The 104,951-nt window shown below is 42.1% G+C and overlaps 3 protein-coding genes across 4 annotated transcripts in view; all 3 read left to right on the top strand.

Moving 5' to 3' along the window:
- Positions 1–6,671: 6,671 nt before the first annotated feature.
- Positions 6,672–28,475, top strand: Cep97 (centrosomal protein 97). The gene is given in 14 exon segments (XM_051191681.1): positions 6,672–6,747; positions 9,257–9,399; positions 12,528–12,686; positions 13,112–13,213; positions 14,242–14,355; positions 15,298–15,464; positions 18,950–19,114; positions 19,895–20,019; positions 22,399–23,128; positions 24,676–24,751; positions 27,088–27,195; positions 27,197–27,359; positions 27,362–27,635; positions 28,009–28,475. Coding segments are annotated over 14 exon segments (2,532 nt in total). The 5' UTR covers positions 6,672–6,704; the 3' UTR covers positions 28,172–28,475.
- An 8,269-nt stretch (positions 28,476–36,744) lies between these two features.
- Nxpe3 (neurexophilin and PC-esterase domain family member 3) lies at positions 36,745–94,956 on the top strand. Of its 2 annotated transcripts, XM_051191679.1 has the most exons (6): positions 36,745–36,847; positions 47,861–48,094; positions 73,826–74,580; positions 80,437–80,510; positions 88,571–88,777; positions 93,650–94,956. In XM_051191679.1, the coding sequence occupies exons 2-6, from the start codon at positions 48,002–48,004 to the stop codon at positions 94,198–94,200; spliced, it is 1,680 nt and encodes a 559-aa protein (XP_051047636.1). In that variant the 5' UTR covers positions 36,745–36,847; positions 47,861–48,001; the 3' UTR covers positions 94,201–94,956. The 2 variants fall into 2 exon arrangements, with proteins under 2 accessions (XP_051047636.1, XP_051047637.1); XM_051191680.1 differs by lacking the exon at positions 88,571–88,777.
- Positions 94,957–102,668: 7,712 nt separating this feature from the next.
- Positions 102,669–104,951, top strand: part of Nfkbiz (NFKB inhibitor zeta) — a 28,233-nt gene continuing 25,950 nt past the window's right edge. Inside the window, exon 1 of the mRNA XM_051191678.1 lies at positions 102,669–102,690. The gene's annotated coding sequence lies outside the window, so the exon portion shown is untranslated. The remainder of the gene's footprint in view (positions 102,691–104,951) is intronic.

Below are 104,951 nucleotides of genomic sequence, written 5' to 3'. Positions count from 1 at the left end.
AAACATCAGATTCCCAGATTTTGGAGCTCACAGGAAGTTGTGAGTTACCACATGGGTGATGGGAATCGAACCTGGGTTCTCTGAAAACAACAACAACACATATTCTTAACCACTAAGCCAACCTTCTAGCCTTCAACCTACTTTCATGTAGACCCCAAGACTACCTGCTCAGGGGTGGCACCACCCACAGTGGGCTAAGCCCTCCAACATCAATCACTAACTAAGAAAATGCTATACAGGCTTGGCTGCAGGCCAATCTTGTGGAAGCATTTTCTCATTGTGGGTCCCTCTTCTTAGGTAACTTTGTGTCAAGTTGACAAAAATTAACTAGCATACTTGCCACTAAATTCCTTCGTATTTTGTAAAAACAGTAGTTTTAAGGCTATGGTTAGCTTTGGGTGACTCCATCTGCCAAGCTCTATTTTGGGTGCAAATACATAGGCAAGGCAGCTCTACACTGTGCATGCAAGTGCCACCACCTAGCCCCTACCCTCCAGGCAGAGGCTGACAGATAACTATTTTTTTCTTTTGGAGACAGGATCTATGTAGCCTTGATCTCAGACTAGCCTCAAACTCGCTTTGTAGCTGAGGATGACCTTGAACTTTTGATTTGTGTCATAATTTTCGTTGTATTGCTGTGAAGAGAGACCATGACCAAGGCTACTCATATAAAAGAAAGCATGTATGGGGGGCCATGCTTACAGTTTTAGAAGGTTTGTCCATGATCATCATGGTGGGAAGCAGGCAAGTATGGTACTGGAGCAGAAGCTGAGAACGTCACATCCTGATGAGTGTGATTGGGTCTGACATGGGCTTTTGAAACTTCAAAGGCCGATTCCAGTGACACACCTCCTCCAGCAAGGCCATGCCTCCTAATTCTTCCTAAACAGTTCTATCTAAGGGCACTGAGCATTCAAATGCATGAGCCTGTGACGGTCCTTCTCTTTCAAACCACCACATTCTCCTCCCTCTTCCTCATCTGTCAAGCATTGTGACTACAAGTGTTGTGGTTACAGACATACGATTCCCTGCCTAGAGAATCAAACCCAGGTTTTGATGTATGTTAGCCATCCTTAGTCTCTTTAGTTATTCTTTTTTAAAAGACCTTTAAACAATTCTTTTGTTTTTAATTTTACAGGTTATTTATTTATTATGTCCAATGATGTTTTGCCATGGGTGTTGGGTCCCCTGGAATCGGAATTCCAGACAGTTGCGAGGTGCCATGTACGTGCTGGGAAATGAACCATTTCTCCAGTCCCCTAAAACATTTAAACAATTCTTATGTGTATGAATGTTTTGGCTGTGTGTTCCACTTTTGTGACTGTTGCCCAGGGAGGCCAGAAAAGGGTGTTGGATCTGCTGGGACAGGAGCTACAGATGGTTGTGACCACTATGTGGGTGCTAGGAATCAAATGTAGGTCCTCTGGAAAATCAGCCAGTATTCTTAACTGTTAAGCCATTTCTACAACCCCGAAATTTTTTTCTTTCTTTTGAGACAGGGTTTCTCTGTGTAGCTTTGGAGCCTGTCCTGGAACTAGCTCTGTAGACCAGGCTGGCCTCAAACTCACAGAGATCCGCCTGCTTCTGCCTCCTGAGTGCTGGGATTAAAGTTGTTCACCACCAACACCTGGCTCACCCCTCCCCCGAAATTTTAATTTCAGGTCATTTTGTGTAAAATGAAATGTAATTCTTTTGATCCCCCCCCCCCAGTACAAGGTTTCTCTGTGTAGCCCTGACTGTCCTGAAATTCACTCTGTAGATAAGGGTGGCCTCAGGATACACCTGACTCTGCCTTCATAGTGCTGGCATTAAAGGAGTATGCCAGCACCACCCACCTGATTTTTTTTTTATATATATACAGTTGTAGTGAGATAGTCCTTCTGTAGCACTGAACACCCATTGGGGGGTGGAGCCATGGGCGGAAGTGACCTGTGGAAGGAGGTCGGAGGGGGCCAGGAAGGCGCTCTCTTTTCTGGCGTGACTCGGACAGGAGAGGATCGGGTTGAATTTCTTGGTGTTCATCTGTCTAGGTTGTAAGTTATTTCTCCCTGAATAAACATCTATTGGCCTATTTGTTTATCCTGATCCTTATTTACCCCGATATACAGTGTTCTGCCTGCATGTTGGGGTGAACTCCAGATCTCGTTATAGATGGCTGTGAGCTACCATGTGGGTGCTGGGAATTGAACTCAGGACCTCAGGAAGAGCATCAGTGCTCTTAACCTCTGAGCCATTTCTCCAACCCCCCCCCCCGACCGGATTCTTTAAAAAAGGATTGTATTTTATCTGTGTGAGTGAGTGAGTGTGCACACGTGTATGCAGGTGGCTGTGGCAGCAAGAAGATGGATCCTGGGAGGCAGAGTTCCAAGTCACCTGATATGGGTGCTGAGGACTTAAATCCAGTTCTCTGAAAGAGCAGCAAGTGCTCTTAACTGCTGACCCGTCTTTCCAGGCCCTCTATCTATCTATCTATCTATCTATCTATCTATCTATCTATCTATCTATTGATGAAATTTGTTGCCAAGACTGAGTTCCATCCCCTACACCCATGTGGTAGGTGAGAACCAGTTCCCCCAACAGTTCTTTGACCTCTACGTGGGCACATCAACAACTTCCTTGACAACTTACAACCATCAAAGTTAGACTTTTTTCTTTCCGACATGATAAATTCAATCCTAATTACCGAAGCACCCTCATTTGTGTGGTAGACTGCGGTATCCACAAATGTATCCAGGCCCGGTGGCAATGCTAGCATTCAGAAGTCTGAGGCAGGACTATTTTAGTGAATTTGAGGCCAAACTAGGCTGCAGAGTAAATCCTTCTCTCAAAAATCACACAAATGCTATCCAGTCCTGTGTTGACTTGGTCTCTTAACTGTGTTATCTGAGCTTTGTATATAATCCTCTCCTGGAGCCTTGTCGGAAGTTCCCGTGCACCATTACGAGTCTGCTTCCTGAGCTCTTCTACCTTTCAGCTCATCTTTGTTATGTGGGCAGTTGAACTTTTCTAAACACAGGTTCCTTTGTGGCAGTCTCTCAGTGAAAGACACCAAATGAAGACGAACCTAATGAAAGATGGGAAGTTGACAGAGGCCAGCTTGTGTGTGGCCTTGGGAAGTGGAATTTCAAGTGGGAAGTTTCTGAGGGGGAGATTGATGTGATTAAAGAGCATTGTCTTGCTTGGATCATTCCCGTAACAGTGGGCAGATGAAATTGGGAGACAGAGCTGAGGATCAAATTCACAGTGCTGAAGGTAGAGTCTGGGCTGCAGAGACTTTCTGAGCCTTTCTGAGAGGCTTGCAGGGTTAATACGTAGAACTCTACAACTCATTCAGAAATTGCAGGGCTTAATATTCAGGCAATTTAGTTAAAAGGTTAGTGGTTTGATTTTAGATGTCAAATTGGTGCCTGAAACACAAAAGCACGTCTGCTCAAGACTGCAAAGAATTGCTGGGTCATTTGATATCTAACCTATGGGCCCTTTCCCGAGGAACTCCGGAAAGATGAATCACACAAAGCTCTCTCCCAGCCACGATTGTAAACCTGAAAAAAAAAAAAAAAGTCTGTGCTCCCAAAGTACCTGCACCCACTAACATTCCTGGGTCTCCTTTCTAGACAATGACTTTGTTAAACAGGAGAGATCCGGAGCCCTCCATTTCCCCCTCCCAGAACTATAGTCTCCACAATCCTCAAAACCCATTCCAGGTATGAAGGAATGTCAGGGTTGTCAGAATTAAAGTGGGGCACCCTTAAAGATGACAAAAGTAAAGCAGGGTGTTGGAGAGATGGCTGCACTTGTAGAGGACCTGAGTTTGGTTCCCAGAACCTATATTGGTGGCTCACAACCACACTGACGGTCTGTCCTCTCTGGCCTCCATACACACACACACACACACACACACACACACACACACACACACACACAAATAAAAGATATCTTCAACAGTAAACTGGGATAGTTGATTATGTAGGGAAGGTTCTTTGATAATGTTACTAGGGGTTCTTTCTTTTAGGGGGGTCTTACTCGTCTTTACTCAGACTTGGAAGTTTAAGGACAATTTTATTAGTATTTGAAAGAAAGAAAACAACAGGGCAGGCAAACTGTAAATATGAGCAGCTCCTGGGAGAAGTGAGGTAGAGAAGAGGGAGAGAGAAAGCTATGCCCCGCAGTATGGGGCAGAATGGAGAAAGTTGACCAAGAGATCTGACTGCCTCTAGAGTGCCGTCTTAAAGCTGTGTGCCATCACACCCAGTTCGGTTAACTCATGAGGGAAGCAACAATAATCAGTATGTAATTAATGTTCTTCTCTTTGGAGCCATCAAAGTGTCATATCTCCACTCAGGATCAGAGGCATCCCATTCTTTTTACCAAGATGAAAGGGTCTCAACAAAACCTGGCATCTTCGATGTCTCCTAAGGTAACTATAACATCCCCCCCCTCAAAATACTAACCAAATACTAAAATAATTTAGGAGGTGAGACGAAATCAGGAAATAGGTCCTGTCCATTCTCAACATGCAAATCTAGAGGTCCAACTCCAGACTGGTTCACCAGAAGGGATAAACTGTGAACTGGAGCTGTGGTCACACTGTTAGGTGTGTATCTCCAGGAAGGGATGCTTATTTAAAGGAAGAGAGAACAAGAAACCAGTCCAGCTACCAGAATTTCTTACTGCTTTTTTTTTTTTTTTTTTTTTTTTTTTTTTTTTAAGACAGGGTTCTCTGTGTAGCTTTGGAGCCTGTCCTGGAACTCACTTTGTAGACAAGGCTGGCCTCGAACTCACAGAGATTTGCCTGCCTCTGCCTCCGGAGTGCTGGGTTTACAGGTGTATGCCATTCTACCATCGCCTGGCCAGGCATCTCTACTCTTGATCCAGGACAGAAACCTAGAACATTATGGCTCTGGCCAAGGTCAAGAGAAGAAATTTTACTTTGGTGTTTGGTTTTGCTCGTGTTCTGCCCTAAAATGATGACTTGTTTTTGTTACTGGAAAATTTGAGAAGTCCTGCCAGAGCTGCCACATGTTACAGGGGAATGCATGGAGTTCTTAGTCTCCTTAATGATAGAAATTAAGAACAGACCCCAAAGGAAGCTCAAGGATGATTTTGCTAGAGTTTAAAGACAATATCTAGGGATGGAGAGCTGATTCGGTGGTTAAGATCACTTGCTCTTGCAGAGGACTAGGTTTGGGTTACCAGCACCCACATGGTAGCTCACAGCTGCCTGTAACTCCGGTTCATTTTTCAGCTAGAGTTCCTCTGTTATGTAGCTCTGGCTGTCCTGAAACTCACTATGTAAACCAAGCTGATCTTCAACTCACAGATCTGCCTGCTTCTGCCCTCCAACTTCTGGGATTAAAGGTGGGTCACCAGGCCTGTCACACTTTGTATTTATACATAAAAAAAATATATGACTGTTTTCCAAGGAAGGGGGAATCCTTATTATTTCTTCAGAATAATAATAAAAAAAAAGTTGTCTATAAACTGAACCAACAGGAAACAGAAAAGGTCTTTAAGAGCAATGATGTCAGAGAAAAAAGGGGAATCCAGGGAAGAGGAAATGCTTTTAGAATCATGTGCCCAAAGAGTGGGACCAAGTTACTGGATTTTCCTGAACAGAAATGCCCAGCCTTTGGAGAGGCCCTGCTAAGCAAGAGTGGCAGTCAGTGTGTACACAGGCTGGTGAAAAAAGTGGGAGCTCCCTTTCATCCCTTTCAGCTACCCAGCTACCTTTTAAGTCCTAGCTTAATTTCACGTCCCCTATAAAGACCCAAATATTGTAATTTCCACTATCTATCTTACTGAACTCATACTTAAATCAAAAAAGGATAAGCTTGTGCCCTTCTAGGCAAAGTAAGTATTCTTCACTTCGGAAGCTATTTTAAAGAACTTCTTCTTCTTCTTCTTCTTCTTCTTCTTCTTCTTCTTCTTCTTCTTCTTCTTCTTCTTCTTCTTCTCCTCCCCTCCTCTACTTCCTCCTCCTCCTCCTTCCTTCTTTTTTTTTTTTTTTTTTTGGTTTTGTGAGACAAGGCTTTTCTGTGTAGCTTCTTTGGAGCCTGTCCTGGAACTAGCTCTTGTAGATCAGACTGGTCTCAAACTCGCAGAGATCTGTCTGCCTCTTTACATTTCTTTTGAATACTCCAGAAAAAGTTCTGTGCACTTATGTATCAAAAATAGTCCTTGCTCAAAAGCTCTGTTAAATGTGTAAAAACTGTTTCTGAAGCTTTAAACCATTTAAATAGGTGAAAATTCAAGTACAATGTATCCATTTTGACTGTCTCAAAATATTTAGTCATTCCTACAGCTAATCGAACCTTTTAAACTTAATTCAGAATTGTCAAAATGGGTAGCTGTCAGAAACTTCTAGCAATGAGCTCTCAAATTGTTTACTTTAAATAACGTCCTTATAATGTGACAGGTGGTAGAAGTGTCAGATTTCTCAAACACCTGGACCTGGTGTGAAATGATTTACCTAATGATGCAGCTTGCTCACCTGTCAGGGTCCCCCTAAGCTCTTTTTTTTTTTTTTTTTTTTTTTTTTTTTAACCACACTCACTTTTCTAGGCAGCGATTCCCATCAGGCAGCCGATTGGGCCGGCTAAGTGCTGTGCATCCTGGGAGTTGTAGTTTGCAGTTCCCCTCTGCTGACTACACAGTCTACAGAACGGCTGAGGACGGTTGCCTGGTGTCATTAGCAAGAGGCAAGCATGGCGGTAGCGCGAGCCGACGGGGCTCTGGCTCCGGGAGAAGGTAGGATGATTCCCATCCCTAAACTCCAAAGTCTACCTCACTACGTCATATTACCTAGTTGCTTAGGGTAAAGAGGAAGCCTGGGTTTAGAGGTGCAGTTTTGGACCAGTTCTTTTGATGCGGGGCTGTAGGTAACGCGGAGGCACACTACCTACTGGGAGTTGTAGTCCTGCTCTCAGGTCCAGTTTGGCGTCATTGCGGTGAAGGCTGGATGAGGGACTTCACTCCCCAGGAGCCTTCGCGGTGCCTGGCGCCCCCGTCCCGCGCTCTCCCTAGCCTGACTGGGCAGTGGACTTCGGGCTGCGGCGACCTTTCTGTGGCGTTTACTTTGAGTTCCGAGTACCCACGGGAAAGTGGCAGAGTCTCTTTCTTTCCTCTGTTCCCCCTCCCCCCCCATCGGTTCCGAGAACGTTCGGGAAGCATCTTATCTGATACCGCATCATAGTCTCTGAACTCTTCCTTGGAAGTGGCCAGTACCCGTGATCGAATCTGGGGGTGACCAGGACACGCGTTGCTCCCCGTGTCATTCTGCAGGCCGGGTCCAGGGATCGAGTTTGGTCTTTGTTTAGCCGAGCACAGGCGAGGGGCGCGCCTGTAGCTGGGAGATGCCTCCATGGGGCGCAGGACTGAGCTTTTGTTTTGGTTACACTCTGAGGCGAGGTAGCAGCTGGCTGGGTTGGAGCAGACTGGAGTCGGGGCTGACCGTCTGGGGACCCTGAATTCTTGAGGGGAGGAGTTCGGCTAAAAGGTGTGTGGACCCCTCGGAATAGTGTGCAAACGCTGGGTGCGCTTTTCTGGGACAGCATAGTTTTCATCTTTCAAGAAGCGGCTCACGACCCCTCCCGTGCAAAGAAAACAGAAAAACGTTGAAACCTTCTAGAAGAGCAGTTCCGAAAAATTATTTCCCAGGGTAGTCCCAGTCTGATAGTAAATTTGAAGTTGGCAGTTACTCTGGCCCCGCCCCCTAGGGTAGCTGCCTTTCCCTAAACCTCTAGCCAGCTCTCCAAGACAACAGACAAGCAGCAGTTAGCATTTACAGAGCCACTTTTTAAAAGCCAGATGATATTTTGGGCACTTTTCTTATATTATCTCATGTTTTTATGTAGAACAATATTTATATTCTCACTGTTTTCCTTCTTCACGACAGGGGTCTCATTATGTAGTTGTCACTGGCCTAAAACTCACAGAATTCCTCCTGCCTTTGCCTCCCCAGTGCTAAAATTAAAGGTGTGTATTTCCAAACCCAAGGAAAAAGTCGAGTTTGGCAGCAGGAGCTTGTAATCTCAGTGTTGAGAAGGTGGATAGAGGCAGATCCTTGGTGCTTGCTGGCCAATCAGCCTACTCTATTTGATGAGTTCCAGGCCAGTGAGAGACCCTGCCTCAAAAAACGAAGTGAGGGCTGTAGAGGTGGCTCAGTGGGTAAGAGCACTTGCTATGAAAAGCACAAGGGCTGGAGTTGAAATCTCTATCGTCCCTTCGAAGAGGCCCAGATGCGTGCCTGAATGCATGGAGACTTGTTGGCTTCCAGTCTAGCTCTAGGCCTCTAGGTTCAGTGAGAGAGTGTTCATCAAGAGAATGGGAAAAAAAAAAAAAAAAAAAAAAAAAAAAAAGGACAGAGCAGGACACCCAGCATGTTCTTCAGGCCTTCCCAGGCATGCATGATGTGTCCCCCACCATACACACTATTTTAGGCACTTGAAGATATACTTGTAGTTAGGTTACAGTTTGATCTCTATAAAAATTCAGTTTTAGGGCCTGGTGTTGTGATAGCTATAATTCTGGTATTTGGGAGATGGAGGAAACATTAGGAGTTCAAATCCAGACTCATGCACATAGAGAGTTTATGCTAGCCTGGTCAGCTTTAGACCCTCCTCAACACAAAATAAAACAACAGCAAAAAAAAAAAAAAAAAAACCAATCCAAAACAAAGAAAAAACAAAACAAAACAAAACCTGAAGGATAACAAAAGGAAAAAAATAAAACCTAGAAAAAAAAAACTAAAACCCAGAAAAAACAAAACACCTCAAAAAAAAAGAAATTTAAGACCAACCAGGCAGTGGTGGCAAACACCTTTAATCCCAGCATTTGGGAGGCAGAGGCAGGCGGATTTTTGTGAGTTCAATACCAGCCTGGTCTACAGAGGCTCCAAAGCTACACAGAGAAACCTTGTCTTGAAAAACAAAACAAATAAGAAAGAAAGGAAGAAAGGAAAGATAAACTTTTTTAAAACCCTATTTAAAAAACACTATTATTAGATACAAAATAAGGGAACCTCAGGGCCTTGCAAATTAGGCAAGGTCTCTGCCTCTGAGCTATCCCTGAGTCCGTAACTTGCAAATTTTGAGGAAAAAATGTATCACCCCAGCTCTGGACTGCTATAATTTTTAAACTCTTTTATTTATTGTGTTCTGGTGTGTTTTAAATGTGTATACATTTTTTTTTCATCAGTGTAAAGTGCTAAGCACAGCTGTTATATTTGCTTTCTAACATGTTGTCTTCTCTTCTCTAGGATCAGTGGTGAACTGGTCAGGGCAGGGACTACAGAAATTAGGGCCCAACATGCCCTTTGACCCTAATGTCCACACATTGATTCTGGATAAAAATCAGATTATTAAACTGGAAAATCTAGAGAAATGCAAACAGTTAATACAGGTGGGTATAGGTTACATAAGACTGTTATTAAACGAAACCAAGAAGTTATTCTATATGCCTTAAAAGCAGTAAATGTTGCCTTAAAGTTTTATAGTCTAGTTTCTGAAGATGGATACATGCATCACATTTACAGTGATCTTTTAGAAAAAGAAGCTTCATTAATTAATGGGAACTGGGCCAGCAAGATGGCTCAGTAGGTGGGAGTGCTTAGGCAAAGGCCTGGAGACCTGAGTTTGGTATGTGTGTGCCACAAGCAAAAGGAGAGAACCGACTTCTGAGAATATGTTGGTGGCATTTGCATATGTGCTGTTGCTCAAGAGTGTCTGAAAGTGTGATGCTTGAACATACTCAGAGAGAGAGAGAGAGAGACAGACAGACAGAGAGACAGACAGACACACTGCTCTTTAAATATTTTAAATTTCTTTCTTTCTTTCTTTTTTTGTTTTGGTTTTTGAGACAGAGTCTCTCTGTAGCTTTGGAGCCTGTCTTGCAACTTGTTCTGTAGACCAGGCTGGTCTCAAACTCACAGAGCCACCTGCCTCTGCCTCCTAAAGGTGTATGCTACTGCCACCAGTACTGCCAGGCTTTAAATTTCTTGTTTATTTTATTTTTATTTACACACACACACACACACACACACACACACACACACACACACACACTGTATGAATATGTGCCACATGTGTATGAGTACATGTGGAGGCTAAAAGAAATTATCAGTTTCTGAAGCTGGTTGTAGGTCACCTTATTTGGGTGCTAGGAACTGAACTCTGATCCTCTGGAAGGACAGCAAGTGCTCTTAACTGCTAAGCCATCTTTCTACTCCCATAAATGTATATATTCAAAGAGAACATTATATGTTGACAAAATATTGTGTTAACATAATTTTTCCTTCATATTATGGGTAAAAACCTTATTCATCCAAGAATGTTGGGTTTGGTGTTGTAATTTAAGAAAAGCAGCACTCAAGAGAAAGATGCCAGGAGACAGGGTTCAAGCAGAGGGTTTTTTTTTTTTTTTAAATTAGGGAAAGGGATCATAAAGAGGAAAGGGGAGGGGAGTGAGAGAGAAAAGAGAAAGGGGAACCGACAGAGGGAGGGAGGGAGGAAGAGGGAGAGAGGGGGAGGGATGGGAGGTGGGCAGGGCACTTTTAAAAGGGAACATAGTGACTATGCACAGGTGGTGCTCTTAGAAGGCTTATCCTGTCAGAACCCCAAAGACAGGCCAGCACAGATGCCTGAAAACCAACATTTGGGATGTACTTGAGTGCTAAGAGTACATGCTCAGCACTCTCAAAGCCCTACGTTTAATTGTCAGTACTGTACCAAAACAATCAAACAAAAAAGAGATGTTTATTTGGTCCCTGTCAGTATACCTAGCATTGTCCTAGTTTTGACTGAGGCATGTAGTTTACATTTAACACAGTGATGGGCAGATGCTGAGAGCTATGTGGCCAGCCAACTTAGCCATAATGGTGAGCTTCCAGATCAGTGAGAGCCTGTCTCAAAGGGATCAGGCAGGGAGTACTAGAGGGAGATACCCAAAGTCCTGCTCTAGATAGTGTGTGTATACAGATGGGCATGTGCATCTATATACTCTCATACATGCAACACATAAACATAGGCCACACACACACACACACACACACACACACACACACACCCTCACCCTCCAACATCCACCATCTACACATAGATGTTTTTAGTAATTGACAGAAGCCTCTGTCAGCTTTGTCTGTACTTTGTGTAAGCATATGTTGATTATGCATACTACTGGGTTTTTGAATATGAATATATTTTATTTCTGAATATGTATATAATGTATTTGTATCACAAACATTGCCATTGCCCTCTATCGTTTCCTTTTTATTCCCTCTAATCCTTCTCCAGTGGTCTCTATTTTTTCATATCTCCTCCTCCTCTTCTGTAAGGAGTATTGTTTTTCTGCCCGCCACTGGTCTGGTCCCGCCACCGCGCCAGCCCCAAATAACACACCGAGACTCCGTATTTGATATAATGCTGTTGGCCAGTTTCTTATTGGCTAGCTCTGTCTTAAGTATTAACCAATTTCTATTAATCTATGTATTTCCACATGGTCTCATCTTAACGGAGAGCCGGCTGGCGTCCTGCTCTCTCCAGACTCTCCATTTTGATTCCTCCTTACCACTTCCTCTTTCCTCCTTGTCTCCTAGTCTCGCCTATCTAGCTTTCCTATTGGCAACAGTGCTTTATTATTAACCAGTATGAGAAACATATTTACAGAATGACATCTCCCGTCACTCTTCCTTCTCTTTTTTCCCAGACCCTTTTTTGTGACTCAGTAAATTTCATGAGGGGCATGAGTGAGAGTCTGTTTACAGGAGCATAGACACCCTACCAGTGACTACGCCACTGAAGAAAATGTCTTTCCCTCCTCCACCAACCATTAACTAGTAATCCTAGTAACTCTCAGGGATGAGTAAGGCCTTCTAAATTCTACTCCCCACCTCCAGGAAAAAAACAAAACAAAACAAAACCCACAACAGCAGTGTCATACCCAGAAGTCAGTATTCCACGTCTTTCCCCGTTTCCCCTGCTCTTACATTCCTTCTACTCTTTCTCCCACCACACTCCTGGAGCCTTGGAGGGGATGTTACAGATGTCCCGCCTATTTATGATCTTCCTGTGCTTTGATCAGCACTCATCACTGCAAAGGAGGCTGCTCTGAATAGAGCTGACAGCAGCACTGTTCTGTGGGGCTTGTAGTCATTTAGAAGGCAATTTGATGGGTACATTGTGTCCATTTAGCAAAAAACATCAGGAGCTTCTTCACAGGCTTAGGTCATCCCCGGCCATGGGTGTTTGGCTGGGTTTATAGTAACATACAGGAATTCCTTCCTGTGGAGCAGGCATCAGTTGATTATCCCATAACAGGCTATATGTGTGTGTGTATACATACATACATATGTATTGTTGATTAGAACAACAAACTCCAGTAGTTATATTGTAGGTAATAAATGTAAACAATATGTGTAAATATATAAATTGGGTTTGCTATTTGGGAATGTTTGGCCATCTACCATGATGTGAAAGTAATATGTGTGGACATGTATATTTGATTCTAGGAATAATAATGTTCCTTTTTCACAGTTGTCAGTAGCTAATAATCGGCTGGTTCGGATGATGGGCGTGGCCAAACTGACTCAACTTCGGGTATTAAATTTACCTCATAATAGTATTGGCTGCATGGAAGGGCTGAAGGACCTAGTCCATTTGGAATGGCTGAATTTAGCAGGAAATAATCTGAAGGTGAATGACTTCTTTTTTTCTTGCTAATTAACTGTTGAGATTTTTTTTGCATAGTAAATCTTTTCTCTGTGAAGAAGAAACTTCTATGTATAGAAATAAGTAAAGAAATAAAAATTTCTGTTTCTTCAATCTGTGTCAACAAACTTTAAAAAGCCTCCATTTAGAACATATGCTACAATATAGTATTCTTTTTTGTTTGTTTTTGTTTTTCGAGGCAGGGTTTCTCTGTGTTAACAGCTCTGGATGTCCTGGAACTGGCTCTGTAGATCAGGCTGGCCTTGAACTCACAGAGAACCTCCTGCCTCTGCTCTGCTGCTGTGCTTCTAGTGACAAGAGGAGGCAGGGGACCCAGCTACAGAGAATTAGGGAATGATTTTGTTTTGACTTTAAGTGCACTGAATACTGTGATGCTCTTCTTGTGCTAGACCATGGAGCAAATCAACAGCTGCACAGCTCTACAGCACCTTGACCTGTCAGACAATAACATATCCCAGATAGGTGATCTGTCAAAGCTGATGTCTTTGAAGGTAAGTGGGTCTTCTGCACTTCTTGCAAATTACCGAAAATAAAAACGCTACTAAAAATGTGGTCTTGTTGCATGAACTCAGCCCGCATATACTATATGTTAAGAACCTATCTGTCTCCTTTTGAAGGGGCTCCCAGGAAAGCCCAGGCTAACCTTTCAGGGTCATCATGCTCTTTCTCCCTCTTTCCAGAATGCAGGACTTACAGGTGTTTGCTGATATGCATGTCAAGTTGTCTTTGTTTTAAAAACTTAGGAACTTTTTTTTTCTGTTCTCTTTTGGACACAAACTCTCATTGTATTGCCCTGGCTACCTGAGCTCAAGACTACTTATGTAATCTTGAGGTATAAGAGTGCTTATGCCTCCCAAATTGATTGCTAGTTCCTATATTTGATTTATTTATTTTATGTGAAAATAGTCATTGTAGTTAATTACCTCTTATTTCGAATCCTTTGATTGTGATGAGTTCCCTTCATTTTAAGCTAGCCAAAGCTAGGGGCTGTAGTCGATATATAATATTCTGGTAAAGTTTGAAGTAATCCATCCTAAAGCTGAGTCTTCTTCTTCTTCTTCTTCTTCTTCTTTTTTTTAAATATAGAGTCTTTTTATTATGAAGCTATCTTGGAACTGGCTATGTAGACCAGGGTGGCCTTGAACTCACAGAGATCCACCTGCCTCTGCCTCCAGAGTGCTGGGATTAAAGGCATGTGCCACCACACTCATCTTTATTTTGATATTTTAAAAGGAAATGAATAACTATGTTGGAAATTGCTTTGTGTATTAACTTAAATTGTGTAGCATGCTAGTACATCATACCATAACTAGATAGTAACTACATCAACTATGTGTTCATGGACAAGCCTTAAACCCTTGTTGGGCTAAAAACCAGGAGCCTTCTCAGTATTAATATTTGAATTATGTGTGATGAGAAGTATAATAAAATAGCTCTTTTTATTCTTGCATGCACCATTTTGGCATTGTCAATTCAATTTATTTAATTTGTTGATTTGTATTTTTTTTTTCCTTTGAAGACCCTGCTTTTACATGGGAACATCATCACCTCTCTTAGAATGGCACCTGCGTATCTACCCAGAAGTCTTTCTATATTGTCTCTGGCAGAAAATGAAATCCGAGACTTAAATGAGGTAAAATTTGACTCTGGGATTTTTCCTTCTGGGATCCAGGAAGGGGAAGTCCAGACTCTGTGACCCAGGAAGGGGAAATCCAGAACTCTGTGGGATCCAGGAAGGAAAAAGTCCAGACTCTGTGGGATTCAGGAAGGAGAAGTCCAGTAGAGACAGTAGAGGTTCTTGAGCTCAATGGGGCAGGGGGAGAGGGGAAATGTTGAGACAGGGTTTCTCTGTGTAACAGCCTTCGCTGTCCTGGAACTAGCTCTGTAGACCAGGCTGGCCTTGAGCCCACAGAGATCCGCCTGCCTCTGCCTCCTGAGTGCTGGGATTAAAGGTGTGTGCCGCAACCGCCTGGCATCTCGAGCTCATTTTTAGACTGTGACCATCTGGGAGAATTGCTTCCCTGGTGAAACACCTGTCACTAGAGCATCAGTATTTTTCTTTCTCCTTTTTCTTAACCCTGGAGGTCATCAGGCTGAATTCCAGTTGTAGTGCTGCAATTATCATCACTGGTGATTGGTAGGAGAGAGATATCTACCTTATATTAGGGGCCAATAAGGCAGCTTTTCCCTGGCTTCTATTATGTTTTCAAATATCACTTTCTCAAACTAGGCAAAGTCCTTTACGTCTGTAACATCAGCACTTAGTAAGTAGAAACAGGAGGAATAAAGCTAAATATCAGCTTGGGTTAAATGAGACCCTACCTCAAAGAAAGTAGATAAGGTTTTCTTAAGTAGAAAATAATGCTGATACTTTCTCTTGTGCAGGAAGGACAAATGGCCAGGTTTTTAGAGTTTCCACAGTCAGTGGCTAATAGTAGAGAATTGCTTTATGCTTTTTTAGGACAAGAGGGAAATTGTGACATTCTCAAATGCTGCCAAAATTATGTAATCAGCGGAAACCCTGTGCTTGACACTGAACATTCATTTTGCTCAACAAGGATGTCTTTTGTTTTAGATCTCGTTTTTGGCCTCTTTAAGTGAATTGGAGCAGTTGTCAATCATGAACAATCCTTGTGTGATGGCAACACCGTCCATTCCAGGGTTTGACTATCGGCCGTACATCGTCAGCTGGTGCTTAAATCTCAGAGTACTAGATGGATACGTGATTTCTCAGAAGGAAAGGTGAACATGATCTGCCTAATGTGGTATCAATCAAGAAATTTTTTGGAAAGATCATTTCTAGTTTGTTACAGATTAATTGTTGAATTTTTTAAAGTGTGTGTTTACAAGTTTAAAATGCTGGTATAACCACAGCTCAGACTGTTTGCTGGTGATTTAGGATTTTCTCTTCTCTCTTAGAAAGTCCAGAAGGTAAACATCAGGGCTGGGAGCCAGGTGTTGTGGCACATGCAAGTAATGCCAGCACTTGAGAAGCACAGGTAGAAGAATTAGGTGGTTATTGTCATCCAGGGATACATTGTTAGTCCTGGGACAGCCTGGGCTACGTAAGACCTGCCATGTTTGAAACTCTCTCTCACTCTGCAAGAATGAGGACCTGAGTTTGAATCCCAGGACCCATATAAAAAGCCAAGTATGGCTTCTCTTACCCATAACCCTGGCATGGGGGAGGAGTGGCAGAAACGGATGGATTGCTGGCTAGTCAGGACAGAGCAAGCTCCTGTTTCACTTGAGACGATTTCAAAGCCTTGGTTTTCTCTTAAAACTGGCCATGGTGGTGCATGCCTGGGATTCCAGCTCTGGAGAGATGGAAGCAGGAGGATCAGAAATTCAAATCATACTCAACTCCAGAGCAGTTATATATGAAAAGAGGAGGTGGGCTGCGCGAGGGAGAGATGGCTCCGCTGGTGTGAGCACTGGCTGGTCTTCCTGGGTTAGTCCCTAAATCCTCATGGTGGCTCACAACTATAATTCTAGTTCTTGGTGAGTCTCTACTTTCTTATGTCCTCCAAATGCATGTGGTAAAATACTTACATACATAAAATAAAAATATTAATGAAAAAAAAGTGAATATCAGCCCTAGAAGTTGGAACTAGTAAGTTTATATGCCAAACTTACAACGATCTATGTTCTAAAAGTTCTTTTGGTGATTGCTTGGAAATGGTAACTTTCTTTCCTAGAAACTTCATTATGTATTTGATATAAGATCTCGGCTTAATCCCACAAAAGCTATTGGCTATCTATCATATGTGTAAAGGGGGGTATTAATAATATTTAAGAACCCAGTGGCCTTTTATGATGCCCCTAGGAAACTGCACATGGTGTTTTAATTTGGAACTTGAAGTAGATATACTATACTGTTTCTCACCTTCTGATGCCTGTGACCATCCTTAGTCACTGATGGTCTTGGAGCTGGGAACCTGGCCCCACCAAGACGGTGTCTTTTAGAGATTGTTGCATGATCATTGGAGCTTTTAGTCAGAGCCTTCAGGAAATTGGGATGTGGAGATAGAAAGGTTGATGGATTATTCTCTTTAACATGCCTCCTTTCATTTTTCTGCCCTCAGAAAATATGCATTCATGGATTCAGTACAATTTTAGCCTTAACTTTGAAAAATCCTTTTGGGAGATGGCTGTCTTCCCCTACCTCCTTGGTTTCTGTTTTTGTTTCTGCTTCATACTTCAGGCTTGGTGTCCCACTACCTGCTGGCACTTCTGTTTCTGTCTCTTGCTGTAGAATGCTGTGTGAACAGGTGCATTCCACTGAATCTGGCCTGTTATGTAGGTTTCAGGGGTTGAACTTAGGACATTAAGTCTGAGTAACAAGTGCTTTTACCTGCTTAGTTATCTTGCTGACCCTATAAATGCATTTTAAAATGAAAATATGAGCTGGGTGGTGGTCACATGCCTTTATTGCAGCACTTGGGAGGCAGAGGCAGGCAGATCTTTGTGAGTTTAAGGCTGGTCTAATTTACAAAGCTAATTCCAGGACATCCAGGGCTACACAGAGAAACCCAGCCTCAAAAAACCAAAATGGAAAAAAAAAAAAAAAAAAAAAAAAAAAAGGACAAGAAAATACTGTTTCCAGGAGGCATATCTTATATTATGATGGTAAATTTCTATCTCTTTTGAGACAGTGTCTTGTGTAGCCTGGCTGTTCGTGGGGTCTCTATATAGCCAGGGGGTAATCTGATCCCTCTTCCTTCACCTCCTCAGAGCTTGGATTCCAGGCCTGCTTCCATGCTGGCTTCATATGGTCCTGAGATTGAATCCAAGTATTCATGCATGCTAGACCAATGCTCTACCGTGTAAACCACAGCGTCAGCCTGTTCTAATTTTTTAGTATCTTAAAATATCAAGCAAGTTGGTAATCACAACACTTGGGAGAGGGAAGCAGTAAGGCCAGCTTCAGCTATAGAACGTTCAAGGTCAACCCCACTACTTGAGAACTTGTCTCCAAAAGCAACAACAAAAATAACACCAGTAGTTTATTACAGTTGCATACTCCATAGGTAGGCTATGCTGAGAACTTGGTAGTTCTCAGACCATTTCCTGTGTGTTTGTCCTCTTCCTCTCCCCCGTATCACCTAAAAATTGGTGATTGGGCATGATGATGTGATCAGACTTGGTTTTGAGGTTTTATTTATTTATCTGTTTATTTATTTATTTATTTATTTTTGAGGCATGGTCTTTCTACATAGCGCAGGCTGTCCTGGAACTCACTGTGTAGACTAGACTGTCCTGGTCACAGACATCTGCCTGCCTCTGTCTCCTAAGCACTAGGATTAAATGTGTATACCACCGTGCCCAGCTACTTCTGAGGTTTCAAAGGGAGGACTACTCTGTAGATACTATGGGATCATACTCAGTGTCTAGATGCTATTTTGTTATTAGTAGCTACTCATGATCCATGCCTGAAACCATTAATTCATTAAAGGTTACAAAATGATGAAATTCTGTCCATTTTATTAGTTACCCTACTTATGTGAACTAAGTATTTATTGACAGATTTTGTATAGGAAATGAAGAATTAACACTATTTAATTCCTACTATTTACCAGTTTAAAAAAAGGAATGACCAATTAGATATTTTTTAAAACTGCCATTGAGAGCTCATAGATTACTTCTGTTTGGCAAAGTAAATGGAGAGAATGCTCATTGTTGCTTTGAAAATTATTTTAAAATATTTGGAGTTATTAGTATGAACAGTGCCTCTAATTATGATAGAAATTAAAATATAAGACCAAGGGAAATGAGTTAGGAATATAGATGGAAAACCAGGGATTGTAGCACATGTTTGTTATCTCCTTGCTGAGGAGGTAAAGATGAGCAGATAGTTAGCCAGCCAGCCTAGCCGAAATGTGAGCTGGGAGAGTTCCCTTGTCTCAGAAATTAAAATGGAGAGCAATAGAAGAAGATACTCAGCCTCCACCTCTGGCCTCTACTGCATATATGCATGAGTTTTTACACACATGTGTACACTCAGGAACTTACACCACTCACACACACACACACACACACACACCACCACCACCACCACCACCACCACCACCACCATCACTACCCATCAATAAGCAATAAGATGGACAATTTTTTTTTTTTAAGGAAATCATGTAGTGGTGTTATAAGGTAAATTCGAAGGCAGGTCACTGTTACTCAACAATGTATTTTGACTGCTCCTGAGCCACCACCTCTTCCTTATTTCCCAGTTTGAAAGCTGAATGGCTCTACAGTCAAGGCAAGGGGCGGGCATATCGGCCTGGCCAGCACATCCAGCTTGCGCAGTACCTGGCTACTGTCTGTTCTCTTACTTCTGCACTGGGTCTTCAAACTGCAGAGGATGCCAAACTAGAGAAGATTCTGAGTAAACAGAGGTAAGCCTGTTTGTTTATCTGTGGCAGCTGAGGGATTTAGAGTGAAGGTACCTGAGACTTTCCTGTGGCAGGAGAGCACACTTCTGGATACTCAGGCCTTTCATCATTGCAGAGAAGCTGAGCCACATGGTGTGTGTGGCTTGTTCCATGACAGTTGCTTTGCTAATCAGTTCTTGAAGGGGGAGCCAAGCAATATAACAGAATGGGAGATTTGTCAATGCCAAGGTTGTAACCCAGTGGTAGATCTGCCTTGGATGTGTTAGGCCCTAAGTTTGAGCCACAACACCTAAGAAAAGTATTTGGCCTTTTAATATAGGTGTCTCATGGAGCATGTTAATGCTGATATTAACAAGCATGGTCAGTGTGTTTAGTAATCACCTCTCTTGTCAGAGATCCTGTCTTTCAGTGTTTTTGCATATGAAATTGTGTTTGTGTAAGGTCATGTGGACAATTAATTATATAGATTGAGACAGGGTTTCATGTAAACTAGATTGGCCTTCAACTCATTGTGTGGAGAAGGTAACTTTGAACTACTGTTTCTGTTGCCACAGAGCTGGCTTTATAGGCATGTGTTGCCATCCCTATCTTTATCAAACAATTAAAAAAAAAAAAAATCTCAACTTTTTCTACACAGTGCTTTCAATGGAAACTGTAGTTTGCCAGTGGCTAAAGATAGCCCTGCAGACTTCTTAAGTTTCTGTCTTAGTGTGTTAACCGAGGAGGCAGAAGAGCATCTCTTCTTAGTTTGTGGAGATGACAGCAGGTGTTATTGGTTTCTAGGTTTCACCAGAGGCAGTTGATGAACCAAAGCCAAAGTGAAGAGTTGTCTCCTCTTGCTCCTGTTGAAACAAGGGTACCCCTTACACCTGAGCGCTCCAGCCCTGTTCAAGACTTCCAGGAAAGCGGTAAGGAAGTCATTTATACCCAATGCCCAAGAACGGCTTGCTTCACTACTTTTCTTCAACTCATAGACCTACTGGGTCAAAAAACAGTTTGCCTCAGACAGGGTGTCTCTATGTAGCTCTGATTGGTCTGAAACTCACCATGTAGCTCCCAGGCTGGTCTTGAACTTGTTTCAAATCCTCCTGACTCTCTTCCTCTGTTTTTTTTTTTTTTTTTTTTTTTTTTTGATATTTACTTTATGCATGTATGTGTTGTTCTGCTTCTTCCTTAGGATTGTTGGTTGCACTGGCCCTCGAGGTTGGAGGGTACAGAAGCAGGGATCAGGGTTCGGATGGCTGTGGGTATGATGGAGATAGTCCTCTAGGAGATGACTTTAGTGAATCAGCTCACCTTTATCCCAGGATATAAGGAATATATAGGATTGGGAAGCCTGGGGGCAAATCCTAACTTGCTTTAAGTGGCATGCTCCTATTACAAGGCTGGGTTAGTGACACCAATGATCCTGTGAAATGGCTAGAGCATGTTACTAATTACCACAGGCGAAGAGTGTTTGCAGGGAACCATGTCAAGTGTCATGCTTGAGGTAAGTCAGGCTTCTGGGCCTAGAAACATCCTTCAAATAAGGGCAGGTAGAGAGTAGGAAGTCCCCATGGGGGCAGGGGGAGTCCCTCCCTGTTGCCAAGTTTAGAGAAAGCTGCCAGGCTATGGTAGACTACAATCTCTGACCAGCAGGGTCTCCCAACAAGTGTGAGGGTGCTAATGTGTACTGTATTCACACAGGCGTCTGGAGGTCAGAAAGGCATTGGATCCCCTGAAACTGTAGTCACAGACAGTTGTGAACTATCAGGTGGGTGCTGGGAACTGAACCCTGGGCCCTCTGCAAGAGTGGCCAGTGCTCTCAACTGCTGAGCCATCTCAACACCCTCCCAGCCCCATATTTTAAAAGAGATTTCTTGTGGGGCTGGAGATATAGCTCAGAAGTTAAGGGCGCCTCCTGGTCTTCGAGAGGACCAGGGCTCAGTTCCTAGCACCCACATCAGGTAGCTCACTCAAATTTAACTTCAGTTATAAGGGATCCAGTGCGCTCTTCTGGGCTTCATGGACATAGACATATGCACAGTAAAAGAAAAACAAAACAAAAACATTTTGTGGACAGTTATCTTTGTATAGACTTAGTAATGTTGTCCTCAAGTGCTAGAATTTTAGGCATGAGCCACCACCCCTATTTTAACAAATCACTTTCCTTTTTTTTAAATAAGATTTTTTTTTTTTTGGTTTTTTGAGATAGGGTTTCTCTGTATTGTTTGGAGCCTGTCCTAGAACTAGCTCTGTAGCTCAGGCTGGCCTCGAACTAACAGAGATCTGCCTGCCTTTCCCTCCTGAGTGCTGGGATTAAAGGTGTGCGCCACCAGTGCCTGGCTCTGTTTTATTTTTTTTATGTGTACGTGTGTTTTGCTGTTTGTATGTCTGTGTCTACAGAGGCCAGAAGGAGCCGGATTCCCTGGAACTGGAATTCCACTGTGAGCCTCCATATGGGTGCTGGGAATCAAACTCAGGTCCTGTGTAAGAGCAGCCAGTGCTCTTGACCACTGAGCCATGTCTCCAGCACCAAGAAATTTATTTTCTTAAAAATGTTTGGTTTGACATTTTAGTCCTGTTGGAGGCAATCACTTTACTGTCCTTTACTATATTTTAGGGATTAAATTTTGTTAAAAGGAAACAACCAAGGGGTTAGGGAGATGGTTCAGTGGATAAAGGTGATTGATGTCCAACCTGAGTTCAAAGTTGAACCCCTCAAACCCACGTGGTGGAAGGAAACTGAGTACTACAAGTTGTTCTTTGACCTCTGCATGCAGACTATGGCATGCATGCACACACACTCACACTCACACACACATATGCACACAAACACACTCACACTCACACACACATACGCACACAATCACACACACATATGCACACACACACTCACACACATATGCACGCACACTCACACACACATATGCACACACATTCACATATGCACACACATTCACATATGCACACACACACATATGCACACACACACATATGCACACACACATATGCACACACACTCACACACAGAACATAAATAAATGTAAAAAAATGTTTTAAGTATACAACTGAGAAGACTTTTCAGCTGGGTGGTGGTGACACATGCCCTTAGTCCCTGCACTCAGGAGGGAGAGGCAGGCAGATCTCTGTGAGTTCAAGGCCAGCTGGGTCTCCAGAGTGAGTGCCAGGATAGGCTCCAAAGCTACACAGAGAAACCATGTCTCTAACCGCCCCCCATCCTTCAAGAAAATAAAAAGCTCTTCAAATACTTGGTGATTTAAATGATGCTCTTTTGGTTCTTCTAGAACCTGTTCTCCAAATCAATTCTTGGGTTGGGATAAGCAGTAATGATGATCAGTTATATGCTGTGAAGAATAACTTCCCAGCGTCGGCACACCCTACAAGATATGCTCGGAATGACCTTCACCTGGAAGACATACAGACAGATGAGGACAAACTAAACTGTAGTCTGCTCTCTTCAGAGTCCACTTTTATGCCGGTTGCATCAGGGCTGTCTCCAGTGTCACCCACTGTTGAGCTGAGGCTGCAGGGCATCAACTTGGGTCTAGAAGATGATGATGATTTTGCAGATGAATCCATGAAAAGGCTGGAAAACCAGGACAAGGAAAAGCCTTTATGGGATACAAATGAGAGTTCTGTTCAAATGCTGAAAAGTAAGATGAGTAAGGAAGTAGATGAGAATTCTGGGCTGTTGAAGGAGGATAAGCATGGTCTTACATCTTTCCCGGAGGCAGTTGAACATAGTGTGTCCCGCATAGACCCAAACGGTGAAGAAACCATGTCTCCTACCACTTCAGAGAAATCTCCCTGCAGGGTTTTTACCCAGAGATCTGCTGCTTTGGGACAAGATAAAGTCACTCTTCAGAAACGGAATGCAGCTGCCACTAAGCTTCAGGCCTGTTGGCGGGGCTTTTATACCAGGAACTACAATCCACAAGCCAAAGGGGTACGCTATGAAATCCGGCTGCGTAGAATGCAGGAGCACATTGTCTGCCTGACAGATGAAGTAAGGAGGTAGGCTGGGAACTGTGCTTGCTTTCTGTTGGCTTGGAATGCCCGGTTCTGAAGTTGTTTTAGAACGCTGCTACTGTGGTCATGACACTAGGTGGCCGCTGTTGGTGTACTCATCTCCAATGATGTATTGGAAGCATCATGAGAGTACAAATTGCCATATGTATCTCCATTCTCAGCATAGCAGTTGGTACACACTTGTAGTATCACAGAAGATGTTGAGATGTTGAGTGGCTGTGACCACATAGGCATCTATGATGCTCAACAAAGAAGTAGATAGTGTAGAAGAACTGGATGAGGATGAAGAGAAAGTCCACATAGAACCAATTAGATGATGTAAGAGCTAGAGAAAAATATCAGGGATTCCAAAGGGACTAAAACTCTGGGACTAAGGTAGGAATTATTCCTCAGTTCCAAGGCATATGTTTGGCTGACTGCCAACCTACAACAATTAGGAGTTCATTAATATTGGAACTAATGGTGTCTATTATTGTTATAGGTGGCTTAGGAGAAAATAGCACAGGAGCCTGAGAAGGAACAGCCAAGAGAGTTTATTATATTCAGTTCCAGTAGGGCAAAATGTTTCAGGAGAAGTGAGAGGGTAGAGAAGTGAAGGGTAGAGAAATGATGCTAGATTTAGCCATTGCTGTAATTGGTGACCCTCACGTCTGTCCTCAGGTTCCATGATTTGCTAAAGGGACTTACAGAACGCAGGAATTGTTCTGTTCATGGTTGCTGCTTATTATAGCAGATACATACAGATTAAAACAGGGCAGACCAGGTTGCAGGCTTCTAGAGGTCCTCTCCCAGTTAACTCATAGAGGTCCGGGACTTACTTCCCATCGCTGGAATGTGTGATGATGCTTACAAAGTAGTACCAACTAGAAACGCTTTCCTGAGCATTTCGAGCCATGGTTTTTATTGGGGTCAGTAATTTAGGCACTCAGTGCTCATGTGAGTGACCTTTCTTAGATTTCTCATTCCCTAGAGGTAAACTGGTCTCTGAGGGTCTCAGGGGAGGAGCAAAACAGGGTTTCACTAGGAATCACATTGTTAGTGTAAACTCTAGTGCAACTCAATACCTCAGGTTTACAAAGATAGTCTGCTCAGGTAAATATTTCAAGGCCTTAGAGGTTGCCTTCCTTCCTGTCCTGTATTTGGAGCATGCAGAACACGAACATCCCACAAGTGTGACTGTTAACTTTTGGAATCTTTGTATAACCAGCCTTTTGTAGGCCACTATTGAAGGACAAATAGAGAGATATTTAATACATAAGCATATGTACACATACTCACACTTATGTAAACATCTCCCCTTTAGTAATACTTTGTAGAATGAATATGTAATTTCAGTTTCAGATACATCTCATCTGGCTTGTCTTGAAGCATAGTTTTAAATAAAGTTAGAGCTTAGATATTCTAACAGTGGAAGCAGTTGACATTAGGTCATTAATCTCTTTCTAATGCATTTGCTTAGTAGTTGTTAGTAACAGGAAGTTTAAGTCAAAGCATTCTTCCTTATGTCATCATGATCTTTTGAATCATTGTAGATTAAGAAAAGAAAGAGATGAAGAACGTGTAAAAACTTTTGTACAAGAAGAGGCTGTCAGATTCCTTTGGAATGAGGTAAACTCCCGCTGCTGATTTTTCTGTATATGTAAACATAGAAAATGCCTAGTGAGACCAAAATCTTTTTGATTCCTTGTGTAACTTTGGCTGTCCTGGAACTCTGTCAATCAGGCTGGCCTCTAACTCAACAGAGATCCACCTGCCTCTGCCTTTCAAGTGCTGGGATTAAAGGCGTGTACCATCGCTGCCTCGCCCAAAGTCATTTAAACCTTTGGTTTTACTAGTATGGCAAAACTCTAAAATATTACAGTGATATACTGTAATAAAAAAATTTCCTGATAATTTCTTAGAAATATTTAAAAAATTTTAGAAATATCTCTTTTCTTAGAAATATCATAATAAAAAGGTTATAACTATATACAACCTATATATTAAGATAATTTTTTTGGGGGGGCTATTCTAGACAGGATTTTTCTGTGTAACAGACCTAATAGTCCTGGAACTCGCTCTGTAGACCAGACTGGCCTTGAATTCACAACAGAGATCTGTGTGCCTCTGTCTTCTGAGTATCATCATCACCTGGCAAGATAATTAACTTTTAAGAATTTTTATTTACCATTAGTAGGGAACTGGTTAAATAAATTGTAAAAATTAACAGCACTATAGACTATTGTGGGACAATTAAAAAGGATAAAGTAGTCATAGGGACTGACCTGGAAAGAGCTCTAGAATAATACTAACAATGGTAAGAGATGGAGCTTCACATCCACTTGGTGTTAAAAGCTCTCTGAGGGCCAGTGAGGTACTTCACTGGGTGAAGGTGCCTGTCACCAATATTGACAACCTGAGTTTGGCCCCTGGGACCACACGATGAAATGCAAGAACCAACTCTTGCAAGTTGTCCTCTGACTTCCACAAGCATGTGTGTGCCCTCATACAGAAATTTAAAGAGTAATTTAAATTATTAAAACTGTAAGTATATGAGACTATATAGTAAAAGCCCTGGAAAGATATACTCCCAACCAATATCAGAAAGTACTTGATGGCACAGGGCTATGTAGTGAGAACCTGGTAGTCACAGTGAGACGAATTCTGTTTTATTTATTTTTGAGAGTTCTCATGTGGTCCAGGCTAGCCATATACTCTCTATAGCTGAGGGTGGCCTTCAACTCCTGATCCTCCTGCCTGCACATCACAATTGGTTGGGTTATAGATGTGCACCATCACAACGGACTCATGTGCTTCTGGGGCTTGAAACCAGGGCCTTATGCATGCTAGGCAGCCGAGCTACTCTATATTGCCGGCAATTAAAAAAAAAAAAGAGAGAGAGAGAGAGAGATTTATGTATATGGGTGTTTTGCTTGCATGTATGTAATGTACCCTATATGTGTACAATGCCCTTGGGGCCAGAAGTGGGTAGTAGAACCCTAGAACCTGGAGTTACAGATGGTTGTGATCTGCTGTCTTCTGTGGGGATGCTGGGAACTGAACCCTGGTCTTCTGGAAGAGTAAGTAGCAAGAGTTCTTAACCACTGAGCCATCCCTCCTACCTCTTGCTTGCATTTTTTTTTTTTTTTTTTAATTGTTTCTTGAGACAGGGTTTCTCTGTGTAATCGCTTTGGCTGTCCTATAACTTGTTTTGTAGATCTGGCTGGCCCCAAACTCATAGAGATCCACCTGCCTCTGCCTCCTGAGTGCAGGAATTAAAGGCGTGCGCTGCCACTGCCCTGTCCACTTTTTATAATAAAAATTTGAAATTATTTTTATATATTAAGATATAAAATGTCATATTGTCAAGAACTTGGGAATATTTTTAGCCATTCTATAAAGTTATAAATACTACATTTTAAAATAACTGGAAATCTATGTCTGCAAGTATATCTAAAATAAACCAATTTTAGAGGCTCTACTTATACCCTCAGATGCTAATGGGCCTTATTGACTAGGTGCCAGTCTATATTCTGTGCATCATTGACCCTTAGTTAGAGAGCTAAAATGCTATTGTACTTCTCATTGTTTTTCCAGTGAAGCAAGAGAATTGCTTTGGCAATTCTCTGTGTTGGTGATTGCCCTTTACTCCCAAGGACACAGAACAGTGTGGATGCCTGGTTAGGCTGGGAGGCCTATGAAGAGGATAGGGGAGTAACGAATGAAGACAATCACAGGACTTCTGGGAAAACAAAGCTCAGGCCATTTTAAAAAGGGAAGAGTTTTGTTTGTTTGTCTTCTGAATCAGGGTTTCTCTATAGCTTTGCAGCCTGTAGACCAGACTGGCATCACACTCCCAGAGATCAGTCTACCTCTGCCTCCCCAGTGCACCACAACCGCCAGGCCAAAAGGGAGGATTTTTTAAAAATCTTATTTATGATAAAGCTGTGCCTTCTGGTTTACAGGTAAGATCTCTACAAGCTTGGCAGCAGACAGTGGAGCAGCGTCTGATTTCCTGGCATACTGATGTGCCTCCTATATCAAGTACTCTGGTGTCACCTAAACCTCCATTATTTCCCACAACGTCAAGGCCCCTCTTCTGATCAGAGTTCTGATTGGTTCATTGCTGAGGATGAAGCTCCTCAAGAGAAATCTCTTCCGGAATTTCCAGACTCTGGTTTTCATTCCTCCCTAACAGATCAAGTTCGATGTTTGAAGGATTCTTTGGATTTTGAAAAAGTTCCATAGAAAGCAGCGAAAGCTCCATGTTGGGGAATTCCATGGACACAGTGAAACACGGCAGAGACCCCAGCTCAGAGGCCATGATTGAGGAGCATGGTTGCTGTAGTAAGGAAAGCTCCAACAGTGAGCAGGATAACACGCTGCTCGAACAGTATTTAACTTCAGTCCAGCAGCTAGATGACGCCGAACAGAGGACAGACTCTGACGAGGTGGCAGGAGACAGTATGTGCCAGGTAGCCTGTTCTCAGGACCATGTGGCAGGAGACAGTATGTGCCAGGTAGCCTGTTCTCAGGACCATGTGGCAGGAGATAGTACGTGCCACGTAGCCTGTTCTCAGGACGATATGGCGGGAGACAGTATGTACCAGGTAGCCTGTTCTCAGGACGATGTGGCAGGAGATAGTACGTGCCACGTAGCCTGTTCTCAGGACCATGTGGCAGGAGACAGTATGTACCACGTAGCCTGTTCTCAGGACGATGTGGCAGGAGATAGACGGTGTCCAGGACGATGTGGCAGGAGATAGTACGTGCCACGTAGCCTGTTCTCAGGACGATGTGGCAGGAGACAGTATGTACCACGTAGCCTGTTCTCAGGACGATGTGGCAGGAGACAGTATGTACCAGGTAGACTGTTCTCCGGAAAGCTTAGATGCCTCATCTCATAGTGAGGCTCACAGAGTATCTCCCATTTTACAGGATGGGATTAGCCAGACACCAGAGAAATGTGAGTTAAGTGCAGACGTTCAAGGGCAGTCCCCGGAATGTGATGCTACATTTCAGGTGTTGCATGTGGGTGTCATTGTGTAGCAGTGACAGAAACTCACTTGGATTTCTTAATGTTTTCAGTTGTTTCTTTTCTTTTGCAAAGGAGCAATCCTTCCCCCATTTTGTTATTGTTTATATGAAACTTGTATTCTTGCCCCCATATTTTTCAGATTTGAGATATTGAGCTAAGTCTTCGTTTTGATTGTACTAATGTACTAAAAATATTGATATTAAAAGGCATATGCACTTTATTTCTTAATAATGACACCAACAATGTTTCTTTTACATATTTCCTTTCAAAAACAGTTTCTTGAAGTAGTTTTGGCAATTTTAACAGGAGAAGTTGGTTCTTCTTAATTACATAGTAAAGAATATATATGTAAAGCATATGAGGACTATGAACCACTGAAATTGGCTGGACAGTCTCCTTGGACATAAAATGTTTTTCCCCCTTTGAGTTGAAGAAAGCCTTCTTATATAAGAACATTTAGGGAGAATAGGTTTATAGGAGTGTGTGTGTGTGTGTGTGTGTGTGCATGTGTGTGCTGGCGGTTAAACCAGAGAATGCCCTGAGAATGGTAAGCGTGTGCTTTGACACTCAACTATCAGCTTAACCTCTAGATTATGAGATTTTTAAGTGGGGTGATTAAGTTGCCTCATGACAAACTTTAGCTAATTTGTAGATCAGTTTTGAAGTAAATTATTCCATATAGGATTACTTGGGCTTACTTGGGCAAGGATTTTCTCTTTGATATGGAGAAAGCAGAACTGAGATTTATCACTTGAAATAATGCTGCTTTTGTAGCCTACTGACATTTATGTGCCAATAGTTTGGGAAGAAATATGTTGTAAGAAATCAGAATGCATTCATCATTATGTTCCTTACTTTTATTTCTCTTTTTAAAAAAGATTTATTTATTTATTATGTATATACTGTTCTGTCTTCATGTCAGAAGAGGGCACCAGATCTTATTATAGATGGCTGTGAGCCATCATGTGGTTGTTGGGAATTGAACTCAACTTCTGGTAGGGCAGTCAGTGCTCTTAAACTCTGAGGCCATCTCTCCAGTCCCTCTTGCTTTTATTTCTTTATGTATTCCACTAGAAGGGCCAAAATTATTCATTTTTCACCGTGTGTGTGTGTGTGTGTGTGTGTGTGTGTGTGTGTGTGTGTGTGTGTATGCGAGAGAGAGAGAGAGAGAGAGAGAGAGAGAGAGGACCAAATCTAGGGCCCTGTGCATGCTAGGTAAGTACTGTGCCACTGAGCTGTGTCTCTGTCCTTACTTCACTCTTGACCATTGTCCCAAAGTGAAGAACGTTTAAAATCCTGCTACTGATAGATTGGGAATGCATTTCCCCCCCCCCCATATTGAATGTTTTATTGAGGGGGAGATAAGAAAATAAGGAAAGAGGAAAAAGGTAAGAGACACAGAGACAGGGCAGAAGGGGTGAGGAGACAGGAAAGGGCTTGTCTGCCCTTTAGAGAAACCATGGGGGTTGGGGGAGAATGTGGGAATGCATTTTTAAAAAGGATGTTTTCATCTAATCACTGAAAAGTGCCACCTTTGAAAGACAATTTAATTGTGGTGATTAAAAAAAATAAACAAATAAACCAGGCTGGGTCTGGTAGGACATGCCTTTGACCCCAGCACTGGGGAGGCAGAAGCAGGTAGATCTCTATGAGTTCAAGGACAACCTGGTCTACATACTGATTTCCTGGTCAGCCAGGGCTACATGTGAGGCACTATCTCAAAACAAACAGAAAAACCTAACAATAAAACAAGAAAAACATCAACAATGAAAAAAAAAAAATAAAAAGAAAGAAAAGGAAAAGAATAAACCTAAAAAAGAATATACCTGTGTTTTTAGAAATGACAATATTTGTTGGAATGTTGAAGATACATCTGTAAATCAAAGGTGACATTTGGGAGCTTGGCGTTGTATATTTTAGAATGTTCTGTATCATTTAATAGCACAAAGTACAAACAGTGCTTTAAAATTCCAGCAATACTTCTGTTCTCTAAATTTAGTTACTAAATATCATCAATTACTCTGTTACAGCCATTAGAACCCCTTAACTGGAAGTATATAAAACAAAAGTTCTGCTCCTTCCAAATTAAAGTTGAGGACCACATGGTAGTCTTTGCTGACAGGTACATCATGGTGGCTGTACTTCCCTAGTTTATAAATACATAGCACTTGGCCGGGCGTTGGTGGCACACACCTTTAGTCCCAGCACTCGGGAGGCAGAGGCAGGCAGATCTCTGTGAGCTCAAGACCAGCCTGGTCTACAAGAGCTGGTTCCAGGACAGCCTCCAAAGCCACAGAGAATCCCTGTTTCAAAAAACGAAACAAAGTATGTAGCACTCAGGTTGAGAAGGCTTGCATTTCATCCTCAGAATCCGGAATCCTTTGGAAAGGATGTGTTTCCTGTGTTTCATAAACAGAGCGACAGTCCTGTCTTCAGAATATTTTCTCTAATATAGGGTGTGTAACATTTGAGTGCATGGTGAATAAGAAGTGAAAATTTAACTCTCTGAATAATAATTACCTTTTTTACTTTGCATTTCTTTTAATATTTGATTTGTGTGTCATATCTGTGAAAGAGCGTGTGTGAGAGTATGTGAGTGTGAGAGAGTGTGTATGTCAGTGTGTATGTATGTATATGAGAGTGTGTGTGTGGTAGAGTGTATGTATAGAGTGTGTGTGTTTGTGAGAAAGTGTGTGTGCATTTGTATGTATGTTTGTGTGTGACAGAAAGAGAGTGTATGTGTGTGCGCGCGTGCACATGCGTGCGCGCATCTGCTGGAGGAGGCCAAAAGTTGGTGCTAGCTCCCTTGAGTCTGGGAGTTACAGGTGTTTGGGAGCTGTCCATGTGGGTGCTGGGATCCACACTCCAGCTCTCTGATGGAGCAGTAAGCACCTTAACTACGAGCCATTCTCAGCCTGATCTTTTATTCCTTTTTAAATATGAGATGAGGAAGTTTCGTATTTTTCTATTTTTGCAGTTAAGTGCCTCCTTTGCTGTCCACAGTTAAAGAAAAAGCATCTTACTGAGCTGTTACCAAAACTGTTCAAATTAATTTTCAGAAAGATGGCTGAAATGCCATGGTTTAGTTTCCCTGATTATGTTTCCGTTAGCTTTGTCCTTCTTTTTCTAATGGCAGGTACAGCCATTTGACCTGATTGACATTGTCAGCAGAATTTGTTTTGCTTGTTTTTCTACTCTGAAAAATGGCATTCAACATATTTTTATGAAAACTTTGGCAGGCTATGATAATTATTAATATTCTGCCTTTTCTTTTGTTTACACTAGATTTTAGAAGCGTGAGACTATTAACTAGCCTGCTTTGAGCTGTAGAGTATCTTGAATGCAGTTGAAAATACTGTAGAATCAGAATGTAGGAAAACTAAGGCATAGATTTAATATATTTTTATTGATTTAAATTATTTAAAAGTAATTTATGTAACTAAGAAATAATAACTATGTGACTGCATTCTTTATTAGATTGGCTGAAGAGGCAACAGACCAGGTAATGTTTAGGGAGCTGAAATTTGGGCTTCTTTTAACAGGAGAGATTTTGTTCAATTATGCTATTTTGCCTCATATAAGTTCTCTTAGTTATGGATATTTGATTATCAATTTAAATTACTGCAGAAGCATAAACTTGTACCATGTGAGAGTCAAAAGGAATCTTAAAGTTGTCAACTGAATTTTGTTATTATTATTATTGTTATTATTATTATTCAGTTCAAAAGAGGTACTGGCCTCACAGCAGGGACTGACTCCTTTGTTTTGAGTAGAAGCAGAAGCCTGGGGATGATGTCCGACTTGTGTACTGTTGTACAGTCAGTGGAGATATATTTCTGTATTCCAAACTTTTCTTAGACCTTCTCTGTTACCCTTTCCATTTAGTGAGGGAGAAAGTCTCTGTATTTTAAAGAGGAACACAACTTTTAAGGAGTACCTTTAACAGCCGAATTGTAGCAAACAGCTACATCTTGCAAAACTTTGAATGAATGTACTTCAAACAAACGTGACTTCATTACAATTGTTTATAAAGAGCAATGGTAGCAGTAGGGAATGGTGGTGTACATTTGTTATCACAGCACTTGGAAGTGGAGGCAGGGGGATCAGGAGTTCAAGGCCACCTTTAGCTACATAGTGAGATTCAGGCCAGCCTGGGCTACCTGGGATTCTGTCTCAAAACACAGCAATAGTGAAGTTAAAACTTCAGGAAAGAATCACTGTCTGGCTAGGCGGTGGTGGCACACACCTTTAATCCTAGCACTGGGGAGGCAGAGGCAGGCGGATATCTGTGAGATTGAGGCCAGTCTGGTCTATAGAGTGAGTTTCATGAAAACCTTCTAAGCTACAGAGAAACTCTGTCTTGAAAAACAAAGCAAACAAAAAATCACTGGGACTGCATTTATTTGATGACAGGTAATGTTGATGCCAAAGTAGATACAATTTTCTCAAGAAGTACTGATTTTGATGTTTCATCTAGCCTCTTATAGAACAACAGACCAGTATCTGTTCTGTTCTGTTCTATTCTATTCTAATCATGGCAGCTGATAATATTTAAGTAGTTTACTCTTATATGTCTCTTATAAAAGGACACTGTAATATGCATGTTTTAGAAAATGTTTGTTTGGTCATATAGTTGTATATTTGTAAATAACTTCATTCTTTAATTACATGAGTGCCATTCTTGAGTGTATGTTTTTCCTTTATTTAGTTTAGTTTATTTTAAATATTAACTACATGGGTACCATTGTTGAGTGTATGTTTTTCCTTTATTTTAAATATATAAGCATCATAATAGTATATTTTCCTGTTGTCTATTTAAGACAAGTCTAGTTGTACTTTCCATAAATACTTTCAGGATAAATACTTTGCCTCAGCCTCGAGAGTAGTTGGGACTATAGGCATAGAAACATTAAATTTTAAATTTTAGTGATAAAGCCTGTTGTGCCATATTAAAAAAAAAAAAAAGTCAAGTAAACAAGGCCGTCCTCATAGCCTTGGAGAGAAATTCATCAAATTCATCACTTTCTTCTTAGGATGAGGTGCTTCTTGTCTGTGAATGAATAGAAAACACAACGAATTTTAATTCTTTTATTGATTTTAGTGGCTACTCAATTCTTGTAATAATCTGTGTGTGTGTATGGTGCTGGCACTCTAGGCAAGCACTGTACTGCTTAACTACACTTCAGCCCTGTGTTTCAGAATATTATTAATGTTGGCAATAAGAGTTTAAAATTTGATTTTGTACTATTTCTTGATTTTTTTTTAATGTTACTATAGTGTATAACCTAAGATGGCTAGAGTATGATTGATGAAGGTTTACTATTTCATACTGTACTCTTCATTTGTATTTGAGTCTAATTTTAAATAAAAGCTTTATACATTTGGGTGTGACATCTGGTTATTTCAGTGATCAGCAGCCACGGTTATGACTCATGTACTCACAGTTAATGTGTAGGTAAAGCTCGGAGCAGTTTTAGTTCAGAAACTCCAGAGTGTTGATATTGTATAAAGAGAGTCCTTCCCAAAGCCTCGCTCTTTCTTCACAAAGGAAGCATGGGGATTTATCCAAGGGACCTGTACATATTCATATGAGGGTGAGTCCACTTGGAAGCATCCTCAGTTAAGGAGTACATTTCTAAACACGATCAGTGTAAAGTCATAATTTAAAAGAAATGATAGACTGATACAGGGCCCCACGGGTCGCCCTTAGGGGAGAGGGCAGGTAAATACGGATTCAATGAGGAAGACAGCTTGGTTTACTAAGGAAGGGACAAGCCTAATATACCCTCCACCCTACCAGGGAGTGGGGGGAGGATCTGTTCTGTTTGCATCTGCTCATGTGACATGGCTGCTTTTCCTTGGTCCATGTCATCTCTTGCCATGGCTTGGCTGCTGTTGTCAAGGCCCCCAGGCTGACCCAGGTCGGCTTTCGGGAAGTATTTTCTACACATGCTCTTTATATTAGTTAGGAGCTATCTAGATAGGTCGGCTGTTAGGGCTTAGTCATCCCACAATAGACACATTATTTTAGGTGTGCTTAGTGCTAGGTATTGTTACAATGATGGACAAATACCTCTGGGCATGCTCAGATTTCACTATAACATTTTATAAATAATTTTTGGATGACTATTTTGTTTTTGTTTTTAAGATTTACTTTTATTTTATGTGTATGGGTGTTTAGTTTGCACGAGTGTCTGTGCACCAAGTGTGTGTCCGTATAGAGGCCAGAGGAGGCTATGGATCGGCTACTGGATCTTTTGGAACTAGAGTTGCAAAGAGTTGTGGGACATCCCCCTTCCTGCCCCAAAAGTTTTAGCTGAAAATAAGGAATGGATGCATTGAAGATGTATTAACATAAGCCTTGGCCCCCAACATTGCCTGCCCTTCATAGACACTAATATAGATAACCCTTGGCTTATGATCCTTGATTATTTCTACACACAGCACATGATGCCTATGCCTGGCATAGTGACGGGCCATGCTTGGCACCCCATGGTCTCACTGTGTAGTTCTGACTGTTCTGTGTCCTGGAACTCACTGTGTAAGAGGTTGTCCTTCAACTCACAGAGATCAACTTGCCTTTACCTCCCAAGTACTGGGACTAAAGGTGTGTGCCACTCTGTCCAGCCAACCCCATACAACTCACATGGTGAGTGCCCTGGTCTCAGAAGGCAGTCCCAACAGAGGCAGGTACCCCATGTCAGGGCAGCAACAGCTATCAAGTTGTATCAAGGGTCAGGCAGTGGCTTATCTGGCAGCTGAAGAAGCAGAAGAGTCTCCAGGGCAGGAAGAGGGGAAGCGAGAGTTGAGAAATCAGAACTGAAAGCTGGTAAAAGACTGTAAGGAACAAAACAAGAGCACATGCTAGCCCTGCTCTCTAGAACCAGTGAGCTGTCAAATCCTCAGGCCAGAAGGTCTCACATGCTAGCCCAGCTCTAGAACCAGTGAGCTGTCAAATCCTCAGGCCAGAAGGTCTCACATGCTAGCCCAGCTCTAGAACCAGTGAGCTGGAAATCCTCAGGCTAGAGAGTTGTAAATACAGGCTGCTTAAGGGTCCTGACCAAGGACTGTAACACTAATAGGCTTCTGATATCAAGGTATGGTCAGAGACTAACGACAGAGGGTGCCACTTGCAGCCACTCACTGCTGCTCAGTGCATGACAGAAGCAATGGAAACCTCTCCAGCCAGCTGACATTGACACAATGGTGATCAAGCTCAAAGCCTTGTAAGTACCAGAGAAGGGTCCTGCTACTCTCTTGGTACCTAGCCTCAGAATCTATACCTTGTTTTGTTTTTTTGAGCCAGGATTTTTTCTGTGTAGCTGGGGCTATCCTGGAACTCACTGCAAAGATCAGGCTGGCCTTGAACTCAGGGATCAGCCTGCCTCTGCCTCCTATGTGCTGGCAGAACCTATACATTTTTAATGTAAATTTTTATTAATTCTTTAGAACTTCAGGAAATGTATTTTGATCATTTTCACCCTCAACTCTCCCATGATCCACCCCCAACTCCTTTCAATAACTTTATGCACTCTTAAAGTAAAAATAAAAACAAACAAACCCAATTTGTGCTGCCTATATATTCACAGGTGTAGGACCATCCACTGGAGAGTGGTTGACCTACCAGGGCCCATACCCTTAAAGAAAACAGCATCTTCTTCCCCCAGGAGACACCAACAACTCAGTTAAGGGAGTGCACTCATGAACCCTTTCTCCCACCCTGCTTGAATGTTGGTTGGTTTGATTTGTTCAAGTCGTGTGCAGGCAACCACAAGTGCTTGAGTTCGTTAGTGCGGTAGTCCTATCATGTCCTAAAGACAGTTGTTTTGCTTCAAGTACTCTCTGACCTCAGGCTCTTACAGCGCTGTGGTCAATAAATATAAAGATAATTAAAGCCAGTTGTAATCCATATTAATTCTTCAACCTGTGGACACAATCTGACATCAGGGCTTCCTCCCCAGTCCCGCCTTTTTCTCAGATTAAAAGACCGACCCCACTGTGCTCCTTGAACTTTCGAGAAACACAGCAGATATCTTTTGTCCCATAATGGCCCTTCTATCCTCTAGGGAGTCCTCTCTGCTTCTCAGATTCACCAAACTGCTTCTGACATTTCTCCAGTTAAAATCTCCAAACTAGGACAATGAAGAATTGAGGATGGGGTTGGGTGGAGCATTCTGTCACTTTTGCCAAGAGACTAACTTCAAAGCAAGACACTTTCAAGGCTCTTCTATCCCCATGCTCTGGTACCAGGAACCAGCAACTCCATCACCGCAGGGACAGCGTTGTGGTTAGTTCTCAGGCACAGAAAATCCTGCTGAGGGAAGCTGCAGGACAATGCTAATGTCCTACGGTCACCCGTATTTGGGTTTCCAGAGGGGACCAGCTCTCGGGCCAGAGTGCGGGAGGTGCACAGTCACCCGAGTACTAGAGCCCTGTGGCAGCAGACAGCACAGGCGGTGCCAACTCCTTGTCCTCGCCTCCGGGCACAGCGCCCTGCTTGCGCGACTGTCCGTCAACATCCCTGCCCCGCCTCTCCCGTAGTTGGACCAATCGTAGCTGGGGGTCGGGGGTGAGGCGCCGTAGCGGGGGGGTCAGGAAGCCGGGAAAGAACGGCCTGGCTCCGAGGCCACTGATCCGAGAGTCCACGTCCTGTGGGAGGGCGAGCGGCGGGTGAGACTCGAGACCCGGTGAGTGCCAGCCTCGACTGTGCGCGGAGTGGGGCGGAGCTTGTCCCGGGAGCGCCGGGTGCCGCGTGCCTCGCGCGCCCCTCGGCTGCAGAGCCCTGTGTTCCACGAGAGGACCCCGCGTCCTTGGCGACCCCAGCCGGATGTGGGGAGCTGCGGCCCCGGGAGTCCGGAGTGCGTGCGAGGGCCCCGGAGCAGAGGCTCCGACCGAAGGCGCAGGCAAAGCTTCAGCCCTGGGTTGCGGCAGCCTGGGACAGGAGGATCCCAGCCGCTGCAGAGATGGGGCGGGGCCAGGCTGAGCATCTCCATCCTCAGTTTCTCCGCTTGCTGCAGCGGCGCTGCACAGGGGAGCGGACACTTGAGGTGGCCCGCTTCCGAGAACGCAGCCAAGCCCCTGTATCCACCTCCCATCCGTAACTCCCTTCTCTTTCCACACCCTGCGCAGAGAGATTGGCGACACAGCTCTCAGCCTCTATCGCTAGTCTCATTACTGCTCTGAGAGCCAGCTGTCCCTTGGCTGGTTGTCCTGTTATACTTTGGATTACTCTGGCCTTACTGAGCTGCAGTTTTGGAGGCATCAGGGTAATCATGTAGGGAGAAACGAGTTTGTGACAGGACTCAGTGTGATGTTAAGATCTTGGCTTGTGGTTCATTTCTGCTTGACCGAAGGGCAGTGTGCTAAGGGGTTAAGAGGCAGGATTTTGCAAAATGAACATGAAATTGTTAATTTTCCTCTTGCTTTTCATCATTTACTTTGAAGGAAGAATGTTGCCATATTTACAAAAGATGAAGGATCACACTGCTCTGGTGGTCGTGTCCTCGTCCTCCCACTGCCATTATTTGTCATTTGGAACATTGGGTGTGTTTGAAGCTGGCAGGATGCCTGGACCCTTGTGACTGATTCCTCTCAAGGGGACGGTGCACCATACTTTAACTCTACAGTGCTGGGCTCTGCCCCCTTTTGAATGGGTTTAACATCTTCTTTTCATGTCTGTTATTCTTATATATCCTCTGGGTTGACAAAGTGCTATAGTTTGCTACTGAGTAAGGAAACAAAGGGATCAATAGGTTTTCTCTACTGCTCCAGAATTAAGAACTCGGTAAGGCACAATTCAAAATTCACTTTAGTACTACCAACCCTTACTGATGTAAGTAATATTCTTGGCCACTCTATTTATGGCTCTTCTACTTGACTGTATAATATAGCTATCTAGGGACCATTAAGGAACAGTTTCAAGCTTACTCCTGTAGATTCTGGCTTCATTTGTTGTATGAGCCCATACATAAAAAAACTTTTTTTTTTATGTTTTTTTTTTAAAGTTTTCATGCTGGGCAGTGGTGGCACACGCTTTTAATCCCAGCACTTTGGAAGCCCAGGCAGGAGGATCGCTATGGATTTGAGGCCAATCTGGTCTACAGAGAATGCCAGGAGAGGCTCCAAAGCTACACAGAGAAACCCTGTTTCGAAAAACCAAAAAGAAGAATAAATAATAATAATAATACTAAAAGGTTTCACAATGATTGTTAATGTGCCATGGCCTATTTCTCTTCTTATAGCACTTAATTTTGTGTGACTTACTAAGTGTCTCCATTTGTCATGCAGTCTCCATGAATGTATTGAGTCCTGCCTTGGAATACTTGGATTGAGGTCTAGGTGAGTGAGCATGGAAAGGAGTCCTGCTTCATCTGTGTTCACAGTTTGGTCCTGGTCTTGGATGGATCTCCAGTTCTTTCTGTACATCTTACTCTCTTGAGTCTCAAGTTCATTTTTGCTTGTTTGTTTTTTTTAAGGCAGGGTTTCTCTTCATATCCCTGGTTGTCCTGGAACTCACTATATAGATCAGGCTTATAGAGATCTGCCTGCTTCTGCCTCCTGAGTGCTGGGACTTCAGCTGTGTGTCACCACGCCTGGCTGTTTCTCAATATTTCTAAACTCCAGTTTTTGATTTCAGAGACCAGTTTTCTCTTCTGCTATTATTATTTCCAGATGAAAAAATTAGAACATGCAAAGGGAGCAGGGTGGAAAAGCTTCATGGAGGTGATCCTATGAGCATATTAGTGTGACGTCTTTTCAAAGACAGATCTCTATAGACTCTCAGCAGTGTCTAGGTAGGGCTCTGTGTGCTGTAGAACGACGTCTAGTCTTTCCCTGGCATGACTGTCCATGAGTAAAGCCAACAGAAGTCTCCAGCCACAAGGGGTGTCTTGTATTGCTCTGTAACCCTGTAATCCTGTTAGCTTTGTGTGCCTATACTCTCTGTCTGCATCACTGACCACTGCTTTGCGGATGCTTTGTGGCTCTGAATCACTGATGTACTAGTCTGCGAGGCTCCTGTTGGTGCAAACCCACAGACTATACCCATCCATGATGCAGCTGGACTTCTGTGCCTCCTTGGTCTCCCACTCTGAACACCGGCAGGGAAACCTATGTCCTCCAGGCCAGCTCTTTGAGAAGAGTTTCTGTAGTAGAGTATGTGGGGTCCTGATGACAGAGTCATTCTTTGTATTCGTAGCTATTTCCTGCTCAGAACTTATAGATATTTCACGGTGAGTGAGTGCCTTGGTATGGGAAAACTGCACCGAGGTGGGGCATGAGATATTAAATTAGTTTGGGCATTGTGTGGAGTTGTTTAGGATGGTGGATTTATTGTCTTTTTCATCTTGTGTCTTCTTCTCTCCTCTTCCTCCATCCTGAACCTGGGTCATGCGTTCTAGGCAAGCATTTATGTTACTTATATCCTCAGCTCACTTCCCTCTTCAACAAAGGAACTAACTCACTATAATATGAATGTCAATTTTTAGAAGGGAATTTCTGGCCCTCAGTACAGTGTGTTACAGAATGGACCTCTGAAATATTTGTTTTATGGATTGAATCAATGGGTATCATGTAAAGAGCTAATACTGTGGGGAACTGAAAAACATAAAATATTAGGCCAGGCACTGTGTCACATGCCTTTAATCCTAAACACCTGGGAAGCAGAGGCAGCTGGATCTCTATGAGTTCTAGGCAAACCTGGGCTGCCTAGTAAGTTTCAGGCTGGCCAAGGCTACATAGTAAGACCCTGACTCAAATAACAATGACAAAAACACCTCTCAGAAAAGAAAAAATATCATTAAGTTGCTTTTATTCTGATTAACTTCTTTAATTTTTAAATTGTATTCATTTTTATTTTATGTGCATTGGTGTTTTGCCTGCATTTATGTCTTTGCGACAGTATCACAGATCTTGGGAGTTACAGATGGTTGTTAGCTGCATGTGGGTACTGGGTCTTGAACTCAGGTCCACCTGGAAGAGCAGTCAGTGTTCTTAACCACTGAGCCATCTGTCCATCCTCTTTATTTTTTTTAAAGGATAGTCATGACTGGTAGATGTGTGGAGCGATTAGAAACACATACAAAGAGTAAGCAGCTGAAAATAAGTGCAGTGGGATTCTGAGAAGGAGGGCACGATCCTTCAGCTTAGTCTTGTCTCTTTCTGCAGCTAGGCTGGGGAAGGGCTAACGTGGTTCTTGTGGGATGGGAATGGTCCAGACAGGTGGAGTGGAGGAGTGAGAATAGGGGGCTTCTAGATCCAGCAGAAAGCCGAAGGGAGTGATGATGCATTTGGGTTATTGTAGCTACTTTGAACACTTTCCATCTTTGATGGGTGCCTGCCTACCCTCCAAGAAACTGCCCTTGAGAGCAAAATACTGGTATCTCTCTGTTTACCTGTATCAAATATCAATGATGTATTTGTTGTTTTGGGATTTTAATTCAATATGTGTATTACTTTTGCTATATGTCACTCAAACTTCATAGTTCCCAATTCATATGGACTGTATAGCACTTAATGTTCTTGTTTTTACACTTATTCCATCCTCCTTCAGTGTGTGTGTGTGTGTGTGTGTGTGTGTGTGTGTGTGTGGCCCACATGTGGAGGGTCAAGGACAACTTCTAGGAGTCAGTTCTCTCCTTCTATTTTGTGGGTCCTGGGGATCAAATGAAGGCCGTTGGGCTTGCCAGCAAGCACCTTTACCTGCTGAGTCATCTCACTGGCCCATTTTTAAGGAATAATCATTTCTTATAGAGGAAGAAGGTAGCAGCACCCCTTGGCTTACACCAAACAATGTCTCTAAGTGTATACACTGTCTCTCCCTAAGGTCTATAGTCCTGTATTTGATTTCCAGCCACAAGCTACTGGAGCAGTGGGTGCCGTAAACAAGCCTTTATCAGCTCTGGCACAGAGACTGGAAACACCGTCAGTGTTGGTGCAGAGCTGAACCCTTCAGCTGGAGCATGCCAGGGAACTGGTCAGAAGCAGCAGAAACTGGCGTTGTGAAAATGCAATTATTTGGGCCCCAACTCTAAACATTCAGGAGCGTAATTCCGATCAGGCCTTCTAGGGCAGCATCGAAATGATTGAGGAGAGAAAAGATCCCTCACAGCAGCAGGTGGAGAGTTTAATAATTAAGTAAATTTTTAAATGATGCTTCCAGTACCTACACATCTGGGGTCTGAAGCCATAATACATCATCAATTTGTATGCTTCAAGTTTTGTTTTTATAGAAAGTAACAAAATGTCCTTACACTAATACAAAAATTAACCAATTATTGAACCAGGAATTCTCATGGTATACAAGTTAAAAAAAAATTCTCTATAGAAATTACTATGCTTTAGTGTTTTTTTGTTGTTGTTGTTTTTTTTGTTTTTTGTTTTGGTTTTGTTTTAGGGAAGAGATCAGAGCAAATGTTTCATGTTTCTTTGTTTTTCCTCCTGGAAAATGTTGTGCATTATTCTTTTTTGTTTGTTTGTGTTTTTGAGATAGGGTTTCTCTGTGTAGCCACCCTGACTGCTCTGGAACTTGCTCTGTAGCTTTCCTGACACTCATGGAGATCTGCCTTCTTTGCCTCTGGAGTCTGAAACTAAAGGTGTGCACCACCACCTTCCAGCTTGTATAAAAATAAGATGTGCAGATATCTGTTCTCTGCTATAAAAAGAGAAGTTATGGTATTCTATAAGTGTTATAAAATTATGTTTATCAGAGCGAGAAAATAATTAAAATCATTACTGATTTGCAATACCTCCTCCCCAAACCCAACATCAGGAACAACAACATAAAGCCAGCAACTGGAAAAAACATTTTGAATTTGTTGTGAGACTCTAGTCCTTTGTCTCTAAACATCTGGGAAAAAGGAATCAGGACCTCTTACAAACTCTTCAAGCTAAGTATTTTCCCCACATCTTCAGGGCAGGTGTCTTTCTTCCTACACCTTGTCACTTTGCTGAAGGACAAAAGGACCACCTGTCTGGAGCTGTAAACTTAAAGGCTGCTTTGTATCTTGCTGGGGAGATTGTGGTGTTCTGGCTTTCCAGAGGGTCAGGATGGCTTGCGCAGTGTTCTGGAACTCTGTACAAAAACATGGGTCCCTTCCTAATACTCTTTATATCTAATGAACACGGTGATCTCTTTTCTTGCTCTCCTCTATCCTTTCCCTGTCTCAATCTTCCTGCTCCCTCATGCCCACCTCTCCCCTCCTCTTTCTCCTAACTCCCTTTCCCTTACCCCAATGCTCCCAATTTGCTTGGGAGATCTAACCCTTTTCCCTTCTCCAGGGGACCATGGGTCCTCCTTTTTTCCTAGATTTTCTGGTGGTGTGGATTGTACGCTGGTGATCCTTTGCTCTATGTCTAAAATCCATATATGAGCGAGTACATACCATGTTCCTCTTTTTTTGCGACTGGGTTACCTCATTCAGGATGGCTTCTTCTAGTTCCATCCATTTGCCTGAGAATTTCAAGATTCCATTGTTTTTTCTGCTGCGTAGTACTCCATTGTGTAATTGTACCACATCTTCTTTATCCATTCTTCAGTAGAGGGGCATTTAGGTTGCTTCCAAGTTCTGGCTACTACAAATAATGATGCTATGAACATAGCTGAACAGATGCCCTTGTTGTATGAATGTATGTCTTTAGGTATATGCCAAAGAGTGGAATTACTGGATCTTGAGGTAAACTGATTCCCATTTTCCTGAGGAACCACCATACTGATTTCCAAAGTGGCTGTACAAGTTTGCACTCCCACCAGCAGTGGAGGAGTGTTCCCCTTTCTTCACATCCTCCCCAGCATAAACTGTCTTTGGTGTTTTTGATTTTAGCCATTTTGACAGGAGTAAGATGGTATCTCAGAGTTGTTTTGATTTGCATTTCCCTGATGGCTAAGAATTTTGAGCACTTTCTTAAGTGTCTTTCAGCCATTTTAAATTCCTCTATTGAGAATTCTCTATTTAGTTCTGTATCCCACTTTTTAATTGGATTATTTGGCGTTTTGGTGACTAGCTTCTTGAGTTCTTTGTATATTTTGGAAATCAGTCTTCTGTCAGATGTGGCGTTGGTGAAAATCTTTTCCTATTCTGTAGGCTGAGGTTTTGCCTTGTTGACTGTATCCTTTGCCTTACAGAAGCTTTTCAGTTTCAGGTGGTCCCATTTATTAATTGTTGATCTCAGTGTCTGTGCTACTGGTGTTTTGTTCAGGAAGGGTACATCCTACTTTCTCTTTTAAGAGGTTCAATGTGGCTGGGTTTATATTGAGGCCTTCGATCCATTTGGACTTAAGTTTTATGCATGGCGATAGATATGGATCTATCTGCAGTCTTCTACATGTCAGCACCCAGTTATGCTAGCACCGTTTGTTGGAGATGCTTTCTTTTTTCCATTGTATAATTTTAGCTTCTTTGTCAAAAATCAGGTGAGTGGGTTAATATCAGGTTTTTCAGTTTGATTCCATTGGTCCACCTGTTTATTTTTGTGCCAATACCAAGCTGTTTTCAGGACTATAGCTCTATAGTAGAGCTTGAAGTCAGGGATGGTGATGCCTCCGGAAGTTCCTTTATCGTACAGGGTTGTTTGACTATCCTGGGTCTTTTTATTTCCATATAAAGTTCTTTCAAGGTCCATGAAGAATTGTGCTGGGATTTTGATGGGCATTGCATTGAATCTATATATTGATTTTGGCAAGATTGCCATTTTTACTATGTTTATCCTACCTATCCAAGAGCATGGGAGAGCTTTCCATTTTCTGGTATCTTCTTTAATTTCTTTCTTTGAAGATACAAAGTTCTTGCCATACAGGTCTTTCACTTGTTTGGTTAGCATCGCCCCAAGATAATTTATGTTGCTTGTGGCTGTTGTAAAGAGTGATGTTTCTCTGATTTCTTTCTCAGCCCCTTTGTCATCTATACATAATAGGGCTACTGATTTTTTTTTTTGAGTTAATCTTGTATACTGCAACTTTGCTGACGGTGTTTATCAGCTGTAGTCCCTGGTAAAGTTTTTCGGGTCACTTATGTAAACTATCATATCATCTGCATATAGTGAAAGTTTGACTTCTTCCTTTCCAGTTTGTATCTTCTTGATCTCTGTTTGTTGTCCTGTTGTTCTAGCTAGAATTTCAAGTACAATATTGAAGAACTATGGAGAGAGTGGGCAGCCTTGTTTTGTTCCAGATTTTAGAGGAATCACATTGAGTTTCTCTCTGTTTAGATTGATTTTGGCTGTTGGTTTTCTGTATATTGCTTTTATTATGTTTAGGTATGTTCCTGTTATCCCTGATTTCTCAAAGACCTTTATCATGAAGGGGTGTTGGATTTTCTCAAAGGCTTTTTCAGCATCTAGTGAGATGATCATGTGGTTTTTCTTTTTCAGTTTATATGGTGGATCACATTGATAAATTTTCGTATGTTAAACCATCCTTGCATCCCTGGTTTGAAGCCTACTTGGTCATGGTGGATGATTTCTCTGATGTGTTTTTGGATTCGATTTGCAAGTATTTTATTGAGTATTTTTGCATCAATGTTCATCAGTGATATTGGTCTGTAGTTCTCTTTCTTAGTTGTGTCTTTGCGTGTCTTGGGTACCATGGTAATTGTAGCCTCGTAAAAAGAGTTTGGCAATGACCCTTCTGCTTCTGTTATGTGGAACATTTTAAGGGGTATTGGCATTAACTGTTCTTTGAATTTCTGGTAGAATTCTGCACTGAAACTATCTGGCCCTGAGCTATTTTTGGTTGTGAGACTTTTGATGGTCTATTTAAATTGCTTATCTGTTCTTGATTTAATTTTGGTAAGTGATGTCTAACCAAATTGTCTATTTCCATTAAATTTTCCAATTTTGTGGAGTACAGGTTTTAAAAGTATAACCTGAAGATTCTTTGGATTTCTTCAGTGTTCGTTTTATGTCTCCCTTTTTATTTTTGATTTTGTTAATTTGTATGTTCTCTCTCTTACTTTTGGTTAGTTTAGGTAAAGGTTTGTCTATCTTGTTGATTTTCTCAAAAAACCAACTCTTTGTTACATTGATTCTTTGTATTGCTTTCCTGGTTTCTACTTTATTGATTTCGATCCTCAAATTGATTATTTCCTAGCATTTACTCCTCTTGGGGTGAGTTTGCTTCTTTTTGTTCTAGAGTTTTCAGTTGTGCTGTAAATTCTCTAGTGTGATTATTCTCCAGTTTCTTCATGTGAGCACTTAGTGCTATAAACTTTACCATATTTGCTGAGTAAGTGGTCGATTTTAGAGAAGGTTCCATGTGGTGCTGAGAAGAAGGTATATTCTTTTGTGTTTGGATAGAATGTTCAATAAATCTCTGTTAAACCCAATTGGGTAATGACTTCTGTTAGTTCCTTTGCTTCTTTGTTAAGTTTTTGTCTGGTGGACCTGTCTAGTATTGAGAGTGGGATGTTGAAATCTCCCACTGTAAGTGTGTGAGGTTTTATGTACGATTTCAGTTTTAGTAATGTTTCTTTTATGAATGTGGGTGCCTTTGTATCTGGGGCATAGATGTTCAGAACTGAGACTTCATCTTGATGGATATCTCTTGTGACGAATAAGAAATGACCTTCTTCATCTCTTTTGATTGATTTTAGTTTAAAGTCTTATTTGTTAGATATTAGGGTAGTTACACATGGTTGTTTCTTGGGTCCATTTGATTGGAAAGTCTTTTCCCAACCCTTAACTCTGAGGTAATGTCTGTCTTTGAATTTGAGGTGTGTTTTCTTGTATGCTGCAGAAGGATGGATTCTTTTAGTCTGTGTCTTTTTGTAGACGAGTTAAGACCATTAATATTGAGGGATATTAATGACCATTGATTGTTAATTCTTGTTTGTTTTAGATTTGTTGTTGTTGTTGGTATTGTGTGTAGATTCACCCCCACCCCCCCCATTTCTTTTGGTTGTTGGTAAAGTGGGATTATCTATTGCCTATGTTTTTGTGGGTGTAGTTGACTTCCTTGGGTTGGAGTTTTCCTTCCAGAACTTTCTGTAGGGCTGGATTAGTGGATATGAATGTTTAAATCTGGTTTTGACATGGGATATCTTGGTTTATCCATATATAGTGATTGAAAGCTTTGCTGTGTATAGTGGTCTGGTTTGGCATCTGTGATCTCTTAGTGTTGGTAGAATATCTATCCAGGACCTTCTGGCCTTCAGAGTTTCCATGGAGAAGTCAGGTGTAATTCTGATAGATTTGCCTTTGTATGTTACTTGGCCCTTTTCCTTTGCTGCTCTTAATATTCTTTCTTTATTATGTATGTTTTGTGTTTTGATTATTATGTGGCAAGGGGATTTTTTTGTGGTTCTGTAAGCTACTTGTACTTTCATTAGCATGTCTTTCTTCAGGTTGGGAAAGTGTTCTTCTATGGTTTTGTTGAATATATTTTCTACACCTTTGAGTTGGGTTTCTTCACCTTCTTCTTTACCTATTATTCTTAGGTTTGGCCTTTTTACAGTGTCCCATATTTCATGGATACTTTGTGTCGAGATTTGTTGGACTTAAGATTTTCTTTGGCCAATGAATCTATTTCTCCTAGTGTATCTTCAATGTCTGAAATTCTCTCTTCCATCTTTTGTATTCAGTTGGTTATGTTTGCATCTGTAGATCCTGATCATTTGCCAAGTTTCCTATTTCCAGCATTCCCTCAGATGGTTTTTTTTTATTTTTGTCTCTATTTCAGCTTTCAAGCCATGTTTTGTTTGAATTATTTCTTGAAAATTTTGGTGTGTCTTTTCCTCCATTTCTTGAAATTTTTTTTTTCGTTTTTTTCTTCCATTTCCTTAAGGAATTTTCTCATTACCTCTTTGTTGTCTATCATTGTCATAAAGTTGTTTTTAGGGTCACTCTCTTCTGCTTCATCTGTGTTGGGATATTCCAGCCTTGCTGGTATAGAGTCTCTAGACACTGTGGGGTGTCATATTGATCTTTCTGTTGTTGACTGTGTTCTTGTACTGTCCTCTACCCATCCCTTATTCCAATATGCTGGTAAGGTCTCCCCCCTCTACTGGTGGGTACAGGACAATGGTTCTCTTCAGGTGGGTGCAAGTAGGTCCAATATGCCAATGGCTCTCCTCTTCCAGTGGGCAGTGGTGGGAATCCTCCTGCGGGTGGAGGTGGGACCAGGATGCTGGTAGACTCCAGATAGGCCTGTCCACCAGGGCAGGCTCCCCCAAACACAATCTTCATGATGCTCCGAGCAGGACACTGGAAGGTGGGCTCTAGAACTCTAGAAATTTAATGTGCACTTTTATTCCATAATTTCTGAGTTTGAAGACATTTTCCATTAAAATTATAAGCTAAATAGTTAATATTCAATTATTAGCATCTCTGCATAGAAGCCTGGAGTTGGAAAAGGAAATTGAAACAATTATTTGGAGATAAGGTATTACTGTACCTGTTGGGTGGTGGTGGCACACACCTTTGATCCCAGCATTCAGGAGGCAGAGGCAAAGGCAGAGGCAGGAGGCCTGGACTACAGAGCTAGTTCCAGGACAAGCTCCAAAGCTACACAGAGAAAAAACCCTGTCTCGGGGGAGGGGGGCAGATGTTACTGTTCCCAGGCCCTTTGCTTTGTCTTTGTGACTGGACCTTGGAGAAGATCCAGGGAAGGAAATGGACTTTTCTTCCTGTTGTAATTGATGAGACTTTCATTTCTCTTGTCTATTGATGGAAAACATGCCTCTTGAATCATTGCAGTCTCTCCTCTACAGAACTCTTAAGCTTGCTGGCAGAATAGAAGCAAATTAAACTGAATGCTCATCAGCGCTCAGCTCAGAACAAACGACGACATGGAGCTTTGAAGGTGGAAGTAGCATGGTGTCGGCCATGGGTCATCAGGACACAGCCAGACAATGTGGACCACTTTCTTCAAACTACGAGTCTTCTGCTGTCTGTTTGCAGTGCTGATGGTGGTGGTGTTGGTCATCAATATCACTCAGGTGGAGGTGAGTGCTCAGATCTGGGGGTTTGGGCTTCAGTAGCCTGAGGTCATCAGGCAGCTTAGGCCAGCTGCATCTTTCCATCACTGTGGTATGCATTTGAGCATCTTAGCATCCATCTGCTGTGCCGGTCACCAAGGATGCAGGAGTGGCCTCTCTTGTGGTGCTCACATCTGAGCATATGTGGGAAAATACACAGAATAGTTATTGGAAATGCTTAGACTTGATAGAATGTGTTGTACTCTGGAGCTTTTTGTTTTGTTTACAAACAAGGGAGGTTCATTTAGCTCATGAATATCAGTAATTTCTGGATTTGGGAGATTTATTTGAGACAGAGTCTCACTATGTAGCCATGACTGACCTCAAGCTCAGAGATGTCATTCCCTTTGGTTTTTTGAGTCAGGGTTTCTCTGTGTTATAGCTCTGGCTGTCCTAGAACTCACTCTGTAGATCAGGCTGACCTTAAACTCACCAAGATCCACTGGTCTCTGCCTCTTGACTCCGGCCTCTTGGTGCTGGCTGGGACTAAAGGCGTGCACACCCCCACAGTCCTGTTGCCTCTGTCTCTTGAGTGCTGAATTTAAAGCATTCACTAGCACTCTGGACTTGGATTTGGGAGTTTTACATAGACTTCACTGACAAATATTTGTAATTCGAAAATCTTGAAGTCAGGTAGGTATATGCCCAAACCTGAACACTCAAAAATTTAAGTTTGGACTTTGGAGTAGTTCAGATTTTGGTGTTTTGGATTAAAAATGTTACCTACTGTATTAGGTTTTATTGTTATTCCTTAGGTGTCTGTTTGTTTCCCATGGAGAGACGGAAATGTTGTGGTTCTGGATGAGAGGGGAGGTGGGGAGTAATCTGGGAGGAGTAGGAGGAGGGGAAACTGTAATCAGAATATATTGTACACAAAATTGCAAACAGCTTTTTAAACCTCTTTTCAGTAAAAGAAAAAAAATAATGTTACCTACAACCATAGGTAATAATCATAATTGGATAATGTAGTAATCATGACTGGTATTGCTTGTGAAAGGAAGTGGGAGGTCTCCCTTCCCCCACTTAGTCTCAGCCGCAGGCTGGCTTCCAGCTAGGTAGAGGCAGAGCACACCTGGTCATCTTGACTCCATTAACTCTGGCTTTTGCATCCCGTACAGTGAAGCCATGGCTTCTAAGGCCTGGCCTACTGGGGACTACTGTAACTAGCCTTGCAGCTGCCCTTGCGGTGGCGTGTGGCGTTGGTAGGGGCATCAGGGCAAAAGCCAAATCACCAGCTCTTCTTTCCCCCCCCCCCCCCCGGGAGCAAGGAGAATGGCTACTTTATGGCTGCTTTAGAGTAAGGAAGGTAGGGCTTCCCGAAGGAGGGGACCATGGAGCCTGGCCACAGGCTGAAGGACAGTTGTACAGGAGGAATTGATGTGTCTCTTTTGAGTACTGCTGTATGGCTGAAGGGCTGGGAACATGGCTCCCTGAGCCCCTCACAAGTGCTTGAGAGATAGTAGCCTGACTCTCTCTGCTGGACCCATATATGACCAAACTGAGTGAGTGGTTTCTATAGGAAAGATGGTAGCCCTTTTATTTTGTTGCGTGTGGTGACTTTTAGGATGCATTAGCTAAAACAAGGCATTTCTTCGCTTATTCGGGTTAGCAGAAGAATTTCTAGAGGCTAAGCCATAGGCCTTTTCATTTCCCCTGCTGGAAATTGTTCTCTGTTGTGTAGCAGAATGAGAACTTTCACGGTAAAATGGACACAGAGTCCTCCATGGTTTTTGCAAGCCATTGGGAACTTTGAAGAGCACAAAGTGATCCTGTTCAAGATTAACATCTTGAAGATTAAATATAACATCTAGGAATTAATCTCTTTTATTTGCTTACACGGTTCTCATGTTTTGCTGTAGGCAAGGCAGAGTCGGTACCATATTGACAATTCCTTCCACCTGAGAGCTGTGCTATAAATATACATCTAAGTATTGTGACAACATAACACAGCTCACAATACCTTTTGATTATTTTAAATACATCCGTGTGTGTGTGTGTGTGTGTGTGTGTGTGTGTGTGTTTATGTTGAGTGTGAATGCTGCTTGCCACAGCATGCATATTGATGCTAGAGAACAATATTGGATATTGGTCCTCGCCTTCCACTTTGTTTGAGACAGGGTCTTTTTGTTGTCCTTCACTGGGGACACCAGTCTAACTGGCATGTGATCTTCTCAGCGGTCTCTTGTCCCCACCTCCCACCCCACTGCAGGAGTGCTGAAATGGCAGACACCTGCTATTGCATCTGGCTTTGCACCGGTTCTGGGGATTCAAACTTAGATTCTCAACATTGGGTGGCAAGAGCCATCTCCCCAGCCCCAGGCCATCGAAGTGGCATTTCAGTGGCATTGAGCACATTCACTTTGTGCAGCTACCCTACTGCCTGTCTCTGGATCTGTTAAACAACGATCCATTCCTTCCTCTCCCTCAGCTTCTGACATCTAATTATCAATTTTCTGTCTGTGAATTTCATGAGTCTAGATGTTGCACTCAATAGGATCATATGATATCTTGTGACTGGCATATTTCCGATAGTGTAACGTTCTCAAGATTCATCTATGTTGTAGCATGAATCACAAGTTCTGTTCCTGGGTAGGGTCTCATTCTATAGTCCAAACTGTAATGACACTCGCTATACAGCCAACACAGCTTCAAGGTCTTGGCAATACTTATGCCTCAGGCTCTCAAATGCTGGATTACATCTGTGAACCACCATGCACCATTAACTTTTGATTCTTACTTGGGATGTTTAGACTCTTTATTTGCTGAGAGGATTGTGGTTATAGCATTCTGTTGTCCATCTTATTCTCTTCCCCCTTTCTGTCTTGTTTCACATTGAGAAATTCTTTTAATCCATTTTATCTCTTTTTGGGGGGATTCTTATCAATGAGTCTGTTATTTTAGTAATTCTTTTGGTACTTACAGTATATATATCTAGTATCACACTCTGTGGTCAAATGGTATTCCACTTCATGTAGGAGAGCACCTTGCCACACAGATATTCATTCCTCCTCTGTGATTTTTGTGCTGTTAACATATATTTTACCTCAGCATGTTACACCCCACCCCCATTGTTTAAAAATTGTTTTGACATTGTCTTTAAGAATAATAAAAACCTGGTATCATATATTTAGCACATGACTTTGCTTTTTAAATTTTTAAAATATTTTTTAACTTAAGTTTGAAACACAAGCTTGTTTTACATGTCAATCCCAGTTCCTACACCCTCCCCTCCTCCCCTGTCCCCCCGACCAACCTCCATCCCATCCCCTTTCTGCTCCCCAGGGAGGGTGAGGCCTTCCATGGGGAGTCTTGCTTGTGCGTCTGTATTTCAGTCTTCATAATAGTTTCTTTCTTTCTTTTTTTTTTTTTTGAACTGTCCTTGGCATTTCTTGTGGTGCAGGTTTGTTGGTGATAAATGTGTTCACTTTGGGTAGATTTGAAAAAAAAAATACCCCATCCAGCCTTTAAAAACCTTTACTGCAGCTCTGGCTTTAACATAGTTTTAGGATTATAGAACAATTACACTGAAAGTGGAGTTCTCTTATTTCCCTTCCTCAATCCAGATTCCTATTACTAGAATATGACAGAGTGATTCTTTTTATTTTCTATTTTTATCTCCCCCAAGCAGTTTCTCATCCATGCCTGCTCCACAACATCAGCTTCATGACTCTATTTTGCTTCATTGCATAGTTTATTTAACATCCAATTGATGAATTCTATTTCCAAGGACAGTGTAGCAGTCAGGGTTCTCTAGAGGAGTGGTAGACTGATGTATGTATGTATGTAATGTATACACACGCACACAGGCACACAGTCCCCATTAGTTCACCAGCATGGTGTGTATTCTTCCTACTCTATGGGAAAGGAGGCTCACTTGGCTCACAAGGAGGTGGAGGAGAAGCGAGGTGCATGTTTTTCTGACTGGGAATCCTGTACTCTTTATTGTGGATGCCATTCCCTTTATCAGAACTGGGGCACGTGACCGTCATGAGATGCAGGCTGCCTCGCTGCTCAGATGTCAAAGCCGAAACTCAGTGGTTTGGAAAGTTCTTGTTAATCTGGTCTTGTACCTCCACATTTCCATATCCTGGGATTTATAGTTCCTTTCATTACATGTTTTTAATTTTTTTCATTTGAAAAATGAAAAGTTCTTTGGTTTCTGTTGCCCCATCTTTGGTAACATCTGCTCTTCATTCAGACTGAGCTTAAATGCCACTGTCTTGTGACTCTTAAATTCTATTTTATGTGATCCCGTTGGTACTTTGTGGTACCAAGAAGATTCTCACCTTATCCTCAGAGTGTCCGGGTGACAGAGTCAGCATAATTTGCAATTGGGAGGTGGTGGAAACATTTGAAGGTGGGGCCTAATCGGAGGTATTGGGTCATGGGGGGAAAGCCAACGAGATGCCTATTTTGCTAACTGCACTGCTTCGAGGTGAGTAGCCTTGCTGTCCCATGCTCTGTCTGCCATGCTCCTCTGCTTTCCTAAAGGCCCAGATGGAAACCTCTCGAAGTGTGAGTTATTTTCTCAGACGTTAGTCACACTGACAGGAAGCTGACACACGTCTGTGTGCTCCCACGTCACCACACATGACGTAAACTGTGTTGCCCCAGCCATCTGTAAGATGCTCAGGACTTCACTCCTAATTTGTAAACCCAGGACCTGAGTAGTCTGGCCTCTTGAAATAGGCAGGTACACTTCAGGTTGCTGGAGCCTCAGCCACTTATGCAGGTTTTATCAACAACCTGGTTCACTCCTGCATGATTTCCTACTTAACCATTAGGGTGTAGGGTCTGTACTAAAAGCTACAGATGTATATCAGGAAGAGAGTCTCCCAGCAGCGAATTGCCCAATAATAGCCTTGATATTGGCTTTATGTTGCTGGGGGAAAGGAATTAGCTGTGCTCCCCCCAGATCACCTCACGTCAGGTGATCTTTGCGTGTATGAGGAGCCAAAGTGAGCTAAATAACTGCCGTGGTAACTGATGACTTTCCAAGATTCAGCAATTTGCTTCCTGCCTAGCCAAAGGCTTGCTGCTCATTGGTAAATGTCATTGTGGAAGAGCTTTTTTTTTTTTTTTAAATTCTTCTCTCCTCCCAGTTCCTCCCCACCTGCCATCTCTCCAGTCCCATTCCTCCTGTGTTTCCCTAAAAAAAAAAAAAAAAAAAAAAAGGCCTCCCAGGGTTATCACTGAACATGACATTACAAGTTACAAGTTACAATACAACTAGGAACAAACCCTTGTATCAGAGGTGGATGAGGCAACCCAGTAGGAGGAAAAGGGTCCCAAGAGCAGGCAAAAAAGTCAGAGACACCCTAATATTAGGATTCCCACAAGAACACCCAGCTACATAATCATAATGCATATGCAGAGGACCTAGCTTAGGCACATGCCAGCTCTGTGACTGTCACTTTTGCCCCCATGGGCCTCTATGTGCTCTGCTTGGTTGATTCTGTGGGTTGTGTTATTGGGGTGTCCATGATCCCTCTGGCTCCTACAATTCCTCCCCCCTCTTTTGTGGGGTTCCCTGTCTCCCACTCCTGCTTGGTTGTGGATCTCTGCATCTGCTCTCATCAGTTGTTGGATGAAGCCTCTCTGATGGCAGCTGGGCTAGGCACCCATCTGTGAGTATAGCAGAGCATCATTAGGAGCCATTTCACTCATTTGTTTTCAGGTGCATTTGGTTCTATCCTGGGTCTTTGGGCTGTCCAGACTCTGGTTCCTGGCCATCCAGACCATGTCAGACATGGGCTCTCTCTCATTATGTGGGTCTCTAGTTGGACCCACTCCCTCAGTCTCTGCCACACCTTTACCCCAGCACATCTTGCAGGCAGAACAGATTGTAGGCTTAAGGTTTTGTGGTTGGGTTGGTGCCCCAGGTCTACTGCTGGGAGCCTTGCCTGGTTATAGAAGATGGCTGACTCAGCTTCTGCATCCCCCATTACCAGGACCCTTCACTAGGGTAACTGTCATAGTTTCCATGGAATTTCTACTGTGTTAGGTTCCCACATCACCCCCCCCCAGTGCCCCTCAGTTCCAGTTGTCTTTCCCAATACTTTCTCCATCCACCCACTCCCTCCTAATCCCTCCTGTTCCCATTCTCATCCACCCCCTAGTCCATCCATAAAATCTATTCTATTTCTCCTTTCCATGGAGATCCATGCACCCCCCTTTCTTTGAACCCTACTTGTTACTTAGCCTCTCTGGGTCTGTGGATTGTAGCAGGACTATCATTTATTTAACAGCTAATGTCCATTTATGAGTGAGTACATACCATGTTTGTCTTTCTGGGTTTGGGTCACCTCACTCAGGATGTTTTTTTTTTCTAGTTCCATCAATTTGCCTGCAAATTTTATGTTGTCATTGTCTTTTTAACAGCGGAGTAATTAATACTCATTGTGTAAATGTACCACATTTTCTTTATCCATTCTTCAGTTGAAGGACATCTAGTTTGTTTCCCATTTCTGGCTATTTTGAATAGAGCCACTATGAGCATAGTTGAGCAAGTGTCCTTGTGGTAGGATAGAGCTTCCCTTGGGTATATGCCCAGGGTCTTGAGGTTGATTGATTTTTTTTTCTGAGGAACAGTCATATTGATTTTCATAATGGCTGTACAAGTTTGCCCTCCCACCAGCAATGTTGGAATATTCCTCTTGTTCCACATCCTCACTAGCATGAGCTGCCACTTGTGTGTTTTTAAAATTTATTTATTTATTATGTATACACATGCCAGAAGAAGGTACCAGATCTCATTATAGATAGTTGTGAGCCACTATGTGGGTGCTGGGAATTGAACTCAGGACCTCTGGAAGAGCAGCCAGTGCTCTTAACCTCTGAGCCATCTCTCCAGCCCATCACTTGTGTTTTTGATCTTAGTATTCTGACAGGTATAAGATAGAATCTCAGAGTAGTTTTGATTTGCATTTTCCTGGTGGCTAAGGATATTGAACATGCCTTTAAGTATTTCTCAGCCATTTTGCTTTCTCCATTGTGCTTTATCTGTGCTGGAATATTCCAGGCTTGCTGTAGTAGGATAGCTGGGCCATGGTGGTCCATATTGCATTGGCTGTTGTTGATCTATCTTTTTGCTTGAGATTTATCTTGCTTTCTCTAAAACAACAGATATTTGTTTTTCATGGTTCTAGGGGTCAGGAGTTCAAGCTCAAGGTGCCACTCAAATTTAGGGCCTGATGAGAGAGAGCCCCTTTTCTACCTTGCAGTGGGTCACCTTCTCACTGTTCACACAGGGTAGAGAGATCCTCTTCCTTTTCTTTGAGACAGGATTCACACTGTAGCCCAAGAGCACTTGGATGTTGCATCGATCCTCCTGCCCATTACTCCAGTATTCTGGGATACAAAGCTTGGGCCACTGTGCCCAGCGTTTTCTCTGTTCTCAAAAAACCACCGATACTGTTGTGCGAGTCTGTTCTAATGACCTCATTTAATCCTAACTTCCTTCCAAAAGATTCATCTGTAAATCATCACTTTAGGTTAGGGCATTGGTGTCTAAAGTTGGGGGCCATACCTGGTCCTCTAGGAACAAATTTAGATGGCTTCAGGTCTTCCCACCTACCCCTTCATTCTTGTTATTTTAGCCTTTTATCCAGAATGTCTTTTAATGTGAGCAAAGCTGTACATTGCAGTTTATTTGGCTTTAATAAGAAGCAGGATTTCTGAATTTCCTAAACAAGAACTACAGTCAGCATGCAGACCAGGGAAATTACCATTGGCCCGAAACAAGTTATTCAGAACATGATGTGTAACTGAGATCCAAGGTGTATGGCTACCACAAGGTACCTGTGACCTCTGAGTAATTTGGGTTTCTCTTAAATATATTGACTCATGTTTCTCCAGTAATGAAGTGGATGTAAGAAGGCAGCTTCTGGATGTAGTTGTCAGAGCTGGATACAGGTGTGGTGGGGCAGTTTCTGTTTCGACACCATGCCCTGCACTGTATGAGTTGTGCGACCACTGATGAGGCACTTAATGCCCTGAGTCAGTTTCCTGATTTATAGGTACAAATGCTAAAATGTCCTTAGTGTATCTGCCTAGCATACTGAATATACCACAATAGCGGTGCATCCTGCATAGGATAGCACAGTGGATCCAAGCTGGTGATGCTGAGATTTGTGTACCTGAGTCTTAGCATCAGAGATGCTTTATAGCCAGCATTTCTTAGCTATCCTACTACAGGCTTTCCAGAGTTGACTAGTGGAAGCAGACCATCTTTCCCTTTTATGTTTGCTCCTGGTATTTTTTTTTAAATCGACACATCGTATCTCCATGTTTACAAACTCATTGTGGTCAGTAATGAGACCTTTTTCTTTTCTATTTTTGCTTTTTGAAACAAGATCTCATTTTGTAGCCCAGGCTGGCCTAAGACTCCCTGCCTTAGCTTAGGGCAACCTCAAACTTTTGGTATATGTGGGAAATGCTTTTTTTAAAAATACACCAAGCCATCTCCCCAGCCCTTGGCTTAAGGACATTTCACCCTTTCTTTTTTTTTTTTTTTTTTTTTTTTTTTTTTTTTTTTTTTTTTTTTTTTTTTTTTTTTGCATATAGAGTATTTTTATTTAATTTTATATAACAAAGTCCAATTAAATGAAAACAAACATTTATACACAATATTTGGGAATTTGGGCGTCGTTCTTTCCAAACTACTTCCTGCTGGTAAGGGGCGCTGTCTTGGGGGATTCGAAGAAGATTCAGATATCCTAGCTGTAGTCTGTAGGGCTGTTTTGTCCAGCTGTTTGGAATGTAGGATCAGCTTGTACTCTGTTTCAGGCGGTCTGGTGTGATCAAACCACATTAGTCTGGAAGGAATCCACATCTTTTCATTTTCTGTGGAAACAAAAATAGAAATACTTTTCCCCAGTAACTTGTTCTTCAACTTAAATTTTGGAGTCAAAGCGTTTTTTTTTTTTTTTTTTTTTTTTTTATTATTATTTTACATGTCGATCCCAGTTCCCTCTCCCTCCCTCCCTCCCTCCCCCCCAAGCCCTCCCTCCCTCCTTCCCTCCCTTTTGCCCTCTCTACCCTCTCCCATGCACTCTAAACACCCTCCCCTCCCAACCCCCCACCACAATACAATATGTAGGGGAATGCCATCCAGTTGGGGTCATGTAGATCTGACAGGTCCTGTGAAGTAGGGACTAGGGCTTCTCTCCTATCTCTAGAATAAGGCAGTTATCCCTCCATGGGGGATATGTTTGCAAAGTCCTTTTGTGCACCAGGGATACATCCTGGCTCCACTGTCTGAGGTCTCTTAGACTGCTCAGACCTTCTGGCTGAGACCCATATTCAGGGGGAGTCCGAGTCAGACCTCTGTTGGCTTCCCAGCTATCAGTCTAGTGGCCCTTAGCTCCTCCTTGTTCAGGTAAGCTGTCTCTATGTACTTCTACCGCATGGTCTTGTCCTCTCCATCTGCTTCTGGGTTCTAGTTTGACTCAGTGTTTATGTATGGGTGTTTTGCTCCTGTTTTCAACAGGCATTAGTTGAGGACTCCATGGAGAAGTTAGTTGTTGATCTCACTCCCCGGGAAGGGCATTTATGATAGCCTTTCCACGGAAGCTGAGATTGTTAGTTGGGAGCAGTCTTGTAGTTCCCTCGACCTTTCTTTGTGTTCAACTTTATCTTCAAACCAATATTGGCTCCCTCTTTTATGTTCTCTCTCTCTGTCTCTGTCTCTCTCTCTCTTTCCTATTTTCCATTCCTAACCAGGCTCAATCCTCCTAGTCACACATGCCTTCCTCTCCTCCCTCTCATTTTCTCCTACTTCTCTCTCCATTAGCTGTCCTCCCCCACTATACCTGAGGTCTGGGGGACTTGTCCCTTCCCAGTTCTGTGAGGGACTTTATATGAATCTCTTAGAATACAACTTGTATCCTAGTTCCTCTGGTGATGTGAATTATAGGCTGGTGATCATTTGATCTAGGTCTAAAATCCATATATGAGTGAGTACATACTGTGTTCCTCTTTTTGTGACTGGGTTACCTCATTCAGGATGGTTTCTTCAAGTGCCATCCACTTGCCTGCGAATTTCAAGATACCATTATTTTTTTCTGCAGAGTAGTATTCCATTGTGTAGATGTGCCACATCTTCATTAACCATTCTTCAATTGAAGGGCATCTAGGTTGCTTCCAGGTTCTTGCTATTACAAATAGTGCTGCTATGAACATAGTTGAACAGATGTCTTTGTTGCATTGATGTGAATCCTTTGGGTATATGCCTAAGAGGGGGATTGCCGGGTCCTGTGGTAAACTAATTCCCATTTTCCTGAGGAACCGCCATACTGATCTCCAAAGTGGCTGTATGAGTTTGCACTCCCACCAGCAGTGGAGGAGTGTTCCACTTTCTCCACATCCTCTCCAACATAAGTCATCACTGGTGTTTCTAATTTTAGCCATTCTGGCAGGGGTAAGATGGTATCTCAAAGTTGTTTTGATTTGCATTTCCCTGATAGCTAAGGATGTGGAGCATTTTCTTAAGTGTCTTTCAGCCTTTTTGATTTCCTCCATTGAGAATTCTTTCTTCAGTTCTGTACCCCATTTTTTAATAGGGTTATTTGGTGTTTTGTTGACTAGTTTCTTGAGTTCTTTGTATATTTTGGAGATCAGCCCTTTGTCGGATATAGGATTAGTGAAAATCTTTTCCCAGTCTGTGGGCTGCCGTTTGGTCTTGTCAACTGTGTCCTTTGCCTTACAGAAGCTTCTAAGTTTGAAGAGGTCCCATTTATTAATTGTTTCTTTCAGTGTCTGTGCCCCTGGAGTTATGTTCAAGAAGCGGTCTCCTATACCAATTTGTTCAAGGGTACCTCCTACTTTCTCTTCTAAGAGGTTCAATGTGGCTGGATTGATGTTGAGGTCTTTGATCCATTTGGACTTGAGTTTTGTGCATGGCGACAGACATGGGTCTATCTGCAGTCTTCTACACACCCTCATCCAATTGTGCCAGCACCATTTGTTGAAGATGCTGTCTTTGCCCCATTGTATCATTTTAGCTGTTTTGTCGAAAATCAGGTGTTCATAGGTGCATGGATTAATATCAGGATTTTCAATTCGATTCCATTGGTCTACCTGTCTATTTTTATGCCAATACCAGGCTGTTTTCAGAACTATAGCTCTGTAGTAGAGCTTAAAGTCAGGAATGGTGATGCCTCCTGATGTTCTTTTATTGTATAGGGTTGTTTTGGCTATCCTGGGTCTTTTGTTTTTCCATATAAAGTTAATTATTATCCTTTCAAGGTCGGTGAAGAATTGTGGTGGGATTTTAATGGGGATTGCATTGAATCTGTAGATTGCTTTTGGTAAGATTGCCATTTTTACTATGTTTATCCTACCTATCCAAGAGCATGGGAGGTCTTTCCATTTTCTGGTATCTTCTTTAATTTCTTTCTTTAGAGTCACAAAGTTCTTATTATATAGATCTTTTACTTGTTTGGTAAGCGTTACACCAAGATACTTTATGTTGCTTGTGGCTATTGTAAAGGGTGATGTTTCTCTGATTTCTTTCTCTGCCTCTTTGTCGTCTGAAAAAAATAGGGCTACTGATTTTTTTGAGTTTATCTTGTATCCTGCTAGTTTGCTGAAGGTGTTTATCAGCTGTAGGAGTTCCCTGGTAGAGTTTATTGGGTCGACTTATGTAAACTATCATATCATCTGCAAATAGAGACAGTTTGACTTCTTCCTTTCCAATTTGGATGCCCTTGATCTCCTTTTGTTGTCTTATAGCATTAGCTAGAACTTCTAGTACGATATTGAAGAGATATGGAGAGAGAGGACAGCCTTGTCTTGTTCCTGATTTTAGAGGAATTGGCTTAAGTTTCTCTCCATTCAGTTTGATGTTGGCAGTTGGTTTGCTGTATATTGCTCTTATTATGTTTAGGTATGTTCCTGTTATCCCTGACCTCTCTAATACCTTTATCATGAAAGGGTGTTGAATTTTATCGAAGGCTTTTTCTGCATCTAGGGAGATAATCATATGGTTTTTCTTTTTCAGTTTGTTTATATGGTGGATCACGTTGATAGATTTTCGTATGTTAAACCATCCCTGCAATCCAGGTATGAAGCCTACTTGATCATGGTGGATGATTTCTCTGATGTATTTTTGAATTCGGTTTGCCATTATTTTATTGAGTATTTTTGCATCGATGTTCATCAGGGATATTGGTCTGTAGTTTTCTTTCTTAGTTGTGTCTTTGTGAGGTTTGGGTACCAAAGTTATTGTGGCCTCATAAAAAGAGATTGGCAATAAACCTTCTGTTTCTATCTTGTGGAACAGTTTGAGGAGTAGTGGTATTAGTTCTTCCTTGAATGTCTGGTAGAATTCTGCACTGAATCCATCTGGCCCTGGACTTTTTTTCGTTGGAAGGCTTTCGATGACTGCTTCTATTTCATTTCGGGTTATAGGTCTATTTAAGTTGTTTGTCTGTTCTTGATTTAATTTTGGTAAGTGATAGTTATCCAGAAACTTGTCCATTTCCTTTGAATTTTCAATTTTTGTGGAATACAGATTTTCAAGTATGACCTGAAAATTGTCTGGATTTCCTCTGTGTCTGTTGTTATGTTCCCCATTTCATTTCTGATTTTGTTAATTTGCATGTTCTGTCTCTGCTTTTTCGTTAATTTGGATAAAGGTTTATCAATCTTGTTGATTTTCTCAAAAAACCAACTCTTTGTTGCATTGATTTTTTGTATTGTTTTCCTGGTTTCTATTTTGTTGATTTCAGCCCTCAAGTTGATTATTTCCTGGCGTCTGCTCCTGCGGGGTGAATTCGCTTCTCTCTGTTCTAAGGTTTTCAGTTGCGCTGTTAATTCATTTATGTGACTATCCTCTGTTTTCTTCATATGGGCACTTAGTGCAATGAACTTCCCTCGTAGCACTGCTTTCAAGGTGTCCCATAAGTTCGGGTATGTTGTATCCTCATTCTCGTTGAATATTAGAAAGTCTTTAATTTCTTTCTTTATTTCTTCTTTGACCCAGGAGTGGTGCAATTGCACATTGTTCAGTTTCCATGAGTTTGCAGGTTTTCTGCTATTTGTATTGTTGTTGAATTCCAATTTTAAAGCATGGTGGTCCGATAAGATACAGGGGACTATTTCTATTCTCTTGTATCTGTTGAGGTTTGTTATGTCTCCTAGTATGTGGTCGATTTTAGAGAAGGTTCCATGTGGAGCAGAGAAGAAGGTATATTCTTTTGTCTTTGGATGGAATGTTCTATAGATGTCTGTTAGCCCCAGTTGAGACATAACTTCTGTTAATTCTTTTGTTTCTTTGTTGAGTTTCTGATTTGTGGTCCTGTCTAGTGTTGAGAGTGGTGTATTGAAGTCTCCCACTATAAGTGTGTGAGGTTTTATATGAGCTTTGAGTTTTAGTAGTGTTTCTTTTACGAATGTGGGTGGCTTTGTATTAGGGGCATAGATGTTCAGAATTGAGACTTTGTGTTGATGGATTTCTCCTGAGATGAATATGAAATGACCATCTTCATCTCTTTTGACTAGTTTTGGTTTGAAGTCTAGCTTGTTAGCTATTAGGATAGCTACGCCTGCTTGCTTCTTATTTCCATTTGATTGGAAAATCTTTTCCCAACCCTTTACCCTGAGGTAATGTCTATCTTTGGAGCTAAGATGTGTTTCTTGTATGCAGCAGAAGGATGGATTCTGTCTTCGTATCCATTCTGTTAATCTGTGTCTTTTTATAGGTGAGTTAAGACCATTAATGTTGAGGGTGAGTAAGGACCATTGATTGTTGATGGTTGTTTGATTTAGGTTTGTTGTTGGCAGTGGTATTGTGAATATATTTGTTCTGCTTCACCCTAGGTTTCTGGTGTAGTTGGATTATCTGTTGCCTACATTTTTGTGGGCGTAGTTACCTTCCTTGGGTTGGAATTTTCCTTCCAATACTTTCTGTAGGGCTGGATTTGTAGATACATATTGGGAAAATCTGGTTTTGTCATTGAATATCTTGTTCTCTCCATCTATATTGACTGAGAGTTTTGCTGGATATAGTAGCCTAGGCTGGCATCCGTGTTCTCTTAATACTTTTAGAACATCTATCCAGGACCTTCTGGCCTTGAGGGTTTCCATGGAGAAGTCAGGTGTAATTTTGATAGGTCTGCCTTTATATGTTACCTGTCCTTTTTCCTTCGCTGCTCTTAATATTTTTTCTTTATTCTGTATGCTAGGTGTTTTGATTATTATATGTCGAGGGGTCTTTTTTTCTTTGGTCCAGCCTATTTGGGGTTCGGTATGCTTCTTGTACTTTCATGGGCATGTCCTTCTTCAGATTTGGAAAGTTTTCCTCGATGATTTTGTTGAATATGTTTTCAGCACCTTTGAGCTGGGCTTCCTCACCTTCCTCTATGCCTATTATTCTTAGGTTTGGCCTTTTCATGGTGTCCCACATTTCCTGGATATTGTGTGTTAAGGATTTGTTGGATTTATGGTTTTCTTTGGTCGATGAATCTATTTCTTCTAGTTTATCTTCTGCGCCTGAGATTCTCTCTTCCATCTCTTGAATTCTATTGGTTATGCTTGTGTCCGTGGTTTCCGATTTTTTGCCCAGCTTTTCAATTTCCAGCTTTCCTTCCATTTGTGTTGCCTTTATTTTCTCAATTTCGGTTTTCAAATCTTGAACCGTTTCCTTCACCTGGTTAATTGTTTTTTCTTGGCTTTCTGTACTTTCCTTAAGGAATTTGTTCATTTCTTCCACTTTTTTGTTTGTTTTTTCCTCTATTTCTTTAAGGGATTTTCTCATATCTTCTTTGAGGGCCTCTATCATTTTTATGATGGTGATTTTTAAGTCATACCCTTCTGCTTCCTCTGCTTTGTTGTTGTGTTCCATTCTAGTTGGTGTAGATTCCCTAGATTCTGGTGGTGTCATGTTTGTCTTTCTGTTGTTAGGTGTTCTCTTGTATTGCCTTCTTCCCATAGTTTCTTCCTGTAGGTGTTGGTGGTGTCTCTTCCCTCTCTCTATGGTCCTTCCCAGATGGGCTTATGTGGATCAAAGATTCAATGTCTGTATCTCTGTGTGGTCCAAGCTCTCTAGGAGGCTTCTCTCTGGCCAATTGCCGGGAGAAGAGGACGAGGGCTGGACTGGAACTTGAGAAGGTTTTGCAGGGTAGTGGGATCTCACTGGAAACTGGCGCTCTCCAGCTGAGACCTCGTTCTTTGGCAGGGCCCGGATTTGGGGGTCAAGGATCTTGCCTGCAGGAACTCCAAGTGGACCCGCAGAGATAGGCGGATCTCTGGGAGGGGCCTGGGACTCCAGCAGAGGACTGGAGGCGGGGTCAGGGACCAAGCCGGTGGAAATTACAGGTGGTCCCACGTGGATAGTCAGGTCTCCTTTGTTCGGAGTTGCTCCGAGAGGTCTCCGAAGTAGGGTGGACTGTTGGCTCCACCCTCTGTCCCAGTGCTCAACCAGAGCGGCAGGACCGTAGGTGGGGTAGGGCACAGGGTGGGGGGGTAGGCTGGAGGTTGGGATGGGTGGGGGTGTATCAGAGCTCCAAGGGTGCTCTCAAAGGGGACCGGAGACAGGAGCAGCAGGATCAGGGGCCAATCCAGGGAGTTCAGGCGGGGGAGGGGGGTAAAGAGGTTGAAGGGGACAGGCAGCCCCGATTGGGCCCAGACTCACCTCTGGCCAATAGCCGGCAGAAGAGGACGAGGGCTGGGCTGGAACTTGAGAAGGTTTTGCAGGGTAGTGGGATCTCACTGGAAACTGGCGCTCTCCAGCTGAGACCTCGTTCTTTTGCAGGGGCCCGGATTTGGGGGTCCCATTTCACCCTTTCTTACCCCCTTCCTGTGCTGCAGTCTGGAACTTCTAGAGGGATCAAGCAAAGGTAATCATGAGGCCATTGTACTTCTTTACAGTCTCATGTTCAGTGTCTGGAAAAGCCGTGATTTAATACACGTGGGCCTTATTGTTTAAAGTTGCTTGAGATGGGGGGCTTAGTCTGTTAACTGTTAACTGTTAACTGTAATAGCATGTTGGGGGTGGGGGAGAAATAACGCTGGAGAAGGAGAGGGAAGGGGATAAAACACAGATGGAACCCTGGACTCTGGGTAAGATGGGGTGCATGTCCCTTGTGAGGGTCTTTGTTATTTTATTACTGGTGATGTAGTGGGAGCCACATGCCTTCCCCTCGTGGAAGAGGGCGCGATGCTGTGATGGTAGCAGAGGTCTCTGCTACCAAAGAGTGAGTTGTTAGGGAATTCTTGCTGGTGGGGCAGGTAGGGGTGGAAAGGTGGGAGGAGGTTGGAATCCAAAAGGTTCATGTATAGGAGACTAAAAGAAGGGACTGTAGGATGGAATCCACCCTGCAAGACTACGGAGAGGAACAGATTTTAGCATCTTAATGTGGGTGTGTTTGCACCCATGTTAGTTTTATTATATCAAACACCATGAGTGTACTAATAGAGAAAAAAGATAATCTATAGCTCTGATGGGTGAGGAGGAGAGGGGAAGGAGAGGGAAGGCGAGAGAGAGAGAGACAGACAGGCAAACAGACTGTTAGGGTTATTATAGTCAGGAAAAAGTGTTAGGAAAGTCCCTTTTGGTCCCGATGCATTTTTGGAAACTTCTGGATTGAGTGCTAGTTAGAAGCTCTAATTATCTGAATGAATAGCCCCAGTGATAATGAAGAAGGGAGGTAGCAGGGACCAGTGGTGAAAGACAGTTCCCATCTTGGAAGCAGTAAGTGAGCTTTAGTGGAGTGGTAGACCACTTTCTATTGAAAGAAAAGGTTACGGGGTCCAGGACGAGAGAATTGTGTGAATTTCAAATGCTTCCTTCCGTTTATTGTGACCAGAGGTGACAAGGCAAAGGCTCTGAGGCTTGGCAGCCTCCTGTCCCTTAATCCCATTTCCATTCTGTATTTCTGACCCTATGTTCTCCATGCAGTTAATATATCGGACAACAATGTTAATTAGAAAAATAATGTGAGGTTTTATATAGAGGAAAGAGTGCAGGAAGACTTATTCTTCTGATAAACTCTTTTGAGCGTGGCTTTATTTAAAGATGGTTTGTGTATTTTGCAGTATGCATCATAAGACTTTTAATTTCTTTCTCTCTTCCTTTTCTCTTTTTTTCTTCTCTTTCTTTCTTTTCTTCTCTTGAGACATTCTGTGTCTCTCTAGCTGTCTTGGCACTTGCTTTGTAGACCAACTGGCCTTGAACTCACATTGAACCACCTGCCTCTGCCTCCTGAGTGCTGGGATTAAAGGTGTGCACCACCACCTCCTGTCAAATTTTAAAATTTCTTATTAATGTCCAAAGAATTAGCTTTTTATTGTGGCATTTTTCAAGCAATACTTGATTAGGTTGTTTCTTTCTCCCCTGTCTCTGCTCTGTCCCTTTGTCCTTCACTCCCCACTTGCCTAGTATAGATCCACTCTCACAATCACCTATTTACATGCATATAAATACCAAAGTTAGGACCCGCATATGAGAGAGAATATGTGAGTTTTGTCTTTCTAAGTCTGGATTGCCTCACTTAATATATTCCAGTTGCATCCATTTTCAACAGATTTCCTTCTTTTTAGGATTGATTATCTTATTTTGAAAATTATGTGTACACGCATGTGTCTGTGAGTTCAGGTGCCATGGAGACTGGAGCTATTGGAATCCCCTGGAGCTGGAGTTACAGGCTGTTGTGAATTGCCTATTGTGGGTTCTGGGAATCGAACTTGTATTCTCTGGAAGAGCAGTAAGCACTACTAACTGTTGAGTCTTCTTTCTACTGTAATTCATTTTTTCTTCATAGCTAAATAAACTTCTGCTGTATGTATTACCTCTTCATTGTCCATTTGTCAGTTGATGGATATGATGGACATTTGCAGTTCTTTATATATACTAGGTATGAGCCTTCTGTCTGAGGTATAGATGCCAGAGATTTTCTCCCATCCCATGTGGGAGCTCTCCATTCTGCTAATAGTTTCCTCTGCTATGCAGAAACTTTTTAATTCCACGTTATCTAATTTGTTGATTCTTTGGACTGGTTCCTTTGCCTTCTTGCCTATATCAATAACTTCAAGTGTATTACCTATGTTTTTCAGTGTTTCTAGTTCTAAAATGATGACCTTTGATTCACTTTGAGTTGATTTCTGCGCAGGGTGGAGACATGGATCGAAGTTCATTCTTCTGAAGCTGTATGTCCAGCTTTGCTAGCACCATTTGTTGAACAGGCTGTCTTTTTCCCAAGTGTATATTCTTCATGCTTTTGTCAAAAATTAAGTGATCATAGTTGTGTAGGTTTGTTCTGGGTCGTCTAACCTATTCCATTGGTTCACATGTATGTTTTTTGTCTCTGTATATGCAGTATCTTTTGAGGATAGGTATTGTGGTCCTCCAGGAGCATCCTTTCTTTGCTTTGACTATGTGTGGTGTAATACTAGTATATTGGGACTTTGGTAAAGAAACCCGATTCAAAGCCGCTATAATACTAAAGAACATTACTTACTTGGAAGTCTGTAGATAGGCTGAGCATAGGTCTTTCCATTGTTCAGTGCTGCTCTCTTTCAAGTGTTGGCTTGTATCTGTGGCATCCTCCCTCATGGGTAGATGGGTAGAATCATGTTTAAGTAGTTGGGTAGTTGTTTCCTTGTTGTTGTACATGTCTAGAAGACAAGAATGTTTTTTTTTTTTTTTTTTTAAGAAATGGCCTTAATAGAATCATTGTTTTTTGGAAGAGATTACTTGCATTTTTTTTTCATTTGTAAGGAAAATCCAGCAGTTTCAGCAGTTACCAGGAGAGGACTATGATGTTGTTAGGGGACATTTTTAGTTGTTACTCTAGGGTTTGGTGCATGTGTCAATCTGGGCTCCAGTAGCCTTCTCCTGTGCTCTTGCCCATTGCTGAATGTAGGACTATCGCCTCATCTGTCAGGTCCACCTTAGAGCTAACAGGTCAGCAAATGGCTTTGCCTTTATCCATCAAGCAAGAAGTTGAATGGCTGTGGGCAGGTACCCAGTGCTTGTACTAATCTGTAGTTTATGATAGATTGAAGACTTTGGCTCTGAATGTAAAGAGATGACAGACTGGAGTTACCTTTGTTACTGGTTTGGAAGAGAGCTGCCGCCTGTGAAAAGAAAGCATATTGATTTTATTCGTTCCTTTATTTTTGCGACAAGGTCTTGTTATGTTGCCCATGGTGACCTTGAACTTGTCATGCTCCTATGCTAGCCACCCAAGTGCTGGGATTATAGGCACACAAAACTGTACAGGTGGTTCATAGATTGACACCAGTGGCCCCCCCCCCCATTTGCAAGAAAGCTGGGTGACTTAGCATTAAGTGACTGGTAATTCCTACACTTGGTTGCATTGGCCTGTCAGTGGATCTTGGGTAGTTGTTCTGGCTACACATGGAATAAAAAACACACCAAGAGAGGAAACATGTTAAGGGATAGGAAGAGTAGGGTATACATTGTGAGCACAAAACACATTATTTGGCCTTCTTAGTGTCTTAGTAACTAAATAGGAAAAGTGAGGCATACATTTCCTGAAATGTATTCTATAGCAAGGGGAATTTTTCAGTGTCAGTTTTGGTTTTCTGCACAATACACACACACACACACACACACACACACACACACACACACACACACACCACACTTTAAAATAATTTTAAAACTTAAACACATTTTTATCACATTCTTCCCCTCCACCAAGTCTTTCCAGATCTTTCTCTCCTCCCTCCCTAACTTTTAAGTTCTTTTTCAAAAACAAACAAAACCCCAAAACAATAAAACCCTCCAAAACCAAGAAAAGAAAAACACACCCCCAAAGGAAACAAAACACAAAACAACAAACAGCTGAAACACTACAAATAAAAGCACACACACACACATACACACACACACACACACACACACACAAAAAAACAAACAAAAAGCCCTGCAGTCTGTTATATGTTGGTCACCTTTTTCTGAACATGAGGCCTGTCCTGCAGTGGTTGATACAACTTATCCAGTGTCATTCCATTGGGGAAAACTGATTTTCCATCTTCTGAAAGGTGTAAGTGACAGTTCATTGTTAACTTTTATCCTAGTGGCTAGGCTTCCATTCATTAATTTTTTTCATTCATCCATCCATTCATTCATTCATTCATTCATTTTTTTTCAAGACAGGATTTCTCTGTGTAGCTTTGGCTGTCTTGGAATTTGCTCTGTAGACCAGACTGGCCTCGAACACACAGAGATCCACCTCCTTCTGTCTCTTGAGTGCTGGGATTAAAAACATGTGCCATTACTACTGCGCTCATTTCATTCATTCTTAAAAATATAATAAAATATGTATAACAAAGTAAAGTATAATAAGATAAAACTATCACATCACAGTTGGACAAGACAAGCCAACCTAAGGAAAAGATCCAAGAGAAGAAAGACACAAGATTCAGAGGCCCACTTGTTCAAACTCTCAGGAATTCTACAAAAACTCCAAGCTGGAAGCTATAATATATCCATGGAGGACCTGGTGCAGACTGGTGCATACTGCTGTGGTATCTGTGGGTTCAGATGAGCTTTGCTCATGTTGATTTAGAGGCCTTGTTCTCCTGGTGTCCTCCATCCCCTTTGACTCTTACACTCATTCTGCTTCCTCTTCCGTGGTTCCCTGAGCTCCGAGGGGAGGAATTTAATGGAGACATCTCAGTTAGAGTGTGTGTTCCAAGGTCTCTTCTCTGCATATTGTTTGTCTGTGGGTCTCTGTATGTGTTGCTACCTGCTGCTGCAGAAGGAAGCTTCTCTGATGATGGCTGAATAAGGCACTGATCTGTGAGTAGAGCTGAATATCATTAGGAATCATTGTTTCTTTTAAGACCAGTAGTATTTGTTTTTAACGCAGGCCTCTTGGCTATCTAGTCTCTGGTTCTTGGCCACCCAAGCAGTGTTAGGTATTGGTCCCTTCTCATGGAGTGGACCTTAAGTCAAGTCAGACGTTGGTTGGTTACTCCCAAAAGCTTTATGCCACCATTGCCCTAGCATATTTTGCAGGCAGGACAGATTGTTTATCAAAGGTTTTGTGTCTGGGTTGGTGTTTATGTTTTTCTTTTGGTAGCCTGCAGAGTACCTTCTTATACCTAAGACACTAGAACTATATGTAAGCACCAACTTGATCTCTCCATGTTCATTTTGTGTGGGTGTTGCTTCAGTTTGTAGAGAGCAATCTATTGCCTTAGCAACAGCTTGGATTGTTTGGGGATTTCCATGGGGTCCCTTTGCTCAGTAACTCAATTGGATGTAACACAGTCCCATTATTGGAAGCTTTGTTTGGTGATAAGAGATGGCCAGATGGGACTCTGTCTCCTCCATTATTTGGAGAATTCATTAGGCTTGCTTTCATATATTTTAGGAAGTTTCCACTGCACTAGGTTTCCATACCATCCCACAAATGCTCCTCATCTCTAGCTGTCTTTCTCCAAATTCCTTCCCTCAACCCCACTTCCCCCACTTTAACTCCATCTCCCCTCCCCACCTGATCTTCCTGGTCCCATCCACGCACCCCCAATCCATCTATAAAATCTATTCGATCTCTTTCTCCCAGGAAGATCCATGTGTCCCCCCGAGACCCTTTCTCTATTCCTAGCCTCTGTGGGTTTACCAATGGATTGTAGTTTGGTTATCATTCATTTAATGGCTAATATCCACATATAAGCAAATGCATATCATATTTATATTTCTGGGTTACCCCACTCAGGATGATTTTTTTTCCTAGTTCCATCCATTTGCCTGCACATTTCATGATGCCATTTTTAATGTCTGAGTAATATTCCATGCTAAGATTCATATTCTGTACAGCTGATCCATCATGGGCTGTAGTGTCTGCTAAGCCAGCCTTGGGTTGCTTCACTTTATGTTGTGTACCAGTTTGCATTAACAACCTAATTCATGTTGGTCTCTGGTCCTATTCCCCCATCACCAATGCTGCAAGAATAATGTCTACATGGAATATTGAATCCATTCCACATTTTCCAAACATTTGTCTAATATTCCTGCAAATACTTGGATTAGATCTAAAATGCCAAGTTCACTTTCTGAGGAGTCCACACAGAAGACAAAATACAGCGTAGCATAATGTCTATACACCAGTTTGTTGTCAGAACCCTCAATTGACAATCCTTCTGGGAAATTACAAACATCTCATCTCATTTAGATACCAGATGGGATGTCTCCTCGATGATTTGCTGTTGCATAACTTCACTGTAGGGCTGGCAGAACTTGGAAAGCTACAGCTTTCTCTGGTTGTTGAAGATGAGGATGTCCTTGGTCATGCCTACACTGGACAGACCATGTGATTGCTGGGGTGGGGAGTGGAGGTGGGTGTGCAAGCCTTACCTCCTGGAGCTTATCCCCACTGCTTCCCCACCTGCCCGTTGATTTTATTTTGAAGCAACAGTGAGCCCTAAGTACCCTGGGATCTTGTTGTTCTTGGAGGGCAGAGGACCAAATATTGGCCCTTTAAATTCCTTGTTCTGTAGCATAGGGCTCCAAGTATGGTTGTTGAACACTCCAAGGTCAGTTATATCCATCTGGTACTTTAAACTACTGTGTAATATTTAGAAAAGCTTGAACAAAAACCAAACACTTTAAAATGAGCCAGATGAGACATATTTATATTCTTTAAGCAAGTTCCTGTGACAGATAACTAAGGGCAGGTCAATCTCTGCACCGATTTAAGAGAGTTCTGTATTGACTATTGATCTTAGCAATGATTTTATCATACATATTGTCTCCAAGTCACATCTTTTACCTTATGTAACTTACTCAGACCTTCATAACTTACACAAGATTACCAGCTTTCTTTCCTATTTTGGAAGCCTCAGCCATCTTAGTCTTTATATACCAAATACTTCTTTTTTTGTTTTGTTTTTTTGAGACAGGGTTTTTCTGTATAGCTTTTGAGCCTGTCCTAGAACTAACTTCATAGACCAAGCTGGCCTTGAAATCACAGAGATCTGCCTGCCTCTGCCTCCCGAGTGCTGGGACTAAAGGCATGTGCCACCAATGCCCGGCCACAAATACTTCTTTATTAAAAATATTTTTATTCTTACCTTCATCTTATTTGCCTTTTCCTTATTGTTCCATTTATTTTATTTCTTAATACCCTGATATATAGTAACATTAACAAATAATGTTCTTCCATGATTGCACAATCAATGTTAATGACATTGATGTATTCTGCCATAAAGATGGGTGGAACTCATAAAAATCAACTCACTGAATTTTCTTTAAATAATATTGAGGATGTCTAAGGAAAAAACAGGAAATGGTCTCATGGGAACAAGTTTCAGGTTTAGGTGCCCCTGGATGGACATGTCACATCTCACATTTTCACCATAGGAAGCCATCCTGTGAAATGCCATGAAGCATGCCAATGGGCTTGGGAAGGGACATTGTCCTTCTTCTGTTACTGGGCTAGGGTTTTGTTCCCAAGTCAGTGGGAGTAGCTTATCCTTCTCCAGTGTGACTCGGAGCATTATTCATGATCAGCATTTGAACCTGGTGGCGCTTTCAGTGTTAGGGGACGAAGAGCTCACTGAACTCTCAGTGTGATCTTTATCTCCCTGGATATTATGTTATGCTTGACACCCAGTTCTTCTCTTTTCCATGAGTGATTTCATAAACCACCTGTTAGTCAGGTTGTCTTTTTGTTTTTCCAGACAGGGTTTCTCTGTATTGCTTTGGAGGCTGTCCTAGAACTTGCTCTGTAGACCAGGCTGGCCTCCAACTCAGAGATCTGCCTGCCTCTGCCTTCCAAGTGCTGGGATTAAAGGCATGATCCACCAACGCCCAGCCAGGTTGTCTTCTTTAAATGATTAAAAAAAAAAGTCTATGTTTTTATTTTGTGCATATGTGTGAGTACCCCGGCCAGTGTGTGTAACTTGGAGAAATTGGTTCTCTTCCTCCATGGAGGCTCTGAGGATCGAACTCAGTTAGCTCATCAGGTTTGGTGGCAAGCACCTTTACCCACACACAGAGCCATCTCAGTGGCCCAGACGATGTCTTTTGATAGTTTAGTTGGCCTCAGGCTAATGTGGTAGATTATCACAATTTGTGGCTCTCACAACCTTTTTCTACATTCACACCAGTGTGATTGTTTTCTAGGAGTTATGGTCCTTAACCCAAGCCTTGCCTGGGTGTGGAAGCAGAGCCCATATCACTTTTGTGATCTCGTTTTACAGTAGCTCCAGACGGCTGTGGCCAGAGCCTGAAGTGCTGCCATGCTTCACCTATTCCAGGTCCCTGGAACCTCTCACAGCCTGAAGAGCCACCACATGTGTGTCTACAGGTCCCAGTGAGGCTTCTGTGGTGCTAAGCAGTGAATTAAGGGCCTTCAGCACAGTGCTACTGGGATGCATTCACTGTTGTTTTAAATTCCAGGTCTGATAAGTTCAGAATTCCTGCTGTACCTGATGTTGCTTCTTCTGAGTGCTATCTTCATGGTCTGTTTTTTTTTAATTTTTAAAAATTTAATTTGTCTGCAGTTTGTTGTTGAATTCAAACATGATGAGCTTGGAGAAAGAAACGGTGCTGTCTGGATTTGGAGTAAAATGGTAGCATGTATGGGGGAGGGGAAGTGCTCTGCTGTTCTGTGTTTAGCTTGAGGCCTTGGTGATCATGTACCCCTTTGCGTGGATTTCCTTAGTGTGTGTTTGGTTCCTATCCTTGGTACAGGCTGGAGTTGGAGGTTGTCTCTTTTCCCAAGTGGGTTTAGGTTTTGGAAAAGTAGTTTCTCACCTTGTGTCTTAGTTAGGGTTTCTATTGCTGTGAAGAGACACCATGTCCACTGCAGCTCTTATAAAGGAAAGCATTTAGTTGAGGCCTGCTTACAGACAGGTTCAGAGGCTTAGTCCATTATCAACCTGGCAGAAAGCATGGTAGCACCCAGGCAGACATGGTGCTGGAGAAGGAGCTGAGAGTTCTACATCCAGATCCACAGGCAGCAGGAAGAGAGTGACAATGGGCCTGGCTTGAGCATCTGAGACCTCAGTGCCCTCCCCCAGTGACACACTTCCTCCAACAAACCCACTTCCCCTCCAGCAAGGCCACACCTCCTAATAGTGCCACTCCCTGAGAGCCTATGGAGGCCATTTTCATCTAAGCCGCCACACTTGGTCAATACTAATCAGTATTATTGTTTAAAAGATGGCTTCTTTCTCCATTCCCCGGCTAGCTGCTCTGATAATTCATTGTAAGAACCCACATACAGCTCCTAGAAGTAAGACTTGTGAAGCTATGGAGACCTCTCTATTAATTTTTCATTAATCATACTTGTTAGGATAAAGCTTGAAGGGGCCCTTGTTGTGGGGGGACCATGGCGGATTCCATGGCAGGCAAGGGTAACCAAGGTGGGGGATAAACACAGCAGGCAGACGGAGTGTGAGAAGTTTTATTAGAAAGGGGCGGGGGGGGGTAGGAAAGAGAAAAGAGGTAAGAGACACAGAGATGAGAGGGCGGAAGAGAAGAGGGAGATAGGAACAGCGGGAAGAGAGCTGGAAAGAGTGTGAGTGGGCAGCATCTTTCTTTTAAAGGGTCCTTTGCACCTGCGTGCGCACACGTACTCATAGAACCCTGGGCTGACCAGGGTACTCTGCCAGGTGACGGGGGCAGGCCAGCGTAATGCCTGAATCCTAACTGTGAAACTTAGAGATTTGTGTGCCTAATATTCAGAGAAGTGTGGTTTCTGTCATCTTTCTCTTTAGTACTTGGACCATGAGACCCTCTCAGGGACGTTCATCGACAGCAGCGGGCAGTTTGTTTCCTCGCAGGCAACAGGCCTTATCCGGAATCCGTACTGTGGTTATGAACACCAGACCCTGTCCAGTCAGGAACGCTTAGAAGAGGATGCACTGCTTGCCGCCTCCAAGTGGCAGGTGCCTGATGTGGACCCGGTCCCCTTTGTGAAGAGCACCGACCCTTCGTCCAGCTACTTTGTCATCTTGAATTCTGCAGCCTTCTTCAGGGTGGGGAGCCAGCTGGAGGTGTTGGTTCACGTGCACGATTTTCAAGGGAAGCCCAAGAAGTACGGTGGAGACTACCTGCAGGCCAGAATTCACTCGCCCAAACTGCAGGCGGGGGCCGTGGGCAGAGTGGTAGACTACCAGAATGGGTTTTACAAAGTGTTTTTTACCCTGCTCTGGCCTGGCAGAGTCAGGGTGTCCATATCTCTGGTTCACCCCAGTGAAGGCATCAGAGTTCTTCAGTACCTGCAGGAAGCCAAACCAGACAGGGTCTATTTCAAGAGTCTCTTCCGCTCCGGAAGGATATCAGAAACAATGAAGTGCAACGTGTGTCTCCCGGGAAGTCTTCCCCTGTGCAACTTCACAGACCTCTACACTGGGGAGCCCTGGTTCTGCTTCAAACCAAAGAAGCTGCCCTGCAGCAGCAGAATCAACCACTACAAGGGCGGGTACATGAAGGGTCTGCTGTCTGCTGCCGACAGCGCTTTCTTTCAGAGGTACGTGGTCCCGATTCTGGGGTGTGTGTGTGTGTGTGTGTGTGTGTGTGTGTGTGGGGGGGTGTGTGTGTGTGTGTGTGTGTGTAGGGAGAGGGTAAAGGTGTGTGTGTGTGTGTGTGTGTGTGTGTGTGTGTGTTCTGCCCCATTGTCTTCGTCACATTTGTAAGTATGCATTATCTATCTGTCCGAACCTGGCCCGGTTCAGAAGAGGTGTTGCATAAGAAAACGGAAATTTGCACTTTTGTTCAGTGTTTTAAAAGCGAAGTTTAGTGCTGTTCAACTTCACGTTAAAGACCTTTACCTGTCAATGTTTGTTCTTACTCTGCTGTGTTTTATGTTAGAGGTACACGCCATGTTTATTGCTACATAGGCAAGACCACTTGTTCACAGAACAGGGTTTTTAAAAATCCAAGAATATTGGCTGTGGCTCAGCACATGCTTGTGGCAGAGGCTTGACACCTGAGTTCTGTCCTCTGAGTCCACATAGAAAGCAGCACACATCTGTAATCCCAGCGCTGTTGTGGCAAGGTGGGAGGCAGAAATATGAGAATTGTCCAGAAGCTTGTGAACCACAGACCTGGAGTATGCAGCATGGCAGAAACAAGACCTTAGCAAGGTGGGAGACAAGAACCAGCTCTGAAAGAGTAGTTCTCTGACCCTGACCCCCACACTATGGCTCTGTCTACTCAACTCCCTGCTCCGACCCCAGAGTAGAGGTATTGAGGGCTAGTCACTGGTGTTTGAGGATCGCGTGAAGCTAAAAATATGAAGAAACAAAAGACCAGCTTTTAAATATTATAAATGTTTATCTGTAGTAAAAGACTATGGATATGGCAGTATTATTGAGTTAACTTAGTAAGCATAGAATCAAGGCGTTCCAGAGCAAACCCTGCATTTTAACAGCTGTGGAAAGTATTATGGTATTGTACTGAAATACCTATTTTGAACACAAAGCAGAATGGTTTTTCAGCAGTCAGTATGTGTAGTAATGGGCCGGATGAAAGATACAGAATCAGTCTGAATGAAAATTTGTGTTTTCTTCAACAGTGCTTGTAATTCTGAAGTGAAATAACAGTCCTGGGGAAAAATTATGTAGGATAACTATTGATGACAGTAGCTAACTGAGTACTTAAAAAAATAACTGAGTGGAGTTTAGTATTTCCAGCATAAGAAAGTGATAAATATTTGCCATGATAATGCCATTTCCCCTTTCCTAATCATTATATATAAGTAAGCATTAAAGTCTGTAGTGCCGTCTTGCTTTGCCAGTGGCCACATCTTATGGGCGTGGTTTCAGGTGTGCAGCGTGACCCCTATTAAGGAAGAGGAGGGGCTGGCTCTCTCTCTTGGGTTGCCCTGAGGGCATTAGAAGGGCAGAGAGACTACATCTTCTGGAGCAGGAAGACTGTGGCAGTTACTTACCATTATTTGTGTAAGTGCTTCCCTAAGAACACCAAATTATCATTTCTCTTGGGTCTGGTGGACTCATTTAAACCCCACCTTCAAAAGTAATTTTGTAAGTGTTTATAATTACTAAGTGACAAGAAACAAACAAACAAACAAAACAAAAACCAAAGAGTAAATGAAATTATAAAAATACCTGGCCAAAAAGCACAATCATTTTAAAAAAATGTATAAATCTATATATTAAGATATTTAAAAGATTGTTTTTTGTGTATATGTGTGTTTTGCATATATATATATGTACACACACACACACATACATACATACATACATACATACATACATATATACACCATGTGCATGCTTGGTGTCCAAGCTTGGTGTCCATGGAGGTCAGAAGATGGCATCGGATCCCCTGGAACCAGGGTCACAGATGCTTGTGAACCACAGCATGGATGCTGGGAATCAAACCCAGGTCCTCTACAAGAGTAACATGTGCTCTTAAACACGGAGCCATCTCTTCAGCCCTAATAAATAATTTCTTTTTTATGCAGTCAAATGCTTTATACCACTGAGCTATACCCCCAATAGTTTCTTTTTTAAACTGAAATTTTTTTTCATACAACATATTTTGACAACAGTCTCTCTCCTCTCTACCTCCTTCTGGCTCCTCCCCCAAGAAATGCTTACTTGTAAGACTCCAATAGAGAACTATTTTGGTTGAGTAAAGTTAGACATTCTGAAGTTTTAATATTTTACAGCCACTCATATTGGTCAAAGAAATGTTTTCATAGAGCGGATAGTTAGAGAAGCTTCTTAAATAAAACTGCTTTTCCACTTTCTACAAGTCTGTTTATGGTCCTGTCATGTATTTATTTACACAGCCAGCAGAGGGAGCCTGACTCCATGCATTTAAGACCAGTATTCTGTATGGCTGAATAAAAAACAAAACAATCTTTCTAGTCCCACATGCTTTCGGGGAGAAATAGATGAGAGAGAGAGAGAGAGAGAGAGAGAGAGAGAGAGAGAGAGAGAGAGAGAGAGAGAGAGAGAGAGAATATAAGGGAGCCATTATAGGTTTGAAGAGAAAACTGACTCTAGAGAAATGTCCAGAGACCTACAAGGATGACCCAACTAACAATTTGAGCATCAGTGGAAAGGCTACCTTAAATGCCCTTACCTGATAATGAGATTGATGACTAACTTTTCTACCATCATAGAGCCCTCATCTAGTAGCTAGCTGATGGAAACAGAAGCAGACACCCACTCGAAAACACTGAGCCGAACTGGAATCCAGATGCAGAGAGGGAGGAGTGATAAGAAAATGGGGACAAGACCAGGCTACAGAAACCCACAGAGACAGTAGACCTGAATAAGGGGGAGCTCGTAGACCCCCAGACTGATAGCTGGGAAACCAGCATCGGACCGACTCAGACCCCTTGGACGTGGGTCTCAGTTAGAAGGCCTGGGAAGTCTAAGGGATCTCTGATAGTGGAACCAGGGTGTATCCTTAGTGCACAAAAGGACTTTGGGAGCACATTCCCCATGGAGGGATACTCCCTTAACCTAGAGGCAGGAGGGAGGGCCTAGTCTCTACTGCAAATGACTTGACAGATTTTGTTGATCCCTCCTGGAAGGCATCACCCTCCCTGTGGAGTGGGGGGGGGGTGGGATGGGAGGATGGTGGTGGTGGGGCATGGGAGGGAGGGAGAGGGAACTGGGATCTCGATATGTAAAATAAGAAAAATAAGTAAATAAAAACAAAAACAAACAAAAAACAAAACAAAGACAAAAAATCCTACACATTGTAACGTGTACGGTTTTTCTGTCTGCCGTTTGGTCTTGTTCTGCCATTGCGCCAGCCCCAAATAACACACAGAGACTCTGTATTTGATACAATGTTGTTGGCCCTGTTACTTGTTTCTTATCGGCTAGCTCTGCCTTAATTATTAACCCATTTTTGCTGATCTATGTATTTCTTCAGACTCTCTATCTTGACTCCTCCTTACTACTTCCTATTTCCTCCTTGTCTCCTAGTCCCTCCTATCTTCCTTTCCTATTGGCCAACAGTGTTTTATTATTAACCAGTATGAGAAACATATACAGAATGACATCTCCCAATGTAAAATAAGAAAAATAAGTAAATAAAAACAAAAACAAACAAAAAACAAAACAAAGAAAAAATCCTACACATAAATCTTAAAGTTTATTTATATTTATTTATTTGGGTTTTTTGAGACAGAGTTTCTCTGTATAGCCCTGGGTGTCCTCAAACTTACTCTGTAGACCAGAATAGCCTTGAACTCACAGAAATCTGCCTGCCTCTGCCTCCCAAGTGCTGAGATTAAAGTTGTGTGCCACCACTACTTGGATATTTATACATTTTTTTAAGATTGAGTCTCACTGGCAAGAACACCCACCTTCTGGACGCAGCCTCATAAATGATGAAAATTACAGGTGTGTGCTACCATGCCAAGTGTCAAGAGTTTTATTTCTTTTAAGTTTGAAATTAAACTTATATTTAAAAATGTCATATGTGTACTGTATTTACATATTTGAATCTTGAGCTCAGACCCAAGAGTTACTATTTTTCACCGACTATGAGCAGATTATTTCATTTCTATGCTTTTCCCTTTTTTTTTTTTTTTTTTTTTGCCTGTATGTGAAGAATATCCAGTTACTCCACTCTGGAACTGGGTTGACAGTCTGTCTAGTGACACCCCAATGAAGAAGAAAAGCATGGCTATAATTTAACCAAATTCCACGTGGGAAATAGTGGGATAAAGGGGTAGGGAGTCGAATAGCAAACCATATAAAGAGATTCCTAACACTAAATCCCACCATTAGAGACAAACACACACACAAAACCCTGTTACTACAGAAAGAGAAAACGATGTCTTGTGCCTGCTGTGACTTGCAGATCCTGGGAGTGGCTGGTTAATGGCGTATTGGAGGTGGTGGTAGAATCATTCTAGGGCCCTCTCTGGCTGGGATGTTTGCTGGGGAAAGTGTTCGAGGTCACTTACATTTGAAGGAAACCTAATAATTTTCACTTTGTTATCCTTCACACTGCTGAAGTTCTAGGTAGCACAAGGTTATCTCAAAAGGAAAAGATGACTGACCTTGAAGATCTCCGGACAAACTGTTTTGAGCTCCCTGGAGTGCTCTGAGTTTGTTCTTGTCTTTACCTTTGTCCTTGCTCAGGTTAGAAAAAATTAAGACGCTTTGCTGTCATTTTGTATGTTTGAGATAGGATCTCACAGTAGCCCAGGCTGGCCTGGAATTCACTATGTAGCACAGGCTGGCTGATTTCTAATTTGTGGTGATCCTCCTCATTTTCCCACGTGTTGGAATTATAGACAGGGTGTCTGTACCTGGCTGGCTTTGGCGTCTGGTTCTTCAAACCATAGGCGGACAATTAAGAATCTTTGTTCTTTACCCTTAGGAGAGAGAAAAATGTTGGTTTTGGAAAGACTCTCTCAAGGATTCTAAGGGCAGACATTTCAAGATGATAGTATCACAGAGAAGTTCTCCTTTTTTTTTTTTTTTTTTAAAACATGATTTGTACTTTTTTTCTGGGCATAGAGATTCATACCTGTAACTCAAACTCAGGAGGCCAGGGCAGGAGGGTTGGGAGTTCAAGGGTAGCCTGGGCTCAAACAGAATCAAACATAGCAGGAAAAGGGCAGGGCCAATAGCTCAATCTGCAAACTGATTGCTGTACAGACATGAGGATTTGGGTTAGGTCTCTAGAGTGCACTGGAGGTGGGGGTGTGGTGGTGTACATGTGTGATCCAGCATGGGGATGGCAAAGACAAGCAGACTCCTGGGGCTCACAAGCCAGCCAGCCTAGACCACTTGGTGAGTCCCAGAATAGTGAGATACCCTGTCTGAGATTGTTCTCTGGCCTTCCTACCATACATGTACTCACATGAACATGTACATATATACATATATTCCTGTATTCACACATACACACATAACCCCAACCAACCAAACCAAAGCAACGGAAAAGTAAGCAAACACTAACTCCCAGCTGCTTTCAGTTTGCGGGAATACTTTGATGTTATCACCTAACTTTTTTAGATTCTCGGTTGTTCCATGTTTGTTTCCTCACTGTCTGTCTATTGTTTATTTATGTGTGTGTGTGTGTGAGAGAGAGAGAGAAGGGAGAGAAAGAGAGAGAGAGAGACAGAGAAAGAGCGAGAGAGAGAACAGTGAAAACATACTGAGGATTTAATAAATTTCTCTTCAGTGTATATTACCTCTCTCAAGAGCCCTAGTTTATTAACTCTTAGTCTTGGTTAATTTTTCTGCTTCACCATAAGGCATGGTGAAGGCATATGTATTTTTTCCCACTTACTGATAAAGATACACAACTGCAAACAAATGTCTCTGAATCTTAATATCTTAATCTAAGCTTGTGCTTTTTTTTTTAATTCCTTCTAAAGTGGTGTCAATATCAAAATGCCGATCAACTCCAGTGGACCTGACTGGGTGACTGTGATTTCCAGGAGAGTAAAAGGTAAAAATGAGCTTGATGATGTTTCCCATTTATTTATTTATTTATTTATTTATTTATTTATTTATTTATTTTTATATAACCAAGTCCATTTAAATGAAAACAAACATTTATAGACAATATTTGGGAATTTGAGCATCATTCTTTCCAAACTACTTCCTGCTGGTAAGGGGCGCTGTCATGGGGGATTCTAAGAAGATGCAGAAATCCTGGCTGTAGTCTTTAAGGCTGCTTTGTCCAGCTGTTTTGAATGTAGTAGGATCACCTGGTACTCTGTTTCAGGCAGTCTGGCTTGATCAAACCACGTTAGTCTGGAAGGAATTTACAGCTTTTCATTTTCTGTGGGTTTTCCTTTTCTTTTAAAAATATTATTATTATTTTTTATTTTATGAGTGTTTGCCCTGCATGCATGTATGTGTCCTCAGGAGCCAGGTATGGGTGTCGGATCTCCTGGAACCAGTCTCAGAAGACTGTGAGTACCATGTGGGTCCTGGGAACGCAGCCCAGGTCCCTCTGCAGGAGCAGCCACGTTTTGAACCGCTGAGTCATCTCTCCAGCCCAGATGTGTGGTTTTGTTGTTAAACGGATTGATGGACAAGACGTTTTCATCCATTCCTATGTCCCGGCTACTTCTGAGCACAAATTGGGAACATTAGGGACTCATATTAAAAATCAGCTGGATCTTGTGTACTTAATTCTGGGTTTTCCTAGGCGTGCTAATGTAAAAGTCTTCTTTTTCTTCCACTATACACTGTGTATCTCTTCAAGGGCCTCTAGAGCTGTGTTGTCCAATGTGGAAGCATTTAGCCTTTTGTGGCTATTAAGACAAAAATGACTCAAAATGAAATAAAATTAAAAACCCAGCTTTTAAAAGTCACAAACTCAGCAACTTCATTGTGTTTGGTAGTATGTAAAAAGTTCTGTTGGATAGTGTTGTACTGTAGATAATTAAGACAGGAATATAGATAATGAACACAGGAAGTGTTAACCACGTGAGTAGAGGATGGACTTGTGACTTGGTAGAACAGTTCCGTGCCCATTTTTAGCAGGCCCTGGGCTCAGTCTGTGGCTGACCTGGATGCACACCAGCCCGTGCGAACTGATGAGTCGATGCAACTCTGATATACAGGTGTAAGTGTTAATAATGAAGAGGGAGACTGAGGCTGGGGGACTGCTCGAGTTCCAGGCGAACTTGAACTACATAGAGAGTTGCAGGATAGCCTTGACTACATAGTGAGATTTTGTGTCAGAGCACAAAAACCATAAAAGAGTGAAACTCAGAGGAGTAAGAGTGATGTCTTTCTGTAGTAGAGGTAGAGAGAAAGGAGACTTACAAAGGAGAAACAGCTTTGTGGTTACTGAGAACGCTTGCCTCTCACACTGCATATATCACCACCCCTTTTGCCACAGGCACTAGGTATATACTACACATGCATCCAGAAAGATGGCAATTGTACATGCTTGCCTGATGTAAACTGTGCAGAATGGATCAAGCAGCCAGGACCACCTCAAGGGGGCAAGGTGCTCCTTTGTTTTCCTGCAAAACCAACCCAGTGGTACCCAGAGATACTGCATCCACCCAGAAATCATAAGGTTCCCCCCTCCCCCAGTTAATTTGAGCTTTAAAGTGTGATAGTTACATATTTTAAAACACTGGTATCTGGTTCAGAATTCATGAAAAATTATAATGATATAAAAAAAGATTTGTAGACCAGAAACACAGTCTCTGGCTTCCACAGTTAGGTGGCATCTCAGCCTTCTGATAAAGATCTGTATTTCATTAATATTGAACCAGATGGCTTGCTCACTGTAGGATGTATGTGCAGAGCATCATCAGTGGAAATACTTACCTTCAGCTATCAGGATTTCCTTTGACCCATGGCCAAAGTGTTAGTAGATGTCTTGTTCCTCAATAGCACTGCTCTTCAAGCTTCTTGCTCCACAAAGGAATCCGCCCTTTTTCCTTTCCACTCTGCCATGCTTGCCAGGCTTGTGACATTACCAGGTGTCCTGTAGAGTGCTTAATAGGAGGGGATTTTCATTCTTCAAATTTGTAATAGTGGAAAATTCTATATCAAGTATGGACAGAACCCTCAGGAAGCCTCCAGGAGCCAGTGTGGAAGCTCAGCTTCAGTACTGAGGGACTCGTGGTCACACTGCGAGCCTTCTGTTTGCATTATTCTCAAGAAGATGTCTTACAGTTTACCTCTGCCGACAGGACCCAAATCAGCCAGGAGTGATAGAGCATCTACTGTTTTGGGTAGAGAGAAAATAGATTTAATTCACTTAGGAAGGTTCTTGTTTTTAAATGGAAGAAAGTAACTCAGAGTTATTAGGCACTGAATACTCAGGCTTTGAGTGAGGAAGTCACATTGTAGCAGGAACATAATTAGGGGAAAATGTTCTTTGTATATCCAAGGAGCTCAGATAGAGAGGACCTCCCAGAAGTCCACATTGACCAGAGATAGCACTTGGCGACCCTGATCAGGCTCTCTGGTTTTCCTTCTACTTAAACATTATGTTTCTGTTTAAACTTTCACCCACTAATTTCAGCTTCTGTTGGATTCAACTGTAGCAATGATTTCTGTGACATTCCTTTTAAGGTTTTTTTTTATTTGTTTATTATGTATACAGTGTTCTGTGTGCATGTTTGCAGGCCAGAAGAGGGCATCAGATGTCATTACAGATGGTTGGGAGCCACCATATGGTTTCTGGACCTCTGAACCTCTGGAATAGCAGTCCATCCTTTTAGCCTCTGAGCCATCTCTCCAAATCCCCCCTTTCAGATTTATTAATTGGAATGCTGGTGTGAAGAAGGGTTGTCCTTTTTCAAGTGTACATCGCTATAGACTTGCCATTATTTTGCTTCTTATATTTTTAAATAGCTTTATTTATCTAATTTTTTTTGAGATAGGGTTTTATTATGTAACCCTGGCTATCCAGAAGCTCAGTATGTAGAACAGGCTGGCCTCAAACTCATAGAGAGTGCACCACCATGCCCAGCTATTTTGTTTTTGAGCTAAAACTCAGCTTAACTCAGTCACTATTTTTGTGTGCCAAAATTGTTCCAAATTTGACAATTGAAAACATTGTCAGTTTGGATTCTGTGAAGCCACGCTGGTCTCAGATATGAGATCTGCCTGCCTCAGACTCCTGGGTGCTGGCATTGGGAGCAGGTGCTACTGATCTCCTCCCCTTTGAGCTATGCTCACCTTTTTGTTGAGCACTTCCTAACTTCCTGACACCATAAGATGTTTAGGCTCATTTTGTATCATCCCCACCCTAGCCTTAAGAGTTCAGAATCCTTTCTTACACACACACACACACACACACACACACACACACACACACACACCGAAATTTAAACAGGAAAATGATGACACGTAAGCACTCTTTTACTAGGCTCTGAATAACATTGTCAAGGAAGACTTTGAGATTGAGTTGAATGAGTTCATAATCGTTACCCCTTACTTATTTTTTCTATGCTTCTATATTTTGAAGCTTTTTTCCTCTCTACAGGTTTTTACTATTTATGTGTAAGTGAATTCATTTTCCCCAAAGACGTATATTTAGAGTGCACTGTGTTGCTTAAGACCACCATACTACCACCCAGTGATGCTATAATTTCAGTCAAAAGCATGAAACAGTTTTTAGATGGAGTTTACCTGCTTGTCGAGGGTGTCTGGTGGCAGACAGACTTTCCCAGGGTCAGAATCACGGATGAATTTTCATTAATATGAAAACTACACTACACATCCATGACTAAACGACTCAGCACCCTTGTTGAAGATTTGAACTCATACTTACTGGGGACCTTGCTCATCTTTCTGAGATAGTCCCCAAACGTCTGCCCACCCTTCTCATGGTATTCTTTTCATCCTGTTCTTTGTTGAGGAAAATGCTGTGGCCCTTTTCCTCTCATTTTGTTGTTTTTGCTCCAGTTAGCCCTCATTAGGCTAATGATGATGATGATGATGTGGAGATGTACAGTGCTACCCCCACCCACAGCATCATCATGTCACCATCATAAGAGCAGCAGTGTCTGCTTGCTAAAGATCACCTCAGCTGGGCTTGTTGACTGTTGGCATTCCCTCACAGAAGTGGGGATCTGGGAGAGTCATTGGTCTGTCACCTGAGTACCCAGCTAGCTTTCTCGGCCATTTGCCTTACCTGCGTGGTCTTTGGGGGCTTGGGTGGGGCTAGAGTATGTAGGCTGGGGGAGACTACGAGAAAGGGACTCAGTCTGTTGCCACTGAGAAGTCAGCTCCTGTTCCAATGTGGCTGCCTTAGAGCCACCAGCATTCCCGTACCAGTGACCCCTCATTCATGCTGATAGAAAGCCCAGGAAACTGGTTTCCCAGAGTGAGCTTAGGTAGAACTGACCATGGTTTGTTTGGGGGACTGTTGTGGGTGGGGCATAGATATTAGTCTCCCCTATGGAGAAAATTCTTGCTACACATGGGATAGCACCCTTTGGAGAAAAACATCAGCTTTGGCCCTTGAAGAGAAGTCAAGATATTTAGAGAAGGCAGGACAGTACTTTCGAGTAATCAAAAAATATGTCTTCTGCTTTTACACAAGGATTCTAAAAAGGTTTATTTTTTAATAAGCCAAATACATATTTATATTTTGCATAAACATCTGTCTTAGTTAAAATTTTCTCTTTACTAATATTTGGGATAACAACTTTGTAACATCAATGTTTTTTAGTCTTTTTTATTTAGAAACAATCTTATTTTACATATCAGTTCCCCTGTTCCCTCTCCCATTCTCCCATGTCCCCCCATGACCTCCCCATCCACCCCCACCCACTTCCCAATGATAGTGAGGCCTTCCATGGGGGATCATCAAAGTCTGTCACATCAATTGGGGGAGGGCCTAGGCCCTTCTCCCTGTATCTGGGCAGAGAGAGTATCCCTCTATAGGGAATGGACTCCCAAAGTCTATTTGTGCACTAGGGACAAATACTGGTTCCGCTGTTAGAGGTCGGATAGACTGCCCAGGCCTCCTGACTGGCACCCACATTCAGAGGGTTTGGTTCCGTCCAGTGCTGTTCCCCAGCTATCAGACTGGGGTCCATGTGCTCTCACTAAGTCAGGTCAGCTGTTTCTGTGGGTTTCTCTCACACAGTCTTGACTCTTTTGCTCATTCCTCCTCCCTTTCTACAACTGGATTCCAGGAGTTCTTGCTCTCCTCTATTCTTTCCCTGACTCGATCTTCCTGCTCCCTCATGTCCTCCTCTCCCCTCCTCTTCTCCCCTTCTCTTTCTCCTAACTCCCTCTCCCCTCCCCCATACTCTCAATTTGCTCAGAAGATCTTTCTCTTTTCCCTTCTCTGGGGGACCTTGTATGTCTCTGTTAGGATCTTCCTTGATTCCTAGCTTCTCTGGATTGTTGTGGATTGTTGGCTGGTAATCCCTTGCTCTGTGTCTAAAATCCATATATGAGTGAGTACATACTGTATAATTTTTATTTTTGTCTTAATTTTTATTTCAAAGAAATAGTAGATTGGTGTTATTTTATCATTTTAAGAGAATTTCATATCTCAGTGAACTGAAGGCCCATAAAGTTCCAAGAAACACTCTTTAAGCAACTTTTTGCAGTCAGGAAACACTGTTGTACAAATTGACCATAAGGGGGCAGTATAAGCATGCACATTCCACTCTTATACAGCACCCTGTGTTTAAAGAATGGCCGTCAGGTTCAGTAATTGATTTGCTTTGCTTGACTAAACTCTGGTAGTAAATATAATTAACATTCTCATGGAAATGGTAATTGCTTCCCGTGTGATATATACTTTTCTTTTTAACACGCATTTGACACAAAATAACTGAATCTGTCAAATTACCGGGGGTAAAACTGTAACTTCAAAATCACTTTTAATTTTCATCCCAGTAAATGTTTTCTTGTGCCCCAGATGCGTTCTTTGTAGCTCTCTGGCTATACAGCTTTGATACATTAAATCAAGGAGGACAGGCGAGACAGCTCAGCTGTAAAGCCCTGACTGCCAGCCTGATAGCCTGAGTTTGATCCCTGGCACCCACATAGCAGGAGAAAACTGACTCCTACAAGTTGTCCTCTGGCTTCCGTATGTGTACTGTGGTGAGCTCCTAATAATAATAAAACAACTGGGTAGTTTTTGGGAAGCCGGAAGTGAAGCAACATTTGATAGCATGCTGAGGTTTTGCCCACTGGGAATTTTGGTCTTGTTTTGTGATGGTGTCTTGCTGTGTGCCTAAGTTGGTCTTGAACTCCTGAGCTCAAGTGATCCTCAGCTTCCTGAGTAGTGTAGCTATGACTCCAAGTGTGTCCTGCTGAATCTGGCTAAGGAAATTACTCTTGAATAAGTCACAGAAGTTTGTTTCTTCTACACTTTATTTTGGTAGTCATATTTCCCAATCTAAATCTTTTGCAAAATACCAGTTACTTTTTCACTTAGTCTCTGAATCAATGAAGAATTAGCAGATGCCTAAGAGGGGGAAATGCGCTATCAGGGAAATCCTGTTATCTCTTTGTTATATGATAACAGGAAATGTCATCCATAAGTTAGCAGACCAGCAAATATGTGGGATAGTTATATTTATGGGAACAGTTTTCACCTATTTTTGGAGGTAAATACCAGAATATGTTATATTTTTCTGTTTTCTTTCCATAATCTAGCAAGCTAGAAAATATGCATTTTTAAAGAGAGAATTGGAAATACAAAATCATTTGGATTGAGACAGTGTTATGGAGTTAAATAACCTGAAAATAGTCACAAATAGGAGGCTGACTTAAATTTCTAGGTCACACAGCATTTCCATTCCAGTTGTGGGTTAATGGAATGATTAAACTGTGTTTGTTGCTGAACCCTGGGGTGTATGAGGACGTGGCATAAAAATGATTGGTGTTATTTGGAGATGATGGATTTCAATGATTAAGAAAGAAGAAAGTTCATATCCTCAGGGAAAAGATGAAAGAAATGACTTGTGTCTCTGAGCTCCTGTTTCCTTCTGATGACGTGGCGTGGCAATTGAGAGGCTGGGCTTTGGTTCTCATCCGAATGCTTTAGGTTCTGGCCAGTGTCTGTGTCAGGTCCCTGCCCTTGCTCCATTTGCTTGCTCTGAACAACGGGAGTACCAGTGGGAACTTTAAAGAGATTGTGTGAGCTTCCGAGAAATGATGTGTTTCGTTTCCCGACCCAAACAGTGCCCGTAGCAGAGTTAACTTGCAAGGGATCCTAGCTAGCATTGAAGCCTTGCCATGTGTTGCTTCTGCATGGTACTAGCTAGAAGATGTTAGGGCAGAGAGATGTTGACTCTCTCAGTACCATGTGTAGCTAGGCTGCAATGGTGAGTGCACATTGCTGATGCTTTTAAGTGCTGCTTATGATTCTAAAGACCTAGACCACTTGTGGAGAATGATCCACCACATGGCATTGCTTTCTTCTCTAGTTGACAGTGGTGGTTTTCCGAATGAAAATTTAAATTTAGAGCACATTGATTAGAACATTTAATGGACCAGGAGGCATTGTATTCATATTACTATATTAATACATATGTGTGCATATAGTCATATATATAGAACTTATTGTGAGATTAAGTTATCATTTGCTTTCAGGCATGGGGATAAAAAAGGATGTTCTCATTCCGAAATAATGCTGGGCAGATACTTTTCCTTGGGTTTTGTCTTCCTTTATTTTGAATGTTGATGAACATACACACAGACACAGGCACACACAGACACAGGCACACACAGGCACACACACTCACTCACACACACACACACACACACACACACACACACACACACACACAGGGACTGCCTGAAGTGCCCTTCCCCCCCCCCCCCCCGTGTGCCCTCCAGTACCCCACACCCACACACCCACTTCTCCTCTTCCCATTTTAGTATGGGGGGAAAGCCTGGGATTTCTTCAAGCTATGACAACAGGAAGTACTGCCTGTAACCTTGCAGGCCAGCAAATATGTGGGTATAGTTTTTTTTTTTTTTTTTTTTTGTGTGTGTTTGTTTTTGGAGATGAAATTCAGAATCTTATAATAGATTTTTTCCCCCTTTTCTTTGCAGAAACTGATGACCTAGACATATCTCAAGGTTCAGGAACTTTTCCTTCTGGATATTTCTACAAAGACCAGTGGAAGCCCAGGAGGTTTAAGATGCGCCATTTTAACGACCCTGATAACATTACAGAATGCTTACAGAGAAAAATGGTGTATTTGTTTGGTGATTCAACAATCAGGCAGTGGTTTGAATACCTCACTATGTTTGTCCCAGGTTGGTGCTTTTGCATTTGGACATTCCCGTGTGTGAAAGCAGATTTGAGATGAGCAGGCTCCTTTGGTGCCCAAAGGGAGGCATCAGGTGAAGAGGCAACAGGACTAAAGAGTTACCTTAGCTCTGGGAGATGTGTGGTATCTTCTGGTCCGCAGTAGAGTCTTGTACTGGCAGAAGTTGGAGTTCTCACGGAGGCTTATCCTGCTGTCTCTCTCTGGCCTTGGATGAGTCATTTATTTCTCAGACCCTCATTGCGCTGTGTCACATTAGACCACCAAACTATGTCACCGCACAAGTGTCTTCCACTTCTACTAATCTGGGTTATAAAACAGTTGGCCGCTTCCAGGTGTTTCTTTTCCTGTTCTGTTTGGCTCACCTGTAGGTCTCTACAGGTTTTAACTGCAAACAATTAGCCAAATGTGACCTTGTAGCAAAGGCATCCATGGGGCCTCTCGTCCATGGGACTCTGAGATAGAGTTGACTTCTGTTGAGAGACTCTAGGCAAGTCCCAGCATTCTTAGTGTCTGCCTAGCTCTGAGACTATTCCTCAGATCTAGAATAAGACCTACTACTAACAGGAGGCACTCTCTTCTCTAAGGTTGTGTGCTTATCTATTAAGGAATAGGTGATGCTCTGGGAACTATTTGTGTGTTTCTGTGCACATGTGTATATAGGTGTAAATGGGTGTGTGTGAAGGAATGTGCATGGGGGCTGAGGTATCCTTGGGTGTTGTTCTTAGGGTCTGTCCGGCTTGTTTTGTGAGACAGAGTCTTCCACTGGCCAGCAATACTGAGAGACCTGGCTGTCCCTGCTTCTCCGGCACCATGGTTGCAAGTATGTGGACTGCCTCCCCCTTTTGCTTGAGTTCTGGGGATCAGACTTAGGTTCTCATATTTGTACAGAAAGAACCAATTGAGCCACCCCCTCAGCCTTTGTGGGGACTATTTTTTTTTAAGATTTCTTTACATATTTATGTATATTGGTGCTTTGTCTGCATGGTCATCTGTGTACCAGAAGAGGACATCAGACAGTTGGGAGCTGCCCTGTGGGTGCTGGGAATTGAGCTCAGGACCTTTAGAAGAACAGTGAGTGTTCTTAACCACTGAGACATCTCTCCTGCCCTGCAAATAGTTGTTTTATTTTTTAATAAAATAGTTTGTGTGTGAGTTGCTTATGGCTTAAAAAAAATAACCTCTAATTTACTTTTTAAAAGAAAAGACAAGGAGGACATACATGGTTCCCTGGAGAAGGGGAAAGGGACAAGATCCTCCCAGCGAATTGGGAGCAAGGTGGGAGGAGAGAGGGAGTTAGGATAAAGAGGGGGAGAAGAGGAGGGGAGAGGAAGGCATAAGAGAGCAGGAAGATTGAGTCATGGAAAGAATAGAGGAGAACAAGAAAAGAGATACTATTTAAACCATTATAGGTTTAAAGAGAAATCTGGCACTAGGGAAATGTCCAGAGATCTACAAGAATGAGCCCAACTAACAATCTAAGCAATAGTGGAGAGGCTACCTTAAATGCCCTTCCCCTATAATGAGATTGATGACTACCTTATATGCCATCCTAGAGCCTTCATCTAGTAGCTGATGGAAGCAGAAACAGACACCCACAGCTAAACACTGAGCCAAACTCCTGGAATCCAGTTGCAGAGAGGGAGAAGTGATGAGCAAAGGGGTCAAGACCAGGCTGGAGAAACCCACAGAAACAGCTGACCTGAACAAGGGGGAGCTCATGGACTCCAGACTGATCACTGGGAAACCAGCATAGGATCAACCCAGACTCCCTGAACATGGGTGTTAGTTAGGAAGACTGGGCAGTCTATGGGGCCTCTGGTAGTGGATCAGTATTTATCCCTAGTATAGGAATGGACTTTTCGGAGCCCATTCCAAATAGAGGAATACTCTCTCAGCCTAGTCACAAGGGGGAGGGTCTAGGCCCTGCTCCAAATGGTATGATACACTTTGAAGATCCCCATGGAAGGCTTCACCTTCCCTGGGGAGCAGAAAGGGAATGGGATGGAGGTTGGTGGGGGGAACAGGGGAGGGCAAGGGAACTGGGATTCACATGTAAAACAAGCTTGTTTCAGATTTAAATAAAAAATAATAAACAAAAGGAAGTAGATTTTACCTCAAAAGATGGAAAGTCAATTCCAGCTTTTCAACGAGACAGACATGGTTGAGTTCAGTTATTGAAGCAAAGTTAAATATCTGGAGAAGGAAGTAACGATGGGCAGGCATTGTGCTGGGTAAGTCTTGGTGCTGACCGGGCAGGCCTTCAAGGCATCTGCAGTTGCTTCTTCATAATTTCTGATGACATAGCCCGATATTTCCTTTAATAGCAATGATCACATTGACTGTTTTGCTCATTTTCCACCAGACCCTTTTGAGACAGATTTTTCATCTGATATAATAACAGCCTTGTGTGGGTGCCTGATCTTTATCAAAAGAAGATGACAGCGTGAACTTTGCTTCACTGTAACTCTGGAGGCTGCATAGTAATGAACTAAGGAGGAGAGGACTAAAGCAGAAGCTTGAGACAACAGAAAGGAAAAAATGAAATCTGCCTTAAACCCCTAAGGGGAGAGGGTCTGGAGAGATGGCTCAAGAGGTTAAGAGCACTGGCTGTTCTTCCAAAGGTCCTGAGTTCAATACCCAGCAACCACATGGTGGCTTACAACCATCTGCAATGCGATCTGGTGCCCTCTTCTGGCCTGCAGGCATACACAGTATGCATAATAAATAAATAAATAAATCTTAAAAAAAAAAAAAAAAAAAAAAAAGAATAACCCTTAAGGGGAATATAGACTATTACAGTCTGATTTTTAGAACTGACTATGAACTGTGAGGCAAATCTCCGATGTCTGTCGTGGCCAACTCACGGCACCTGTGGTAGTGGCACTGGGTAGCTGCTAAGGAAATGTGAAGGGAATTGTGTTATCAACATTTACTATGTATGTGTGTATTTAATGTGAGACAGGTTTTGCTGTGTAGTACCCTTGCTAGCCTGCAGCTTGCTTTATATTCATCCTGGCCTTAACTTTGTGGGGTTCCTCCTGCCTCTGCTTCCCACATGCAAGGAACTGGACCCAGAAATACAACTTAGAGGGAGGGAGCAAAAGGGTTTCTAAGTTGTGCTGCCGACTGCCTTCCTCCCTTCCTCCCCCTCTCTCTTCCTTTCCTTTCCTTTTCTTTTCTCTAGACAGGGTGTCCCTATCTGGCTGGCCTGGAACTCACTACATGGACCAGGCTGGCTTCAAACTCATAGAGATGCACCTGCCTCTGCTTCCTAGTGCTAGGAGTAAGGGCGTGCCACCACCACTTAACACCGTTATTTCTTATGTAAGACAAGTTTTCTTGTAGGACAGTGGTATGGTTTTTCCAACCATGAGATAAAATTAAAAGTCAAAAGAAACAGCCGGTTTTCTTCTTTTGCTTACTGGGGGGGGGGGGGAAGAACTTTTTCTCCCCCCCTCTCTAGTTCAGGAGTATAATTTAGATTATTCTATGTTCTAAAAAATTTCATTTGTTTGTTTACCAATTTTGAGGCAAAAATCTCTCTGTCACCCTGGAAAGCTTTGAACTCAGTAATCCCCCATCTTAGTCTCCTAAGTGCTGGTATTACCAAGTATATGCTACCATTCTTGGCCTAAAAGTTTATTTTTAGTCAATAAATAATTGCATGTATTTTTAGGGTACAATAGGCTATATTGCTAGAATGATCTTATCAAGCTAAGTAACATACCTATCACTTCATATACTATTTATTTTGAGAACATTTAAAATCTCTTCAGGTGTTTCTGACATGTTATTGTCAGCTACAGCCACACTGCTGTGCAGTAGGTCTTACAAACAGACTCTTCCAGATTAGCATAGGAACCCTTGATTAACTACTCTTGTTTCTCATGCTCCCCTACTTCTATGGGTTGTTTATCTTCTCTGAGAGTTAAACTCTCTAAAATAATTTTGTTTAGTGTATTCATTTTTATTTATTTTATGTGCATTGGTGTTTTGTCTGCATGTATGTCTGTGCAAGGGTGTCAGATCTTGGAGTTACAGACAATTGTGGGTGCTAGGAATTGAGCTTGGGTCCTCTGGAAGAGCATCCAGTGCTCTTAACTGCTGAACCATCTCTTGAGCCCTCAGAGAGTTAAACTCTTAAAGTTACTACTAAGGAAGGTTATGGAATATTTATCTTTCTGTGTCTGGCTTATTTCACTTAGCATGGTATCCTTCCAGGCTTATTCATGTTTTTGCAAATGACAGGATTTTCCAAAAGATGTGATTACTGAAATGTGCTCATAAAACAGAAGTTACAGCCCCCATCCTAGAGGATAGAATACTCACCTATTAGAAGAATAATGTATGAATGCCAACTTTATTTTTAAATATTCTGTGATCTGTGAAAATAGCACCATTTCTTGGCTTAATGGCTGTAACCATCTTAGACACACGTGGACTCTCTCACTGATAATATTGCTTATTATGTTATGTTTTCAAGTGATTTGAATAATTAGAGCACTAGACTAAAGGTCCATTGATACAAAATGGGACACAGAATAGGTATTACTTTTTTTTTTTTTACCTCATGTATTGATTTTTTTAAACAAGGAAGTTCTGAAGTGTGTTAGCACAGAGATCTACACCACAGTCTCTGAATGTAATGATGTTGGCAATGAAATTCACAGAGGAATCTGCCCAGTGAACAACTTCCTTATCAGCTTCTGCTAGAGAATAAGTACTAATTTTAAACTTACATTGCCCCTCTTTGTTGTACGGCTATTTCTGAAACTGTTTTGCAAAGCCAGTTGAATATTCAAAATGTATGTGTTTAGATGGAATGTTTTCATGAATTTGATCTTTTTCCTTGTTTCAGATTTAGTGGAGTTTAACTTGGGTAGTCCCAAGAACGTTGGTCCCTTCCTTGCAGTGGATCAGAAGCACAACATCTTGCTCAAATATCGCTGCCACGGTCCACCTATCCGCTTCACGAGTGTCTTCAGTAATGAGCTTCATTACGTGGCAAATGAACTGAATGGGATTGTGGGAGGGAAGAACACAGTGGTGGCCATAGCTGTATGGTCCCACTTTAGCACCTTCCCCTTGGAAGTATACATCCGGAGGCTCAGGAATATCCGACGAGCAGTGGTCCAGCTCCTGGACCGAAGCCCTAAGACTGTGGTTGTCATCCGGACAGGCAATGCCCAAGAGCTGGGGCCTGAAGTGAGCCTCTTTAACAGTGACTGGTACAACTTTCAACTGGACACTGTCCTTCGGAGGATGTTCTCAGGGGTTGGAGTCTATCTTGTTGATGCCTGGGAGATGACCTTGGCTCATCATCTACCCCACAAGCTGCATCCCGATGAAGTGATTGTGAAGAACCAGTTGGACATGTTCTTATCTTACGTATGCCCCTTGGAGACCTAACTGACTTCAAGTACACTAAAGGAATTGCATTCAGTGACCTTTCCAATTGACTTGTGGTATAGAAAATTTGTGATTGACTTTATTGTGAGGCAGATACTATCAACATGTTGAACATTTCAAAAAAGAGCTGTACTTTGCATAATGACTTGTAAAGAACTTAGGCAGTATAGACTGCATCTGTATCTACCTATAGGACTTTTCTGTCTTGACTTAGCCATCGTAGAGCTCTGATTAGCAGCATCTACACACTGTATTGCCCTTGTAACCAAAGAAGCTAATGAGTGTGTTTGAACCAGCTTCTCCTGGGGTGGAGATTCCTGTGCTAATGCCTACAAGAAGTGGTTTGAGTAAACAGAATGGATAGATTTGGTTGGCAGTACTGTTTGCCACTTACCTGGTAAAGGAAATGGGACATGTCTTTATGAATAGCACAAGGATCCCTCCTCAGGAACAGAGAGTGTTTATTGTCAGAGGTTCCCTGGCCATGCTGAAGACTGCTGTATCTCAGGAGTTTCTATTGACTTTTTTTTTCCTGAATTACTTGTAAAGGCCAATGTGTGTGGTCAGAATTTTATAATAAGGATATTAACAATGTCCTGCTTTTATCTAGGAAAGAAGCAAAACAGAAGAGCAAAAATCTGTGCTTTGGATTGGTGTTCACATTTGATAATTATTTCTTACTTGATTCAGCTAAGTTTTATGTGATGAATACTTATTCTAGAATAACAACTTTTGGAAATAAATATGTGAACAGAAGTTTATTTTTATGTTCTAGAGCTTGTGGGTTTTAAGAACTGATTTTTATGTAAAGGATGCTGCTATCATAAAATTGTAGAGTTTCTCCAGTCAGTGGTTCCAAGTGTTTCGTTTTAGCTGTCATGAAGTACATGCCGAAATTAGACATTACACCAGATCAGAAGTTAATAAAATTAGTGTAAGGAGTAAGGTTTTTCCACCCACCGCTGGTCTTGTCCCACCGCTGTGCCAGCCCCAGATAATGCACAGAGATGCTGTATTTGATATAATGCTGTTGGCCAGTTACTTGTTTCTTATTGGCTAGATCTGTCTTAAGTATTAACCCATTTTTGTTAATCTAATATTTCCACGTGCTTTCATCTTACCGGGGAATGGCGGCTGGCGGTTTTGCTCTCTCCAGACTCTCCATCTTGACCCCTCCTTACTCCTTCCTCTTTCCTCCTTGTCTCCTAGTCCCGCTTATCTTGCTTTCCTATTGGCCAACAGTGCTTTATTCATTAACCAATATGAGAAACATGTATGCAGAATGGCATCTCCCATCAAATTAGGTATTAAAATCCATGACAGGTATTTTGATTTGGACATAAAGTACACATATACACTGTCTCATGCTTGGGAGTAAAAAGCTACTATTTAGCTATCTGCTATTCCTTTTAGCTTGACCATACTAGGCAGGTGCTCTACCGAGTTACATTCCTAACCCATTACTGGATATCTGAAATTAAGAGGATTGGCCATTTTTATTGAACTTTTTCTTATTAATATTTAATGGTTTAAAATTAAATTTAGGATCATTTAATAAGTAGTTTTTGCATTATGAGAGGTTATAGCTTACTTTTATTCCTCCTAAACAGACATGTCTAAACACTGGGGTGTCTTGGGAGATGAAGACAGATACTTAAAGCTGTATCTGTCTATGTGCCCTTCAAAAAGTGAAAAATTTAGGCTTTTAATGTAGAGCATTCCTTTCCTACTCTTGAGGACCATTAAGATTATAAAATATTTTGGGGAAAGTTTTGTAATTGGTTTTGGAGTCTGAACAGGCCAGTGAAGTTAAATATGTTAAGACAGCTTAGTTTTTGTGCTTTTTGGACTGAAGCTTGAATCTTTGGGGCCTTGCTATATCACTGAGCTGAACCCCCAGTCCTTAAAAAAAAAAAAAAAAAACTTTTAATCTTAAGAGAAAGTCTCCATAAGTTCACAGGTTGGTCTTGAACTTGGTTTGTTACCTACACAGGCTTTCATTTGCCATCCTCCTGTCTTAGCATCTCCAGTAACTGGATGTATAGGCTGTGCCACCCCAGCCTGGTTAAAATTGCTTGTTCTAAATGGCCTATAAACTTGCTGATTTTTGATAAAAATGAATTAGGGACTGTATCTCCAGGGACTATGGAATTAACCTTTGTGAAAAATACCCAGAGATTCTGATGCAGTTGTAGGGTTCTACATTTTGAGGAACAGTGACAAAGAAAAGAATGATCTAGAGAAGTAACACTGCCAATCTATTTCAATACTTTATCAAGTACTTAATTCTGGTCACCATTCAATAATGAGGTGAAATTAGCTCCATTTTTACAGGAAGAACTCAAGTTTGAATTGGACTAAGGCACCCGGAGTCCATCACCCTGCTTAGCTACAACTAGTTTGTACAGAGGTTGTATGCTTTGAGAACTTGTAAACATTTCAGTAAGGAGGGCTTAGGGAGGAGGCAGAGCATCGCTTTCTTAGTGATGTTTCTAGGACTGCCCACCACTGGTTTAGAGTGATTTCTGTGGCTGATTTCTTGTCACCTTGTTCAGTTTTTGCTTTTCAGTTTGCTTGCACATGGTCTTCAAGGTTTGGTGCAGTTTCTTGAAGTCCTTTTAGCACTTTCATCCCTCTTTTGTGTGAAGATTTTTATAGAAATGAAATGTTACCTAAATATTTCCCAGAACAGTTAGGTACAGGTTGAGCATTTCTAATCTGAAAATCCAAAATTCTCCAAAATCTAAAACTTTTTGGATCAACGGATTACACTCAAAAAGACAGATTGGGACTGGAGATATCGCTCAGATTTCAGAGTGCTTGCTGCTCTTCCAGACGATGGAGCCTGTATCCCAGCACCCATCCAAGTGGCTCACAAACCACCAGTAACTGATGCTACAGGTTGATCCAATCTTTTTGGTCTCCAAGGGTCACCTGCATTCACTCAGACTGACACACAGAGAAATAGACAGGCACATAAACACATAGATATATACACAGACACACATACAGAAACAGAGACACATACATACACACACAAACACACATACATACACAAACCCAGACATACATACACAAACACACACACACACAGACACAAACACAGACACATTGGCAGACAGATTGAGGCCACACACACACACACACACACACACACACACACACACACACACACACAGATAAAATACTAAAAACCAGGTATACCATAGGCAGAGGCAGGTAGATCTCTGTGGATTTAGTGCCAGCCTGGTTTACATAGTGATTTCCTCACTAATGAGAGTTAGTTATATGGTGAGATATTGTTTCAAAACAAACAAGCAAGCAAACAAACAAACCAAATACATACAATAAGAATTTTTTTTTTAAAAAATCTTAAAAATAATCTTTAGAAACCAGACATACTAAGTGTTACATAAAATTTCCTTCAAGCTATATATGTAAAGTACATGTGAGATGTACATTTCCTACTTAGGTTCGTGACACATTAATGAGTTATGTACATATATGTGTGTGAATATATAACACACAATACACATATACATACATATGTACATACATACATACATATATATACACACACACACACAAATATTCCCAAATCTAAAGTAATTTAAAATCTAACAGTTCTGGTCTCAAGGATTTCAGATAAGGGCTTCTCAATCTTATAAAAAATTTTATAGGCTAGTTAGTCCCACATACTTGTGAATTTCAGTTTTGTCAGATGAAAATGTTTAAAAACACATTTCTCTTAATAAATACAAAAGGAATCATAGTTTTATTTTTTAAAATTATTTTTCATTTTACATACCAACCCCAGTTCTCCCTCCCTTCCCTTCTCCTGCCCCCTACCTCTTCCCCTTCCCACCCCCATCCACTCTTCAGAGGAGGTAAGGCCTTTCTTAGGGAGTCAACAAAGTCTGACATACCAAGTTGAGGCAGGGCCAAACACCTCCCCCCTGTATCAAGGCTGAGTAAGGTATTGTATCATAGGGAATGGGCTCCAAAAAGCCAATTCATGCCCCTGGTGCAATTGCCAGCCAGCCTCGACAACAGATCAAGCCACATAACTGTCACCCACATTCAGATGGTCTAGTTTGGTCCCATGCAGGTTCCCCAGCTGTCTGTCCACAGTACATGAACTCCCTTTAGCTTGGGGCTGCTGTCTCTGTGGTTTTTCCCACCATGATCTTGACCCCTCTTGTTCATATGATCCCTCCCCCCTCTCTTGAACTGAATTCAGGAGCTCAGCGCAGTGCTTGGCTGTGGGTCACTGAATCAGTTACTGGATGCAGCTTCTAGGAAGACAATTAGGGTAATCACTAATCTGATTAAAGAGGAAGGCCTGTTCAGACACCCTCTCCACTATTGCTAGGAGTCTTAGATGGGGTCTTTCTTGTGGATTCCTGAGAATTTCCCTAGCACCAGCTTTCTCCCTAACCCTATAATGGCTCCCTTTATCAAGATATCTTTCATTGCTCGCCCCCTCTGTTCCTACCCCAACTCAGTCTTCTTGATTCCTCATGTTCCCATCCCCCCTCTCAGTTCACCTAGGATATTTTCCCTTTCTGGGGACCTCCATGTGCTTCTTAGGGACCCCTTGTTACCTAGCTTCTCTGGAGTTGTGGATTGTAGCCTGGTTATCTTTTGTTTTACATCTAATATCCACTTATGAGTGAGTATATACCATGTTTTTCTTTCAGTATCTGGGGTTACTTCACTCGGGATGTTTTTTATAGTTCCATCCATTTGCCTACAAATTGCATGATGTCATTATTATTATTATTATTATTATTATTAACAGCTGAGTAATATGCCATTGTGTAAATGTACCACATTTTCTTTATTCATTCTTCGGTTGATGGGCATTTAGGTTGTTTTCAGGTTCTGGATATTACAAATAATGCTGCTATGAACATAGTTGAGCAAATGTTCTTGTAGTATCCTTTGGATATGTGCCCAAGAGTGGTATTGTTGGGTCTTGAGATAGATTGGGGAACCATAGTTAAAAAAAAAAACTATAAAGTTTTAATTAAGGATGCAAACCATAATTTAATTGAACATTAGATAATTCAAATGAACATTTTGGTAAGCTTTTTTTTTTTTTTTTAAACCACATACAGTCTTTCTCTTTAGGGTCAATATCACTAGCTTCAGCCAACTTCAGATATTTGGGAAAATATTGCATCTGTACTAAATGTATACAGACTTTGCTTGTCATTATTATATATAATATTAAAGTGTAACATCCATTTGTATAACATTTACATATTATTAGGTGTTATAAGTAACCTAGAGATGATTTAAAGTATAAGGGAGGATGTTTGTTATACACAAATACTTTGCCATTTTCTATAAAGGAGTCAAGCAAGCATTCATAGATTATAGTATAATTGATCCTAGCACCCAAATCCTGAGTGACTGCTGCAGTTAGAATCACAGAGTACATGTAATGTGGGCCTCTAAAAAAACTAACCTACAGTATAAATATTTTTATATGTTAAGTAGCCTTAATAATTATAAAGGTCTGCCTAAAATTATGCTATCTAGTAACAGTTTCATTATGTCAGTTGGCCATTGTGGTTGGATGTTTGGGCTTATATTAAAATATTAAAACTGGTTTATATACAATTTTGTTGAAATAAACTATGAATTTGTGGGGCTGGAGAGATGGGGCAGCAGTTAAGAGCACTGGCTGATCTTGCAAAGGTCTCCTGGGTTTGATTCACAGCACCCACACGGTGGCTCACAACCATCTGTAACTCCAGTTCTGAGGGAGAGGCATTTCCGATCCCTTCTGGCTCCCGTGGGCACTGAATGCATATGGAGTATGTACATACACACAAGGAAACCACACACACACACACACACACACACACACACACACACACACACACAAATAAAATTTATATTTGAAGTGACAGCCACTAATATAATGAGTGACCCAGACTCCTAAACTGAAATGATTGATTTGCTGGTCTTGTGAAAGGAAAAGCCCACAATAATAATAATGTTCTATGGAAATTATATCCTGTAGAAGTTGTCCTATTAAGAATATTAAGAATAGCCTTTCTTGGGAGTTGGAGAAATGGCTCCAGCTCCAGAATATCTAACTCCTCACTAGTAGCTGTGGGCAGGAGCACTCACTTGCACATACCTCTCCACATGTATGCCATGCAGTTAAAAATAATTCAGCAAATACAGAACAGATAGTCCAATGTGTGTGAGCCATCATACCACTCGGTATGTTAATACCACTTGACAGACTTTCTTGGCTGGAGATGATAGGTTCCAGATTGATCAATCAGAGTCCTTGGCAAGAACAAATTTATGGTAAGCTTTTACACATTCATGTAATAAGTGTAGAAGCGAGTCTCCTGTTTCTGGGTCCACTTGAAGAGAAAATGACAGTCACTGTGTGGAACAGGGTAAAACACCAGGAGGAGGGGCAAGTGACAAGCCACCCTTATTCTCTTACAAAGTTGCAGTTAGAGTCAGTGCACTCTGAGGAACTGTTTACATGGGTGGACAATAAATACGATTTTGGAATTGTTGTTTCCTCTTTCAAAGTGGGTCTGGGGTACCTGAGTGCTGAGGGCACCTGAGAATCCCGGGGGAGTTGAGAGGCACTGGAGGATCAGAGAGCTGTTGAGGCAGAAGTTTAAAACACAGAAACTAGGGTAGCAAAAATGTGGTTCATCAGTTCAGTTTAAACCATCCTTTTAAAATGGACTTAGCAGCAGGGTGGTGGTGCATGTCATTCACAGCACTCAGCAGAGGTAGGCTGGAAGTAAGAGCTAGTTCCAGGACCGCTAGGGCTACAGAGAGGAAACCTTGTCTCGAACAAACCAAATTAATAAAATAAAATGCACTTACCTTTAAATTTTTAAAATATCCTTTTTTTACTTAAATGACATTTTAAAATATAGATTTCAAGCATGAGGATTAAAAGAAAAAGACGACTCAGGGGAAAAAAAAAAAAAGACACACCTTCTGTGTGGGCTTCTCTGAGACAGAACTGCCAAAAAACTCATTTTAGGATATTTATCTCCTCCCCTCCCTCACCCTGGTCCCCAGAGGGTTTCTGTTTAGCTTTATTGCCTGTCCTGGAACTCACTCACCAGGCTGGCCTTGAACTCACATCTATCAGCCTGCCTGGGCCTCCTGTATGCTGGGATTAAAGGCATGGTGCAGCACCAATGCCAAACAGGAAATTTATCTTAAAAAGAAAAAAAAAAAAAAAAAAAAAATGCTGAGGGGGCTGGAGTTAGGAGCACTGACTGCTCTTCCAGAAGATCTGGGTTGAATTCCCAGCACCCACATAGCTCACAACTGCCTGCCACTACAGTTCCCAGGAACCCACATACACTCACATACTGGCAAAAACGCCAATACACATAAAAATAAGTAATTTAAAAAATGCTAACCGAGATGCATTATACACATACAAGATTTCCCTTTTAGTTATTTTTTAACCGAACGAGAGCTAGTCAGGCCTCTTAAGCTTTAAGGATCTCAAGTTATGATGTAGATGAACTTCTTACTGCCCCAATAGGACACTGGGTGTTTCCTCTGTAATCATCAAACTAGACTGTCACAACTAATGCCTGGAGATGATGAAAGAAATGAACAGTCCCGAAACTACTGTAGCGGGTGTTCCAAAACCGAGCAGTGAAACTGGAAGCCAGGAGAAACCCCTTCGGTGTTGTGCAATGGCTCGCCCGCAGTTAAGACCACTTCCCCCATCACCTGTACCAGCGTTCGTCCTGCTAAGGAGCCCTGTTTCATTTGTGTTGCAGATTACGAACACACAGCAGAGATGTCACTCTCTGATCTCCATGCTCACAAAGCTGTACTGGGGGAAAGTAATCCTCCAGACAATTCCATTTTCACCCTAGGAAGCCACAGTGAAAAAGAGACATTCGTAGAGATAACGAGGAGTCCTAACCCCTAGATTCCCGGGTCGCTGGGACAGGCGACCCCCAAAACCGCATTGCGCGGCCTCTCGTTCCTCCGCGCGGCTCCAGTCCAGGTCTTGGAGCCGCCCTGGCGGGGGAATGTCCGGGACTCGGGTCGGTACCTTTTTGGCCTGGGAATTTCCAGCGTGCGGAAAAAGTCCACAAACTTAGTCCTCGCTGTCCCCTGCGCCTCCTCCGGCCCTTCTCGGTGCCCACGCACCCCCGATCGAACCCGAGGATGAGCATACGGTGTATTTTAGGCGAGCTGGGCTTCCCCGCCCCCTCTGCCCACTTAGCTGGCAAGAAGAAAGCCACCGCTATAAAAGATGCCGAGGCCGAGGACTGGCTCCTCCTGCCACGAGGTCAGACGGCGAGCTCTAGGGAAAGAGGCTGCTTAGCTCCTTATCATGTAACCTCTAAAGGAGTCCATCAGCCTTCTGATGCTCTTACATACTAGGGCATTATCGCTGCTTACAGCTGGAAACGGTTGATTTACTTTTAAGTACTTGTGTGACTTGAATCTTCAAACACAAAGGTATACTTTTATCATTTGATATTTGATATGAAAAGGTATCCTTTTTTTTAGACTTATTTATTCAATGATTATGAGTACTCTATATTTGGAATGTAAATCTTTATAGGCCAGAAGAGGGCATCAGATCCTACTATAGATGGTTGTGAGCCACCATGTGGTCACTGGGACTTGAACTTATGATCTCTGGATGAGCAGCCAGAGTTCTTAACTGGTGAGCAATCTCTCTGGCCTATGAAAAGGTTTAAGTACTAAACTGTCCTCAACAGGTTCCTCTCCCATATTCTTTCTTTGGGAGTTGTCTGCTGTTTAAATAATGACATTTGTTTTGTGGCAAAAATATTTTAGGACAGTTTATTTGTTGGTTTTTGGAGGGTGGGATCTAGGATGTTTTAATATTTTGGTAATAACGTATATCATGTCTGTTTGCCTTAAAGGTGAGTAAGACATTATAAATCTAATGTATGAACTTACCTTTAGCCAGTGATGGAGAATGATGGTACCCTAAGGTAGACATTTCCCAGGAAGTTTGATGGGTGGGTTTAAAGGTATATTTTCTCACCAAGGGTAAACATGAAACTGTATTTTTATGGATAAATATATCTGAGTAGATTGAAATATTTTATAGCATACTCTAGGTAATTCATATTATCTCTACAAAGCTAACATTTATGAATGACCATTTTATGAGTGAGAGAAACCATTGATTTGATGGTGTGGTAGAACCTGCAGGGATTGGAATGTTTTGTCCAAGTGAAAACATGTTTCTAGATGGAATGGATTAGAGATTTTCTTCACAGGGCCTTAGTGAACTGGCTATGACGAGCAAAGGGGCTGGCCCAAAGAGCATGTGACATTTATTATGTAAATCTTGAGTACTTGTCAATATGTACATTCTCAATTAGAAACTAGTATCTAACGAAATGTAGTACCTGGTTGGATGGAATGTTTGTTGTTTCTCTTAGTCCAGGGGTTCTCCACATGTGGGCTGAAGCCCCTTTGGGTGGGTTGAATGACCCTTTCACAGAGATGGCATATTAGATATTCTGCATATGAGATCTTTACATATGATTCATAACAGCAAAATTACAGTTATGAAGTAGCAATGAAAATAATTTTATGATTGGGGGGATCACCATAGCATGAGGAACTGTATAAAAGGGTTGCAGCTTTAGGAAGGTTGGGAACCACTGTTGGTTAACAAAATAGAAATATTTCCAACCCCAGTTACCACCCTTAATTATCCCTGACACAGAAAAGCTTAAACCACATGTCATGTAAACATGTTTTTATTTGGCTTGAGAATACAGTGTGCCTTCTACCCCCTTCTGCCATCTCTCTAGCATTTTGTGGGTTAAGGATGCAGTTGGGCAGGGTACAGGTGCCAAGTCCTGAAGGGACAGAAGTCATTCTTAGGATGAGTCAGTGCAGGAGGTTAGCTTGCAACACATACTGCGTTTGTGCACTTGGTGGCATTCCTTCTGTGTCCAGGTAGGGCTAGGGTCAGCATAACAATTATTAAGATACTGGCTTTTTTGGTGTGTGAAGGAAAAGGGAGAACCTGTCCTTTACTTTGTCCAGAAAAAAGATGCTATTCTCAGAACACAGAAACCAATCTTCCCCAAAGCTGCAGACTCCTGGGAGCATGATCTCCAGGAAGGCTTGCTGATTGTTCAGAGAGCCCCACAAGCCCCTCCTGAAGACCATTTCCGTTTGGTTAATGATTGGCACTCTTGGTCTCTCCCTTCAGCTAACTGAGAAGTCTCTGAGGCCCATGCTGAACCTCACCTTACCATCTTCTTGGCCTGATGCTGAACTCCTGAGGGTGAGAGGGTGGCTGCTTCTAGTGGGATCCAAATATTGTTTGTGCCTTTGGATGATATTGTCAGAATTGGAAATGGGGAGTCTTATTCAGAGCTGAGGTTTGCATAACTCTCAGTTTAGCCAAGGTTTGAAGTTTACTCACAAGTAGGTAACTGGGATTTATGAAACAAAAGTCTTGGTGGTTTGGCAGTTCGTTGAAACAATATATTGTGTTTCTATTGCTTTTCATGGAAGGAGGGCATGGACACATCTCAGAGGGGAACACACCTCTTCTGATGGACAGTTTCAGGGTTACCAGATCTTTCATGGGCTCAGAGAGCATCATGTCTGCCCAGGGTGGGTAAAAAGCTCATATGAGCTCTCATCTCTGGTTTCTGATTAAAGCACTTACTGTCCCTCCAGTTTGGAGCTGTGGGGCCCCAAGTACTTTGGAGAAAAAT

This window comes from Phodopus roborovskii, unplaced genomic scaffold (genome assembly GCF_943737965.1).
Source record: "Phodopus roborovskii unplaced genomic scaffold, PHOROB, whole genome shotgun sequence".
In the NCBI taxonomy this organism is placed as follows: domain Eukaryota; kingdom Metazoa; phylum Chordata; class Mammalia; order Rodentia; family Cricetidae; genus Phodopus; species Phodopus roborovskii.
This window is presented reverse-complemented; position numbering and strand designations above follow the sequence as displayed.

Excerpts from the sequence above, each read along its gene's own strand:
- Nxpe3 (XM_051191679.1), top strand. The coding sequence starts at position 48,002 with ATGTGGACCACTTTCTTCAAACTACGAGTCTTCTGCTGTCTGTTTGCA. Across the intron at positions 74,581-80,436 it reads GACAGCGCTTTCTTTCAGAG|TGGTGTCAATATCAAAATGC; the intron begins GTACGTGGTCCC and ends TTCCTTCTAAAG. Across the intron at positions 88,778-93,649 it reads CCTCACTATGTTTGTCCCAG|ATTTAGTGGAGTTTAACTTG; the intron begins GTTGGTGCTTTT and ends TCCTTGTTTCAG.